Below are 110,741 nucleotides of genomic sequence, written 5' to 3' on the forward strand. Positions count from 1 at the left end.
AAAGTTGTTGGAAAAAGCTTCACGACAAAACGTAGTCCATTAGTGATAACACTACTCAACAAATTTGAAGGCAAATTTTTTCGACTCATGTATTAAGAGGTCTCTGGGGTATTTAATGTGACCTGATAACGAATTTGAATTCAAAAATTTTCTATCTCCTACATCTATTTTCTCATTTTATTAAATGGTGGTGGTTTGAATCCTACACCCCTTGGCTACAATACAAAAAATTCGTCGTGTAAGAAAATTCTTGCTATCATTTTCGGTTTTAGCAACACAAAAGTAGCAAGCAAGGTGTAATCTACGTGATTATAAGCATTTAGCTTCATTTTTCGGCTTCCTCGTCCTTTTCAAATATATTTTCATGTATTATTTTCAATAATTCTATCCATATCTGTGCGATTTTCGGCAGAGTACGTACGATATATGGTATGTACATGCCTAGGGCTTATCCTTGATAGGAAGGCCAAATATTGAGGAAAGATAAAGGAAGGCATCGGTTGCTTATATTTCTGTAGAGGAGCTATAAGGAAAGGGTGGGGACTCTCACCAATGGTAGTGTTTTGGCTCGAGAATACCGTAGTCAAGCCAATGTATAGTTTATGGTGGATTCGTCTGGTGAAGAGCGCTCGAAAAGGCTATACTTGCTAAAAAGCATGACCGTGTTCAAAAAGAGCGGCACACTTCGGTTTATCAAAGCGTAGCAGAGCCATTCAATGCGGCTTTTTCTCTTCTAAAATACCGACGAAAGAGATGAGTATGGAGATGATCGAAGCTAAGAAGGAATATCGGAACTGTAGGGAACTTTCCATCTTTCTTAGATTTAGGATACCGAATCATTGTAATATTTTACAGGCGGAAGTGGCTGCTATTAAGGTAGCGGTAGAAATACTGCTAAGAAGTGCTGCGTCTTTCAGGGATTTGAGCATTCATTTTGACAATAGAGCGGCAATATTTGCGTAGAACTCGCCAACAAAGCTAGTGAAGGAGTGTCTGTCCTCACTAGAAATAGCATCAAACTTCTTTTTCATCAGACTCGTTTGGGTGTCTCGTCAGAGTGGAATCGCTTGCAATTGCAAAGCGGATGAGCTAGCCATAGGCGGCACCCTTGCCTCGCTCACATCGAAACGGGACCGAATTGGCATCTTGCGTTCTAACACTAAACCAATGGGCCTCGGCTGCGCTGATTGGCTTCCAGTTCCTGTGCGACTGCGAGGTCCTGCTAGCCTAGAGTAGAATGCAAGAGATCTACTAAACTACTTGCCCTGTGTAAAGTTCATCTTGCCGCAATTATAGGTGTTCTTTCTGGTCGGACGCTAGTTGTACGGAAGAGGTTGAGGTGGAAACATCCAGACACTTACTCTTCCATTGGAATAAGTCGTCTCAACAAATTTGTGACAGGCTCAAAGTGTTTTGTCGATTTTATGATCCAGTATATAGGAGTATATAGGCACCAGAACGTACTGGCGTTCTAAACTGTCCAAGTGAGATCCTTCTTGGGATCGACCTTTTAACACAACATAACCTAACGCACGGTATCCGTAATATAACTTGTGAGCACAAAGAGAGTTTTAGAAATGTGCCAACTTACTAACCTATATATAGATATATTAAAAGAAAAGAAGAAATCATAACAGAAAGACAATGTCTATACAACGACATTTTTATTGATCAAAAATAATATAAACCTCTGTGTAAACGCATACTATTCCCTTACTTTTTGAGATATCGCTGTGAAATTTTGTTTACTTCCTCGGTTCATGCTCGGTGCAAACGAACTTAACGTAACGTACCTCAATATGTAATCAAGTTAATGTTGTTACGTCACTCACAAATCAAACATTGTATATTTTACTATCGACTTCAAAGAATGTACAATAACTGATATATCAAATATATTTGCTCACCTTACTTTTATGGAGGTACATACAGACATGTACTCGTAGTATAATTTCTCCATTAGCCTCCAGACATGCAGTTAAATTCATAAAAAAATTACAATGATTCGCTATAAATAAAAAACAAAGTATACGCATATACATTTGTATGAGTATATATATATGTATATATATATCGGGTGATTTTTTTGAGGTTAGGATTTTCATGCATTAGTATTTGACAGATCACGTGGGATTTCAGACATGGTGTCAAAGAGAAAGATGCTCAGTATGCTTTGACATTTCATCATGAATAGACTTACTAACGAGCAACGCTTGCAAATCATTGAATTTTATTACCAAAATCAGTGTTCGGTTCGAAATGTGTTTCGCGCTTTACGTCCGATTTATGGTCTACATAATCGACCAAGTGAGCAAACAATTAATGCGATTGTGACCAAGTTTCGCACTCAGTTTACTTTATTGGACATTAAACCAACCACACGAATGCGTACAGTGCGTACAGAAGAGTTTCTGTCTGCGTCTGTTTCTGAGAGTGTGGCTGAAGACCGTGAAATGTCGATTCGTCGCCGTTCGCAGCAATTGGGTGAATGGCGATCGCTATCGTTCGATGCTAACAAACTTTTTGTTGCCAAAAATGGAAGAACTGAACTTGGTTGACATGTGGTTTCAACAAGATGGCGCTACATGCCACACAGCTCGCGATTCTATGGCCATTTTGAGGGAAAACTTCGGAGAACAATTCATCTCAAGAAATGGACCCGTAAGTTGGCCACCAAGATCATGCGATATAACGCCTTTAGACTATTTTTTGTGGGGCTACGTCAAGTCTAAAGTCTACAGAAATAAGCCAGCAACTATTCCAGCTTTGGAAGACAACATTTCCGAAGAAATTCGGGCTATTCCGGCCGAAATGCTCGAAAAAGTTGCCCAAAATTGGACTTTCCGAATGGACCACCTAAGAGGCAGCCGCGGTCAACATTTAAATGAAATTATCTTCAAAAAGTAAATGTCATGAACCAATCTAACGTTTCAAATAAAGAACCGATGAGATTTTGCAAATTTTATGCGTTTTTTTTTTTTAAAAAGTTATCAAGCTCTTAAAAAATCACCCGATATATATATATATATATTTATAGGTTTAAGCATATTTAGCATGTATGTGTTGAGATTGGGTTTAATAACCGGTAAATAAGAATTGTCATTTAAGCGACCTATTTTCGGCGATTTTTGTGCAAAATAAATATCAATAAAACGCGAATGATACGAAATTAACATTCACAGAAATTGTATTGTTGTTGTTTTCTTACGTGAAAAGGACGCGTTGAATTACGTAATTTTATTTACCAGCGTTAATGTGTAAATACAAGTATTTAATATCAAAAGAAATGCAACGCACGAATTTAAACTGAAAAAAAAGCTTTTTTTATTTCTTTCGTACTTTTAGTTATCAGACATTCGGAGTTTAAGTTAAAAGATAAATATTCAAAATTACTGTTAATGACATGGATTTCGTAGTCATAAATATGGTTTTGTGTTGACGTGTAAAATATTTTTTATACATACATACATATCTACCGGGACGAGTCGAACACGAAAGCGTTTCGTTCAGAAAATGTCCACCAAAATCATTCAAACGGACTCGCGAGAGATGTCGTCTCTGTCGACATCTCTTTTATAGTACATTCACTTTACGCCTTTTAAGCACCATACGTTTTCAATATTTTTATCAGTTGAAGAGACCGCTGGTTATTTGACTGGATGATAGCAAACAGAGCCGTTTTCACCAAGTTGTGGTTAGCTTACCTACATATAGTTTGATTACTGGGAGATTATTGAATTATTATTGATCATGAACCATCTATTTATATATTCAGACGAGGACTCTTCTTGTCGCCCAAAACGGCTTTCGTAGGATAGGGGACGACGAGCAAGAACAAACAGATCATGTCGCTCGTTCTCGGGGGAAGGATTTGTGTTCTTTGCCGTAACAGGTTGCTGCTAGACAATTCGGCATTCCTTTCAAAAGATGCAACAGCGCTCAATTTCAAGTACATATACTTATGTCATTTCATGTTCTGGTTAGAAACTAAATAAGACTCCTTTCGGTAAAGTTTATCAGAACTTAACTGACAATTGATTACTAATCAGATATCCAGTTTTCAACATATTGCGGAAAATGTTCCGGTTAACCGCTTAACCAGATATTAAGAAATCCAAATCTTGCTCTGCCAATGCTTCCTCTTCCAGCACCAGTTGATATACCTAATTCGGCCTTTTCATAAGGAGATGTAAAGGTATCCAAATTGTTGCATATTTTAGCTGAGAGATTTTTTCAAAGTCACGGTTTTGTGATGATTAATAAATTACATAAGATTATGCTATAACAAAAAACAAAAAAAAAAAAAGAAAATGTTATCTTTAGTAGCACAGAAGATATCAAAATATAATTCCTTTTACTAACAAAAAATTTTTTGAACTTGATTTTGAGCGCTTGTCGTTGTTGTAACGGTTATCTATTCTCCGTTAGTGTGGAAAGCTTCCGGTAGGTAGGTCCAAGAACGTGTCGCTTCGACAGGAGAGGGATGTCAGAAATGTAGAGTTAGCTGGGCATGCAAAGAGGTGGTTAGAGCCATGTGTTGATTCTTTGCATGCTGGACATATGTACATATATTTGATATATCAGGACCGATTCTGGTTAAGTAGAAGTTTAACTTGCTGCAGTATCCAGAACGAAGCTGCACAAGAGTCACTCTCGATTCTCGCGGCAACTTGAGCACGTTGTCTGTAATATATGCTGATTTGACTCCAAGTACGCCATTCACTGGGGGAAGTCGGAGAAGGTATTTATGGCTCCACTCTGAATGGCGGTCAGTCCATGTCTGAAGTTAGTTGCGTCCGAAGTCTGGTCGGCGTATTGTCTTATGTCATCCACGTAGTTGAGGAAAGACCTCTTGATGTTCCTAGGAGGAGATTCAGCTTCAAGCAGATGACTGTATGGATGATTTTTGCGAAAACACCGCTGCAAAAATTGCTTGGAGAGGAGTTCATTATGCTCCTTATCAGTGAGGCCCACATACTGTGCAGATGTTCGATAGGGGACATCAAAAGGCATCCCGTTATAGTTCGGAGTGTAGTGTTGAGACATGTCTGAAGGTTCCTCGTCTGAGTGTCACTGCATCCTCAAGTAGCGTTATGTGATTGACTAAGACAAAAGCTTTTGACAAGTCCAACGCTACGAGGATCGTCTACTTGCAGGGTGGTGTTTGGTTTTGGTTTTTTAGCCATGAAATATCTGGGCGTTTAGACGCTATGTGCTGCGTTGGTGCTATGCACTTTTCGGAAGCCATGCTGGTGGTTTTTCATTTTGTATGATACCTAAATGTTATAGTAGCTGGATCTGAACAATTTTGTTCGGAAATTCGGAGATGAGCATGCCAAATTCCTTAAAGATATCTCGTCAAATAAAAAAAATTCCAATATAAAGACATGATTTTGATCGTTCGCTTTGGTGCAGCTGTTTGGGGAGAATAGGACATGGGAAAAATTTCAGGTCGATATCTTAAAACATGAGGGACCGCTGCTGTCAGCTAACTAATGAGGATCATACTTATTTAGCCCTTTAATTAACCATTAATTTTGACGGTTAACTGTTAATTTTGATTGTTAATTGCTAATTTGGATGTTAACTGTTAATTTTGAACGTTAATTGTTAATATTTACTTTCATTACGTTGGCGCCAGATAAGTTATTGGAAAGCTTTCATTGTCATCACTTGTAAAATTTCGTTTGAAAATTATTTTAGGAACACATGTTGTCTGGTTTAACTGCTTCCGCTTGTTTTTTTAATTTTAATACTGAGAATTAACATATTTCCGGTATATTTGTGCGAATACTAATTTAAAAGCAAATATTTATAAATATTGATTAATTACTTCCAAAAAACTGACAACGGAAGATATTAAAATTGAAATAACGTGTTTTTTGCAGCCTTAAAAATTTTGTAACTGAAAAAAGTAAGTAAAAAAGGTCAAGTAAACAGTAAAAATACAATAAAAGCAACAACAGTTTGAACCTGTTTTGGCTTACAGTTTGGCAAATGTTGAATGAATTTGGCAACCTCGACACACCCCCAACTCGAAATGCTGAAGTTGCGCGGACAAATGTATGTGTATGTATTTATATGTATTTATTTATGTATTTGAAGTTATTTACAACAATAACAACAGCTTGTTTGACACTGAAATGCCAACAGAGAACCATAACAAATTGTCAAAGCAAATCATGCGATTTCGCCGTGTAAAAATAATAAAAAAACAATTAAGGAAGGGCTAAGTTCGGGTGTCACCGAACATTTTATACTCTCGCATGATAAAGTGGTAATAATTTACATATTTTTTTTTTATTTTGCTGTAAAATTAATTAGATTAGTAGTTCCTGAGATATGGTTTTTGGTCCATAAGTGGGCAACGCCACGCCCATTTTCAATTTTTAAAAAAAGCCTAGGTGCAGCTTCCTTCTGCCATTTCTTCCGTAAAATTTAGTGTTTCTGACGTTTTTTGTTAGTCGGTTAACGCACTTTTAGTGATTTTCAATATAGGTGGGCGTGGTTATTATCCGATTTCTTCCATTTTTAAACTGTATATGGAAATATCTGAAAGAAACGACTCTATAGAGTTTGGTTGACATAGCTACAGTAGTTTTCGAGATAAGTACAAAAAACTTAGTGGGGGCGGGGCCACGCCCACTTTTCCAAAAACATTACGTCCAAATATGCCCCTCCCTAGTGTGATCCTTTTGCCAAATTTCACTTTAATATCTTTATTTATGGCTTAGTTATGACACTTTATAGGTTTTCGGTTTTCGCCATTTTGTGGGCGTGGCAGTAGGCCGATTTTGCCCACCTTCGAACTTAACCTTCTTATGGAGCCCAGAAATACATACGTGTACCAAGTTTCATCATGATATCTCAATTTTTACTCAAGTTACAGCTTGCACGGACGGACGGACGGACGGACAGACAGACATCCGGATTTCAACTCTACTCGTCACCCTGATCACTTTGGTATATATAACCCTATATTTGACTCTTTTAGTTTTAGGACTTACAAACAACCGTTATGTGAACAAAACTATAATACTCTCCTTAGCAACTTTGTTGCGAGAGTATAAATATGCGGTCTGGCAAATAATTCATAAAAACCGTAAAGTGTGAAGGACAGCGCAAAAGTTTTGTTGTTGGTTTTAATGCTACATGCATGTTGTGTGAAAATTTGTGAAAAAATCACACCAACAACTAAACAACTTTCCACTCTATTCTCTTATAAAGCGCGTGAAGTTTGTCTGTAATGCCGTTTGCCGCTATTACAATAAGCAGTTATGAGTCACTTTGAGTTAGAAAATGCATAACACGCTCAGCTCATTTTATGTTACTCTTTTTGTAGCAAAACAGTTCATTAAAAATCACGTGTAGTGTTTGGGTTGTTGTTGTACAGTTATATTTGCTATGTTAGCGGCATATTTGAGACAGTTATTTTTTATATTTGGAGCACCATAAATCTTTAGTTAATTAATAAATACTGGATATTAGACAAGTACACTGATTTGCGCTGAATTCTCTATTTGACAACTCGCCATAAACTGACTTCCGCTCGCGGCTAGAAACGTTAGTTCACACGCTGTGCCGAAGCGTGTGTCGGTGTGGCCTTTGAACTGACAATGCTTCGTGGATTGATTGCTATTTGACAGCTTGTAGCGCCTACAATGGGTTGGAAAGGTAAGTGCTATGAATTATTGTGTTTCAATGCCTTCGAGCTTTTATCATCCAAAAGCTAAATAAGCCACTAATTTGACAATACACATCATTATTTTATTTATTTTTATATTTTTGGTAAACATTTTGTTGGCTTTGATGCGCATTAAAAAATCAATAATGTAGACAATTAATGAGAGAATGGAAAAAAGTCAATGAAATTAGTGGAAATTAATGTAATAGCAATGAAAAAGTGCAAAAGCAAAAAGTAAAAGTGAGTGAAATTGTTATTGTGTCGAATTGCAATGGAATTTATACAAAGCTTTTGTGAAAAATTAAAAACAACAACATTAGTATACTATACTCGAGAGCGTATTTCGTCAGCTAGAAATAAATGAAAGAAAAACGAGAAAAAACGTTAACTTAATACCCTACACAGTTACATTTTATAGCATAACTAGGTATAAAAAGATCTTTCTTCTGATTAAGGTTGAACAGTATGGTTTGCAGTTATAAGCTATAGTCGATCGATTTGCACAATATTTTCGCTAATTGTAGCAATGCTTCGGCTAACAATTCGTGCCAAATTTCATGAAGATACCTTGACATGTAAAAGAGTTTTCCATGCAGCCTCTTGATTCTGATCGTTCATTTTATATGACAGCTATATGTTATAGTGACTCGATCTAAACAATTTCTTTGGAGATTACACCATTGCCTTGCACAATAAACCATGTCGAATTTGGAAAGATATCTTGTCAATTGAAAAAGTTTCCCATACGAGCACTTGATTCGGATTGTTCTGTTTGTATGGCAGCTATATGCTATAGTAGTCCGATATAAGCCTTTCCGACAAGTGAGCAGCTACTTGGTGAGAAAAGGACGTGTGCAAAATTTTAAAGCGATATCTCAAAAATTGAGGGACTACTTGTAGTTCGAGTATATACAAACAGATATACGAACATGGCTACATCGACTCAGCACGTCATAATGATCATTTATATAGGGTTTTTCAATAGAGAGCTACAAACATAGACTGATAGGGACAGCAAATGACACCATTTAATCACGGAAAGATATACGATTCAACAATGAGTTGAAATTATTAAAATTTACCACTGAAATTTGGAGTCAAAGGCCTCAACTTTGAGAGCGCTACGTCCAATTTATGGTCGTCATAATCGTCCTGAGAGAGCAAGAATTGAGCATCTATTGGAAAAATTTGAATGCACAGACACAATACAAAATGTTCCCGTGCCAGTGACAAAGTAGTGTCAAAAAATTGCTGCCACTAGCGCATCAATTGAGGAAGATCCAAATCAGTCTCTCACTCGTCCTTCTCAAGCGTTAGGCATCTCTGTGACGTCGTTGTGGCGAATTCTCCGAAAATATATTGGCCTACATCTTTACAAGATCAAATTGACGCAAGAACTGAAGCCGCTTGACCACCAGAATCGTCGTATGTTCGTGAATTGGGCTGAGCAACAACTTGAAAATTATCCGGATTTTCATCGAAAAATCATCTTCAGCGATGAGGCTCATTTCTGGCTGAATGGCTTCTTCAATAAGCAAAATATGCGTTATTGGTCAGGCAGCAATCCACACGAACTCCATAAGTCACCACTGCATCCCGAAAAAATTACGGTTAGATGCGGTTTATGGGCTGGCGGCGTCATTGGCCCGTACTTCCTCCGTGATAATTAAGATCGGAATGGAAATGGCTACTGCTTTATGATAACCGAATATTTTTGTACCGAATTGGATGATATGGCCTTGGATAATATGTGGTTCCAACAGGACGGCGTACAAGCCACTTAGAGAATGTCACAGTCGATGTTATCACGCGAAATTGGCCGGTCAATTGACTGCCTCGGTCGTGCGATTTGACGCCGTTAGACTATTTCCTGTGAGGCTACGTCAAGCCTATGGTCTCTGCTAACATGCCAGCGATTGATGAGCTACGTACGATGTGAACTCCAGCAGTATCGGCCTATTTATGCTTGAAACCCGTGAGTTCAGCGTCTAGACTTCTGCAAGCATGACTAGCAAGACTATCGAAATTCCAATACTTTGAAAGATGAAGTGTGGAAACTAACACATACACACAGGACGACTCACAAAGCCTTTGCGTAAGGAAAAAGAAGATGAACGATGACATGTATACAAGAGTCTCGATAAGATTTGTGAATTCCGCTTTAAGAAACTCATAGGAACTTTAACAGAAATTTCTGGTAGCACTCTTAGGTAATTATACATTGGATTGCACGGTATTCGATTTACATAATGAAGATTTAGCTCATTTTTACTGAAATTAAAACATATTTTCTTTGATATCTACAATATTTATATTGGGGTATTCTATAACAATTATCCAAGGTTGAACCGGAAATGTCAAGTGAAAACGGTCGTGTATGTTTCGAGATGAGCCGACGTAAACGGTTAAGAAGGTTGTGATATGTGTTTGATGGATTTGGCAGGGAACAATCTACTATACGCGCTCTTAATTGGAACCCGTACCACCGACAAATGGACCGGTTGGAAGAAACAATCTTCCTGAAGTGGAGAGCCTTGGGCAATAGAAGAAGAATTGTATTCATTCAGCATAACGCCAGACCACACACATCATTAGTGACTAGCGCGAAGATTTATCGAAGACCGGATCTAACACCAAGTGATTACCAACTCTTCCTGTCTATAACGAATGATTTTTCTGGTGAAAAATCGACCTCAAGAGAACTTGAAAAAATCTACTGTCCTAGTCTTTTACAAATAGAGTGGAGGGTTTCTGTGATAATGGCATTACTTATATTGTTGTAAATTACCCTCCAATTGACTTGAAGCTATCAAACGAAATTTTGTATATTTAACCTAAATCGGATCATGCTAACTTCTTCTGCTTTATTGACGAGTTTACAACAGGTCTTTCCAATCCATGATCCATGATCAGATCTTGTCATCGTTCATGCCACTCTCTGAGTGACTTGTAGAGTTTGAATTTTCCTCGTATAGGTCTTTACTTCACAATGCTAACTATGATATCTATGAGAATAAAATAAATATGTATATAAGTAAAATATATTTATTTACATTAACTCGTCTCAGTAACGCCCACTAATTAGCGTAATCTTAACATTTTCCGGTAACAACTAATTGCATGTAGGGTATAATTATTGTGAATGGGAAAATTAAATTTAATTGCGGCTTTAATTTACTTAAAATATATCACTTTTTGCATAGATATTCAGTCGGTGAATCTACAGTTAATTGCCGGTCTCATTATTTGCCGCATTAAGGCAACACAGCAATAAGTGATAGGTGTGGACATTCACTCCCAACGTGACGCTAGCACTGAGAGGTCGTCGGCAAGTGCTTTCCACCTGTCGAACATTTCGATGAGTAGTTTAATGCAAGTACATGTGTAAGTGTGTATACTTATTTAGTATGTCTGGGCGTAATGTGTAATTCGTAAGTCGTAATTTCATGCCTCACCGCGCAGCAAACTTGTCTACATAGTTCTTTTCAGTGATATTTTTGTTCAATAAAATTGAAGCACAAAAAGTAAATTAACTTACTAAGTGCAAAGTGGAAATTGTAAATTATATACCAGTTGTTAATTCCAACAAGGTATATGATTAGAAATTTGCGCTGTGAACTCCTGATTTCATATAATTTTTACATAGTACAATGTATTATCGTGGCCGGTTTGATAAGTACTCACCGCACGATGGCGCTACTAACGCTAGAAAAATGTGGGCCCATTTGGCTAGATGAAAAGTATACTTCCACTATGACAACGCACCGACTCACATCTCCATCGTTGCCATAGCAAATTGCTGAAATGAGGCTACGACTTGTCAACCCAATTACCGTTTTTTCGAAATGTGGACTCGTGCGATATCTTTTGATTTTCAAACTTGAAAAAGTCACTCACCTTCAGATATAAGAGTAAAATGAGGAAGTTGTGTCCTATGGGCTATTTTTAAGGCCTATAGACCACATCGTTTTCAATCGGATGAAAAAAGTTGAAAAATTGTAGGGTGCAGCATGTAACACGAGACTATGTTGAGTAAAAAATCGTAACTTTTCCAAAATTTTCGTTTCACATTTTCTTTACGTAATATTCAAGTGCCAATAAGACAAAGAAACACTAGAAGTAGTGAAAATATTATTGCCGTTAAGGCAAGTGCTGCTGAAAACCAAAATTTGTCGACTCCAAGACATGCTCAAGAATTGAGACTGTCTCATACCACAACCTGGCGGATTTGAGAAAGGATTTGGATTTGCATGCGTATAAAATTGTTCTCACTCAAGAACAGAAGCCATTGGACCAACGTAAACGTCGTGAATTTGCTGATTTTGCCCTGGAACAGCTTGAAAACGATAACGGTTTTTTTAAGAAAATCATCTTCTCAGTATTTGCTCACTTTTATCTGAGTGGTACGGTAAATAAATAAAACTGACGATTCTGTTGCTAAGAAAATCCACAAATTATTCATGAACAACCATAACGCTCGCCGAAATTTACAGTTTAGTTGTGGTTTTTGGTCTGTTGAGATCATCGGTCCGTACTTCTTTAGAAATGAAGCTGGTGACACCGTTACTGGCAATGGAGAGCGGTATAGTTCTTGGACAACCAACTTATTATGGCCACAATTGGAAGTAGTTGATTTTGACAACATATGGTTCCAATAAGACCGGGCTACGTGCCATACAGCCTGTGCAACAACCGAATTATTGCGAGAAAAGTTTGAGGATTCCATTAATTCAAGAAATTGTAACATTGAATGGCCTCCAAGAAGTTGTGATTTAACATCATTAGACTACTTCTTGTGGGATTATTCGAAGTCATTGGTTTTTAGCAATAAACCGTATTCTCTTCAAGCCTTAGAAGTCAATATTGAACATGTTATTCATGACATACGTTTTGATTTAGTGGAAAAAGTACTCGAAAACTGGGTTCAACGAATTCGTAGCCGCTAAAGAAGTCAGCCATTTGAATGAAGTCATATTCAGAACTACAATTAAGTTCTTCTTCTTCTTTCTTCTTTATTCTCGGTTATAGCCGAACTTAATTGTAACGATTGTACTTAGATCTCCTTAAAGATTGGTATGCTTTTTGAAAAGAAAATCATATAACCCTCATTGAGTAACACTGTGCTTCAAGAACCGGCCTCGTACATACATACTTACATGTAAGCAATTACTGCATCACAGTTCATTCATATAGTTTATGAAATAATTGATAGCATTTTTATTATGATTTTCCACTTTATTTTGTTTAATTCTTTACGCCTTTTAATTAAAGGTGAATCAGCAGCTAAATAGCAAGTTTATTCATACACGATCACGATCACGATTGCGATTATGATTGTCTAATATACATATGTATATATGTAAATTTTAGATTCAAGGTAATGTAAGTAATTAAAGGTAGACTGTGGAATTATTAATATATTTGCTGTAATGGCAATCCAACTTCCGTTCGCTTAGAACTATGAATATTTCTACATTTCTTTACATTGATTATCTAAATAATGAAAATTGTTTTTTATTGTCAAAATTTCAGTTACCCCTTCATCGATTAGCGATTTCTCTGCTCCTAAAAATTCTGAAACGGAAATCACGACCGCAAAGAGATTGCGGCAGTTTTGTTCGGTTGCTTTACTAGGAGCGCGTTTGACAAAAAAAATATATATAGTTCGTAGTGTCATAATGGGTTTACGGGTTTCAAAAAATCGATTTTTTTATTGCCTCATTAAATTCTACAATACCTCTAGAATATTGTTCTAAATTTTCAAGTTGATCTGTATAATAGTTTCGGAGATACAGCTTTGAGAACTTGTGCGTTCGAGGTTAGCTAGGCTAAGTGCGCCGTCTTTAAACGAGTTTTTCTCGAAACTGTATTTTTGAAGTCGTTAGCGAGATTTCTCGAGAACTACTCAACCGATTTTCATGAAATTTTACAAAGGTCTTTGAGATGCAATTCGTAAAGACTTGGACGAAGGATTTTTTTTCGATTACAACTATTTGAAAAAAATGTCGCGAAATTTTCAATGAAATTTTCATTTTTTTTTAATGTAAAAATGTCTGCCAAAAATCCAATCTTCAGTTTTTTTCCTTAAACGAAGTTTTAAGTTAAGGTTTTAACTAAAACACGCATTTTCTTTGATCCCGTAAGCAGTTATCTTGACAACGCGGGCGCATCTTTTGTGCAAGAGGTCACCGGAAATGGCTTTACAATGGCCGAGTTTAAAGTACTTTTTTCCAAAAATTTCAGTGTTTCTTTGTTAATAGTGTATGTTTGTAACAATAAAAAAATTTTAATAAAACATTTCGTTTTTTATATGAGAAAAAACTGTTGAAAAAGGCTACTTTTTACCGTAGGAAACCAATGTCACCCCATAAATGGAGGAAAGGGTTTGACTCGTGACTGCGAAAACTCGGCGAGCTCACGACCGCTACCGATACAATACTGAAAGGTATATGGATCTCTTATTAAATATATATTTTGTATAATCTCTTTATATTTTGTGCATTCTCGATTAAGTATGCTATTTTGTTTAGGTTAGTTGTTTTGTTCGATTTGTCACTCTGCCATAGTTAGCGAGTCATGGTAAAATCTAGTAGTATGTTAGTACGTAGGTTGCTATATATATTTCTGTCCTAATAATGTAAATAGGCATATTTATCAACGAAAATGTTTTTTTTATTTTTTTTTTTTTTTTTTATTTTTTATTTTTTTTTTTTGTCGATTGCTGTTTTGTTTCGGGCTCATACGCATAGATCCATGATTCGTCACCTGTGACGATCTTATAAACGTCTTTTGAAGCACCGCGATCGTATTTTTCCAGCATTTCTTTACACCAATCCACAGTAGCCTTTTTTTGAGCGATTGTCAAATTGTGCGGGATCCAAAGAGAACAAACCTTTTTAAGGCCAGGTGTTCATGCAATATCGAATGTATGCTGGTGGGAGAAATGCATAGGCATGCCTCTATCTGAAGGTATGTTACATGACGGTCTTGCATTATCAGTTCACGTACGGCATCGATGTTTTCTGGCACAACGGCTGTTTTTGGACGACCTTCAAGGAATTCGTCTTTGAGCGAGCGTCGGCCACGATTGAATTCGTTGTACCAGTTTTTCACAGTGCTATAAGATGGTGCTTCATAGCCATACAAAGATTTTAGTTCATCGATGCACTCTTGTCGTGATAATCCACGTCGAAAGTTGTGAAAAATGATCGCCCGAAAATGTTCACGAGTTAATTCCATTTTTTGGCCGAGATGAATTTTTTAATTCCCTGTAAATAAAACATTTCACGATTAAATGACAAAACGTTCTGAGTGATGTTATGCTAAAAAATGTCAAACTTTCCAATGGAAATGTCAGATTGCACCTGGCAACACTTAGTGTTGCCCTAGGCCAGAATATATGTATATAGCAGCCCTCGTAATTCAATAACCTCTAAATCTATTACTATAAGAACCTCTCTTTATACCATACTATCGGCATATCTGATAGATTATATCAGTAAATTTAATATATGCCAGTAGCTTGTTCGATTCGTCATGCAGCCAGTACATACATCTATTACCACCTTTCCCAAGTACCCGTATAGAAATATACATACATGTATATAATATGCACTTATTACACTATATACTTATAAATATGTATTTATTTATGCTTTGTTCTCAAATAATCAATTCTGTGGTTTTACTGTTCTGTGGCGGGGAAAACCCCCACACGTTAATAAAACCGAATCGCTTCTGCATACATAATAATTACGTAAAATACAGAGTAATTATGCAAAATGATTACGCATTTGGAGAGTGAATGACACATAACGTTTTTATTCACCAGAGACACTACAAGTATTGCGTTTGAATTTGTTTTCATTCATTGAAATATAGAGCGCAAATATTGAGTTTCTGAATAACTGTATAAATAAACTTCAATATAAGTAAGTCATTCATTGAAATAATGGTAGCAATCGACATTATTTGTTGTAAAATGATAATGACGTCATTGCATATGGGTGTTCATATATAGGAATATATAGTATATAGTCACATACTATTGCCCTTACTATTATATTAAGCTTAAGTTAATCTCTCAATTGACCAAACTCATTCTTGTCATTGCACTTTCAGTTAAAGTTCTTTAATTACAATAACAACGAATTCTCTCACTATTAGCTTATTACTTTGTATTATAGATTTAAGTTATTACAACAACAAACCAGGAGATTGTTCCATACTCTCACTTTGGATTCTTATTGTAAGTTTTGCTCATTATAAACCTTATTCGAACTGTTTATTCATTAATAAAGTTACCTTCGAGAACAAAACATTGTTTTCCTTTATTATATAGTTATACAGCTTGGCCAGATGTATTAGCAATATGGAGAGAAATATAGGCATTATTATTAAAAGTGAAAAGAGTGAGTCAATAAGTAACATAATGGGTGATCCAATACCTTTTTCAATAGCCTTTTTCTGACAGATCACGCGTGAGTCGTGTCAAGCTGTCATGTTATTTTTGTTCAGTATTGTTTGGCATTTTATCATGTAAAGACTTACGCCTGACTAACGCTTCACTCAACTTATTACCAACATAATCGGCCTACTGAGCATACTATTATCAACACCATCACCCATCTGAGACCCAGTATTCATTATTGGATAATATTGAATATACTCGTATTGACGAAAATACAGCAGCCGTAGCTGAGAGTGCACATGAAGGCCGTGAAGAGTCGAATCGGCGCTGTTCTGAGCTACTTGGACTGACGATGGAACGACTTGGCGTATTTTACGTCGAAATCTTAAATTGAAAGCGTACAAAATACAGTTTGTGCAAGAACTGAAACCACTCTACGCGATATCGCATCGCTCTATGAGCTCTTGAAAATTTCCAAAAAAATCCGATGTTTTCGAGCCAAATTTTCTTCAGCGATGAGATCCATTTCTGACTCAATGCGTATGTAAACAAGCAAAATTGCCGCATTTGAGACGAAGAGCGAACTGAAGAGATCCATTTCATCAAAAAAAAAACAACGGTTTGGTGTGGTTTGTGAGCCGGTGGAATCATCGGTCCACATTTCTTCAAAAATGATGCCCATGAGAACGTAACCGTCAATAGCGGCCGATATCGTGCCATGATAACTGACTATTTGATGTCTGAAATTGAAGCTCGTGATCTCGGCGACATTTGGCTTCAACAAGACGGCGCCACTTCTCACACATCGCATCAATCAATGTATTTATTGAGAGAACACTTCGGTGAGCAGATAATTTCACGTTTTGGGCCAGTCGATTGGCCACCAAAATAGAGTGATATTACACCGTTAGACTTTTTCCTGTTAGGATAAATAAAGTCTAAAGTTTATGTAGACAATCCCGCTATGATTCAGACCTCGGAGCAAAAAATCACGAGTGTCATTCGCCAGTTACGAGTTGAAATGCTCGAACGAGTCATCGAAAATTGGACTCAACGGATGGACCATCTGTGACGTAGCCGCGGCCAACATTGGAAAAAGATAATCTTCAAAAATAAATGCGAAGGAACGTTCTTTCGAATGATAATGCATTCGCATAATATTCTATGCCAAATTCCGTAAAGATGCCTTGAAAATTAAATGTGTTTTCCATGCAGGCACTTGAGCTTGATCGGTCAGCTATATGCTGTAGTTTTCCGAACTAAGCAATTTCTTCGGAGATTTTAGAAATTCCTTGAATAATAATCAATTCATCAAATCGAACGTGTACAAAATTTCAGGTCGGTATCTCAAAAAATAAGGCACTAGGTTGCATACAGCTTATAACAATAGAGATCACATGATGTTGACTGCTCGTAGTGGCCATGCTTGTTTACGGACTTGTGTCAAATTTTGTCAGTGTGTTTAGTAAAGGTTTCCATTTCATAATGTTTCGTTTCAATTTGGTACAACGCTTAGAAATTTTTCAAGATTATTACGCAAATTCACGTTCATCGAAAAATCGTCTTCTCAGATGAGGTCCATTCTGGTTTAATGGCTTCCCCTTTCTGGTTTAATGGCTTCGTCAGCAAAAAAACTGCGGCATTGGTATGAATCAAATATGAACGTTCAAATATTATAGTTCAGGAAACACAATTGCGGTTTGTGGTTTGTCGGCATCATCGAAGCTTATTTCTTTCGAAATGTGGCATGCCGTAACCATCATGTGTTTCAGTTTCTATATTACTGTTTGGGGGCCTGATATGTATTTAATCGAGCCTAAAAATTATGAGTCTTTAAATAGAACCACAAACACATACTTTTTTGGTGTAAACTTTGAGCCTTTAATCTAAAATTTGAAACTCATACTTACTTGGTTGTCATATACATAAATATTTTAGGAAATATTTGTCTTTACTTTTTGTTTATATTTCAAAATATGGTTTTTTAGTTACTGTATATTTTTATTTATTTTGAATTCTTTTGAAAGTTGGTAAATACATAAGTGTCTAAACACAGACTAAGCACAATTATAATGCCAAAGAGATTGTAATTGAACAGCTGTTTCATCAAGACTCTGAACAACTTAACAATTAGTAGGCACAACCAAGGTCAGTCTAATTGTAGTCACGCACTATGCCACTTGGGACACAAGTGCACAAGTTGTCAAGGCTATATCTCCGAAACAATTACTCGTATCAACTTGAAAATTTAGGACAATATTCTAGAGGTATTTAAGAACTTAATAAGCAAAAAAAATTGATATTTGGAAACCCGTAAACCCGGCTAACACCTTAATTCACGTACTCAAAGCCTTTTCTTTTTTCACAAACAACAGACTGCTCGGTCTGTCAAAGTTACGAGTTTTTTTCGAAACATTTTAGCAACATGACACTCTCCTGAAAGTAATTTAACGCCGTTGAAGCTACAACAACCTTGACTTTGACCTATTTTAAAGCAAGAAACCAAAGATACCGAAATGTTATCGGAAAATTCGATAACCGCTATAATCGGTATATTGCCCACGATGGCAAATAAGTTGCATACCAAAACCGAAACTCTAAAAAAGTGCGTTTTCCTTCAAAACGATGCGAAATTTTCAGCCGTCCGTATACTATAAGTGTACGTATGTGTTTGCCTGCAGGCATTACCATATACGAAACTGCAAAATTTTCCATTGCCTCTAACTGCACAAGCCTCCAGCGCTTTTACATCATCAAATTTTTACATTTTATTGCAAAATAACGATTTTTTGGTGTTTATAGCTTGTACGAATCTGAATGTTTTCGGATTTACAGCATGCCTAAGTAGAAGCGAAAAACACAAGAAAAAATTACAATAAAAGAATATCTAAAGACCGATTGAAAAGCAAGTTAAAAAAGAATGCAATCACTTGTTCGCCAAGACACTTTAATTGTTCGGCACATTTTTCATTTTATTTCAAATAAATTTTTTTTTTTTTCTTTTAAAGTTTTCTTACGTTTTTTTTTATACCCTACACACGGTATACTAGGCTTGCTATGAAGTTTGTAACACCCAGCAGGAAATGTCGAATAGCCCATAAAGTATGTACTTGCATATAAATGAACAGCATGATGAGCTAAATCGATTTAGTCATGTCAGTCTCCCTGTTCCTCTGTCCCTTTGTCGTCCGTCTATCTGTTTATACGCGAAGTAGTCTCTCAGTTTTTGAGTTATCGTTCTGAAATTTTGTACACGTCCTTTTCTCATCAAGAAGCTGGTCCTGCTGACGGAATCGCTGGTATCGGATTACTATAATATATAGCTGCCATACAAACTAACCGATCAAAATCAAGGTTTTGTATGGGAAACTTTCTTATTTGACAATTTGTACTTACGAAATTTGGCATAGGATATTTTCAAAGGCAATATTATAAACTGCAAAGAAATTATTCAGATCGGACTACTATAGCATATAGCTGTCATAATAAACTGATCATTCAAAACAAAGTTTTTCTGTGAAAAACTTTTTTATTTTATAACATATCTTAATGAAATTTCACATAGCTTATTTTATCAGGCAGCGCTTTGATATTTAAAGAAATTTTTCAGATCGAACTACTATAGCATATAGCTCCATACAAACTGAGGGATAAAAATCAAGTCCTTGTATGGAAAATTTTTTTGTTTAGCGAGATATATTTACAAAATTTAATACAAGTTAATAACCTGGGTTTCTGTACAATATCCGAAGATATTGTTCCGATCGGACTACTATAGCATATAGCTGCCATACAAACTAATCGATCAAACTCAAGTACTTGTAAGAAAAAATTTGTTATTTCATGAGATATCGTTACAAAATTCAACATAGCTTATTTTCTCAGGCGGCGCCATAATATTTGAAAAAAATTTTCAGATCGGACTACTATAGCATATAGCTGCCATACAAACTGTGGTATAAAAATCAAGTGTTTGTATGGAAAACTTTTTTGTTTCATGAGATATGTTTACAAAATTTGGCATAGCTTATTTTCTCAAGTAGCGCCATAATATTTGAAAAAAATTTTCAGATCGGACTACTATAGCATATAGCTGTCATACAAACCGAGGGATAAAAATCAACTGTTTGTATGGAAAACTTTTTTGTTTCATGAGTTATCTTTACAAAATTTGGCATAGATTTTTAACAAAAGTCTCACTACAATCTCCGAACATATTGTGCAGATCGGACGACTATAGCATATAGCTGCCGTACAAACTAATCGATCATTATCAAAATAAATATATTTTTTATATCATTTTATGCTATAAGCAATTTATCTGTGCAGGGTATTAAGCTTCAAAGCAGCCAAAGTTTAAGTTTTTTTTGTTTTTTAAGTTAATTTTTTAATTTTTTTTATAAAAACCATCAATAATAGCCAATCGATTGTTGCTGCTGCACCGGCGGCTACTGTATGTACGCGCATGTATTTTTTCTGGCGCTTCCACAGCCACTTCACGCTGCATATGTTGTTACTGTTGTTGCAACTTTTGTCTAGTTTCATTCAAAAAATTTTCCATTGCACACCAGCGCAACAGTGACAACACTTGCGCTAACGTAAGGAAAATGAAAACAGAAACAAAAATAAAAGCCGATTCACGTGCAAACGCACAGCAGCTCAACCTGATCTGGCGGCGAACTGCCTTAAGCGTAATGCAGCAAGCGGCCAGCGGCACAACACAGCCAACAACAATCAACGGTGAGTGCAATTCAATCTCAAGGCAATTAAAAGTGTGAGATCGCTTGTATATAAATATATATGTAGACTTGTGTGTATATACAGCCAAAGCACATACAAACACACTACTCGCACATCAATAAGTGCCCCAGCTAAGTAAGTGCCTGACAGTCTAATGCTCGTTTCAACAATCGGGCGCCAAATCGATCAAACATTCGCTTGATTGATACTCGCCATGGATGCTTGAACGGTTAAACGATTGGAGCGCTGAGAAGGCTAAGTAGCTAAATAACTCAGCAAATGATGTGCTGTACAAAAAAACAAGTTAATATATGGTGTATATAATATATACACACATATATGTATATATATTCGAACTTACATGTGTATATATGTATGTATTCTATGTAAGCATTGCAGATAATGAAGCTTGCGAAGCGACAGTAAACATCGCTACTCATTAATGGCGTTTGGCCAAAACTATTAATTACTAAGTATGAAATTACATGCACACACATGCATTCATGCAATCACAGACATACAACGCATATACAACTATATGTATGCATATGTAGTTGTTAGATCGCGTATGATGCGAATCAAGCCAGCAAAACAAAACCAATAGCCAAGCAAGCGGCGCGAACAAAAGATGAGAGCACAGCGAAAGCAATAACAGCAACAAAAACTATTGTAATACCCAAAACACCAACAACAACAGGTGGCAATTTTATGCTTTAGCAAGCTGCTATGGTAAGAAGAAGAAAATTTCAACAAACCACGCTTGATAGTAGTCAAATACGAGGCAAGTAAGTAAAAGGTACAACAACAAAACTATGCTTGTTGTATGTAGCTGCCATATATGCGTTAGATTGCCAGTCTGCGTTGCGCCAAAATGGATTTTTTCTCTATTTCGAATTTCTTCTTTGCGCGAGAAATGACAACGACCTAGTAAGACATGCTGTGCTTGCGCGCTTCTTATTTTATTTGCGCTCTTTTACATGGGCTGCGTATTTATATGTATGTATAAATGTACATATATACTTATACATGCATACATACATATGTGTATGTGTGTATTTACATATACTAGTATAAGCATATATTTGGTATAACAGTGGGCATCTGTAAATTTTAAAAAAGTGAAGTAAGCGGGAGAGGCGCAGTGTTTGAAGCCGCTTAAATAAGTACTAAAAATTTAATATTTTAATAATAATAAATAAATAGAAAATCAAATAAAATATGAGGAAAATAAATTTTAAATATTGTTTCCTGAAATAATTATGCTTAATATATTATGTACACACACATATATATATTATCTGATAAATTCTGGTAAATTATTTGAATTTAAATGAGCTTTTTTCTTTACAAAAAAAATTAGTATAATAATTTAACATACTCTTTTTTATAAAAAATAGCATTTTTATCCAACAACAACAAAAATTTGTGAACTTTGGTTGTACCCAAGCTGGAATACTCTTCACAAGTAAATAAGTTTTTGTACAAAAAGTTGATTTTGTTTGTTCAGTTTGTATGGCAGTTACTAGATATAAAGGTTCGATGTAAAATTTTTTTTTTAAATATTGCAGCGTTGGCTTGGAGAATAATTCGCAACGAATTTTTGTTAAAAAATCTCCTCAAATAAAATAGGTTTCCATACAAGAACTGCATTTTAATCGTTCAGTTTGTATGGCAGCTATATGATATAGTAGTGAGATCTGAATAATTTCTTCAAATGTTGTAGCGTTGTAATGGAAAATAATTCATGCCAAATTTCATGAAAATATCTCTTCAAATAAAAAAGTTTTCCATACAAGAACTTAATTTTGTTCGTTCAGTTTGTATGGCAGCTATACTATATAGCGGTCCGATCCAAACAAATTTCTTTGGAAATTGCACCAATTATTTTTTCAAGAATGCATGCCAAATTTCTTGAAGATATATCATCAAACGACAAAGTTTTCCATACAAATACTTTATACCAATTGTTGGGTTTGTATGGTAGCTATATGATGTAGTGAACCGATATTGACGGTTCCGACTAGTGAGCAGCTCCTTGGGATGAAAATGACATATACAAAATTTCAGATCGATATCTCAAAAACTGAGAGACTATTAGAACCGTAATCAAAGAGTGCCAAGAATCAAATGATAGTTGGCTGATATACATGATTTAATCATGGCATGCATAGTTTTGTGTGTTAATTAACATATTATGCATTTAATTGTTTTAATTTTTAATAATTTTGTTTAATATGTAAACACATACATATATCTATAAGTTTTATGTAAAAAATTGCAAAACAAATTTTGTTGAAAATTGTGTTAATATCGCCTCACGGTGGCGATATGGCTATAATATAATGCATATATAATTTACTAATAAGATGACTATTACTGATTATTATGACTTACTAACAAAATGACTACACAAAAAAGTTGGTTCAATAAAATTTATGTGTTCAGTTCTATATGTTCAATACCATAGATGCTAACATTCCGCAGTTCGATAGTACGACGCTGCGTATGAGTGACATTGACACTGTGCTGTATCATAATTCATTGATTGATTAAAATGCTGTGATTCTTAATAACTTTTGAACAAATTAAAAAAATAAGAAAACTAATCTGATAATACTAATGAAAAAAAAAATTATTGAAACATAAAGGAGTAATAAATAATGACACATGTACACATACACTTAAAGTCAAAAAAACGCCGATTTGTGTATTACCAATGGAAATAGTATTTGTATAATAAAAACAAGGTCCGTTTACATTAAGCTGCTACTAAATGATTATATATGTTCTCCTTCCATAAGCTGTTATCAGTTTTAAGGCTATTCATCCAACAACAACAAAAATAATACGGAGTTTATGTGTAACACATGCAAATGCCCATTTTGGTCAATACGAACTCCCCCACTGATGTGGCAAATATCGGTAGTTGTATTAAAAACATATAAATTTTTATGCTTGATTTATTATTTTATTAGCGAATTAATAAGTTTTTAAAAATATTCATTAAGATAAAAATGTTTTAAGCGAATTTAATAGCGGGTTTGACCTCCTCTTGCTTTTATGACACATTCTACTCGAGATGTCATGCTCTCACACAGTTTTTTAACAATTTCTGTTGAAACATCATCATACCAAGTAGTTTCGATTATTTTCTTCAAAGTACTGATGTTAGTCGGCTTCTGCTGGCGTATTTTTCTTTTTAAAATTGACCACATATTTTCAATGGGATTCAGGTCCGGACTATTTCCCGGCCATACCAGTGAGTCAATTCCCAAAAGAGTCTTATATTCCTTTACCTATAAAAAGATTATTGTTGTATTATTATAATTTTGTTAAAAGAAATTAGTTAAAATTTCTAGATTCGATGGTAAACCTACCAACTTCGACCGGTGACAAGGTGCAGAATCGTCCTGAAATATAATTTTTTTTTCGTGCTCTGACAGCTGCTCAATCGTTGGCATAACACCTTGTTTAATGATTTCAATATAAACAGAAGAGTTAACGTAGCGTTCGATAAAAAAAATCTTTCCAACTCCATAACTCGTTATCGCTCCCCAGACCATTATGTATGGGGTATGCTTCAACTCTGCAAGTTGTGACTAAATTTTTCATTTTTTCTGCGGCGCACTAATATTGATCCTGCATCTGAGCTAAAAAGCTTTATTTTGTATGTACATGTAAGGTATATTGTACGCAGACATTATTGATTTCTTTATATTAAGTTAATATATAATATTTAAGAGAATATTAATATGTTAATGAAATAAATTGAAGCATAAAATACAATGTTTAATATCTCCATTAACCATACTTGTATAATTTAAGATTTTTGATGTCGAAATAATAAATTTTTGAGTAAGAAATAAGCGATCGATTAGTGGGCTTCGCCACCTTTCTCCGATCTATGGGAAAGGTCTGCTGTTCTATCAAGCAACAAGAAAAGGCCTGCTGTTCTATCAAGTAACAAGAAAAAACGTTAACTTACACATCGAAGCCATAATACCTTTCATAAATACAAACCATTCCACACAAGAACTTAATTCTGATTAGTCAATTTGTATGGCAGCTATATGCTATATTGTTCCGATTTGAAATATTTCTTCGCTGATTATACCGTTGTTTAAAATATTATGCTATGCCAAATTTCTTTAAGATATCTCGTCAAATAAAGAAGTTTCCCATATAAGAACTAGATTCCGAGCAGTCAGTTTGTATGACAGCTATATGTTATAGTGGTCCGATCTGAAAAAATTTCTTCAAATTCTTTAGCGTTAAGTTCGACATTAGCTTATGTCGAATTTCATGCAGTTATCTCGTCAACTAAAAATATTTCCTCTGCATGAACTTAATTTTGATCAGTCAGTTTGTATGGTAGCTATATGCTATAGAAGTCCGATCAGTACAGTTTCTTCGGAGATTGTACTATAGCCTTGGATAATAATCCATGCCAAATTTCATGGAGTTATCTCGTCAAATAAAAAAGTTTCTTATACAAGAACTTGATTCCGATCGTTCAGTTTGTATGACAGCTATATGCTAAAGTTATCCGATATTGGCAGTTCCGACAACTGAGCAGCTTCTTGGCGAGAAAAAAAGGTGTGGAAAATTTCAGATGAATATCGCGAAAACTGAAGGACTAATTAGCGTTAATATACGTACAGACAGACCGACAGCTAGACATGGCTAAATCGACTCAGCACGTCACTCTGATCAATTATATATAAATTTTATAGGGTCTCTAACGCTTCCTACTGGGTATTACAAATTTGTGGTAAACTTAATATACTCTTTTCATGCCATAAAAATGTAAAATTTATATTTTCCATCCATTAAAACACTGTGCGCCAAACGAAAACCTCATAAAGCTTCCCAAAACTCTACGCGTCATTGTTAACCTGCTCACGCTGTGGTTATGTATGGTATGCACATACGCATTATTTATACGTAAAACTATGTATGTATGCTGGTGTGTCTACAACACACAATTAACTAGCCTTCATAGCCCGAAATACATCATACACTCATCGGCTACTGCAGCAGCCCACCACACAACAATCACCATTTTCGGCCGCGTAAGCGTTAGCGCTAATGTGCCGCAGCGCTGGCGGCACCTTTGGTGGCAGCATAAACTCAACGCCGATTGACGCTTAACGCATGAAACTTAGCAGCTTCATAGCTTGGAGAGCGGTAGTCATAATTTTCGCCAACACCGTTGTACTGATATCAGTCGGAAAACGATCGCGCTACCAGCAACAACACGCCACGACAACGCGCGCACGACCCAACACTCGAATTAATATCCAATAAGTTAACTTTATAAAAAACAACAAATTCAAAACTGGCCAGAAAGGCAAGCGCGCGTACGCTTAGTATACCAGACATATAAGGCTGGCGATCAGCGACAATAACTGCAAGAGGACGAACTCTTGTAGAAGGCAAAACCACAACTAACCAACCTTTTTCGGTAGTGAATTAAATTGTGACAATTCACGCGCGTGTGTGTGTGTGCTTGTGAGTGCGCGATTTTAACGCATATAAAAAGGTAAAAAATTTTAATAATTGGATAATTATTTCTAATTTTCTATAATTAAATTAGAAAAAAATTAATATTAGGCAAAAAATACATACAAACAAATTAAAAGTGACAATATTACAGCAAAAAAAGTTTATAAATTAAATTATCAAAATATACAACAACAAAAAAATTATATGATATATAATTATATATAAATTAAAAATAAATATATATATTTTTTTCATTATTAAATTTGAAAAAAAAATTAATTTTTAACAAAAATATTTATCAACAGATAATAAGTGGCAATATTACAATAAAATAATTTTAGAAATTAAATAAAAAAAATAATTTATGTATAATTATGCATAAATTAAAAAACTATACTTTCCATAATTAAATTAGAAAAAAAATAATAATTTTGTAAAAAAATATTTGTAAACAAATAAAAAGTGAAAATATTAGAATAAAAAATTTTTAGAAATGAAATCATCAAAATATAAAAAGAAATAATTTATATATATGTATAATTATGCATAAATTAAAAAAAATAAATTTTCCATAATTAAAAAAAAAATTAATTTTGAACAAAAATTATTCGTAAACAAATAATAAGTGAAAATATTACAATGAAAAAATTTATGAGCTAAATTATCAAAATTTATAAAAATAATAATTATGTATAAATTAAAAAAAAATAAATTTTCCTTAGTTAAATTAGAAAAAAAATTAATTTTGAACAAAAAATAGTTATAAACAAATAAAAAATGAAAATATTGCAATAAAAAATTGTATAAACTAAATTATCAAAATTTATAAAAATAATAATTTATATATAATATAAATATATATAGTATATTTGTATAATAAATTAAAAAAAAAAATAATTTTGAACAAAAAGTAGTTAAAAACAAATAATAAGTGAAAATATATCAATAAACGAAAAATTAGAAAATAAATTATCCAGATTAAAAAAAAATAATTATGTATAAATTAAAAAAATAATAAATTATCCTTAATTAAATTAGGAAAAAAATAATTTTGAATAAAAAATACTTACATGTAAACAAATTTTAAGTGAAAATGTTACAACAAACAAAAAATTAGAAAATAAATTATCAAAATTTATAAAAAAAAATAATTATGTGTAAATAAAAAAAAATAAATTTTCCTTAATTAAATTAGGAAAAAAAATAATTTTGAATAAAAAATACTTACATGTAAACAAATTTTAAGTGAAAATATTGCAATAAAAAATTTATAAATTATATAAAATAAAAAAAATAATTTATATATAATTTAAAAAACTATATTTTCTATGATTAAATTAAAAATTATATATAATTAAAAAAAACTATAAATTAAATTAAATTAGAAAAAAATATTTTATTTTTAACGAAAAATATTTATAAACAAATATTAAGTGAAAATATTGCAATAAAAAAAAAAATTTATTAATTAAGTTATCAAAATAAATAAAAACAAATAATTTATATTATATGTGTATGTTTATTTAAAGAAACGCAAAATTAAAAAAGAAAACTACATTTTCCATAATTAAATTGGAAAAAAATTATTTTAGACAAAAAATATACGCAAATAAATAATAAGTGACAATATTACAAAAACAAATATTTATGTGACAATATTCATATAATTTACCCCAAAGGCGACGGTTAGTAGCGTAATTATAATTTTTTGTGTTGTTGTTTTGTCTAATAATATGTAATAATAGTCATATAGCAACTAAGGCTAAACTAGAAACAAAAGCAGTATCATGAAAGCAATAACATTCGCACAACAACAAAGAGTATTTGCAAAAACTAAATATTTATTAAAGCGGCAACAAAATTTACAACGTCATTTTACAATACAAAGGACTGGTGCTGCCAGATCTGCCGCATTCTAAAACGGCGCTTTGAGAGGAAAGTGTTAGGCAGAGCGTTCAAAAGTTTGGAAAGATCCGACATCACATAGTTTCTATGTAAAGCGACGTCAGTGCAAGAGAAAAATAAAAGAAGAAAAATTCATTGATGAAAAAATAGTCCGAATGCAGTAATTTTTAATGTCACATCTGCAAAGAATATATATCATCACCTAAAATGCAAAACAGCGTATCATCAAAACAAAAAAAAAAAAAATAAATCGACAATCACTGACAGTTAGAATAACCAACAATATAACCATTTTATAACCAAAACTCAAACTGTTTGAATATGAGTGTATGCTAACCAATATATAACCATTTTATAACCAAAACTTAAACCGTTTGAATATGAGTGGTGTCTGCTATATGATTTCTCCTTCGCCTGTAAACTTATTAAACGTGATGTTACGTTATTTTGCATTTTAGGTGACGATATCTAATACTCACTTTCGAGTTTGTGTTCTTTAGATCAAAATAAAAATCTATAAGTCGGAAGAAAAGAGTGATAAGGAAGTATTGATCCCTTATTAATATAAAAATATATTCCATATAAACCCAAACGTTCTCTTTAGTCAAATGGAGGTCCAAACAGAAATCGAATCACGAAAAATCCGCCAAGTTTGGAAGAATCTGACAATCTGGCAGCACTACTGCACATACGCTGGGCTATAATATAATGAGAATAAAGTATTTTATAGTGAAAATCGTATATCTTGTTTTAATGATTTAATACAACCTTTTTATTAGCGCGTTCTCCGGCTGTACTATTTGTTTTACTTTAATTGTTGTTTAAGTGCAAATCTTCTACAAACATTGTAATTTAGTTCAGTAGTAATGTGCGACAGCGAATATGAAATGAAAATGCTTACAATAAAGGTAAAAAGAGTTAATACATTAATAAGTATATATTCGAGAGTAACCGAAACACGAGCAGCTTCTTAGCGTGGGATGGTACTGTGAAAAATGTCAAAAATTGAAAAATTGAGATTGCAGTTCGCGTATAGAAGGACAGACGAACATAGCTAAATCGACTTAAATCGTCATCCTTCTAAATGTTATAAACTTCGTGGCCACCACGAATCCCACACCAAACTTGCGCTCCTTTATATGGCCACTGTAGTAAATGCCACAAGGACCTACTCGTCTCTGTCCTTGTCCCGTCCATCGCATTTCTTGGACAGTGGTGATGTCAGCCTTTATTTTCACGAGGACATCAACCAGCTGGGCAGCGGCACCTTCCCAAGGATCCGGACATTTCAGGTGCATGCCCTCAAATCGTAGTCCTTATTTCGTTTGCCATGGTCGCCATCAAAAGGGGGGTCTCTCATCCGAGGCTTGTTGCTTCTTTTCATTGGGGGTGTTTTTTTACGTGGCGGCTCCCAAACCCAACGCACAACCCTGCGGAGGGGATGTTTCGCCTTCTCACTTTAGCTCGCTTTCAAACGGATGTTCTTAGGCTACCCAGAGGATACTTGGTCAAAGACCGAAAGTTGTGAGCTGCTTGAGTCATATTTAAAAGAATCGATCTTTATTGGCAAGCTTCCCTTAAACCACTTACTAGAAATGCGATAAGCCCAAGTAAAACCGTTAGACTCTATACTAGTTCATAGGGCATAATATAGTATAAGCCGCGTTTCTCAAGTTTAAAGCTAATCTAATGTACTAGTACTAGTTCCAAACTGGTTTTTTGTAGACGTAGGCGCCTCACACGTGCTTTTCTCTCCAAGAAGCTGTTCATTTGTAGGAACCAATGTCGGAACACTATAGCAAATAGCGGCCATACAAACTGAACGATTGAAATCAAATGCTTGTATGGAGAGTTATTTAATTTCATTTGATGAGATATCTTCAGCCAATATGCCATCGGTTATCTCTGCGTGCGACATCACATCGTTATTGGTGCAGGGTGTGAAGTACGGCTGAATAGTCTATCACATCGCAACCAAGTGTACCTTAACTGTGTGCCCAGTCGTGCACAAAGGTATAACTGAGAATGAAATGGCTGATCAGCTCGTCCGTTCCGCAGTAGCCATCAACATGGTAGAAGCTTCTACGAAGTTGAAGTGGGCAGGGAGAGGTATTAGCAACAACTTCAAGGCATGCGCCATGTCAAGTTGCTACTGGGTGGTTACAACCTTAAAATGATAAAATATGTGATCCCAAGGGAAAAACTCAGGCTACTTGTCGCATTCTACATTTGCCCTTGTAAGCTCAAGAAGCACTTATATAACATGGGCCTATCTTCTTGTGCAAATTACCGGTTCTGCGTACCGTACCCTGAAGTTTGTCACGAAGTTTGTAACACCCAGAAGGAAGCGTCGGAGACCCTATAAAGTATATATATACATGATCAGTATGTCCAGCTGAGTCGATATAGCCATGTCCGTCTGTCTGTCCGTCTGTCCATCTGTCTGTCTGTCTGTATATATAATCGAACTAGTCCCTCAGTTTTTAAGATATCGTTTTGAAATTTTGCAAACGTCATTTTCTCTTCAAGAAGCTGCTCTTTTGTCGGAACGGCCGATATCGGACCACTATAACATATAGCTGCCATACAAACTGAACGATCGGAATCAAGCTCTTGTATGGACAACTTTCACATTTGACAAGATATATTCACGAAATTTGGTATAGATTGTTTTCTAAGGCAACAATGTAATCTCCGAAGAAATTGATCAGATCGGTTGACTATAGCATATAGCTTCCATACAAACTGAACACATAGTTACTAACAGAAATGCACCTGTGAAGTTTATTTAGCTTCGGTGCAACCGAAGTTAACGTTTTTTCTTGTGTTTTTCTATTTTTTTGTTTAACTCGTTCGTAATTATTATTTTACATGGACTTTTTCAAATATTATATTCTTGTCATAAGTTTTTCTATTGCTTTACAGATTTCTTAGCAATTTTTAATGATCATAGTATTTCTCGCCGTCCTTTAGTATGTAAATATTTTCATATTTATTTATTTAACTTCCATACATTACGCAACTGATACCTGTAGTTCTAGGAATAGAAGCTATTATCTTGTTCCAGATGTCACGACCGCATTTCAAGTAGTTTTAATTCTTAAACCTGTTGCTTCTAGCACACTACAAACTATAATTACTTAAAGTAGGCGTATGAATCATTAGTGTTGCTTTCATTTAAAAATAAATATGAGATCATTCGAGTTCTAACGCGTCTCCCGGGAACCATTTGCATAGTAGGAGTAAACACGACGGTGCCATTAAATAGATAGGATAGATAAATAGGAAAATTGAGGCTTTGCACTGCGACCTATGGTCTATAGTGTCCTCTCCTATATCACATCGATTCACAAAGGTCCAGCAACCTGAACAATTCCAGGAGCCTGCTGGGCGCGACTGTGGTGATGTAATCCCTGCCCAGGTAGATGGAACCTAGGGCATTGAGCCTGCTTCTGTAAATTGCTGGGGAATTCAGAATCAGATGTTCCGGAGTTTCCTTTTTCATGTCGCAGAACTGGCAGTTTGCATAAGAGACTATACTCATTTTGCTCAAGTGCTTCCTGTGCCTGCAGTGCCCTGTATAGAGCGCGAAAAGGAGATGGAATTTGTCTCTGGAGAGGTTGTTCATTTTCTTAAACCTTGCAAGGTTGTACCCTCCCAGAAGTAGCTTAGCATAGCGCATTCTTGCTGCCTGCTGCCAATGCTGTTCTCTCCACACTCGTTCGTCGGTCAGCTCGTTGCCGGCTACCCTTTTATGCTCCGGCACCCAAATTAGCTGTACCCGGTAGAACACTAATATGTGGTTCAGTCCTCCTATACACTCCTCCACTAAAAGCGATTTAACCTCATCCGCTGAGATCACTTTTAGTGCCGTTTGACTATCGCTAAGTATAGCGATATGCTGGTTGCGATAGTTGCTGATTTCTGTACACTGACTTATAGCAAAGGCTACTACTCGAAAGATGTTTTTTCAGAGAGAAATCACATGTCTTGTTTATCGCGTCACCTAATCAATCGAAATAAATAGTAATTAGCGTCAACTCAAGAACATAATACACAAGCTCTCATTTCTCAAATGAATGTTTACATATGACATAAGCTCAATTTGTTATGCATTTGATGTACTCCATGCATAATTTTTTAACGAGCTTAGCTTTGTTTTTGCGATAAATGCGAAGTCATTAAGGCTTTGTTCAACGCTTTTTTTTTTCAAACAGCTGTAGAATAGTTTCAATAGTTAAGTAATAGATAAACAAGTTGAAGACAACGTTTAAGCTCATCCATTTTATATAATCTAAATAAATAGGCTGATATCTATCGCATAATCTTTCTTTCGAACATGAAAAAAAGGACAAAACATCGGGTGTCGTTTTCGAGAACTGCGTTCATTACACTCGAAACTAGACAAAATTCAATGTTATGACTATTAAAAATGATATGGTAATCCATACAAGAGTTCATGGCCGTTCCTTCGGCAACACAAAAAATGCTTCAATCGAACGCGTTTAGGTAATTAAACGAACATGAAGCTGTTGATGACTCGAAAACATTTAAAGTAATATAAGAAAGTAGGAGAATCAAGCACTGTATTTGTAGTACCACTATTATAAGAAAATATGAGAAAAGTTCTATATTTGAACAAACTTTTCAATACGAAATTCTCCTGCACAATTCCCATACATAATTCTCACGATAATTTACATTTCCTATAACAATATAAATCACTCATAAGAATTTACAAGGCAACAGGCTTCGGTTATCACTCGTTTTTTGACAAACAGTCATAATTTAATAGAACCGTTACAAATATTTACAATTCATTTGGCTGCGCTTAAAAACGTGCACACGTTGAACGTGCAATTTGTGGGAAATCCCTCGGTGGATGAGAGCGTCGTCGTGCACTTCACGACAGCTTTCGCTTTAATTATATTTATCACTTTTACTGCAGTCGTAAAAACTCGACATTTTAAGTAAGATTCTATGTAACTATTCGGTCGTCATAAACAATGCACTAATAAAAGAGAGTACAATTGTTACAATAATATTAAATTTGAGACCGTGAAATTGACCACAAAGGCATTATAATGTGTTTCATGCTTATTATACCCTCAATAGGCGTTTTCAATTAACGAAATAATGAAAATTAAGTCACGGCTTATTGTAGAAGACAGCGCTACAATCTCCTGACATATTGTTCAGATCGAATTTCTATGGCATATACATACATATGTACATACATATAGTTCTAATTTACATTACGTATGCTCTCTATGATTTCACTTTATCCGACGGATTGTGAACTCTTTTCTTTCATATCTGCGCGAAAAAAATATGAAAGTATCCTTTCTTATTAACCTTTTTTAAAGCAAAATTCAACCATTCTAAAATGTGACTAATTCGAGCTTCCCTAATTTTGTTAAAGAAAAAACATAAACTTGAAACTTAATGGGGATTGTTTATTTTCAAAAAAATTTAAAAGACAAAAGTTGATCTCACGGGAAGCTAGCTGCCAGCTGGTGACTCTCACGCCTCGATGTGATGTGATTTAATAGTCATAAGCTGGTCTCACTGGAAGCTAGCTGCTAGCAGGCTCTATTAAAGAAGAAAAAACAGCGTGCCTGCCCACATTTAGGTGGCTCTCGGGCTTTGATGTGACGATATTTGAAAGTCATAGGGTGGCCTCACTGGAAGCTAGCTGCTAACGGGGTATTTAAAAGAAAAGCCTCGCGCCTCGATGCGATGCGATTTGAAAGATATGAAGTATATGTGATTTAAAAGTCATAAAGTGACCTCACGTGACGCTGGCTTCCAGCTGATTTTATAAAAGAAAAACAGGCGCCATACCTGGCCAGTGTTTAGGCGACTGTTTTTTGCGGATGATATGACAGTTCTTGAATTTCTTCAGGTTGCTCTTCATCAGAAATGCGCAATATGCATGCCCATTGAGCAGAAATGGGCCTCAACGCTGAACAAAATTTGGCTCGAAAACGTCGGATCTTCGTGAAACGTTTCAAGAGCCCATAGAGAGAAGCGATGTCGTTTGGAATGGTCGAACGGCTTCAGTTCTTGCACAAGTGGTATTTTGTACGCTCTTAATAATGTATAAGATCGACGTAAAAGGCGCTAAGTTGTTCCATACATTAGTATGAGTTGCTGCAAATGGCGCCGAATCCGCAGTCTTCGTGTACACGCTCAGCTACGGCTGTTATATTTTCTTCAGTGCATGCTGGACGTGTTCTATTCGGTCAAATATTATCCAATAATGAATGCAGGATCTCAAGATTGACGATGGTGTTGCGAATAGTGCGTTCAGTAGGCCGATTATGTTCACCATAAGTTGAGCGAAGCGCGCGAAACATTTGCATGACAGAACGTGAATTTTCGTAATAAAGATAAACGATTTGTAAACGTTGCTCAGGCGTAAGTCTTTCCACAATGAAATGCCAAACAATACTGAACGAAAATAACATGACAGCTTGACACGACTCACGCGAGTTCTGTCAAAAGAAGCTATTGAAAAAAGTACCACTTCTCGGATCACCCGTGGGGTGATCAAATGTTTCAGGTTTGCACTCTTTGTTTTTTTTACTAGTAACTCTCATAAGGTCGTAAGTACAGTGAAGTATTGCCTCGAAATTATGCCTCAGTTAGCGTGAGACTCTGAGAAAAAGCGTTTAGAAATGTTAACTTTTCTTATGCGTTTTTTTAACAATAACGCAGAAGAAGCTCAACAGCTATTGTTCATGTGACTTTGTGCTGTCACCAAAGCTCTAGATATTCATTAAAGACGGAGGGTTTCTACCACTAAACACTAAACAGATAAAGACAGTAGCATTAGAAGCCTACAATACTAAAAACAATTAAAAGGAGCTACAGAAATAATTTCAGGTTATATGCCTATATCATACTAAGGAGAGATTACAATGATTTATATTCACCAATAAATAAAAAATACTTCAAAAATAATAAAAGTCAACTTACTTTTAGAACACGCCTCGCTCGTTTATCTATTTTTTGAGCTAATTTACAGTAATGTATTCTAGAACACGTTGCAATTAAAACAACAAAACCTTCGAACAGAGTAGACGTAATTGCTTGCCTATATATAAATACTATACGTACGTATGTGTAAATATTGAGAATAAAAATTGTAAACAAATAAATTATAGATTTATACGCTAACAAACTAGATTTAATGTTTATCACGTAATTTGGCTACCTTTGCTTGATTTATTTGTTAAAATGCATTTAAGTCAAACGTACGCAAACGAAAAACTATGCTTGAATGACGTCACTTTGCAACTTTCAAATATTTCAACGAACGAACTTTGTGCTTAATATTATAAAAAAAAATTTTGTGAAATAATTATTATTACTTTTTTAATATCAATTTTTATGAAAAGGGAATTTTTTTAGTCTCTTTTTAAATAAGTTTATTCAACATAGCACTTTAATGAAGAGTAGTGTGGTATTTCGAAAATAAAATCTGGTAATTTTCAGGTAGTTTTTAAGGTAATAATTTATTTGTTCGCTTTTAAAGTCTCATTTTGACACTTCATCTTGCCAACACGAAAACTATGTTCATTCAAGTTCATACAAGTAAAATCGGAACATAAATACGTTCTTTGGTACAAATTTGGCTCAGACTAAAATCAAATATGCACTATGGCTTGCCTCGAAGTTTCAGCATAATCTTGCCAGAAATAGTGCTGTAATACTCAGCTTAAACTGACATTATAGACTTTGAATGGGATTCCTTTTAATGGAAAGACATTTGAAATTCAAGCGACAAACGTCACTAGTCATTGAGTTTGATGGGGGCAAAAATTGCAAGGTCTGTTAGTAGACTTAAGTCTGGTGCCACGAAGAGTAGTTAGTCCTTGAAGTTCGCTCCAATCTACTCTTTGTGGAGATTCGTGGTGACTGTGGTTTAAACCTAAAGGCAGGTAGAATTGAAAATTCAGTTCAGTGTGGAGTCGCACTGCGACCGTGTGCCGGACCCACAGCACGGCAGTGGTTTTAGGCCTCGAACCTGACCAATGTGGAAAAGGTGTTCCTTCCACCGGACAATATGGAACGCTGAATAGCACATTGTTTTGATCTCTGTGCTTTTAAGCACCGTGCGGTAAGGCCATCGTCGGCAAATACTCACGTAAAAACACAACGACTGTTGTGAGTCCGTCTACTTAGTCACTAATTTTATGAGTTATCGATCTGAAATTTTGCACACTTCTTTTTCACATCAAGAAGCTACTTAGAACCGCCGTTATCGGACCATTATAACATATATCTGCTATACAAAGTGATCGGAATTAAGTGCTTGTTTGGAAAACTCTTTTATTTAAAAATATATTTCTAAGAAATTTGGCAGCGATTATTGTCCGAAACATAGCTTTAAGATCAGATAACCATAACAAGCAGCTGTCATGTAAATACACCGATCAAACTGAAGACCTTGTAAGGGAAGCTTTAGAATTTTACGAGATTTCTTCACGAAATTTGTTATGAGGTATTATCCAAGGTATTGCTACAATCTCCGAATATTTTGTTCAGATCTGACTACTATAGTATATACCCGTCATGTCAACTGACCGATCAAATTCAAGATAAAGAGGAGGATGGAGTCATGTGTAGAAGTTCCCGTAAGTGAGGAAAGTTCTCTGAGTGCCATTCACTTGGGAGTGACCAGAAACGATTCTTTTATATCTGGGTCAACAAGCTGCCTTATACCAAGTATTTTTTGGGTAGTCAAAGAACATCCATTTGAGAGAGAGCTGGTGTGAGAAGGCGAACCTTCCCTCACGAGGTATGTGGGCTGGGTTTCGGACCCGCCACGTAAAAAACGCATCCAGTGAAAAGCAAACAACAGTCGCGGGCAAGAGATTTTTTATACTCGCTGAAGTAACCGTTTTTTCTTAATCTTTTTCTCCAATAGATATTTCGTATATGAACCATATATACGACTTTTGATTTGGGTCGACTCTGTCGCCATATGTTTAGACAATTTTCTGCTAATAATGCTTTTTTTATTTGGTCACAATTCCGAAAATATTAAATGCGGGTCACATAAAGGATTATTTTCTTTTGTGAAAACTGAATACAGCGCCACTTCGCAGTATATTTATTTACAACTGTATTACCATTTCACAAAAATTTGTATGTACATTAGAGCGGGTCGATTTTTTTACTATAAAATCACATATGAAATGTTCTACTTATCATTCTGAACAACTTTGCCTATTTTTTTTATGTTTTTTTCGATTTCTTCGTTTTCCGGCTGCCTGTAAATCGACCCACTCTAATGTACATACATACCGTCACCTAAAATGCAAAACAGCGTATCATAAAAAAATTGAAATTTCGTTTTCTATTGCTTACGATACACTTAAGATGTGGTATATATCTAGTATAAAATTTTCAGCGTCTGCTGTCAGATATAACCAATATGTAACCAATATATAACCATTTTATAACCAAAACTCAAAAATTTTGTTTCAATATAAGTGTGTTATAACCTATATATAACCATTATATAACCAAAACTCAAATTTTGCTTCAATATAAGTGTGTGATAACCCATATATGTAGGTATAACCATTATATAACCGAAACTTAAATTTTGTTTCAATATAAGTGTGTGATAACCTATATATAACCATTTTATAACCAAAACTCAAATATTTTGTTTCAATATAAGTGTGTGATAACCTATATATAACCATTTTATAACCAAAACTCAAATTTTGTTTCAATATAAGTGTGTGATAACCTATATATAACCATTATATAACCAAAACTCAAATTTTGCTTCAATATAAGTATGTGATAACCTATATATAACCATTTTATAACCAAAACTCAAAAATTTTGTTTCAATATAAGTGTGTGATAACCTATATATAACCATTTTATAACCAAAACTCAAATTTTGCTTCAATATAAGTGTGTGATAACCTATATATAACCATTTTATAACCAAAACTCAAATATTTTGTTTCAATATAAGTGTGTGATAACCTATATATAACCATTTTATAACCAAAACTCAAAAATTTTGTTTCAATATAAGTGTGTGATAACCTATATATAACCATTTTATAACCAAAACTCAAAAATTTTGTTTCAATATAAGTGTGTGATAACCTATATATAACCATTATATAACCAAAACTCAAATTTTGATTCAATATAAGTGTGTGATAACCTATATATAACCACTTCATAACCAAAACTCAAATTTTGTTTCAATGTGAGTGGTTCCTATTATATCGTTTTTCATTCGCCTGTAATTTTATGAAAAGTGATTTTACGTTATTTTGCATTTTAGGTGACGATAAGCGCCAATTAATACAATAGTCAAACCCCAAATGGAGTAAAAATTCGAATCCTACGAAATATATATTTTTTTCTTTTTTAATAAATTTATTTGGGTTTGGGAATTATGTGCATAACGCTATGCGCCTATGGTTGCTGTAAAGTCTGGGTAAAATGTTTTTCATCCTTAGATATGCTTCAAAAAAAATTATTGGAATTACTCAATGAAAGTTCAATGGACATTTTATTATAATCACTCAAGTACTTGCATGCCAATACATGTATGTATGTATACATATAAACTTATATGCATTCATATTCAAATATACATATAGTACATAGCCATACATACATATGTATATATGTATATTAAAGCCAGCGATAACGTAAATTTTCCACTTTCCTGTCTTGCGATCGCGTAATTTTTACGAAACGCCCATTAGACAGCCGCGAGTCTAACAACGCTGCAACTGTCAACCAGTATTGACGCTTGATTGTCGATGCAGTGACAGTTAAAGCAATTTTCTCATATTTCATCAAATGTCAAAAAAAAAATTAAAAAAAAAATTAAAAATATTTCGCTTAATCTCTTTGGCGTAATTTAATAAAAAATGCCGGTAAAATTGTGATTGATTGCCGCCAACTAGGTACCTAGTTAACATTCCCGAAATGTGTATGTTTGTGCTGAGAGAAATGTTATGATGTGTTTATATGTGAATATGTATGCACATTGTTGTACATTTTCGCCTTTTGCGACACTACAAGGTGCGTTCCAAAGTAAACAGGACTTAAAAAACAAATAGAACCAATGTTTTTTTCCGGCAAAATTAATTTATTTTATTCAAAATAGTCTCCTTCTGCTTCAATACAGCTTTTTTCACGGTCCAAACGCATGTCGAACGAGTGTTTTAGCTCGTTGGCCGGTATGGCCGCCAGTATGCCGGTGCAACCCTTTTGAATGGCCACTACGCCTGTATGCAGACGCTTTCCTTTCATGGACAAATGCATTTTTCCGAAATACGTGGAGTGGTTAATGGTTAAAATGTGATTTTTGGTCAAATAATCGTCCTTCGGATGTTGGATTCTGAGCAATTTTGGGTCGTCAGTCAATTGGTGCGGAACAAACCGTACACACACCTTTCACAAGCCCAAATGTTCGGTCAAAAATAAATCGATGTTTTGGAGATATTCAATTTCATTTCCATGAATTACAATAATGATTTCGGCTGATTTTTAATGAATTCACGCACAGTTTCGATGGAATGTCCGGTGTTCACGGATTTTGATTGGCCCAAATGTTGATCGTCATTTATGTCCTCACGACCACTTTGAAAACGTTGAAACCACTCGTGCCCTGTGCTGCGGGATAGGCAATTATCGCCATAAACTTGTTTCATCAATTGGAATGTTTCGGTAAAAGTTTTACCAATTTTAAACAAAATTTAATGTTGGCTCTTTGTTCGAAGTTCATTTTCGCACCGATAACACAAACATACTGACACTTAAAATGCAATAACTTCACTTCCAATAGATGAAATGTCATGAAATTCTCACTGGACAATCTATAAATATAGCAGATTCTAGTCGACATATAGATGGCGCCACCAGGGGGCGCTAGATTCAAAAAGTCCTGTTTACTTTGGAACGCACCTTGTATTAACCAATTGTGCGTGCGGTGAAATTTTGCTAGCGATAAGCAGCGACTCAGCTAGTTTTACGCATGCGCAGTAATGATTTCATGCGCAAGTGAATATAGGTACACAGTTGCATATACATATGTACATATATATGTATATATGTATATGTATGTGTGTATGAATGTAGCTGCAGAAAATCGTATGATGTGCTGGAGAGGCTGTGGTCGCGGTAGCGGTAGCAAGCGTAGATGAGTCTGAAGGTTATTTAATTGAAAAGAGCAAGTGCATGATTCAGCATTTTCCTAACTTTACAAGAAAAACCTACAAAATTACTGGTTTAGAGATACTTAACTAAGCTAAACCAGCAGACTGAAGCGTTACTATATTAAAAAAAAAGGACTTTTTATGGATGAATTATTATCCAGGGCTACGGTAGAAGCTATGAAGAAATTGCTTGGGTAGGTTTAGCATAACATACAGCTGTCATACAAACTGATCGATCAAAATCCAGTACTGGTATGAAAACAGAGTCGAGATATCTACAAAAAATTTGGCATGGATTATTATCAAAGGCTATGGTGTAATATCCGAAGAAATTGTTTAGATCGGACCAGTATAACGTATAGCTGTCATACAAACTGATCGTTAAAAATCAAGATAAAGATCTTTTTATACCCCTTTAAGCCATAAAAAATTGTACCGGTGGAGGGTGCTATAGCTTAACTACTTTTGAAAAATAAATCTAAAAAATTATTGGAAGTAAATTTTTTTTGTAAACTAGTGTAATTTATGCTTTTTGGGTTCGTTAATAAAAAAATAGTAATACCTGTATGTATGTATGTAGATATTTAAGACCTAAATATGAGCTTTATACATAAGCCTATCGCACTTTAATTATTGAAGTTAAATTTTATTGCAACTATTAGAATCAATATCACTTAAGATTACTTATGAGATAATCTTTTAAAGGGTGAGCCATTTCGAGGTTACCTACTATTTAAAAAAAAACACAGAAACTTAAAATTTAATGGAGAATGTTTATTTTCATTCGAAATAACATACTTTAACATTTCTACTCTGAAAACTATCTCTTTCGAATATTAAACGCGGTTACGTCTCAGTTAGTCCATCTATTGAGTTAAATTTTCAATGACTCGTTCGAGTATTTCGACTGGAAACTGTCGAATGACACTCGTGATGTTTTGCGCCAAGGCCTGAATCGAAGCGAAACTGTCCGCATAGACCTTAGACTAAACATATTCCCACAGAAAAGTGCAACGGCGTGATATCACACGATCTTTGTGGCCAATCGACCGTACCAAAACGTGAAATTATCTGCTTACCGAAGTTTTCCTTCTATAAATAAATTGATTGATGCGATGTGTGGGAAGTGGGGTCGTCTTGTTGAAGCCAAATGTCGGCGAGATCACGAGCTTCGATTTCAGACATCAAATAGTCGGTTATCATGGCGCGATAATGGACGCCATTGACGGTTACGTTCTCACTGTCATAATTTTTGAAAAAATATGGACCGTTGATTCCACCGGCCTACAAACCACTCCAAACCGTGTTTTTTCTGAATAAAATTGAATAAAATTGAATTTCTTCAGGTTACTCTTTGTTCCAAATGCGCGAAATCATCCAGAAATGGGCCTCATCGCTGAACAAAATTTCGCTCTAAAAACATCGGAGCTCCTGGAACCTTTTCAAGAGCTCATTGAGCGGAGCGCTGTTGTTTGGAAAGGTCGAGCTGCTTCAGTTCTTGCACAAGCTATATTTTATACTCCTTCAATTTAAGATCTCGACGTAAAATGCCTTTAAGTCCTCCCATACGTCAGTCCGAGTTGCTACGAATGCCACCGAATCGACTCACCACGGTCTTCGTCGAATATTATTATCTCAATATTATCCAATATTGAATGCTGGGTCTCAAGAAGGCTGATGGTGTTGCGAATAGTGCGCTCAGCAGGCCGATTATGTTGACCATAAGTTGAGTGAAGCTCACGAAATACAGGGTTTGTCCGGAAAGTAATAGGACTGAGTCGATTTAAAAAAATGTATTGAACCAATCGTTACAATTCTTTAAAAACTTTCAAAATAGACGCCTTCTGCGTTGATGCAGCACTGCCAGAGCGATTTCCAAGCATTCAAGGCGTCACGGAAGGCATTCTCCCGAATAGCATTGAGAGCCGAGGTGCATGCTGCTTGGCTCCCCTCTGCCGTTTCAAAATGCTTGTCGGTGTTTGTCGAAGTCGCCGGTCTCTCAACACGATCTTCATCAGCGATCTCTTCCACGCCCTCCAAAAAGGTTGGGTGCCACCGAAACACACCAAGTCTGCTTGATCGCATCACACATTTCTGTCGCACGGAATTTAAACGCGTATTTATACTATACTTTTCGGGTCGCACCACTCACAGCAACACGTCGCGTGAAATGTTCGTCCTGACTCTCCAGGTGCTCAGAGACAATTGACCAGCCGCTCGTTCGTTAGCTAGGAACACACTCTAACGAATCCAGTCGGTGCGCCCACGCTCCGAAGTACAGTCGCGACGGAAGAAAATCAATCTTATTACTTTCCGGACAAACCCTGTACATTCTTTACAGAATTTGAATTTTCGTAACAAAGTTGAACGATTTGTAAGACGTAAGCCTTTCCATGATGAAATGCCAAACAATAATGAACTAAAATAACATGACAGCTTGGCACGACTCACGCGTGATCTGTCAAAAAAAAGGCGATTGGAAAAGGTACCGCTACTTGTATCCCCCGTTATATGTATCTAGCTTGATAGCATATTTCTTTTATGTGCGTCTAGTATAAAAAATGCTTTATGTTTACAACAAATATTTTAAGAAAAATGTATATGCTCTGCTAACCGCAGTATATCACTCCTCTTATCATTATTATAAAACCACTTAGCCGTAATTATAACTGTGTACTTGACTTCTTTTCACCTGTCTATACTTGTTTATTAGATTGCTTAATCTTAACTTAACTTAACAACTTGACAATCTTAGAATCTAAAGAGCTCATTGCCAAATATTAGCATAACTAAGCACTGTTTCTGTTGCTGGCTGCCGTAATCTTTACGACGCCTGAGCCACTTATTATAAAATTTTGGTAATTACGCAAGTGTCTGACAATCAAATCATATTTAAATTGGTGCACAACAATTTTTGGTATTTTTATAAAGGTGCCATTTCAGTGCAAATGTGTATATACGTATGTATGTGCCTGTGAGAATTTCGTCAGCAAGTTGCAGTACATAACAGTTAGATTTGGTAAACAACCGTCATTATCAATTCATTTGTATTAAAAGTGAAAACAAATTGAGATATTAGACCAACAGCTGGATTTCTATATTCCTTTATATATATTTACTGATATACTTATATATAACAAAACAACAGCGACAGCAACGAAATAATATAATCGCCTATGTAATACTCTTAAGTATCGACAACATTATTTGCTGTACTTAAATGCAGCGCTGCTATCTTTGGTGCTTATAAATTGACACAATACCGCAGATAGCCAATGGAGGCCAAATGCAGCCAATCGATCAAACCTCTAGTATGGGCTTTGTCTTTAAGTGGCTATGCTTTGCAGCTTTCAACTAGTGTAAAACAAGTAAGGAAGGGCTAAGTTCGGGTGTCACCGAACATTTTATACTCTCGCCTGATAAAGTGATAATAATTTACATATTTTTTTATTTTGCTGTAAAATTAATTAGATTAGATCAATTTGTGTACTTTGAGTATTGAATTGTATTTTCATTTCCTAATGTATATATTATACAGAGAAGGCATCAGATGGAATTCAAAATAGCGTTATATTGGAAGAAGGCGTGGTTGTGAACCGATTTCACCCATATTTCGTACATGTCATCAGGGTGTTAAGAAAATATTATATACCGAATTTCATTGAAATCGGTACAGTAGCTCCTGAGATATGGTTTTTGGTCCATAAGAGGGCGACGCCACGCCCATTTTCAATTTTTAAAAAAAGCCTGAGTGCAGCTTCCTTCTGCCATTTCTTCCGTAAAATTTAGTGTTTCTGACGTTTTTTGTCAGTCGGCTAACGCACTTTTAGTGATTTTCAACATAACCTTTGTATGGGAGGTGGGCGTGGTTATTATCCGATTTCTTCCATTTTTGAACTGTATATGGAAATGCCTGATGGAAACGACTCTATAGAGTTTGGTTGACATAGCTACAGTAGTTTCCGAGACATGTACAAAAAACTTAGTAGGGGGCGGCTCCACGCCCATTTTTCCAAAAAAATTGCGTCCAAATATGCCCCTCCCTAATGCGATCCTTTGTGCCAAATTTCACTTTAATATCTTTATTTATGGCTTAGTTATGACGCTTTATAGGTTTTCGGTTTCCGCCATTTTGTGGGCGTGACAGTGGGCCGATTTTGCCCATCTTCGAACTTAACCTTCTTATGGAGCCAAGAAATGAACCAGCCAAGAACCACGTTTCATCATGATATCTCAATTTTTACTCAAGTTACAGCTTGCACGGACGGACGGACGGACAGACAGACATCCGGATTTCAACTCTATTCCTCACCCTGATCACTTTGGTATATATAACCCTATATCTGACTCTTTTAGTTTTAGGACTTACAAACAACCGTTATGTGAACAAAACTATAATACTCTCCTTAGCAACTTTGTTGCGAGAGTATAAAAACAAATATTGAGATTTCTTAATATGCGTTTAATTATGTGGGTTAGTTATCTTTCAATTTGCCACGAAACAAGTACGGACGAAAGTGAAGACATCACTGATCAAAAGGTTTGTTTGTCAACAAAGATTGAGTGGTTTTTTTTTTGGAAATTTTACACAAAGTGTAGGTATTTCAATTTGCAGTGATTTATCATAATTATTAATCAAACCACTGAATCGCCCATACAATGTATGTGGCTAAGTCGCTTAGCCTGAACATTCGCTTCTACATTTTTGGTTTTCAATATAACATACTTGTATGACTTAAAGTTTACTAGAATATTTTTAAAAAAATGTCGATCACAAAGCAATACAATTTTTTTTCGAAAATCTCCTTATTGATTAAATTATTCCCTACCTTTTTAAACAAAAAATTACAGAAACTTCAAATTTAATGGTGAATATTTTTTATCATTCGAAAGAACATTTTTTGGCTTTTATTTTTTAAAGATTATCTGTTTCAAATGTTGGATGCGGCTACGTCTCAGATGGTCCATCCCTTGAGTCCAATATTTGATGACTCGTTCGAACATTTCGACTGGTAACTAGCGAATTATACGCTTGATGTAATGTTTTGCTCCAACGCCTGAATCGAAGCGGGATTGTCCGCATAGACTTTAGACTATCCTCAAGGGAAATCAACCGGCACAAAACGTGAAATTATCTGCCACCGAAGCGTTCTCTCAATAAACCCATTGATTGATGCGATAAGTGGGAAGTGGTACCGTCTTGTTGAAACCAAATGTCGCCGAGATCACGAGCTTCAATCAAATCGTCGGTTATTATGTATAGCGTGATAACGGTTTACATTGATGGTTACGTTCTCACCGGTATCATTTTTGAAGAAATATGAACCGATGTTTCCACCGGCCCACAAAACAAACTAAACCGTCATCTTTTCAGGTTGAAATGGCAGCTCTTGAATCTCTTCCGGTTGCTCTTCGTCCCAAATGTAGCATTTGTGCTTGTTTACATAGCCATTGAACCAGAAATGAGCCTCATCGCTGAACAAAATTTGACTCGAAAGCAATTGTTATAAAATTTACGGTCGGTTATTACTTAATCTCATTACTACTTACTCAACATAGTTTACTGTAGTTCAGTCGACTGCAATTTCTGCCCCGCGAGTGAATTTTTCAAGTTTGAAAACAAAAAACGATTGCGCGAGAGTACATCTTGAGAGCATAATGTATGAGACAGCCATTCGTAGCATAATCCGACCAATTAGAGCGTGGCAACGATGGACGTGAAGACCTTTTTAAGGCTCTCGGACGACTTCTTTTTGCTTTCAAACTTGAGAAAGGCACTTTCGCCACAGAAATTATAGACTAATGAGATTGAGGGCTAGGGAGGCTATTTTAAGACCTTTAGAAAACATATTTTTTTACTGTATAATGAAGTTGGGCCCCTTCTGTATAAAATGGTATATAGCACGTTGCTATGAACAGCGAAATGTCTGTTCAGTCGTGGTATGATTTTTCAGAGTCAATCATTCATTTCAAATTACTATTTTGAATGTATTTACCATCTGTCATTTAATCACGCTTCTCTTATTTTATAATTAGCTTATAATTACAAAAACATAAACAACTAAGCCTGAAATTTTAACAAATTATCAACGAAACTATTCTTCCGCAAATGTAGCTTTTTGGAAACTTTTGAATACCTTGGCATCAGCATAAGCCGCGAAACCTTGAAACTCGTAAAACCTCTACAAAAAAGTTCAGTATTGTTCGAGGAGACAATTGCAAAATGCAAACTTCACACGACTTAAAAAAGTAACGCCGTATAAGCGTCCTGTGACAACAAACACTGCACCTATCGGTTAGGTAACCGGTTACTTATAAAAGTACCACCAGAGATTTCTGTTAAAGTTTCTATGTGGTTTTCAACGCTGTATAAGCGTCCTACGACAACAATCCCTCAACTTACCGGTTAAATCACCGGTTATTTACCCAAAAGCACCACCAGAGATTTTTGTTTAAGTTGCTATGAGGTTTTTAAGGCCCAATTGATAATTCTAACTGAAAATCTTGTGTATGAGTTATCGTCTATACTTTTTTTACTCAAGGCCTTATGAATTGCAGCGGGTGTATAATGAGTTGTCAAAAAAGTCTTGCGGTATTTTTATTGATTTTTTTTTATTGAAATTGAAATGAATTTTTGATGACTCATGCCCAGCTCTTGAACGATGCTACGGCTGCTACTATGCCGGTCTCTTTCGACCAATTCAGCGACTTTATCGCAATTTTCGACGACAGGCCTTCCGGAGCGTGGCGCATCTTCGACCACCTCTACACCAGAACGAAAACGTTGTAACCATCGTTGTGCGGTGGAAATGGAAACTGTATCGGGTCCATAAACTGCACAAATTTTATTGGCGGCTTGAGATGCATTTTTGCCTTTATCGTAGTAGTACTGTAAAATATGCCGTATTTTCTCTTTATTTTGCTCCATGTTTGCGACGCTATAACTCACGAATGACTTAAAAGAAACGACAATCAATTAAACACGTGTTAGCGCGTGAAACGAGCTTTCCAAAAAGGTATAGCATGACCCGATGCGACGATAAAACTAGAACTACGCGCTTTCAGCGCCAACTAGCGAAAATACCGCAAGACTTTTTTGACAACCTATTATATTAGTTTCCGCGCTAATACTTTGAATTTATTTCAATTTTTGTAAAGAGTTTTGGTTGTTTAGCTGGAAATAGGTTCCATAGCTCCTTGAATATTCGTGAAAAAGATTTTGCGATTACAAACGTTAAGTTGTTTAGGATCGAATGATGAAGTTGTAACATAGAAATTCGAGTTGAACCTGATTCATAGTAGTTGGTTTAGCATAAGTTTAGGTAAACTAGCCTCATTCATTACACACATTTCGCACTATAAAACTCAAAATACCGCATACTTTTTTTCGAGCCTTATGCTCTTCAAGCTGAAATTTTCTTCTAAATTCGGTAATATTGAGTATGACGTCTTTTGGCACGCTTTCAGCCATACTAAACCAGTTTACAATACAGTTATAAAATAAAATTATGTCTGAAAAAATGTTAAGAAAGAAAATCAAACAAATAATAAACACAGTAAATCAAAACCAGATCACGCACCGAGTCAGTATATCAACACCAGATTACACCCAGAAAAGTGGGCGACCATTTCTTAAGACCATACCATAAACTAAAAAGTTGACAACGAGCGCAATCTTATCACAAAATGTTGGCATGAACCAGTTTTTGTCAATTTTTTTGAAAGGTGTTAAAGTTTAATGCTTTAATGAGTGTTTAAGTTTCAGCAAAAGCAATAAATGACAATCAGTTTTCTTTTTATCAAACTTTGTAGATATTGTTTTACTATATCCTATATACCTAGGCCTGTCGGCGGACGTTGTAAATCAATGGAATACCCTACAAATACATATTCATATATGTTCAGTATATCCAATGTATCAGTTTTATGACTTTTTGTAGACTGTTGGTAATTTGAAGAACTAGATATAACAAAAATCGATGACTCAGTTTGATGCAGGTCAGGTGACTTGTTAGAACACTACGAGTATAATGACTCATATACGTATACTGATTCCTAAACGCGTTACAGAACAAAACTGGAAAGGGAAGATAATGCTGGAGAAATCAGCAAGGATACAAATTAACCATCAAGCTTAAGCTTAGACGTGGCGAAAGAGCACTGAAGAGGGTAAATGCAGTGGACGTCCAAAAAGAGTTTGTTACCGACGAAATCTTCAAAAAAGTCCACAAAATAATATTGGATGACTGTAATAGCCTTGACAGACGGCAGCGTTAATCCGGATTAACTGCGCACTTAATCAGATCAAAATTTGTAGGTGACAGACGGCAGCTATGCGAGTTTGAAACTCTCATAAACAGCTCATTGTCCTTTTTATAATATTTTCAATGAAAATTGATAGAAGATAAACATTACGGTTGCTAGCCGACCAATTTTTACCAAACCATTTTTTATTACAAAAGCATATCAACACATTATTTTTAAAACTGCATCATAACATAGAAGTTTTATTGATATTACATTGAGAATTTGATAAACAGCTGTCAGGGTTGCTTGTATTTCATTCACAATAGGTGAAAATTGGCCATTTTTAACAATGTTGCCAACGAAAATCTCACAAACTCCCTAAAATTTTGAGAGTTATTTTTGGATTCAGCAACGGAGTTAGCTGTGGTAACTCCTGAATTAATCCCGAAAAATGCAATTAATCTGGTTTAACGCTGCCGTCTGTCAATGCTATAAGTAAAGTTGTTTGAGATAGCAGGCACTCTAAAGATATCAATTGAATATGTACATAGATCATATAAACCACGATTATTTGGATATGAGCAAGCTCTGTTCAAAGTGGGAACTCACTTTTGACTAAAAGCACAGAAGACTTGATGAATGGGAGCAGTGTTTGGAGATGTTCCAGTGTAATAAATGCGAGTGGCTCCATCATTACACTCCGAAGTGCACTCAACAACCATCCGAGTGGACTGCACACGATGAAGTCGCTTCAAAGCGTGGAAAAACAGTCGGCTGGCAAGGTTATGGCGCCTGTATTTTGGGTTGCGCATGGAATAATTTTTAGTGACCACCTTGAAAGAGAAAGAACTATCAGCAGCGACTGCTGCATAGCGAGTTTGGAGCGTTCGAAGAACGAAATCGATGAAAAACAGTCGCATTTGAAGAGAAAGAAAGTACTGTCTCTCCAAAACAATGCATCGTATTACAAGTTAGTGAAAACGATGGCAAAAATCTATGAAAAATCTTCAAACTGTGTTCGCATCCAACGTATTCTCCAGATTTCATTCCCAGTGACTGTTTTTTTGTTCTCAGATCTCAAACGAATTCTGGCTGGGAAGAAATTTTCGTCGAATGAAGAAATGATCGCCGAAACTGAGGCTTATTTTGAAGCAAAAGACAAATCGTACTGCAAAAATGGTATCGAAAAGTTGGAGTGTCGCCTTGATCAGTGTATAACCCTTGAAGGCAACTATGTTGAATAAAAAAAAAACCAAGTGGTTTTTACTATGGTAAACCAGAGACTTTTCATTTGACCTGTTGAGCTATTGACTCCTCACAAGAATTGGCGTATCCTCACAAAACGTAGTCTTATGGGTTTAATCACAAAACAGCGACAGTTGGTTTAGACGATCGTGTGCCTAGATCTCCAATAGTTTGTTCCAATAAAGTAATCGTTTAATCCGCTAAATGCAACCGCCTGCTGGAACCTATTATAACTAAGACGATAGAATAGGCTATCAACTTGGTAAACTAAAAAGTTAATCAGCTCTCATATGCCGTACTCTAAATCGTATGAATCGCGATAATGAATAAAATATGAAGTAAAAATTTCACTTAAATCAGTTCCAGGAATTAAGGACCTGATAAGAAAATATATATTATCCCACATACTTGCGTACTTCTTGTGTGAAATTAAAACGCTTTTAAATACCTGCAAATATTTCGTAAAATTTAAAATTTATGACGCGCATATATCATTCGTCGACGTGCAGACAAGCTCGTTTAAATGCGTGAGCGATAACTTGAAACGTGTTTAAGTGAGCTGTAAATGAATATGCTACTTGATATATGTATGTATGATTTGCAGAATCCCTCCAAACTGAAAATGGCAAGTCACCTTCTAATGATTAGATTAGATGCCAATTGTAAGCCATTCGCTAGATCTTTTATTATTTCCTACGAAATTTATAAATTGTTGACGAAAGTCTAAGGAGCAGCAGCTGGCGTCTTCATCGCTCGTAACCGGCATTGGATACTTGCTTTTTGAAGAGCGCACTGTGTTGCCATATCTAGTTTTTTCGTACAGGTTTATGGTAGCATGAAAGTTTATGCAAAAATTCAGTGTACGAGTTATGGTTGTGGAATAGTTCAGGTTTTGACTAAGGCTTCAAGAGAAATCATTGAACCGAGCTCGCCTAAATTTTTAAGGGATACTAATTATGTATCGATTTGAGGGTTAAAACCACTATACGACACTACTTTTATAGAATGTGATCTTGCTATTTGAAATATAAATATATTTTCTGGGTGATGCTTGTAAAAATTTATTCCGCTAGATGCCGCTATAGTCCTATCGTTGCCAAAAATCGATTTTGAAAAGATTACGAAGCCTTCATTTACTAATTTCACAGGAAATTATAATTATTATGTAAAGCCAGAAGACAACTACCAAAATTGGAAGCTCTAAATTAAATGAAGCTACAAAAGACGCAGGAATCTTTAAAGGCTTAGAGATTATTATACCAAGTATTCGTGAAAACTTCGAGATGGAATGTTCTTATGTTTCGAAATCACTCAAACTATTGCTTAATCACATTGGAAGAGTTACATTATCTATTCGTTGATTATTACTAACATAGCATTATTAATTAAAAAATAACAAAAAATAGTTTGTTTGTAAATACGTATTATGATAATAAAAATATTTGCTTAGCAAGGTTGTTACTAGTTTATAGAGGTTTACGCCGTTCATTAAATGTACATAATACGCGTAGATATATGTAGTTCTTGTTTATTTAACACATTCTTTAAAGAACATTGACGTGGGTGATAAAATTCTAACACTCATTGACTGTTAGCATTGCGAAAGAATGTTAGTACTGTGATAAAAAAGTTTTCGTTTTCACTATTGTAAATAAACATATTTTTATTTTACTGTGTTTTTGTACTTGGACGCCAAAATGGTAATGGCCTGTGAAAAGAGCCACAACTAGGGAGAGCCTAGTCTTACTGAGGGCAAAAAGATCACTAGATCTCTAGCGAAGTACGGGTGGTAGCTCAGGTAGAACAGTAGTGGATGGTAGCCCGCGAAGCCCAGTAGTAGAACACAAGAGGATACGGGAACACCAATACGCTCCCATTTAACCGATAGCGGTTCTAGGGTACCTTTCATTGCTAGCTCATTAGCTCTGCAAATTCCTGCGATTCCGGTATGGCCTGGCACCCATACCAGTCTTATCACACTGGATGCTATTGATAGCAAAGTTAGGCACTTTTCGGCCAACCATGCACTGTTACTGAGTTCAAGGCTAGTATCGCCGCTCTGCTATCTGAATGAATGGTCACTTCTCTGAGTCACTGCTCTGAAGGAGGCTGCACTCCGGAGCAATAAATCTGCTGCTTCCTTAATGGCAAGGAAGACACTGCAATAATCAGAAAGTTTGAAGGTGGAGTGTGGAGTGCCTGACAGTAAACCCGTCCGGCAACCTTCCCCAAAATCTTTGACCCATCTGTAAAGAAGCTTACTGTCCCTCTCCTTCAACGGCTTCTTCCCATATACAACTCCCTCGTCGGTATATAGGCAGAGTGATGCAGTATGAAGTCAAACTGTCTGAGGATATCCAAATGTGCAGATACGTGTTCTCTTAAGAACCCAGATTCTCTGAGTCCCATAGCATACATCGTCTGCATAGACAATTACCCGGCAGCCCCGTTCCTCAAGTTTTTTTAAGCAGGTCATTAACGACCAGGATCCATAGAAGAGAAGAAAGAACTCCCATTTCGTCGACCGCGTGCGTTGCCCCATTCCGTTTAAATCACTCTGGCGCACAGAAGACCGAGAATGAGGTGTTTTGAGGTTTGATTCAACCCCAAGACCATCCAGAGCAGTAACTACTCTAGTTTCGATGCAATCAAAGTTAACAGTTTTTCTTGTTTTTGTTTTTGTGCATTATGTATCTGAATTCAGTACGACTTAATAAGCATCTAAGTTGGATCATTTTCTTATAATACTAACAAGTTCTTTGCAGACTTTCAGAGAGTGTTTTCACTTTGTCAAAACTTTCTCAAAAATTTCTGTCCTCTACCACTAACTCTGTTCTAAATTATAGCTATAGAACTAAGCTCAATTTTTTGAGAGTTCAGGGAATGTTTCAATCAGGCGCGATTCTGCTACGCATCCATATTAACAGGAACAGCAATTCTTCAGAAACCATAACGAATCCACAAAGCGAAAAAAATCGTATATACCAGAAAGGTATTTATGAGTGAGAGTATATAAATATACATACATATAAAGATTTATGCAGCTAAATAACATATGGTATATGAGCATAAGTGGAAATTTACCTTTCCTTAGTGTTAGTTTATTCATAAAAAATTGTTTGTTGTTTGTTGTTCGGTACATTGTACTCATACCTCCATATATTGACATATATCTACATATATGTATGTATATGTACATATATACATATGAATGTATTTATATGAGATTTCTTACTCCTTCGCTTTATCAAAATTTATTTCGTTTGTTTTTTGATATGATAAGTTAAATTGACTTTAGTAATTGATTTTAAGCGGTTTTAATTATTTTATGTTCCCCGTAGTCAATCAATATACTTTAACTAATGTACTAACTTATAAATGTTACTTTTATTTGATTATGTTGTTGTTTTTTCAGGTTGTTGTTTCTTTTGGCTTTTTTTTTGCTTTACTTTTTTATTTGAAGCGTGCGAACGTCTTGTCAATTCATTCAGCGGTTAGTTATTGTTATTGCCACAGTGCTACAAATCGTACTCTATTACGATTAATTTGCGACGTAGCAATCAGTTGGCACTGGTCAATCCAAGAGTGCGGTTTATTTTTCTAAAAATCGCATTAAAACAAGAAGAAAGTTATTTCATCCAAAAATATTTTTTTTTTAATTTGAACTTTGTTAAAGGTAAAAAAAATTAAATTAGTGGTTTAACAATTTTTTTTTATATGAAATATTTTTTTGTTATAAAAATATTTTTTTTTGTTTTTGTTATAAAAATATTTTTCGAATTTCCTTTATAATTTTTGTTCAACTTTGGTAAATATGAAAGTTAAACAAAATTAGTGGTAAAACAATTTTTTTATATGAAATATTTTTTTTATAAAAATATTTTTTTTGGTAAAACAATTTTTTTCGAATTTCCTTTATAATTTTTGTTTAGCTTTGGTAAATATGAAAGTTAAGCAAAATTAGTGATGAAACAATGTTTTTTATATGAAATATTTTTTTTATAAAAATATTTTTTTTGGTAAAGCAATTTTTTTCTGTAGGGGAGAAATTATAAACTTTTTTGTGTTGAATAAAAGTTTCAACTAAGTTTTTCGAAAAATTAAAAAAAATATATACGTTTAACTTTGTGAAAAGAAAAAATAAAATAAAAATTAGTGATTTATTTTGTGGATGTGAAATTTAAAATAAATTTTATTATAAAAAAAATTTCGAAAATCCAGGAAAATTAAAAAAATATACATTTTTTCAACTTTGGTATAAATAAAAATAAAAATAAAAATTTTTGGTGATAAAATGGGTTTTATTTCATTTGCGAAAAATTTAAAATACTTTTTTTAAAATATAAAAATTCGTTTTAAAATTTTTTTTTAACTTTTAAATTATATTTTTTTTTTTAAAAACTAATCGATAAAAATAAAAAACTAGTGGTAGAACTATTTTTTTTTTGTGAGCGAGAAAATTAAAATATTTTTATTGCATAAAAATTTGTTATTAACAATGTGTGGAGTTAATCAGTTTTATTAATTTCTAAAATTATGATAATATTATATATATGTTTACCTGGTTTTAAAAAAACGAAACTTTTTAAAGATAAAAATAAAAAAATAGTGAAACTAATTTTCTTTTTTTAGGGAAAAAAATATTTTAAAAATAATCGTCAGTTTCTCGTTATCTCATTAATTGTTCTCCTTTTTTTTGACACCTAAGCCCCCTTTTCGTAGACCAGGTCACATATGTATATTTATATAGAATATAATATTATCTGGTAAATATTTAAATAATATAGAATAAAATTAATAACGTTTATATAAATTAAAAAAAATATTTGTATAAAAATTTTAACTAATTTCTTCAAAAAATTAAATCAAAAAAATTTTAAATTTGTTAGCGGTCAAAATAAAAAAAAAAAAAAATAGTGGTCAAACTATTTTTTTTTTGTGGGCGAGAAAAAAGTATTCTGTTTTTTTTGTTATATAAAATTTCTTCGAAAATGTGTAAATATGGCAATATTCGTTCAACTTTGTTAAAATTAAAAATAAAAAAATAGTACTAAAACTATATTTTTTTTTTGTGGGTGAAAACTTAAAATATTTTTGTAATATAAAATTTTGAGATAATTTTTTACAAAAAATTAAAAAATTTACTTTTAACCTTATTAAAAATAATAATAAAAACTAGTGGTAAAAATATCTTCTTTTTTTGTTTTTTTTGTTTTTGAGAGCGAAAAATATTTTTTTGTTATACAAAACCTTGAATTAATAATATCAAGAGTTCATAATTTTTATTAATTTTGACAACACATACATAAGTATATCTGGCGTATGATATTAACTGATTAATAATTAAAACAAATTAATATATTCATAACAATAATATTTATATAAATTAAAAACAACGGAAAATAAAAAAAAATAATTATTAATATTTATAAAAATCATATAAATTAAAAAATAATAATAACAAATAAAATATAAAAAAAAAATTGTTTTGTTGCTAAAAATTTATTTTAAAACAAAATTATAAAAATTATTTATAAAAATCATGTAAATTTAAAAAAAAAATAGTATAAAATAAAAAAATATAATTTTTTTTTTTTTGTCGCTAAAAAATTATTTTAAAACAAAATTTTAAAACATTATTTCATAAAAATTATAATTAAAAAAAATAAAAATAATAATAGTAAAAACCAATTTTATAAAAATATTTAACAGAAGTATATAATAAATAAAAAAAAAAAAAAAAAATTTATTTTAAAAAAAAATTATAAAAATTATTTATAAAAAAACATGTAAATTTCAAAAAAAAAATAATATAAAATAAAAACATATAATTTTTTTTTCTAAAAATAATTAAAACATTATAAAAATTTAATTAAATTTATAAAAATCATATAAAAAAAAAAAATAATAATAAAAAACACATAGATTTATTTTTTTTTTATATAACAAAAATATATATATAGAAATAAAAAACTGCGATATTTATTTTCCTTTCTAAACGTTTAATTTTGCTCGCTAAAGTCAAGCATATTCAGCCAAGCAGTTTTTCATTGGCAACGCAATTTGATAACTTCGAATATTTGCATACTTGAACAAGCAACGGCACGTGCAAACTTATTCGATTACACAAAATTTACAGTTAAAAATGCACTAAGCTAAGCAATTATTTAAGAATTGGATTATATAAAAAATGTATTCACCTTTTTGCAAGCAGTGCTAAAATAATTTAATTATGATATATCGAGTTACGAGAACTCAGTTGTGTCTAGACTATATCTATATACTCGTATATATAAAGATAAAGTGACGTAAAAACTGGCGTATGCGATAAAATTGCACTAAAATGTCAATAAACACAGTACACTGGCTTTGTTGTACACTAACATTTACCACAAGAAATATTATGTGTATGTGAACGCGAACGAATCATGAAAAATGGTTAAGAGTTCGAAAGTGTTACACTGCTAACTCGATCCTTATTAGTCAAACAATGTGTAAATCATTCGGAAGTGAACATATGAAACCCTACTTGAAATCCCTCATTGCTTTCAAAGGCTACAATTTTCTTCGGTTGTGTTATTTCTTACGGTTAGGGTACCACAAATTTATTGAGGCGGTTACCAGAAACTTCGCTAGTTTCGCTAAAGGTGTGTCCATATCAGTCTGACACATCCGCCAATAGAACGGGAAGTGACAAGTTTCCATCTCGCCTTCCTCTATACAGCTTTGGCAAAGGACGTCCAACAGAATATTTAGCCTCCCCGGTATGAACCCCCTCCAGTCAAACATTGCGTCGAGATAGACTTAGCTAAGAGCTAGTAGTTCGGAGAACGTATTGCGGTTCACGCTGTGCCAGAAGGATCTCGCAGTCACACAAGTGCTGTCTGTTGACTAGAACGCAATTTTGTTTAATTTTAATATAAAGTAGCCGAATTCTAATTTCTCTACTACCAATTGAAAAGCATAACAGAAAGTTCTAATTTTCTAATTAACATGGTATTTGAAGTCTTTGGGACAGCACCTATGGCTTCTACTTGATCTATACCAGTTTGTTCGATACCTTATATTCCAAAGTCTCGCACAAAACCAAAAACTTTTAACTCTTGGCCATGAATATTACTCCTGCGTTATATTTCGTAGACGATCAACAACTTCAGACTGCTGATTCTGGTGGTTCAGTGTACTGAGAAATTCCTGGAAACATCTGCTAAAATACGCCATTAACTTCAATATTAATGAATGAATTACAATCGCCCTTCAGTTTCTCGGCATATTTATGACCATTATCCTTGTAAACTTAACGTAAGAGAGATTATAATCAAAAGCTGCGTCATGTGATCATAAAATAACGGCAAAAAAAACAACTTGAATAACTTAGAACTTGATATTATGCATACAATAAACAAATAAACATATAACTTTTAACTTTTTTATGAAAACGCCTTAAATATTTTGCGCTAAGTAATACAATTTAACGAAAATTTAGCAGCACAAGCATTTACCAAGCACCGTTTGTTGTGGAAATTTTAATTTCATTTTATATTTGTATACATACACATATTGGTTATCGAACAATCAGGTCTTTACAACCATATACAAATAAAAATTATACGTCACTTTATTAGCGCATATAAAGATTTCTCGATCGGCGCCACTTCAGCTACTCAAATTTGTTTGGCTTGCTAACAACCGGCCGCTGCCCAAAACCAACAATCAGAAGTGTCCAAAGAATTGTTAAGACGCGATTAGATAAGAGCTTGTTAACAGCCCTGTTAACAGAATGCTTAATTGTGTGGATGGATTTACCGGTAATGTGACAAAAAAGTCATAAACAATTTCATTGCAAAACAATTCTTGCGAAAAGGTGGTTCGCTTGATTTTTATCAGGCATACCGTTTACGGCGTCTATAAAAATCGAAAAATTTTATTCGAACCGATTATGATTTGACTAAGGTTAAGAGTGGCACTGAATATCCGGCTCCTTACAAGGATTTTCGAAACTTTGGCAGTCAACATTTTATTCAGGTAGAGTGTTTCTTTTAGTTTTGTGGGTTTCCAGAAGACATAAAGCGGATATAATTTTACCAGGAATACCAGTCTAAGAGCATGAATTTCAAGTAATTTTTAAAGTGTCGTAAAAAAAAGGCAATTGGTATTTTTACTATCCATTTTTATATTAGTTATTTGTTAGTTTTAGATGAGTACAGAAAATAATTAAAAACTAAAAAAAGTAAAAAATTTCAAAAATTATGATCTGACGAAGTGGGGGGCCTTTAAAACTTTCCACGTGACCATATCCATGATTTCAACCCTCCTAGTTATCTGAAACCAAAAAAAAAAGATTATTAATCTATAACAATGTCGCAATGGCCGGAACTACGGAGAAGTGGGAAAACATTTTTTTTACAAAATAGCGGCTGCCTGAAAAAAGTTTTTTTGGATCACTTTTTCTGACTAAATCGAATTTTTTAAAAATAATAAAAATAAAAATTTGGCGATGGGGTTAGTTCCAACCATAGTAAATCGGTCCAGTAGAACCTGAGAAATCGTGGGTATCGCTCCGAAAATGTCAGTTTTGAGAAAAACGCGTTCAAAGTTTAGGAGACAATTCTAGTGAACACGGACGCCACGTCACAAAATCGGCTGTATCTCCGAAAATAAGTCGAATTTTGAAAAATCCTTCCAAGGTTATATTTTTGAAAGTCTAAACTTTCAAGATATGCAAAAAAAAATCGATTTTTTCAAAATCCTAGACAAGAATACCCCTTTAATGTTGTCTACAAAAATTTAGCTTCATTATAAAGATAAGAGTTTATTATTATGTTTTAAGACTGATTTCGGACAAGTGATCGCCGAGTTTGACTCTAACAAATACCAGCCGAGTGGCCCAATTTTATAACACTTTTCACTGCAATTGGAGACACATGTCAACTATAACGCGCCGAATATACTCTTCCAAGGCGTCAAACGTCTTAGGATTGCCGGCGTAGACAAGCGACTTCAGATAACCCCACAAAAAATAGTACACTGGGTTAAATCACACGATCTTAGTGGTCAGGCTACAGGCACACGACGCGATATCATGCGTTTACCAAAAATTTTCTTCAATAGATTGATTATTTCGTTGGGTGTACAATTGCTTGTATAGCATGTAGCGACCTCTTGTTGAAACCAAAGATCGTACACATAAACATACCCCAAAACTGGCGCGAACAAGTCATTAATCATGACTCTATAGCGTTCCCTAATGACAGTAACATTATATCCGTCTTCATTTTTCGAGAGATATGCACCAATGTTACCCTGTGTCCATATCAAATAGTGAATTTTGAGGAGTTAGGGGCGTCTCAACAATGGCTTACAACAAAAAGTGAGCTTCGCCGTTGAAGAATCGCTCTTATCGAACCATTATTACGCTCTTAAAACATATGACTACAGGGTAAAATATTTTTTTTTTTCATAAGAAACTTACTCGATTTGCAAACGTTGTTACAGAGTAAATCTATTCATTTTGAAATGAATGAAAAATCAACTGATTATAAATCAAGTACTCGTAAGAGTTGTCAAAAAGTCAATCTTGAAAAGAAGTATTGCCTGAATGAAAACCACAACTCAAACATAATAAGCACCAAAAGCCAAACCACCGTGACAATCTAGAACCCTTTGGGTGGGTGGAATTGTATCAGCTTTATTTGGCTACCATTCTCTTAAGCTGAATAAACTCTGAAAGACACAATACCTGAAAAAACTGGTATGAGTTTCAGTATTACATATAAATATATTACAAGAAATACTCACTCTTCTATCAAATAATAAATATTAAAGTATTAAAAATGTTTAGCAAATATTTAATTTAGGCTTTTCTACGAGTATTTGCGTATAAATACTCAAGCTTATACATTACTCATCCATCATAATGAATTAGAGCGTGTGAATTTCTAACTACGTACTAAGTTTAAATTTCTCATTTATACACTTTTTCAATACCACCTCCCATCAGCGTCACATTGGCTGCTTAATATTTTGATCCTTTGTATATAAAAAGTAAATAATGCCTTTACTTCGGATTTATATTGAAATCGCCAGTTGGACTTTCATTTTCGAAAAAACGAGGGCAAAAACAAATAATATTTATAAATGATTTTTTTGGCATTAATTGCATTTTATAGCATAAAAAATATAGCTCGGAATTTGATAAAATAGCCATTCATTAGAATGAAATACTGATAACGCAGACTGAATGAAGTAAAAAAGAAAATAGAATTACTGCAATTGTTTAGTTGTCTAAGACATTTTTTATTTTTGAAAAGCATGCTTACAATATAATTCGTCTAACAAGAATTCGATAATAACAAATTTTTAATTCAATAAATAGTTTTTATAAGCCAATGCTTTGAAAAGATAAAGAAATTATGGCTTTAACTATGCGAAACTGTCGAAATTAAAGTATGGGCAAAAAATAGTAAGACTTTTTATTTTAAATTTAGCGCGAAACCCCATTCGTCGAATTTTTTTTTTAGGTTGGTATGACTATTAGTGACATCTTTGTCAAATGCCACATCAAAAATCATAAACATTAGTGTTTAATAAACGCTTGACTTTGTGAAGTACATACATATTCAACAAATTTTGTGTACCGAAACTTTCAGAATGTTGGAAAAGACCTTCGCTACAATGTGTTTGTTTTTTATTGGTACAAACTACACAAAGAGGGGCGCGTTGACGACGAACCACGTCCAGGACGACCATCAACATCAACTGATGATCAACACATCAATAAAATAAAGGAATTGTTGCTTGAGAATCGATTAACAGTTATCTTACAGAGATCTTACAGGCACCGTTGGAATATCAGAACGATCAGTGAAAACCATTTTTCAAGATCATTTGGGCCAAAGAAAATTGAAAGCACGATTGGTTCCAAAATATCACATTTTTTTCGAAAAGCAGCTCGTTAACGTCTGTGAAACAATGCTTTCCGACTACCAAGACGATATGAAAAATATTATTACTGACAATAAGTTTTAGATCTCTGCTTACGACCCGGAAACAGACGATCAATGGGCCAGATATCGTGGCAAAGAAGAGCCTAGTCACGTCGAACGTCGAGGTCAAAAATCAAGGTTATGATGACTTTTTTCTACGATTACCGAGTTGTGGTGCACTCCGAATTCCTGCCGACCGGCCAAACTGTCAACAAGGAATACTATTTGTTTGTTATGCGTCATTTGCGCGAAGCTATTCGTAAAAAGAGGCCGGAATTATGGGCCAACAAACCTTGGTTTTTGCATCAACGTCGCATACTGCATTGATTCTTCGTGAGTTTTCGCCAAATTTTGAACCAATATCGTGCCGCAACCACAGTATTCGCCTGATTTAGCTCCGTGTGACTTCTGGGTATTCAGCTAACTCAAACAACCGCTCCGTGGAAACCGTTTTGAGTCAATTGTAGACATTAAACATGAATCGCTACGCGCATCTAGAACTATTACGCAAATTGACTTTAAAAACTGTTTCGAGGATCGGAAAAAACGGTGGCAAGTGTTTATTGTGGCCAAGTGAGTTTACATTGAGGGGACGCATAGATTTTGTAGAATAAATTAAGAATTTTAAAATTACTTGCATGAACAAAGTCTTACTATTTTTTGCACACAGTAGTTCAAATTAATATTTTTACCCACCCGTATTCATTAGCTGTCAAAATCAGCTGCTTTGCTTTTCAAACATTAAAATTAGGAAAAAAGTGCATATTGAATATTATTTAACAAAATTTTATTATTTTTATTCATATAAATGGAGACGATTTAAAAAACAAGCTCCTAAGCTGATTTCGCTTTAACCATATAACTTAGAACATCCCAGAGAGGTAAAGGCTAACATTCATATCAGAGATAAATATCTATAATAATAAAATAAAATATCTAATATAAATTCTATATAATTTTTGTACATACTATGTATTAAAATATTTCGAGGACTAACCCATCAAATTTCGCAAAAAATGTCATTGCGCTGCCCTCTTTTTAAGAAATCTAAACAAAAATTTTTTTTTTTTTTAATATTTAGAACTAAAATATGAAGCTACGTACATATATAAGCTATTATAACTTCAATTTTATTCAAATAAGAATTATTGTATTTAATTTAATAATCTATCTGATTATTAATAATTTTTTTCTATTCAATATTTTGCAGATGGCGGATTCCACCACTTCAATACCAACTTCCAAAGAGAAGTCAAATTCAGTATTTACACTGAATGATTTCAACTCACGGTGAGTTAATAAACAAATTTTGAAGCTTTTTGCAAATTTTGTAAAAAGAAAATATTTCGCTCATACGCTTGATTCAGTTTGAAGACTGTTTTTCTAAATTTCTTATCAGACAAAACATTTTTCTAATCCATCAAAACTCTTTACTAAAAATTTCAGCACCCAGCTAACCGAAAAGGCACAGCTTGGCGATGAGTATAACCCAGCGGATCATCGTGACCAAGTCAAGGGTCAAACGACAGGTGGCGCATTAGCGCATTTGTTGAAAAGCTCATTAGGCACCGGTATTCTGGCCATGCCCATGGCCTTCTACAATGGCGGCTTGCTGTTCGGCATGATTGCCACGTTGGTGGTCGGCTTCATTTGTACGCATTGTGTGCAAATATTGGTAAGCATGTTTTTCATTTATGTTTATATTATTATTCAATTTATTTTAACATAACTAAAGCCAAAAGAAATCTATAGAAAATAATTAAATTGCACAAATTTCCAAGATTTTAGTTCTATTTCAATACAAACTAAGTAAATATTTCATGAACCTTCTCAAGAATGTTAGGAGCCAGCATGTTAGGGCTACCGAAACGCTAATACATTGATAGATTTAGTGTTGAAACTACACATTCTCCCCGCCGTGCTGTCTCATAACCCCTATGTGTAAGAAAAGTGGGAAGGATCACACATACAGAAGGGTTTCGGTTAGCTTTATCATTTAAGAAACTCATAGAAACTTTAACTGAAATCTCATAGAAACTTTAAACGAATTCTCTGCTAGCGCTATTGGGTAATTAACCGATGTTTTAACCAATAGTGAGCCTGCAGAGGCCGTTTACGGCTTTTTTATGCCGTTAATTTTCTCAAAATGCCTCTGACAAATGAAGGCATTACACGAACGAGCATAGAGCAAGCTTTGCTTGAAATTAAAATAAAAGTTTGACTTTTGCTACATTTTCAAAATATTTCGGTGATGACGCCACACGTCGCAATCTTGACCTTACATTCCTTAAAAAAGATTATTCTTTATCCCATCTATTATCGTTATTGGCCTAATCTACACGATTTATATGCCAGATATTGTATCAGTAAAGACTATAAGAAATGTTTTCCTTAAAAAAAATTTTCGAATTACCGAAAATCGGCAAAAATGTTCATTTCGGTCATTTAATTTTATAGCTACATTTATGGCATCGCGTTTTGTTGTTTTGCCATGTCATAATATTTTTTTTTTTTGTCATGTCATAGCAAAACCTGGACTTTATTGATAGCAAAGCAATATTTATTGTCTCAGAGTTGATTTAGCCCCCTCGAAAGAGTTTTATTCTGCCAGTAAATATTTATCACCACTTTATGATTTGTTGCTAAGATTACCTGAAAGGTGGCATTATTTAAAAACACATTCCAATCATAAATGCATAAAGTTCTATTTTATAATACTAAATACTCGTAAAGAAATATTTACTCGAAGTTCAGTACACTTTGTTACTGGGCCAACCAAACAGAGGTTTTACCGTACGCCGGCGATTATTATCACTGAAACCGGACAAAACACGTGAACCAATGCTCTCCATATACTTCTTTTTATCATTCAGAATAGGATATTTTGCAAGTTAGTTTCCATATTAACGATTTGCCTTAAAAGTTGTAGCAAAGTAATGTGTGTATGGAGCCGCTGTATGATAGGAAGCAGCTAGCCTGTGTGCCGCACCGTCTTAACTTATGTTAGGTGCACCACCTCCTGACCTGATTATCATACAGCGTGCTGTTGCTGCGGAATGACTGGATTTCCGATAATGATGTGAAGGGTTCTAGATGATAGGATCACACGTATAGGTGGCAGAACCTTGGGGAAAATAGTCCTAATGGTCGACTAGGAGGTGCACCCCCTCCTGACCTGATTATCATACAGTGTGCTGTTGCTGCGAAATGACTGGATTTCCGATGATGATGTGAAGGGTTTTATTTGATAAGATCATGTATAGGTGGCAGAACCTTTGGGAAAATAGTCCAAATGGTCGACTAGGAGGTGCACCCCCTCCTGACCTGATTATCATACAGCGTGCTGTTGCTGCGGAATGACTGAATTTCCGATAATGATGTGAAGAGGAAGGTATGTCTAAGGAGCAGGAGGCTTCTAGATGACAAGGTGATGTGTAGGTAGCAGGATCGTTGGGACAATAGTCCTAATGATCGAGTGACCTATAAGTACATTCGGTACGTTGGGTTTGTTGAGGATATCCCAGACTTCGGATTCTGTCTGAGATGTTAGCGGTGTGTTCTCCACAAGTCGGAATGCCGAATAGTTAAAGTCGTTTGCGCGTGAATTGTATAGGCAGTGAAGGCGTTTAACTGGGAATTAGGGTAAGCTTCATGATGGCCCCTTCCTATACTTCCCTTGACATCCCTTTGTAGTCATTTTCATATTTTAAGCTACACTTATAGTATTCTTTATTATAGGAAGACCGATTATTTATTTACACAGCAACTATAAATGTCATCTTCACTTGCAGGTTAAAACATCGCAAGATATTTGCAAAGAAATCAGAGTACCTGCCTTGTCATTTGCTGAGACAGCCGAAAAGGTTTTCGAAAACGGACCAAAACGTTTGCGTTCATGGTCGAATTTTGCGAAGTAAGTATTTGCTACCATATTCTCTTAATTGATTAATAATGGACTACTTTAAAATTAACCTCACATTATCTCTCCCTCTTTCACACTCTTTACTAGGCAATTCGTTGACGGCGGTCTGATGGGCACATACTATGCCGCCGCTTGCGTTTACATGGTGTTCATTGCCACATCATTTCACGACGTGATCAACTATGACACCGGTCTTAAATGGGATGTGCGCATTTATATTGCGATTGTTGTAATACCCTGCTTGGTAATTGGACAAATAAGGGATTTAAAATGGCTTGTACCATTTTCAGCTATGGCCAACATATTCATTGTGGTCACATTCGGCATTGTGTTATACTACTTATTCAGCGAGCCTTTGGTGTTCGAAGACAAACCGCTGATAGCGAAAGCCACACAGCTACCGCTCTACTTTGCGACTGTCATCTTCGCCATGGAGGGTATTGGCGTAGTTATGCCCGTCGAGAATACGATGAAGAACCCACAAAGATTCCTTGGCTGCCCCGGTGTGCTCAATACTGCTATGATTGTGGTAGTGTCATTGTATGCGGTAATCGGTTTCTTAGGTTATGCACGTTATGGCAGCGATGTGCTTGGCAGCATTACTTTGAACCTGAAGGAGGGTGTACCGTAAGTATCAAACCCATACAGCTATATATAATAATATTTGAAAATTACTTATAACGTCTGCTTTTATTTGTTTATTTATGTAGTTTGGCTGACACGGCGAAATTGTTGATGGCCGTTGCCATACTGTTCACCTATGGACTGCAGTTCTACATACCCAACGAAATTCTCTGGAAAAAAATTAGTCATAAATTTAACGAACAACATCACAATAGAACACAAATACTTTTACGTACCGGTATTATATTGATTAGTGGTGGTGTTGCTGCAGCTATACCGAATCTGGAACCATTCATCAGTTTGGTGGGCGCCATCTTCTTCTCACTGTTGGGTAAGTTCTATATGCATTTTCCATTTTTATACCCTGAACAGGTTATAGTAAGTTGGACACAAGGTTTCTAACAAAGTCCGTTGTGATTTACGTAAGTACCTCCCTGCGAAGACCTAACCTCACGGTGTTTTATTTTTCTAGAAGCACGTAGATCAATACAATGCTATGATCAGCGCCCCAAAGCATAAATGCATTCAGCACTCATACCTTGGAGAACCAAAGTATAAATGCATTTTGCACGTATACTTTGGTTCCAATTGGTTCAGGTGGATAGGAACACCTTAGGCGCCTTCTTCGGGTACGAGGCCGATCTAAAACCTCTGCCGTACTTTGGGTTCGGCACCCGGCCGCAATGCGACTCCACATTGGACTGAATTTTTCAACCCTGCCTGCCTTTAGGTTTAAACCATAGCCACCACGAATCTCCACCAAGTGCCTCACCCAATAAGCAGATTGGAGTAAACTCCAAGCGCTAACTGCTCCCCATAGTACCAGGTTAAAGTCTCTGGTAATACCTTGTAGCTTTTGCTACTAACAGTTGAGCCCCTAGAACTCAATGACTGGTGACATTTGTCTCGTGAAACAAATTCCTTATACCCGTAAATATCGTCTTTTTTTAAGAGCTGATAACTTTTTTTAAAAAAAAACGCATAAAATTTGCAAAATCTCATCGGTTCTTTATTTGAAACGTTAGCTTTTGAAGATAATTTCATTTACCGCGGCTGCGTCTTAATTCGGAAAGTCCAATTTTGGGCAACCTTTTCGAGCATTTCGGCCGGAATAGCCCGAATTTCTTCGGAAATGTTGTCTTCCAAAGCTGGAATAGTTGCTGGCTTATTTCTGTAGACTTTAGACTTGACGTAGCCCCAACTTACGGGTCCATTTCTTGAGATGAATTGTTCTCCGAAGTTTTCCCTCAAAATGGCCATAGAATCGCGAGCTGTGTGGCATGTAGCGCCATCTTGTTGAAACCACATGAGTCAACATTTAAATGAAATTATCTTCAAAAAGTAAATGTCATGAACCAATCTAACGTTTCAAATAAAGAACCGATGAGATTTTGCAAATTTTATGCGTTTTTTTTTTAAAAAAGTTATCAAGCTCTTAAAAAATCCCCCGATATAAAGCGTATAATAATTAATTCAAGATGAGTATTATAGCACTATTTCTGACACAGACCATGCTGACATTTCAAGGCTAGCCCAGAAAGAAAGACATAGTGCATATGGATTTTAGTCGCCTCTTACGACAGGCATGCCTTACCACGGGTAAATTCTAACCCCTACCCGCAGGGGGAACAAGGTTTCTAACAGTCAGAAAGAGACGTCGAAGACCCTTTAAAATATCTATATATACAGACGTATATAAATAATCAGCGTGACGAGCTGAGTTGGTTTAGCCACGTCCGTGTATCTGTCCTTCTGTATACATACATACATGCGAATTAGTCCGTCAGTTTATGAGATATCGATTTGAAACTTCGCACACGCCTTTTTCTCTCCAAGAAGCTACACATTTGCCGGATCCGTAGATATCGGATCTCTATAGCATATAGCTGCAATACAATCATACAAACTGAACAATCGGATTCAAGTGCTTGTATGGAACATTTTTTATTTGACAAGATATTTCGACGAAATTTGGCACAGATTATTGCCTAAGGCAATGGTGCAGTATCCAAAGAAATTATTCAGGTCGGACCATTATAGCATTAAGCTGCCATACAAACTGATAGATTAAATTCAAGTTCTTGTATGAAAAACTCTTTTAGTTGTCAAGGTATCTTCAAAAAAATTAACATGCTCTATTGTCCAAAGCAATAATGGCAATCTTCGAAGAAATTTTTGATGTCGGACCACTATAGCAAGTCAAGTCTTTGTATGAAAAACTTTTGTATTTGTCAAGGTATCATCATGAAATTTGGCGTACATTATGAGCTAAAGCATCGCTACATTCTCCAAAGAAATTGTTTAGATCGGACTATTATAGCATATAGCTGTCATACAACACACCGATAAAAACCCGAATAATAATCTATTTATAACCTTTTATGCTATATAAAATGCACCGGCGAAGGCTACATGTTTTTATACTCTCGCAACAATGTTGCTAACGAGAGTATTATAGTTTTGTTCACATAACGGTTGTTTGTAAGTCCTAAAACTAAAAGAGTCAGATATAGGGTTATATATACCAAAGTGATCAACGAGTTTTTTATGTTGTCTGTCCGTCCGTCCGTCTGGCCGTCCGTCCGTGCAAGCTGTAACTTGAGTAAAAATTGAGATATCATGATGAAACTTGGTACACGTATTCCTTGGCTCCATAAGAAGGTTAAGTTTGAAGATGGGCAAAATCGGCCCACTGCCACGCCCACAAAATAGCGGAAACCGAAAACCTATAAAGTGTCATAACTAAGCCATAAATAAAGATATTAAAATGAAATTTGGCACAAAGGATCGCATTAGGGAGGGACATATTTGGACGTAATTTTTTTGGAAAAGTGGGCGTGGCCCCGCCCCCTACTAAGTTTTTTGTACATATCTCGGCAACTATTATAGCTATGTCAACCAAACTCTACAGAGTCGTTTTCTTCAGGTATTTCCATATACAGTTCAAAAATGGAAGAAATCGGATAATAACCACGCCCACCTCTCATACAAAGGTTATGTTGAAAATCACTAAAAGTGCGTTAACCGACTAACAAAAAACGTCAGAAACACTAAATTTTACGGAAGGAATTGCAGAAGGAAGCTGCATTTGTTTAAAAATTGAAAATGCGTGGCGCCGCCCACTCCATATCTCAACACTCTACCGATTTCAAAAATTCGGTACGTAATAACACCCTGATAACATGTTATGGGTGAAATCGGTTGACAACCACGCCTTCTTCCAATATAACGCTATTTTGAATTCCATCTGATGCCTTCTTTGTATAACACGAGTATAAACATTAGGAACCAATGATGATAGCGGAATAAAATTTTACACAAAATACGGTATTTGAAAAATACGTAAATGACGGATAATGAAATCTCGATTATCACTTTATCATGCGAGAGTATAATATGTTCGGTGACACCCGAACTTAGCCCTTCCTTACTTGTTTTATATTGTATATTATATTTATATACATTTTTTTTTCTATTTTTTTTTTCAAAAAAATAATTTTCTATACATTTTCACAGGCATTTTTGCGCCCAGCGTGTGTGAGACGGTTTACTTGTGGCCCGATCGTTTGGGCTGGTGCAAATGGAAGCTCTACAAGAACATTTTTTTGGCTGCCTTTTCGATATGCGCTCTGGTTGCTGGCTCAACAGCAAGTATACATGAAATCATCAAATTGTACACGGAATAAGTTTTAAGATTATTGCTAGTACTTAGTATAAGTGTGAAAGTGTTTAGTTTTAGGAGTATATGTGCCAAACAAGCGCCAGTTAAGGTGCTTTAAGCATAAATTTTAAATAGGAATTTTAATGTTTGTACATACAATAATCCATTGTTAAGTACCTGTGATTTAAATGTGTGAACGTGATTCGCTTTTTAAGCAAATTTAGTGCTTAATGACAGTATTTAGTTAATAGCAAGTTTCGAAAAGGAGTTTAAATTAATCTGAAAAGCCTAGCCAAAGACTGTATTGTTTCAGGCGTGGTCTTTGAGACGCTATATCACTGCTTGCATGCTTTGTGCGTTGCTCTCTTTTCAAAAAATTGCATGTAAATGCAACAACAAAGTTCTCGTGTTGAATTCGTATAAGAGATAGTATCAAGCCTCCCAATTTGTTTCATATTTTAGAACAGTTTTACTATTGTGAATAGTTCAATAGACAAATGAAAACACATACTATTTTTTAAGACTTAAAATCAATTATTATTTGTTTTTTAGTAAACTAAGTGGTTACTAAAACGTTTTTTTGACGCATAAAGCAGAATTTATCCACCAAGTAATAAACCCAAGACAAGAGCGCATGTGTGAAAAGTAGTTGGAACATCTACGATAGTTTGTTGTTCGTTCGATTCGCTACTCTACAACGCTAGGCGAATCGAAGACGCTTGAGCATCACAGCGAGTAACTAAAATGTCAATAATAAAAACTCTGCGAGAGTCCTAACAACCTTAACACGCTAAGTGTCAAAAATTATGAGAATGCTAATGAAAGCATGAAACAGGTAGTAGGTCGTAAGGCAAAGGTTAGGTCGAACAGAAATTTATTTATATTTATTTTTTGTAAAAAAGTTAATATAATTAATAATTATTATAATTGCTATTTTAGAAACTTTGTCGTATCATCAATATTAGTTTAGCATTTTCGTTAACTGTTTTGAAGAAGCAAATGCGATATTAACTTTTATCAATGTAGTTATTAATTCAAAATCACTGAAAATATATAAGTTTTTTAAACATTTATGAACAGTTGGATTATTCACCTGTTAATTTAAGCTAATAATAATAAATTTAAAAAAAATTGTTAAAAAGTATATTTACTGTGGGCAAAAAATATTAAGACTTTAAGGGGGTATTCTGGTCTAGAAGCATGAATTTCAGGTAATTTTTAAAGTGTCGTAAAAAAAGGCAATTAATATTTTTACTATACATTTTTTTATTAGTTATTTGTTAATTTTAGAAGAGTACAGAAAAAAATTAAAAACTAAAAAAAGTAAAAAATTTCAAAAATTATGAAAAAGAGGGGAAAATTTTTTTTCACAAAATGGCGACTGCCTGAAAAAAAAAAGTTTTTTTGGATCACTTTTTCTGACTATTTCGAATTTTTTAAAAATAATAAAAATAAAAATTTTGGGATGGGGCTAGTTCCAACCATAGACAAGCCTATAAGGAAGACTCTATAAAATTTTCAAGTAAATCGGTCCAGTAGAACCTGAGAAATCGTGGGTATCGTTCCGAAAAAAAAAATCCACTTGGACACATATTTCTGAATAGTTAAACTTTGAAAATAATGTATAAAAAAAAATTCAATTTTTTTTTTTAATTTCTAGACCAGAATACCCCCTTAACCCCCATCAACATCAACTGATGACACATCAATAAAATAAAGGAATTGGTGCTTGAGAATCGACGACTAAAAGTCAGAGATCTTACTGGCATCGTTGGAATATCGGTAGGATCAGTGAAGACCATTTTGAAAGATCATTTGGTCCTAAGAAAAGTGAAAGCACGAAACGTTCCAAAGTCACAAAATTTTTTCGAAAAACAGCTCGTCAACGTCTGTGAAACAATGCTTTGCTACTACCAAGATATCATGAAATGTACTATCACTGGCGACGAGTCTTGGATCTATGCTTACGACTCGGAAAAAGACGAAGAATCGGTCTAATATGGCAAAGCTGAAACGAAGCCGCGAAAACCACGCCAAAGTAGATCAAAAATCAAGGTTATGTTGACAGTTTTCTCGCCGAATTTCTTCCGACCGACCAAACTGCCAACAAGGAATATTATTTGAGTGTCATGCGTTGTTTGCTTGAAGCTATTCGTAAAAAGAGGCCGGAATTGTGTGTTGACGGTCTTGGTTTAAGACCACGATAATGCACCGCTGCATACTTCATTGATTCTTCGTGCGTTTTCGCCAAATTTTCAACCAATATCGTGCCGCAATCACCGTATTCGATTGATTTAGCTCCGTGTGAGTTCTGGGTATTCAGCAAACTCAAACGGTCGCCCCAGGGTAAACGTTTTGAGTCAATTGAAGACCTTAAACGTGAATCGCTCCGCGCATTGAAGGCTATTCCCGAAATTGACTTTAACAACTGTTTCGAGGATTGGAAAGAACGTTGGCGCAAGTGTATTAGGGCCAAAGGAGTTTAGTTTGTGGTAGCTTTACTATTTTTTGCACATAGTAGTACTATATGAATAGTATGTAAGTACTTAAGAGGAAATAAATGGCGTACAATTGTTATTATTCAATTAATTATTAATTAAATTATAAAAAAGAAATATTGATGAAGAAAAAAATGCAAATAATATGCTTTCAAAAGTATTTTATATCTTTATATAAATCCGGCAAATAATAAAAATTTGTATGTAAATATTTTCTAAACCTTAAGAAAATTAATTTTTTAATACCGTCCTTTATAAAACTATAAGCGACTTAAGATCAAGCTGTACATAAAAATTTAACAAAGAAGCACGACAAAAATTAAGTTCTGTTAAAGCTTAAAAGCCATATTATATTTACTTTTAACATAATGTAATAATAACAGCGCATTGAATAAGCAATACGTTATAAAAGGTTAAAAATGGCAAGGTCATAGCTTTAATTGTAAAAAACTGTTGCATGTAAAAAATAAAAAATGACACTATTTACTAAATAAATATTAACTATATGTATAGATATTAAAAAATAAATAAATGCAAGTAAGTTGCGGACCTTTTTTTTATACTCTCGCAACAAAGTTGCTAAGGAGAGTATTATAGTTTTGTTCACATAACGGTTGTTTGTAAATCCTAAAACTAAAAGAGTCAGATATAGGGTTATATATACCAAAGTGATCAGGGTGACGAAAGAGTTGAAATCCGGATGTCTCTCTGTCCGTCCGTCCGTCCGTCCGTCCGTGCAAGCTGTAACTTGAGTAAAAATTGAGATATCATGATGAAACTTGGTACACGTATTTTACCATAAGAAGGTTAAGTTCGAAGATGGGCAAAATCGGCCTACTGCCACGCCCACAAAATGGCGGAAACCGAAAACCTATAAAGTGTCATAACTAAGCCATAAATAAAGATATTAAAGTGCAATTTGGCGCAAAGGATTGCATTAGGCAGGGGCGTATTTGGACGTAATTTTTTTGGAAAAGTGGGCGTAGCCCCGCCCCCTACTAAGTTTTTTGTACATATCTTGGAAACTACTATAGCTATGTCAACCAAACTCTATAGAGTCGTTTCCATCAGGCATTTCCATATACAGTTCAAAATGGAAGAAATCGGATAATAACCACGCCCACCTCCCATACAAAGGTTATGTTGAAAATCACTAAAAGTGCGTTAGCCGACTAACAAAAAACGTCAGAAACACTAAATTTTACGGAAGAAATGGCAGAAGGAAGCTGCACCCAGGTTTTTTTTAAATTGAAAATGGGCGTGGCGTCGCCCACTTATGGACCAAAAACCATATCTCAGGAACTACTCAACCGATTTCAATTAAATTCGGTATATAATATTTTCTTAACACTCTGATGATATGTACGAAATATGGGTGAAATCGCTTCACAACAACGCCTTCTTCCAATATAACGCTATTTTGAATTCCATCTGATGCCTTTTCTGTATAATACGAGTATATACATTAGGAACCAATGATGATAGCGGAATAAAACTGTACAAAAATACGGTATTTGAAAAATATGTAAATGACGTATAATGAAATCTCGATTATCACCTTATCATGCGAGAGTATAAAATGTTCGGTGATACCTGAACTTAGCCCTTCCTTACTTGTTTTGTTTTACATTTCACAGCGCAACAGCTGCGGCAAAGTTCTTCTGTACGTACATATAGTCATCGCCGTCTAACTTTAGGTACAAGAAATTAACAGTTTCCACGTGGTTAGACCATAAGAAACTGTGTAAAAACATGGTTAGTATCATGGAGAACTTAAGTCGTAGGGTTGATCCAAAAATCGATGGATCATACTTGGATAGATATTTGTGCTTTGTGTTACCCAAAATCTCCTTATTGTGCATCACTTCATAGATGGACGAAACGCTTCGTAGCTCACATCAAATTGATTAAGGCGGTCAATATTAAACCCAACCACTTCGTTAGGTTCTCCAAAGGTATGCATACTGGATATTTCAAACTCAGTCCTGCAAAACCAGGCAATAAAGAAGAAAGTGACAAGGCAATTCTATATCGCCTTCCTTCATACAACAAAGAGCGTCCGACAATGGAGAGCCTATTTGCATAAATGTATTTATTGTTTCTGTGACTACATGCGACAAGACGCTTCAGGCAAGTATTAGAAGTGATCGGCATAGACTCGCTTTCTTTTTAACCTCCTCTACCTAAGTTCAACGAGAATTGGAAATATAGGTTCCAGTCAATATCCGTTTATGTGAAGAATTATTTTTCACTTTTAATTTAATATACTATAAACCATGTTTTTTAGCTTTTTAAAACATATTTATAACTAACCGCCTATGGCATTTTTACTTTCTTTAAGGATGTGTTTGAAAACATTTGTCATTGACTTGACAGCATGGAAAGTTAAAGCTTTTAGATGCACAGTTTTAGGGGTATTTTTTTGCCTATCAAACTGTTGATTATTTTGTCAATATACACACAAACATACAACCATACATACGTAAATACAAACAGTTGAAGCTAATAAAAGCGTTATAAAATCAACCAAATGCACTGTTGTCCAGATATTTGTTGTCTGGATCATTGAAAATGTATTACACGACATCGACAATTCTTGAACATAAGAATAAATACCTTAAGAGTACGACTTATGCAAAGCTTTATCCTGTTATGCTCATTGGTGTTTGATTTGTATACTGACAGTGACAGATTTTGATGAAATGAAAGTTGTCTTATATGGGAAGTAGATGTGGTTGTTGTCCGATTTCGTCCATTTTAACAGCGAGTAATAGGAATGGCTGTATAACCGCACATAGCAAATTTCATTGAAATTGATAAACAAGTTCTGAGATATAGGAATTCACCTAAAGCTGGACGATGCCACGTCCATTGTTAAATTTTTACACCATCTTCTGCCAAGGAAATTTGATGCACGTGGCGTATTTATTCAGTTATCGTCGGTGAGAGAACTGGCTGTTACCACTGGCGGGCATAGCGTGTTGACTTGCTGTGTCACCAGCGGCCATACCTCGGCTGTGAAGCGAGCAGTTCAGAGTAGTTGCAGTGCTATTGCCAAAACTTGCTTTGCAACGTAAAAGTGCTACAGTCCGTGAAGACTCAGACTTCGAAAGTATTGAAAGCGTAAATACAACGAAGTCTTTGGAAACTCTACTATGGTCTCCGCTTTTCAGCATTTCTTTACACCAATCCACACGAGCCTTTTTTTGAGCGATTGTCAAATTGTGCGGGATCCAACGAGAACAAACCATTTTTACGGCCAGGTGTTCATGTAATATCGAATGTATGCTGGTGGGAGAAATGCATAGGCATGCCTCTATCTGAAGGTATGTTACATGACGGTCTTGCATTATCAGTTCACGTACGGCATCGATGTTTTCTGGCACAACGGCTGTTTTTGGACGACCTTCACGGAATTCGTCTTTGAGCGAGCGTCGGCCACGATTGAATTCGTTGTACCAGTTTTTCACAGTGCTATAGGATGGTGCTTCATAGCCATACAAAGATTTTAGTTCATCGATGCACTCTTGTCGTGATAATCCACGTCGAAAGTTGTGAAAAATGATCGCACGAAAATGTTCACGAGTTAATTCCATTTTTTGGCCGAGATGAATTTTTTAATTCCCTGTAAATAAAACAATTCAAAATAAAATAAACGATTAAATGACAAAACGTTCTGAGTGATGTTATGCTAAAAAATGTCAAACTTTCCAATGGAAATGTCAGATTGCACCTGGCAACACTTAGTGTTGCCCTAGGCCAGAATATATATAGCAGCCCTCGTATTTGGTCGTATTGAGACATCCGTCGAATACGTCCGGAATTGCGGAAGAACAAGTGATGGATTTTACACGTTGATAATGCACCATCGCATCGAGCCACGATTATGACCCATTTTAAAGCCAAAAACTCAATGCATATCATCGATCGACCAACGTATTCACCAGATTTGACTCCGTCTGATTTTTTTTTTTGTTCCCCAAACTGAAATTGCAGCTCCGTGGTAACCGTTGTCAGTCGATCGAAGAGATAAAGCAAAATTCGCTGAAGAAGCTGAAGGGCATCCGAAAAAGTGCTTGTGAAAAGTGTTTCGAAATCGTTGTCAGAAGAGTATTACATCTGTTGGGCATTACTTTGAAGGCAAAAAAAAAATATTGACGAATAATTAAATATTTTGCGTTTAATTTACAATTTGCGGCATTACTTTAAAGGCAAAAAAAAAATATTGACGAATATTTAAAAATTTTACAATTTGCGGGTTCTGCTTTGACGTTGGCTTATTTAGCACTATTTGGTAAAAGGTTTAATTCTGATCCTGAAAATTCTTTGCAAAGAACCTGATCAATTTCGCTAATTTCGTATGACACTTTAAAAGACCCTTTTTTTCAATATCTGGTAAGTAACCACATGTCAGTTAAGTTTCGCTCAACTTTACCGAAAAAAGGAGTCTTGGTTGAGATAACCAAAACTTAACTGACACATGCTTGTAACGGTCATTGAGAAAACGGCCCTAGTAATGTAATGAATCAAATTCAATAAACTAGTACCAGACGCTTCACTGACGTAAATCAAGGCAATAAAATGTTCATGTTTTATTATTTAACAACCAAATTACTTGCATACCGGTATGAATCATACTCATTAAACGACGTTTAAACTTTATTTTTACCATTAACTTCCTGTACAAATATCAGATAATACATATATACATATGGCTGCTACTACAAAGGTGCCATAAATTAAAAATCTGCCACTTAAGTATACGAGGTACATACTACAGGGGCATTACTGATACTTGTTCTAATGCGTATTGGAGCTTTTAATTAAAATATAAACCAGACAATTGTCAATCAAATCATTAATTGAAGCGTTTATATTTAATTAATTAGTACGGTAGCACCTAACATTATTTTAAATAAATGATTGCGTTATTATAGGACACTAAAGCAGAAATTTCCGCTGAAGAGTGAACTCAAGCAGGTATGATTTACATTTGATGTGCACTCAAAGGGGTCCCCAGCGAGTGGGTGCACTTAAATGTGTTAATTTTTTATATTATTATCTTAAGTTGTACACAATTCACGCTTATTTGCTTTCTAACACACGTAAAAAGTGTGCTGACGAGCTTAAGTATGTTAACTAAATTAATTAGAAATTTATAACTGGGTTCTTAACGGTTAACTTTCGTTTACATTGACTACAGACTAAGCAATAAACTTGTCGTATTAGTTAGTCATTTTGGAAAACCCATGAGTCAACTTCGTTTAATAGCCTTGCTGTGTGCTATGTTGAAATGCTGCTCGCTAAAATATTTTCTGGTTAAAACAACAATGCCGTTATCCGTTTGAATTCAATACAACAAAATTTGTGGCTACCATGCTGAATGATTATAAGTTCTTTTCATGTTATCTCAATTTGATTAAGCTAATCTATTTGATTTATATGAGTGGCTTATTCGATTGGCCACTCGCCATAGTTTAAACCCTGTAGGACATACACACTTATGTATAACTTTTTCCTTTAGTATTGTACTTTTACTGAGGTTCAGTGATATATATTGTGGTTCATTATGCACCAAATATTGAACAATATTTTTTACTGTGTATACTCATGTCCATTTACGATTTATATTATCAAACCTTTTGTCATCGGTATTGTATAATACATATGATAAGTTTATTTGCCTCTAGTGATTGGTTTTAAAGTGGCACCTGAAAAAAAATTTGCAGCAATTATTGGTAAATTGGTAATGCACTTGTCGATATAGTGACTTTGTAATCAGTCGAAGTCGGTCAATCCGCGCGTGTGGTTTACGTTTTTCGAAGTCGCATGAAATAAAATCGCAAAATAGAAAAATATATTAATGAAAGAAGAGAAAGAATATTGTTTTCGAAAAATTAAGTACTAATCAACAATAATTCTCACTTAATTACGGTACGTTTCAGGTATATATTTGTAAATATATATTAAAATATAAATATATATAAAAATGTGTAGACAAATGCGGTTTTGAAACGTAAGAGTTTAGTGCTAACAGATAAATAATGTATTTGGGATCGATTTGGTGTGTGAAGAAAGTATTTTTTTTTTTTTTTTTTTTGAAGTGCCAACATGTGGCCAATATATGAAAAAACAAATTTTGTGACGAGCTCGCAGTTTCTTCAGAGGCGATACGTGAAAAAATGAAATTCAATTCGAATACGAACGGTGAAATGAGTGAAATAAAACGGATTTCCTGGAGCAACCCTTTCTTATTATTTTGCGCCATACGCTAGAAAGACACGAGAAAAGCTACATTTTCATGTAAACCAATCTTCGTTATCGGCTTCAAAATAGGCTTCTAGTAGCATGCCAACGCCTAATCTAATTTTCCAAACACTTGTAATAAATCTCCACTGGTATGGACTAGTTTTCAAGATATACATACATATATTAAGAAATATCAGCTGATCAAATTTGACCCGGACTGATTAAAAAAAAATATTTTCAGGTATTTTAATACCAATCTTCAACACATATATATGTACACTTGTTGTAAATTTCCACTGAGATGGACTTCAGTTTTCAAGATATATTCTGAAATAGCATCTGATCAAATTTGATCCGGACTAATAAATAATAACACAGTTTCAGGTATTTTAATACCAATCTTCAATACATATATAGGTACACTTGTTATAAGCCTTTGCTGGGATGACCTTCAGTTTTCAAGATATACATACATATTAAGAAGTACCATCTGATCAAATTTAACCCGGACTGATTAAAAAGCTACATTTTCATGTATTTTCATAACCATCTTTAATATATCTATAAACTTGTTACCAGCATCTACTTGGATGGCTTTCAGTTTTCAAGTTAAGAAATACCATCTGATCAAATGTGACCCGGACTGATTAAAAAACAACATTTTCATGCATTTTCATAACCGTCTTTAATATATCTATAAACTTATTACCAGCCTTCACTGGGATGGCTTTCAATTTTCAAGATATATTCAGAAATATCATCTGATCAAATTTGACCCGGACTGATAAAAAAACACATTTTCACGCATTTTAATACCAATTTTTAATACATATATACACTTGTTATAAACCTCCACTAGGATGGCCTTCAGTTTTCCAGACATATTCAGAAATACCATTCGATCAAATTTGACCCGGACTGAGAAAATATACATTTAAAAGTATTTTAATACCAATCTTTAATACATCCATATACTGGTAATAAGTCGTGACTGTTATGGCCTTCAGTTTTCAAGACATATTCAGAAATAGCTTCTGATCAAATTTGACACAGACTAAAAAAAAACAAAATTTTCAGGTATTTTATGCCAATCTTCATCGCCATCAAAATTGGCAACAAGCATGCAAACGTTTGACCCAATTTTCCATACAGGCTATACAGGTGTTATTAGCCTCGACTGAACTTCACTACATTCAGCGAATTTTGGTTTTTTCGTTTTAGGCGCATTTTTGGAGCGTCATTCGTTCGATCTGTTTCGAAACCATATTCATAAACCCATGTCTCATCGCTAGTAATAATTCATTTAATGAAGTTGGGGTCGTCAGCTATATTGCATCTCTTTTACCGCCTGTACTCGACGTCGTTTATAAAAAAGATTCAAATATTTTACTACGATTCTAGAATTGAATACGAGTATAGGTTGGTTAGAGGCTCATAAGCCTCGAAACGCAGGCGGCCGCATTTAGGCCATAATTAGATCCATTGTGCTATCGGCTTGAAACCAATTTAAACCTTATCCAGCAACTCAGTGAATTTGGTAAAACAAAACTTGATTATTTTCCACTCCAGCACCTTCTCTTATACTCACAATTTTGTCCCGAAAGACTAAATTATAGACATTCACCCTTTGATCTGTCAGTGAATATGTAGATTTCGCCGTTGAAACTCCCAATCAGAGAACTATTGGCCCAATCTTCTCTGCTGGGGAATGAATAACCAAAATGTAATCATACGATCCATAAGATATACTTTTTAAGATCGTCTGCCATCTCTCTAATGCCAATAGAATTATAATTGGTTGTTGTCGTCATTAACAGAGGTGAATGGAAGCCTCGCACAATTCGAGTATTCATTGATTTCCCGACCAACAAAATATATCGATTCGGTTTTAGCGCGCAGACCAGAACAGTCCGGGTCAAATTTGATCAGATGGTATATGTTATCGTAAGCTTGTTGAAGTGAAAACTATACCGTAATAGGTCAATTTCCCAAATATTTTGGAATCATGTATGTCCATGTATTTACATGTATTCATATGTCCATAAATGAGATTGAGAGTGCGAATAGTCTTAATCTCGCTACGTATATAAAATGGAAACTTAATGAAACCGTTAAACCTCTTCAACACAAATCGAGATAGTGTCAATTATGACGTGATAAGCAACCTCAATGACGTTCACACGGCCATATCTGTGAAATTGTGTAAACAACTAAAGGAGATACTCAGGAAGTAATTATCTTATCAGTACTTTATCCGCTGGTAAATTAATAATATAAAAGATTTATGACAGATATGCTCGGTAGTTTGAAGAAATTGCTCTATTTAAGGCTCTTGGTTTCTTGTAGAGTCTAAATAAACTGAAAAATAGGGTATTAACAAGTCATGTGGAATCATTCCGCGATCCAGTTAATATTATTGAGATATTTTATTCCACTAGTGAAGTTATATGGAGGCTAGGAAAAATTATTGACCATTTTCAGATGAAAACTGTCACATGACACATTCACTGTTCGTGATAAACTTTCATTCGGTACGGTATTAATGACTAAGTGATTGGGATTTATCCTAAAAGAGCTTGAGTTGCTGGGTAGCAGCATGCTCAGTTCAATAATTTTACCAGAAATTAGAGCATTATTTAAATGGCTTCTAGCCCGGGACTTCTGTAAGGACAAGTAAAGAAATCGAATAACAGAAACCAAGAGTAAACTCATAATTAGAAGGGAACACGTCTCGACACTATTAAGAAGTGCTGTCACAACCTACCGTGATAACGTCATCGTCGCTTCAGTTTTCCAAGATAAGGCGAAAACAGCTATAAAATGGCTTAACAAAAACACGGATATCGTTGGATTACCGGCTGAGCAATTTAAAACCGACGACGAGAAGCTCAAAAGACACATGTTCCAGCCATTAAATGGGTTGGTCGGATGAATACATTCCCATTGGAATGTGATTATACTCTGCCCGTTCTATCCCCGCAGTTCTTTCGAAGACTTAAGTACATTGGATAAAATGATTGAACCTTTTCAGTGTGGCTATAGAGTTAAGAAATCTACCATAGACCAAATTTTAAAACACGTAAAATTCTGGAGAAAATCCTCGACAAACAGATCGACCTCACTTCTTTTTTGTCAATTAAATAAATTTCCACATAAAGGAAGACCCCGCAGTTCTTTCGAAGACTTAAGAACATTGGATAAAATTATTGAACCTTTTTAGTGTGGTTATAGAGCTAACAAATCTACCAGAGACGAAATTTTAGAACACGTCAAATTCTGGAGAAAACCCTCAACAAACAGATCGACCTCACTTCTCTTTTGTTGATTCCAAATATGCTTCCGACAGCGCTGATAAGAGCTGCCTATTCGACGACATGTCTATATGTAATATCCCTGCGAAACTCATGTGATTATACCGAAAGACGTTGAGCACAACCATATTCGTCAAAATCTGGGAAAACCTTCCTAAGACGTTTGATCAGCTCCTTAAAAATTATGGAAGACATCTCCAAGCCGTTCGGTACCAAACGAGGTTTTCCTCGCGTCTTGGAAATTACGTTTTTGTTGGCAGCTATATATTAGGAAGCGTGACGAACTCTTGCCAACAGAATTGAGAGAACTGTTCTCAGCAAGATCTTTTGAGTCGTCCGCGTGAACGATGAGTACCGAAGAAGCTGAAACCACGAACTGTGTGCGGTCTACGGCGAAATGGCTTTAGTTCAGTGAATAAACTATGTATATATTCAGCGAATTCGTTGGTTAGATCATATTGGACGCATGCTGGATTCTCCAGCGATTAGCTTCTTCGACTGAAGACCCAAGGATGGACAACGAAAGCAATGGCGCGCAAGGGACCTACATATGTGCATTTGGGATGTACAACTGGCATGACCTCGCAAATGATAAAGGCAACTTAAAGCCAAGTTAGCAGAGCCAAAGAAAGAAGAAGAAGAAAAAAATGTCCTAAAAGTTTAATGCATTTAAAAAATATATAACAAGATTTCTTTTTATTTTTTACAGATGACAGAGTCAAAAGCTAAAGAGGCCTCAAAGTCAGAGTTGAGCCTGAATGATTTCAATTCACGGTTAGATAGTAGATAATGAATAAACTGTGTAATTATATAATAATTTACTACAAATTTCAGCACAGACTTGGTGAAAACATCGGAAGATGATGGTGAATACAACCCAGCGGATTATAGAGATCAAGCTAAAGGCCAGTCGACAAGTGGCGCTATGGCGCATTTCCTTAAAAGCTCATTGGGTAGCGGCATTTTGGCCATGCCAATGGCTTTTAAATCGGGCGGTTTGCTGTTCGGTATGATTGCGACGTTGGTGGTGGGCTTCCTCTGTGCGCATTGTGTGCACATATTGGTAGGTTATGGAAATGCGGCAAAACTAAATATTAGAAAAACCTTTATTATTTAGGGGCGGTATCTCAATGTCTGGTTAGCAACCATCTGTCAGTTAAGTTTTGGTTCAAAAAGGGTATTTACCGAAAGAAGGAGTCTTGATTCAGTTAACCAGAACTTCAATGACTGCTAAAGAGATATTGAGAAAACGACCCTTAGTCAATTAATAAATTGTCTGCAGGTAATCTGGATCCGAAAAGCTTGAATTATGTCATTTATTTGAAACAATTGGCAATACTTCTCGAACATAAGCGTTCAATGTATCAAACAGTAATTCAAAATGTTTTAAAGTTCACTATGTTCGCGCTATATTTCAGGTAAAAACCTCACAAAGCATCTGTAAAGACATCAAAGTGCCTGCTTTGGGATTTGCTGAAACTGTGGAGAAAGCCTTTGAAAATGGTCCCAAACGTTTGCGTTCGTGGTCGAAATTTGCAAAGTAAGTTAATTCTTTCTTCAAAAATTCACATATTCACATTGATTTCTCTCACATAGAGTTTTTGTGGACGCAAGTTTAATGGCAACATATTACGCCGCCGCTTGTGTGTATATCGTGTTTATCGCTAAATCATTTCACGACGTCATCAACTATGACACCGGTCTTGAGTGGGGTGTGCGCGCTTATATTGCACTGACACTCATACCCTGCCTATTGATTGGTCAAATAAGAAATCTCAGATGGCTAGTGCCATTCTCCGCAATGGCAAATATTTTCATACTGATCACTTTCGGTATTGTGCTGTACTATTTGTTTAGCGAACCATTGGTATTCGACGACAAGGACTTAGTTGGTGGAATCACAAAGATACCACTTTTCTTTTCCACAGTTATCTTCGCTATGGAGGGTATCGGCTCAGTTATGCCCGTGGAAAATGCCATGAAGAAACCACAAGACTTTCTTGGCTGTCCTGGTGTACTCAATTCATCTATGATCGTTGTTGTATTATTATATGCCGTTATCGGCTTTTTAGGTTATGTGCGTTATGGTGATGCTGTGCAAGGCAGCATTACATTGAATTTACAAGAAGGCGATGCGTGAGTAGCATTATATGAATATTATAATTAATTATGTATGTACTTACAATATATTATAGTTTGGCTGACACTGCAAAATTACTGATGGCTGTGGCGATACAGTTTACTTATGGCTTACAGTTCTACGTGCCCAATGACATCCTGTGGAAATTGATCGCACACAAATTCAATAAAAAAAATCACAATATTATACAGATAGCTTTACGTACTGTTATAATACTGATTAGTGGTGGCTTTTGTCTTGCACTACCAAGTCTGGAAATTTTCATTAATCTTGTCGGTGCTATATTCTTCTCAATACTCGGTATGCCATACACATATTTATCATTTCGTGATTAATAAGCATTAACTTTTAATATTAATTTTAGGCATCTTCGTGCCCAGCGTTTGTGAGTTAGTTTATTTATGGCCAGATCGTCTCGGATGGGGCAAATGGAAGCTATATAAGAATATTATATTATGTGCCTTTGCAATATTTGCGCTAGTATCTGGATCCTCCGCTAGTATAGAGGAAATTATCAAGAGCCTAACAAAAAAGGACAGTTAGAATGTGAAAAAGTATTAACTTATAATTTAAAACTATTTAGCTTAAATTTGTTTAAGTAGTCGAGTTTTAATTGTCTTTTAATGTTTTTTTTATAGAAACAAAATATTTTTTACTTTAGAAATAAACTAAAAAAATACAAGTATTTAACACAATCACGAGACCATAAACACTTCTTTTATTTAAGGGTAGGTACTCGAATCCTTAATTTTCTTTGTATATCAATTTCAATAAAAGAAAAAATTTAAACTATGTAAAATAAAAATATGATAGATACTCACGAATTAATATATATGTTGGTTTAATTTGTTCTCGCTTTTGCGGCACAGCATCTAGACTAAACGAACAACTTTTCTTAGTTAATTTTTTCAAGTAATAGTGGAGTAACATCATCTGCACTAGCCGGACATGCTCTGGTGGATTGCAACTCAAATTTAGATTAGAGTTGTTGCTATATATGCACATTGTCTAATCCACTCAGAAGTGTGTTTGATACAGATTTCAATATACAAGTACTTGATCTTGCCATAAATTATGTTACAAAGTTTACAAATGCATGAAATCGTATTAAAGAGTATTTTTTTCCGCTGACGTGAAAGTTTTCATTATATAGGTTAAACCAATTCTTCATGCGGCAGAAGTTTGTATTAAGCACAATGACATAATGTACCAAAAAACTTCCAAAGATGCAAAAATTCTCCTGTAAAGGCATTTCACCTCTTCATTTCTGTGCACAATGGGATAAAACTGAGGCAAAGTATACCATCTGGCTGTTTTTGCAGGCAATACACTCTCAACGGTAAAGAGCATTGAATCTTCCAGCAAGATTCTGATCCAGCACACAAATCAAAAGCCCTGCAGTGAGAGCAAAAGTGACAATTACGATTAAAATTTTTTACATCACTCATATAATATACATATGTATGCATAATTAAATAAAACTAACTTCATTAAAAAATGTATTATAGTTAATTTGTTATAATGGTCTGAACTTGTAACTGAACTTATGTCAGAACTAAGTACTATTGTATATACTAGCTAAGTGCTTATATAAAATATTAAAAAATGCCAACTTAAATATTTTTATAACAAATTAATCTCAACTTAAAATTACCACATAATATCGCTTTTCACTTCAATTCACTTTTATTGTGTCCGCACTAAATGTCATGATGCTCGTGTTAAATCGTCAATTCAAACGGCAGGCAGCCATTTCGCTGCATTTGAACGAACGAATGCATTTGTTTCCTCTTTGCAACTTTCGTGCATCTTCATAATTCACAATAGATTCACAATTAAAAAATACTTAATGCAATGTAACTATAATTATTAAACAAAACGCCAAAATTATATGCTTGCTTTTTATTAAATGCTAAATTGCAAAAATAATACAACATTATATTATTATTTATATTATTTTGTTTGAAAAGTCGTTAGTTATAATTTATTGTGAGCTGCATTACTGTGAATGTTCGTCATATTTTTTGACTGTTTCCTGTCAAGTATTGTTGTAATTAATTTTATTGAATTAATTCGTTGTGTGAATATGGAATTTCATAAAAAATGCTAAAATAACAATTAAGAAAACAATAAATAGGCAATAAACATACACAAGTTGGCTGCACTACCTTAAGCACATTTAAAAATACACCTAGTTGGTAATAATAAACTTAAAAAAGTGCTTCAAAAGCTTCAAATTTAAATAACATTGATCAGTTAAAAAAGCATATATGTATGTATTTGTGTGATCAGGAAATTATTTACAAAAATTAAACCTTTTAAAATGAAATGATTTAAATAAGAAGGTGATATGAATGCATACAAATCGGAGTCGCAACTTGCATATGATGCTACCTCGTGCATAGATAATAGCGATGTATGAGAAATTGTTAAAAGTGATATTTAATTATTGTTCAGCACCGGGCACTCCTATATAGTGTTTAATTGTGTATATATTGCACTAAAACAATTCTAAATAACAAAGTAAATTATAACAACATAATTGCTACATCAATATCCAATATCGCGCTGATGAAATAACAACACAATAAAAGCAAAACAAAAATGTAATAATTCACCCGCTGCAATAACCACTCCAGAACGTCTGCCCAGCTTAATGGCATATTGTACAGCACTACAAAGCGACACCTTCGCTAGCGTCTTAGCACATTATTACCTGCTATTTAGTAGCTTAGCAGCTTTGAGCATTGTCACAATTTTGAACACCACCGCTTTGCGAAAATCAGTGAGTTAGCGAACGTGATAGCAACAATAACGCGTCGCAAGTGATATCTAGAATATTGAAATTAAAATTGCGTACATACAACAGATGTTGACGCCTTAATACTACATACATCAATCGATTTGGCGGTATTTGAAAAGTTTAAAGTACGTGATGATCAAGAAATAGACGTTAGTATTTTTTAAAAAAGCTTTTATGTATTTTTTTCGTTTTTGTTTTGGATGTAAATTAAATTTTCACAAACGATGTGTGAAACTTTGTAAATATTTTTTTATACTGTCAATGCAGTTTTAACACTTATCGTAATAATTAAATTGTGTTGAATGTTTATATTGCAATAAAACTGTAAACTAATAAGTGTTTCATCTTTTACCGCCTAATTGAAGGCTATTAAGTTGACAATACACTAAAATAATAGTTATTAATTTGCATTGGATTTTATTTGCATTTAACGCACGCGTGGAATGTAATTATTGCAGTGTAAACAGAACAAAAAAACTTAAAAATGTGTAAAAGCTGTAAAAAAAATTAATAATAGATATTTCTACTATTTTTTCTTTGATGTTAGCAGAAATAAAATAAAATTATTTATGCTAAAAAATTACGAAATAAATAAATATGAAATAAGCTAAATAAAATATATTAATATAAAAAGAAAATAAGGGAACTCAAATAAATTAATATGAAGTAAAGTAAAATTAAATAAATTGAAACTAATGAAATAAAAAGTAAAAAATTTTGTGCTAAAATTAAAGCAATGAAATGAAAATAAAGAAATTTAAATACAAAAACTTAAATACATGTAAATATAAACATGCATCCAAAATATGGATTTTCTTTATTTAAGTTTTAATTTTGTGTTAATATTTTTCTGTTTTGTTATTGTGTTAAAATTTGCATAGAACTATTTAGAGGTTTTCACTAAAATGTTTTTTACATTATAAATATTTTTTTTTTGTTATTTTTGAATTCTTGCAAAAAAGGTGTTTTATATTAGTTTTTGGTATTTTAACCGAAAATTATAAACGAATTGAAAGCAAAAAGTTGAAAATAATGTAATTGATTATTCTTTTCAGGATAGTGGCATTTTGGTTACACCTTTTACCTTTAAACAAATAATTATATCGATTGAATAAATACATGAATTTAAATATAAAAAAATAATAATATGCTAGCTAAAGGACATACATATACATATATTGCATACAAATTATTATCGCTTTTAACAACTTCTCAAAAAAGTGCAGTTCAAAAAAAAATGTATATATTTTATTCTGAAAGCCTTTAAAAATATTTTATTATCTTCATTCTAAATAAAATAAATTTAATATGTAAAATATTTTTTGTGCGTAAAGGACTGCGTATGCATAGATATGTGAAATAACGTTAGTAGCATAACTAGAATTTAACTTAACAAGCTAAACACCATCAAAACAAAATAAAACATGTGACAATATTAAATGAAGAGTGAGCGATACTAAAATACCGAAAAAATTCCTTTGCAGTTAGATTATAAATCAAAATAGAACATGTTGCAAGAGTATAAAAAGTTAAACACAGTATTAGCATATGTACATTAGAGCGGGTCGATTTTTTTTCAATAAAATCGCGTATCCGTAAAATGTTCTACGGATAATTGTGAACCACTTTGCTGGAAAGATTATGTGCTTAAACCGGTTACGAGAAAGAGATTTTTAAGACAAGTGAAAAAATCTGAATAATCGGTTGTAAGGGAAAAATGTGATATAGTTGTCTTTTCTGAGCGATACCTATAAATAATGTATAGAGTATCAAAATGCACCTATACATTAAATTTCATTTGAATATCTCAAAAACTGACGAACGAAATTGTATGATCTCTAAACAACTTCGCCTTAAAAATTGCTATCTTTGAACTAATTTTATACCCATAATCTAAATGTCTAGTTAAGAAAAGTTGTTTAGTATGATCCGTAGCACGTTTCCCGCGTACGCGTTTTCACGTTTTTTTTAGCTTTTTGTAACGCAACCCTCTCTAATGTACATACATACGTATATTATTATGTTTATTTAGATTATAAAAGTTTGCGTGTGAGAGAAGTCATAAAATATAATTCGTAAAACCAAGATACGTGCGTTTGGCTAAGTCAAAATAAAAAAAAAACAAGCAACAGTTGTTAACTTCGGCTGCCAAATTTCGTGAAGATAATTTGGTAAATGAAAAAAAAAAATTCCATCGTATGGTAGCTGTATATAGGCGCTTCCAATAAAAGAGCAGTTTCTTGCCTAGAAAATGATGTTTGCAAAATTTCGTAGTAAGGACATGGCTAAATGCATTCAGTCACACTGATCATTTATAGTATATATATTATGTATGTTAAAGGGTCTTCGATGCTTCTTTCTGTATATTACAAAATGCTCGGCAAACTTAATACATCCTGTTCTGGGTATAAAAAAAAACTTAATCAATCACAACAAATAACAGCAAAAGCATTTCCTGCAATAACAATAACAAGCTACTGACATTATTCGCCGGCATTATTCACAGTCGCCCAGTTGTGCGAATAGTCGTTTGATAGCGTCATTGTTTGCATCTGGTTATTAAAGCCAATTTCCTAAAATTATAAGTAAATGGACGGGTTTGATTTATAAATGGAGTCATCAATGACTAATGCGAATTGTTAATGTGAAGCAATTAAGACTGACAAAATCGTATGCTGGACTAATAAAGTTTTTCGATGCACGATTTTTTTGTTAATATGTATGTATATGCAATAGGATGTGTTAAAAATCTAATGTTTTTATGAATGATAAAGAGAAGATATGATAAATAAAATTGAAAAAGGTGGAGGACTTTCCCGTTACAATTAAAAGCTTGGAGAGCTCGGTGTCTATCAACCAATTTTGCAGAGTACGAAGCAAAAAAAAAAAGAATAACATTATTTCATTTGACCCTCCCTAATGTGCATATAAATGTGTTGTTACCATCCGTTTTTTTTTACCCTCCCTAATGCACAGATGCTTGTGTTGCTACGTTCCTATGCGTGTTAGTAATGTTTACAACCGGCGCGAAATTCCGCTTGACGATCACGTAATTATTGCCTTACCCAAGTAATTACCAATTAGCAGAGTATATTATAACAGATTTGTTCCGAATGCTAATTTACAACTCTGTTGACAACCAAGAATCTTATCATATTTGCATTCGACTATTTATAAGTATATCATACTCACATAAACTACAGTGATTTCCAATTACACCGCGGTTTTTCTTTTATCTGATTTATTGTATGCAGTGTTGTAAAACGCATGAAATAGTTCTTTTGGTAGTTGAAAAAAACATTAACTTCGGCTGCATCAAAGCTATAATACCCTTCACAGGTGCATCTTTTATAGCATAAAGAGGGATAAAAAGACCTTTATCTTGATTTTAATCGGTCAATCTGGATGACAGCTATATGCTATAGTTTCCGATCTGAATAATTTGTTCGGGAATTGTAGCGAGGTTCCGACAAAATAAGCAGCTTCTTGGTGAGAAAGTGATGTGAAATTTCAGACCGATAAAGCAAGATCGACACACACCACCTCTTCGTCGATTTTAAAGCCGCCTTCGACAGGACGAAAAGGAACTGCCGCTATGCCGCTATGCCTGAACTTGGTATCCCTGCAGAGCTAATACGGCTGAGTAAGCTGGCGTTGAGCAACACCAAAAGCTCCATGAGCATAGGGAAGGACCTCTCCGAGCCGTTTGATACCAAGCGAGGTTTCAAACAAGGAGACTCACTACCCTGTTTTCAAACTGTTGCTCGAGAAAATAGTACGAGCGGGTGCGCTAAATGGAAAAGGTACAATATTATATAAGAGTGTACAGTTGATGGCGTACGCCGATGATATTGATATCATTGGCCCCAAAAAACGCGCCGTTATTTCTTCTTTCTCCAGACTGGATAAGGAAGCGAAGCGAGGACAAGACGAAATACCTCCTCTCATCAAACAAACAGATGTCGCACTGACGACTTGGCTCGGACGTCACTGTTGACAGTCATAACTTTGAAATCGTAGATAATTGCATCTAGCTTGGAACCAGTATCAACACTAACAACAATATCAGCCTTGAAAACCAACTCAGAATCAATCTTGCCAACAGTGCTACCTTGGACTGAGTAAACAATTGAAAAGTAAAGTCATCGACGAACAAAAACCAAAAACCAAACTCCATAAGTCCCGCCCTGCAATATGTAGCGGAGGCATGAACATTGACATCTGATGAGCTGGCCTTAGAAGTGTTCGAGAGAAAAAATTTACGGAAGATTTATGGTCTTTTGCGCATTGGCAACGGCGAATACCGCAGTCGGTGGAACGATGGCTGTATGAGATACACTGCGTTATTGACATAGTTCAACGAATTAAAAGGCAGCGGCTACGCTGGCTAGGTCATGTCGCCCGAATGGACGAGAAGACTCCAGCTTTGAAGGTTTTGTATTCAGTACCCGCCGGTAGAAGCAGAGGAAGAAGAAGACCGTTGGAGAGATCAGGTGAAGAAGGAAATGGCTGCACTTGGTATCTCGAATAGGCGCCAATTAGCGAAAAGGAGAAACGACTGGCGCGCTGTTATTAGGTCGGATAAGGCCACACAAGCGGTGACTACATCAGGAAAGAAGAAGACATATAATTTTAAGTATTAGAATATTTCTCTTACACATCAGAAGTCACATACTAAAGTCGTAAGGAACTAAACTCAAGAAGTAAATGAAAATAATCAGTCAAATCGGAAAGCAAACGGTGTCACAATGCTTTTATCCTTGGCAAAAGCTAACTGTTAGATTATTCAAACTTAATGACGATAAAAAATGTTATGCCAGCAGCTCACTTGTAATTCAACCTCGACGGTGGCAATCGGTTATTACACTTAATTACCCTCATTTTAGAAAGAATTTAAACAACTTATCACTGTTGATATTGTTATAATCAATAGAACTTGCCTACCACAACCAAACACTTGGTATCCAACCACCACAAAATCTAGTAAATATGACCGACAGACAATGTTAATCCCTCGATTACATTTCTGACATGAAACAGTGACTCAGAGAGGCTCGGCTATACTCGAAATAAAGATATTGGCAACAACTTGTTATCATTTACGTACCACTCGAGACATAATGTCTGACTTTGGTGAAACTAGACATCGCTTTTTGTGAAGGGTATTCGAGTTTATTTGCACTACATTGTTGCGCCTAACACTTAAAGCTGATTTACTGGACACTTAAAAATTAAATCGGGAAGTTTAAACTGAAGCACTAATTATTTTATATGCATTTGGATCTCGCTATAAGTAACAAAAAATATGCCAGAAAGAGACTATTTTCTACATTTATGAAGGCTTCAAGGAAGTCTTTGAGGAAGTACTGAATCAGCCAAGTAATTTTATGGTTATGGTAAGCCTGGGCACCTGAAGAACTATATAACGAATCATCAGCATCAACTCAGTGAAAATTGAGAGTTAAGTTGAATTATATGGTTAATACCTATCCTAAGGATTGCCATATCAAATGGAGGCAGTTTCGAGTGTTTTTTTCTAAACATTGGAATATATGTCCTAAGTAAATATAAAAAATCCAAATATGTCTGCATTCATTTAGTGCAAGTTTAATTTGAGAGCCAGTACTACTCCTAAAAGCACTAGTTTGAAATTTTTGGCATCATACGTATGCTATGTGGTTATAAGTAGCTCCAGAATGTGGTTATCGACAAATATTGTATTTATCGAAAGTTATAAGTGCATTGGCTTAATCTTCTTACAAGTGTGTGTTTGTAAAAATTACTGAATTCAAAATTGTTAAAATTTTATGATTGTTATTTTTATTGCGAACGTCTGCTCTTTGAAGAGTATTAAAAACGAATAAAATAAAATAAAAACATCACCGTCAGTTTGAAATAAAAGAGTCACGAAACTGGTGTACTGAATTTAGACAACGGCTAAGCGAACAGCTAACGAAAATTTAACTTAAAAATTGTGGTAAAATTGAAAAATTTTTAATTTAGAGTTATTAAATAACTTCATCTTATAGAGGTATGCGACTTAAACAGCTGTTTCTCTAACGAAAAGTGTCAAAAGTTGTGCTTAAAATTGTGCAAAATTCATTTTTAGTGAATAAAGTTAGTTATCATTACTTTTTGCGCTAATATATTTATAAAGTATTGATTACAATGTTCAAAAACCGGTTTTGAATGTATGTAAATTGATGCCAAACGTCAATCAGGCTTATCAATTTTGATATAACCAGTGAGAAGGATTTCATTTAAATTTTTTCGTTCGCGCGGAATTTATAGCGAATTATAAGAATGAATCGAGTTGAAACGAAATAGTTTCACAAATTACACCGTGCAGCAGATTTTAAGCAACTTTCTTCAAAACGAAAAATTCAAACACATAATAAATGAATACGACAATATTATTCTGAAACTGATTCAGCATCGGGAACCACAGTTTAGGTGGGAAATAAAAGATTTCAAATTAATAAATAGTGTTCACAGTCAGTTATATGACAGCTATATTCTATAGTACTTCAATCTGAAGAATTTCTTCGGAAATCGCACCATTAACTTGAGCAATAATCTACGTCAAATTTTGTGAAGATATCTTGTCAAATACAAAAGTTTTTCCATACAAGGACTTGAGTTCGATCGGTCAGTTTATTTGTCAACTAGATGCCACTGTGATCTCTTATCGGCGGTTCCGACAAATGAGCAGCTCCTTGAGAAGAAAAGGACGTGTGCAAAATTTCAGACCCATATTTCAAAAAGCAAAGGATATACAGACGGACTGACCGAAGAACATGAGTATACTCAGCTCATGATCATTTATATATTATATATTGTGACAAAAAAGTAACCGAAATAAAACGCAAAACATTTAATTATTCATCAATATTTATTTTGTCGTCTTCAAAGTATTCTCCATCAACGATTTTCCCAGTCGTCGAAAAACTTTTCATAAGCACTTTTTGGGATGGCTTTCAGCTCCCTCAGCGAATTTTGTTTTTTCTCTTCGATCGGCTGAAAACGGGTGCCCCGCAGCGGCAATTCCAGTTTGAGGAACAAGAAAAAATCACACGGAGCGAAATCTTGATGGTTGATCGATGGTATTCATTGCGTTTTTTGCTTTGAATGCGTTCACAATCGTGCTCGATGTGATGGTGCATTATCATCGTGCAAAATCCATGAATTGATCCTCCACAATTTAGGCCGTTTTTGACAAATAGAACTCCTTATTGACCGTATGTCCCTTCGGAACAAATTCATAATGCGCCAAACCACGAATATCGAATAAAAAATGATCATCACCTTGATTTTAGACGTATGTAGTTTTATGGTGTCTGCTCGTTTTTTTCCTTGCATTCCGATGATTGTTGATTCAAGTCACATCGGCAGTTTTAATGCTCTCCATGAATGTGGGATCGGAATTCGCACGATCAAACATGTCCAAAGAAACCTGTTTACGGTACTCTTTTTGAAAAAAAAATCAGGTTTATCGGGACGAGTCGAGCAAGAACGCATTTCATACCCAAAATATCCACCGATATCATTCGAATAGACTCGCGAGAGATGTCGAGCTCTCTTGCCATCTCTTTAACACTTGCCTTGACGATTTTCAAACACCATATCCTTCACTTTTTTAATATTTTCATCAGTTGAAAAGGTCGGAAATCGTCCAGATCGAAGCATGTCTTCAACGATCTCTCGACCGTCTTTGAAGGCTTTGTACCTTTAGGATAAAGCAACGCATATAATTAGAAGATATCGCATAAAATTTAACTTAATTTTATTGAAGAGCTCTACATTATTCCCAGACTCTTTACTATGACTTTAACAAAATAATGCATAAAAGTTAGGACATATGTGTGAATAATCATGGAAAATTACTACTTGATTTAAATATATCTTTTTGGGAATATTAACTCTGTCACGAAATTTGTAACACACAGGAGGAAACGTCGGAGACCTTATAAAATAAAGTCGTGTGTACAAACTGAGCGCTCAAAATCAAGTTCTTGCTTGAAAAAAATGTATCTCACAAAGATCAGACTACTGTTAAGTTTTCATAGAATCGATGCAGCCGAGGACAACGCTTTCTTTTGCTCCAATTCGCAAAATCACATACACTCAATTTGTCTTCTTAATTCTTTATATATTATCAATCATTATAAACAAAAATAACCTTCTGTAATCTATAGATGACGGAAAACATAATTTCAACATCCTCACCCAATGGAAACTCAAGCTCTGTATTAACGCTGAATGACTACAGTTCAAGGTAAACCCTTAAAATTAATATATACATTTCGTCCTTAATCTTTCAAACATTCCTCTATGCTTCTTAGAACTTATCTAACTGCGAAGAAACAGCTTGATGATGAATACAACCCAGAGCATTATCGCGATCAAGTTAATGGTCAGTCATCAGTTGGCGCTTTTGTGCATTTGCTCAAAGGTTCTTTAGGTTTCGGTATACTCTCCATGCCGATGGCTTTCTACAATGGTGGCTTACTCTTCAGCATGGTTGCTACGGTGATTGTGGGCTTGCTTTGTACGCATTGCGTACATATTTTGGTAAGTAAGGGTGGCTATAAGAGTATAAATTAATTTAATATTTGCGTGTGGTAAAATATTTGTTAAATTGAAATTTGTAAGAAAGTTTTGCGAAAAAACTTCGGTAGATCATGAATTCAAACATATTTTATGATAGAGTTGCCAACTATCGTTAAAAATATCTAAGAAAAATATCGCAAAATTGTTAACAGGAAGAAGTTCATAAAGTATTTTTAAACTTTTCTGTTTATAATTTTAACAAATTTAGAAATGGTGTTGCCACATAACCCAACAAACTTAATTGAAGTAAAACTTATAATTTGCATGCAAAAAGTAAGAGGATTACATAGGTTTGCAGACAGTGATTTATTTAAAAGTATTTTAAAATAGAGTTGCCACCTGATCCTTGAAACTTAAATTAATTAAAAATTATTATTTGCATACAAAATGTAAGAGGATTTGGTAATTAATTTATTAAATTTAAAAAAATTGAATAATTTATTTAAAATTATTTTTTAAGGTAGAGTTGCCACCTAACGTTAAAACTTAAATTAATTAAAAACTATGATTTGCCTGCAAAAAATATGAAAATTACTAATTTTGCAGAAAATGATTTATTTGAAAGCAATTTCTGAGATAGAGTTGCCACCTCACGCACGAAACTTAAATTAAATACAAATTATAAAGTTTATGCAAAAAATAAAAGGAATAAAAAAATTTATTGAGAAGTAATTTTTTAAAACTATTTTGACATAGAGCTGCCACCTAATTCAAGAAACTTAACCTATTTAAAAATTCTAATTTGCATGCGAAAAGTAAAAGGAGTGCACAATTTTTCGGGAAGTACTTTATTTAAAACTATTTTGAGATAGAGTTGCCACCTAAGAGAGAGAAAAGAGAAAAAAACTTAAAATGAGTTCAAATTAAAATTTGTGTGCCAAAACTAGAAGTCCTACAAAGTTACACGGGAATGCTTTATTTTAAATACTTTAAAACAGAGCTGCCACCTATTTAAAAAAACTTTAACTGAGCAAAATATTAAAAATTGTCTGAAAAATGTAAGATGTTTAGCTATATGCGTATCTAACACAAAAACAATTGATAATTAAAATTGGGCGTAGTGCCACCTATCGCAAATAACTTAAACTGAGCAAAATATTATATGTGAAATTGTATTGAAAGGTGTAAGTATCTTCTGTCTTTTGCTTAATTTATTAATTTTTAGCTCTCATAATATTTTCTTATTATACCCTAGACAGTGTATATTTAATTTTCAGCCAAGTTATTACTATTATTATTATACTTTTTTTTCTTATAGGTCAAAACCTCACAAACCATTTGTCGAGACAATAAAATCTCGGCGCTGAGTTTTTCGGAAACCACCGAGAAGGTCTTTGAAGGCGGTCCAAAATGCCTACGTCCGTGGTCAGTCGTTGCAAAGTGAGTGTTTTTGTACAATAACAAAAATTTACTTATTTTTTGTAAATTTCACTTTCACGCTTCTCACAGACGTTTCGTAGATGGTGGACTGATGGCAACCTATTTTGCGGCCGCTTGCGTTTACATGGTGTTTATTGCCACATCATTTCACGACGTGATCAACTATGACACCGGTCTGAATTGGGATGTGCGAATTTATATTGCATTCACCGTTATACCTTGCCTATTAATCGGTCAGATAAGGAATTTAAAATGGCTAGTGCCTTTCTCAGCATTTGCGAATATATTCATTGTAATCACATTCGGCATAGTGCTGTACTATCTGTTCAGCGAGCCATTGGTGTTCGCAGACAAGCCGTTGATTGCGCGAACCGAACAGATACCACTCTACTTTGCCACAGCCATTTTCGCCATGGAGGGTATTGGCTCGGTTATGCCCATTGAGAACTCGATGCAGAAGCCGCAACAGTTCCTTGGCTGCCCCGGTGTGCTCAACAGCGCTATGATCTTTGTGGTGATATTCTATTCGGTCATCGGTTTCTTAGGCTATGCACGTTTTGGTAGTGAAGTGCGCGGCAGTATCACATTGAATTTAGTGGACGGCACACCGTAAGTATGCAATCAAATGCTTCCAAGTTATTTATTTATTTTTTTTAATTACAAAATTTCATTAACTTCATCTTAGTTTGGCTGACACTGCAAAACTGCTAATCGCTGTGGCTTCGCTCTTCGCCTATGGTTTGGTATTCTACATACCGTTTGATACGCTTTGGAAGAATATTAGCCATAAAATCAACAAAAAGAATCATAATATCGCTCAGATACTGATACGCACGGCCATTATATTGATTAGTGGCGTTGTGGCCACAGTCATACCCAATCTGGAACCGTTCATCAGCCTTGTGGGCGCCATCTTTCTCTCATTACTCGGTATGTTAACGCGTTTGGACTTTTTGTGAAATGTTTAAATCATTTTTTATTTATTATGTGTTATATAATTGCAGGCTTTTTGGTGCCAAGTGTCTGCGAGACCGTTTACTTGTGGCCCGACCGCTTGGGCTTCTGGAAATGGAGGCTGTACAAAAATTTGCTCTTAAGTACCTTTGCGGTATGCGCGCTCGTTGCTGGCTCAGTAGCGAGCATAAATGAAATTATTAAAATTTATCAGTGATGCACAAAGTTAAGGCTTATGTTTAAGCTCAAAATTATTCACATAACTGTAAGGTATCCATATAACAGTTATAATGAAAGTTCTGTAAGTAGCCAGTCAGCAGCAAATTTTCAAAGTGTTAATTCGTTTTATGCTGTTGTTAAGTTATATTAAGCAACTGTGATTGAAAATTATGAAAGTAATTTTCATGTTATTGCATTTTAATACAAAGCGATTCTTTTTAGAATCTTCATGAAATTATAAAAGGTTGTTAAATTTATATTTACCGTAAGATTGTTAATGTCATTAAATATTAAGCCTAAACTTTAGCTGTTTCAAAAACGTAAACAACTTAAAAATATGTTCCAAGTAACAATAAATACGTTAAGATGTATATTAAAAGCTTAGATTTTTGGCGCTGCCATATTATGAAAATTAACCGGTAAGTATGAAAATATGCTATCATTGACATTTTGAAAATTTTTTAAATATATTTTGTGCAATATTTCTTATTTCTTTTTAAAGTATATTTTCATTTTACAAACCAACTTCGTTGACAACCCTAATTTGCCGTAAGAATAATAAGATTTTAAAAGATTTTTTAAGAGTGGCGATTTTCATAAAATTATTTTTTTCAAACACCTATCATCTTATATCTGTCCCTCTATTTACATGTACATGTAAATGTATATGTAAAGGATGATCCATTTCTAGATTCCCTACTTTTTTAAAGAAAAACCACAGAAAGTTCAAATTTAATGGAAAATGTTTATTATTATTCGAAAGAAGATTCTTTGGCATTTATTTTTTGAAGATTATCTCTTCCAAATGTTGGCCGCGGCTACGTCTCAGATGTCCCATCCGTTGAGTCCAATTTTCGATGACTCGTTCGAGCATTTTGACTATTAGCTGGCGAATGACACGCTTAATATTTTGCTCCAAGGCCTAAATTTAAGTATAGACTTAACGGTGTGATATCACAATGTCTTGGTGGCGAATCGACCGGCCCAAAACGTGAAATTATTTGCTCACCGAAGTGTTCTCTTAATAAATCCATTAATTGATGCGATGTGTGAGAAGCGGCGCCGTCTTGTTGAAGGCTCGCACGTCACTGTTGACAGTCATAACTTTGAAGTCGTAGATATTATCGTCCACCTTGGAACCAGTATCAGCACCAACAACCAGCCTTTAAATCTAACGCAGAATAACTCTTGTCAAGAGGTGCTTCTTCGGAGGTAATTGAAAAGTTAAGTCCTCTCTCTAGGAACAAAGACCAAATTCTATAAGTCGCTCATTATTCCCGTCCTGTTATATGGTGCAGAGGCATGGACAATGACATCTGATGAAGTAAATGGTTATAATCCGTCAAATCGAAACACAAACGATGTCAAAATGCTATAACCTTGGCAAAGACTAACTAACGTTAAAATTTTAGGTCAGCGGTCTTCTTGTAATTCAACCTCAACGCTGACAATCGGTTATTACACTTAATTACCCTCATTTTAGAAAGAATTTAAGCAACTTATCACTGTTGATATTGTTATAATCGATAGAACTTGCCTACCACAACCAAATACTTGGTATCCAACCACCACAAAATCTAGTAAATATGACCGACAGACAATGTTAATCCCTCGATTACATTTCTGACATGAAACAGTGACTCAGAGAGGCTCGTCTATACTCGAAATAAAAATATTGGCGACAACTTGTTATCATTTACGTACCACTCGAGACATAATGTCTGACTTTGGTGGAACTAGACATCGCTTTTTGTGAAGGGTATTCGAGTTTATTTGCACTACATTGTTGCGCCTAACACTTAAACCTGATTTACTGGACACTTAAAAATTAAATCGGGAAGTTTAAACTGAAGCACTAATTATTTCATATGCATTTGGATCTCGCTATAAGTAACAAAAAATATGCCACAAAGAGACTATTTTCTACATTTATGAAGGCTTCAAGGAAGTCTTTGAGGAAGTACTGAATCAGCCAAGTAATTTTATGGTTATGGTAAGGCTGGGCACCTGAAGAACTATAAAACGAATCATCAGCATCAACTCAGTGAAAATTGAGAGTTAAGTTGAATTATATGGTTAATACCTATCCTAAGGATTGCCATATCAAATGGAGGCAGTTTCGAGTGTTTTTTTCTAAACATTGGAATATGTGGCCTAAGTACATATAAAAGATTCAAATATGTCTGCATTCATTTAGTGCAAGTTTAATTTGTGTGCCAGCACTGCTCCTAAAAGCACTAGTTCGAGTTTGTTAGTATCATACGAGTGCTGTGTGGTTATAAGTAGCTCCAGAATGTGGTTATCGACAAATATTGTATTTATCGAAGGTTGTAAGTGCATTGGCTTAATCTTGTTACGAGTGTATGTTTGTAAAAATTACTGAATTCAAAAGTGCTAAAATATTGTGTTTGTTATTTTTATTGCGAACGTCTGCTCTTTGAAGAGTATTGAAAACAAATTAAATAAAATCAACACAGTCAGTTTGAAATGAAAGAGTCACGGAACTGGTGTTTAGAATTTAGACAACGGCTAAGCGAACAGTTAACGAAAGTTAAAATTAAAAATTGTGTTAAAATTGAAAATAATATATATTTTAGAAATAATTGAATAACTACATCATACATAGGTATGCAACTTAAACAGCTGTTTCTCTAACGAAAAGTGTCAAAAGCTGTGCTTAAAATTGTGCAAAATTAATTTTTAGTGCATAACGTTCATTATCATTGCTTTTTGCGTTAATATATTTATAAAGTATTGATTACAATGTTCAAAAACCGGTTTTGAATGCATGTAAATTGATATCAAACGTCAATCAGGCTTATCAATTTTGATATTACCAGTGAGACGGCTTTCATCTAAAAATTTTTCTACGTTTGTGCGAAATTTATCGCGAATTATAGGTATGAATCGAGTTTAATCAAATATTAGACTGTGCAACGAAGTTTAAACAACTTTCTTCGATACGAAAAATTCAAACAAATAATAAATGAATACCATAATATTATTACGAAACCGTATCAGCGCCTGAACCCATGCGTGATCAGTTTAGGAGTGAAACAAAAGATTTAATTTTGAACTAAATTGGTATGACTATCCGTGACATCTGTGGCAAATATCACATCTAAATAATCATCAGTGCTTAAAAGTGAAATTATTCAACAAAGAAGTTCCATTAAATTTTGTATGCGGAATCGCATTTCTGGTGCCGAAACGTCCAGCAAGTGTTTTTAATTGGTACAAATTATTCAAAGAGGGTTGAGAACACGATGACGACGAAACAAATCCAGGATGGCCATCAACATCAACTGATGATCAACACGTCAATAAAATAAAGAAATTGCTGCTTAAAAATCGACGATTAATAGTCAGAGATCTTACTTATATCGTTGGAATATCGGAAGGATCAGAGAAAACCATTTTGGGTTTCAAAAATCACCCAATTTTTTCGAAAAACAGCGTCGCATTACCGTCTATAAAACTATGATTCTCAACTACCAGATTGTCATGAACTGTATTATTACTGGCGATGAGTCTTGGATCTACGCTTACGACCCGGAAACAGATAATCAACGGGCGAATATCGTGGCAAAGGTGAGGCGAAGCAGAAAAAACTACCTCAAAGCAGGTCAAAAATCAAGGCTATGTTGACAGTTTTCTTCGATTACCGATGTCTGGTGTACTCCGAATTCCTACCGACCGGCCAAACTGTCAACAAGGAAACTATTTGAGGGTTACTCGTATGTGTTGTTTGCGCGAAGCTATTCGTAAAAAGAGGCCGGAGTTATGGGTCCAAAACTCTTGGTTTTCGCACCACGATAATTCACCGTCGCATACTGCATTGGTTCGTCGTGCGTTTTTCGCCAAAATTTGAATCAATATCGTGCAGCAGCCACCGTATTCGCTTGATTTAGCTCCGCGTGACATCTGGCTATTCAGCAAACTCAAACGACCGCTAGGGGACCACTTTTTGAGACAATTAAAGATATTAAACGTGAATCGCTACTCGAATTGAAGGCTATTCCGGAAATTGACTTTAACAACTGTTTCGAGGATTGGAAAAAACGTTGGCACAGTGTATTGCAGCCAAGGGAGATTATTTTGTGTGAACGATGTAGATTTTGTAGAATAAATTAAGAATTTTAAAATTATGAACAACATTTTTATTGGTCATAGTACATTACATTTTTTGGTCATAGTATTATATACTTTAGGTTTAAGTTATATACTAAGGTTTACGAGGTTTCCTTTTTGGCATTACAAGCATCGACTGAATTTGGCTTTTAAATTCTTTATATATGATATGATTATAGTATAATCAAATATGTATAACCTTCTGTAATCTATAGATGACGGAAAATGTAATTTCAACATCCTCGCTCCATGGGAACACAAGCTCTGTATTAACGCTTAATGACTGCAGTTCAAGGTAAGCTCCTAAAATTAATTTATACATTTCGTCCTTAATCTTTCAAACATTCCTCTATGCTTCTTAGAACTTATCTAACTGCGAAGAAACAGCTTGATGATGAATACAGGCCAGAGCATTATCGCGATCAAGTTAATGGTCAATCATCAGTTGGCGCTTTTGTGCATTTGCTCAAAGGTTCTTTAGGTTTCGGTATACTCTCCATGCCGATGGCTTTCTACAATGGTGGCTTACTCTTCAGTATGGTTGCTACGCTGATCGTGGGCTTGCTTTGTACGCATTGTGTACACATTTTGGTAAGTAAATATACTTTTCCTAAGGAATTGAAATAGTATTTTCGAACAAAGCCTTTATCTTAACTACACTCCAGATCAAATTTGACTCGGATTGGCCTATTTAAACTGCGGGCGCAGACTGAATTGATAAATATTTTTTCCTGATTACATAAACCATATTTTATGTTTGTGTGTGGTAAAATATTTGTTAAATTGAAATTTTTAGGAAATCTTCCAAAATTTTCAGTAGGCTCATGAATTCAAACCTATTTTATGATAGAGTTGCCAACAATCGTTAAAAACATCTAAGAAAAATATTGCAAAATTGTTAAATGGAATGGTATTTTTAAATTCTTCAGTTTATAATTTTAGGAAATTTGGATAAGGAGTTGCCACTTAAAGAAAAAAATTTAATTTAATAATTGTTATACATATATTGCATGCAAAAAGTAAGAAGATTACATAGTTTCGCAGAAAGTAATTTATTTAAGAGTATTATTTGAGATAGAGTTGCCAACTAACACACAAAACTTAAATTAAATATAAATTATGAAGTTCATGAAAAAAACAAAAGAGTAAACAATTTTGCGGGAAGTAATTTTTTCAAAACTATTTTGACATAGAGTTGCCACCTAATGCAAGAAACTTAAATTCATTAAAAATTATAATTTGCATGCGAAAAGTAAGAGGAGTACACATTTTTTCGGGAAGTAATTTATTTAAAACTATTATGTAATAGAGTTGCCACCTAACGCAAGAAACTTAAAAAGTAATTTATTTAAGAGTATTATTAATAGAGTTGCCAATTATAATAAATTATGAAGTTCATGAAAAAACAAAAGAGTAAACAATTTTGCGGGAAGTCATTTTTTCAAAACTATTTTGACATAGCGTTGCCACCCAATGCAAGAAACTTAAATTCATTAAAAATTATAATTTGCATGCGAAAAGTGTACTCCTCATAGTTTCGCAGAAAATAATTTATTTAAAAGTATTTTTTGAAATAGAGTTGCCACCTATTGCAAAAAACTTAAAATAAATTTAAGTTATAATTTGTGTGCCAAAACTAAAAGTTCTACAAAGTTTGAAGGGAAGTGCTGTATTTAAAAAAAAATTAAGATAGAGCTGCCACCTATTAAAAAATACGTTAACTGAGCAAAATATGAAAAATTGTATAAATATGTAAAATGTTTAGCTATATGTGTGTCTAATACATAAACAATTTTTCGTTTACGAAATATAACTAGGCGTGGAGTTGCCAACTATCGCAAATAACTTAAACTGCGCAAAATATTATATGTGAAATCGTATTGAAACGCGTTTATTTTAGCTCTCAACTTATTTTTTTATTATACCCTGAATAGGGTATATTAAATTTGTAGCCAAATTTTTACCATTTTTATTTCTTTATTTTTATAGGTAAAAACCTCACAAACCATTTGTCGAGACAATAAAATCTCGGCGCTGAGTTATTCGGAAACCACCGAGAAGGTCTTTGAAGGCGGTCCAAAATGCCTACGTCCGTGGTCAGTCGTTGCAAAGTGAGTGTTTTTGTACAATAACAAAAATTTACTTATTTTTTGTAAATTACAATTTCTCTCTTCTCACAGACGTTTCGTAGATGGTGGACTGATGGCAGCCCATTTTGCGGCCGCTTGCGTTTACATGGTATTCATTGCCACATCATTTCATAACGTGATCAACTATGACACCGGTCAGAATTGGGATGTGCGGATTTATATTGCATTCACCGTCATACCTTGCCTATTAATCGGTCAGATAAGGAATTTAAAATGGCTACTGCCTTTCTCTGCATTTGCGAATATATTCATTGTGATCACATTCGGAATAGTGCTGTACTATCTGTTCAGCGAGCCGTTGGTGTTCGCAGACAAGCCGCTGATTGCGCGAACCGAACAGATACCACTCTACTTTGCCACAGCCATCTTCGCCATGGAGGGTATTGGCTCGGTTATGCCCATTGAGAACGCTATGCAGAAGCCGCAACAGTTCCTTGGCTGCCCCGGTGTGCTCAACAGCGCTATGATCCTTGTGGTGATATTCTATTCGGCCATCGGTTTCTTAGGTTATGCACGTTTTGGTAGTGAAGTGCGCGGCAGTATCACATTGAATTTAGTGGACGGCACACCGTAAGTATGCAATCAAAGGCTTTCAAGTTATTATTTATTTTATAAATTAAATTTCAATTACTTTTGCTTAGTTTGGCTGACACTGCGAAACTGCTCATCGCTGTTGCTTCGCTCTTCACTTATGGTTTGATATTTTACGTACCGATTGATACGCTTTGGAAGAATATTAGCCATAAAATCAACAAAAAGAATCATAATATCGCTCAGATACTGATACGCACGGCCATTATATTGATTAGTGGCGTTGTGGCCACAGTCATACCCAATCTGGAACCGTTCATCAGCCTTGTGGGCGCCATCTTTCTCTCAATACTCGGTATGTTGACGCGTTTGGACTTTTTGTCAAATATTTAAATCATTTTTTATTTATTATGTGTTATATAATTGCAGGCTTTTTGGTGCCAAGTGTCTGCGAGACCGTTTATTTGTGGCCCGACCGCTTGGGCTTCTGGAAATGGAGGCTGTACAAAAATTTGCTCTTAAGTACCTTTGCGTTATGCGCGCTCGTTGCTGGCTCAGTAGCGAGCATAAATGAAATTATTAAAATTTATCAGTGATGCACAAAGTTAAGGCTTATGTTTAAGCTCAAAATTATTCACATAACTGTAAGGTATCCATATAACAGTTATAATGAAAGTTCTGTAAGTACTAAAAAGTAGCCAGTCAGCAACCATTTTTCAAAGTGTTAATTCGCTTTATGCTATTCTTAAGTTATACTATTAAGCAACTGTGATTAAAAATTGTAATTTATGAAATTATATAAAGTTGTTAAGTTTATATATACCCAACGATTATTAAAGTAATTAATTTTAGAGCATATTCTTCCAAAAAAGATTAAGCTTTTGATTCAAAATTATAATCAACTCAAAAATATGTATGTTCCAAGTAACAATAAATACATTAACACGTTCAGGACGGCGTGACCCACCGGTGGGTCATGCACTTATGTTTCACCGGTGGGTTACGCTGTCTTTGATTCAGATCTATTTTTTTTTAATAAAATAAAAAATAATTTGGCATCAAACCCATTCTGTGTCATCATCACTTTTTTCCGATTCTAGAAGATGAAAATACCCTCATACCGCCAGATGAAACTGACTACTAAAAACTGCGCCGTCCTCAATGTATGTTATAAGCTTAGTTTTTTGGCGCTGCCATTTTATGAAAATTAACCGGTAAGCATGAAAATATCCTATCATTGACATTTTGAAAAAATTTTATATATTTATTTGATAAAATAATTTTAATTTTTACTGAATATTTTCAGTTTATCAAACTAACTTCGTTGGCAACCCAAATTTATCGCAAGAATAATATAATTTTAATAGATTTGAAATGAATATTATTTTTTTTTAAACATCTACCCCTGTCCCCTGTATAAAGTTAATTCATAAGAAAAACTGGCACAAATCTTTCAAAAATATGCAATCCCCTTTAATAAATTTATCTCCCGAAATTTCAACCAAATTTATTCATTGTTAACGATATTTATAGTATGGGAAGCATTGTGGGCAAAAAATAGTAAGACATTTTAAATTAAATTTCTAAATTAGTATGACTGTCAGTGACATCTGTGCCAAATGCGACAACAAAATAATCATTAATGTTTAGTATACGCCCTGTCTTTCTGAAGTGCATAAAGTGCATTCGGCAATTTTTACGATGAGTGAAATAATTCAGCAGAGAAGTTCCATTAAATTTTTTGTGCGAAATAAAATGTCTGCTGTCGGAACTTTCAGAATGTTGGAAAAGGCCTTCGGTCATAATTATTTGTCGCGAGCAAGTGTTTTTTATGAGAGCAAAGTATTAAAGAGAGTCAAGAACGCGTTGACGACGAACCACGTTCAGGACAGGTTTTTTTAATTGGCCATCAACATCAACTGATGATCAACACGTCAATAAAATAAAGAATTGGTGCTTGACAACCGACGATTTACTGTCAGAGATCTTACTGGCAACGTTGGAGTATCGGAAATGAAATTCATTTTGAAAAATCATTTGGGTCTAAGAAAGTAAAAGCACGCTTGGTTCCAAAATCACGCGAAAAACAGCGTTGCGTTAACGTCTGTGAAACACTGCTTTCCGACTACCAAGACGTAATAAAATGTGTTATTATCGCGAAGCCACATGCGATCGCACAGAAACATTACACTCAGCTCAAAATTTCTTGTTCACAAAACCAAGTCTTACTGTAGAAGCCACACCGAAAAGGTTACGTAATGACAGGCAAGCGAGTCGAAAGACCCCACCAAAAAATACCTGAAGATCGCATGGAGAAGGAAGACCAACAGATCCAGACAAAGTAGAGGGGGCAGGTGAAAGTCCGGATAATGTAAGGGGGAAGGAAACACGCAAAACTGAAGCTTGGGCTACTGTAAAGCACAAAAAGTAAGAGGGTGAAGAAATAAAACGAGAAACCACCACAGCCGCCGCAACCGGATGCTCTAGTCATAACAAAAACTGTGTCCTAAAAAAGGCTAAAAAAGCATCAGGGAGCTTTAAGCGTCTTTGGGAAAATGTTTCGCGAAAAAGAAAGATTGCAAAGGGAGAGATCTCGCTGGAGCTAAGCAGAGCTCAAACAGGGAGTACATAAGAATATCAAGATAAAATAGATTGGTTAGGAAATTACAACGACGGAGGATATAGTCGAGGCCACCCACGCGAAAATCAAAGAGCTGAACCTCTTCTGGGGGTGAAATAAAGCACGTTAAAGGAATATTCGCGAAAAAGCAAACTTAAAGAAGTGTTACCGATGCTTTGAATTCGGACATGTCGCAAAAAGCATGTACTTGGTTTTCAATAAATCGATTGTAATATTCACTACGTGGCTTGTGGCGTCCTCCTGTTGGGACCACATATTGTGCAAGTCCATATCATCCGATTTGGGCCAAAAATATTCGGTTATCTCTGAGCGGTAGGGATTCCCATTCGCAGTAACGGTCTTGATCATCACGGAAGAATTACGGCACAATGACGTCGCCGGCCCATAAACCGCACCAAACCGTAATGTTTTCGGAATGCAATGGTGACTCATATTTTGCTTATTGACTAAACCATTCAGCCAGAAATGAGCCTCATCGCTGAAGATGATTTATCGATAAAAGTCCGGATCATTTTCAAGTTGTTGCTCAGTCCAATTTACGAACATACGACGATTCTGGTGGTCAAGCGGCTTCAGTTCTTGCGTCAATTTGATCTTGTAAGGATGTAGGCCAAGATCTTTTCGCAAAATTCGCCACAACGACGTCACAGAGATGCCCAACGCTTGAAAACGACGTGTGAGAGACTGATTTGGGTCTTCCTCAATTGATGCGCTAGCGGCAGCAATATTCTCAACACTATGGGCACTACTTTATCTCACTGGCACGGGAACATTTTGTACTATGTTTGTAGATTTAAATTTTCCATACTTAATGCTTAATTTTTGATCTGACAGGACGATTATGACCACCATGATTTAAACTGACTCCGAATTTCGGTAGTAATTTTATGAATTTCGACTCGTTCTTGGATCGTATATCTTTCCATGATGAAATGGCAAACCTTACCGAAGAGAAATGTCAAAAGAACGTGAAAAAAATATGGCGTCGTTTGCTGTCCCTATTAGTATACTTTTTTTGGCCTTCCTATTGAAAAACCCATTAGAAGAAGATTTCACGCATGAACCTTAGAATGGGAAAATAAAAGCATAAATCAGCGAGGGCTTGCATTACACAAAGCCTTCGAGCTACTCGTTATTGTGTTGCTAAATTTTCCAAATTCTTCTTCGACTATAACTGCGTAGGCGATTTCTACGCCAGTAAAGAAATCCTCCAAATAATTAACACAAACAAAGCACATTCGTTTTAAAAAGTTTACAATTATATTTTCTTTTGTTTCGAACACACGTAATACAATGATTTTGTTTTAGTGCTACACTTAGAAAAAATACCTAATCAAATTTATTAAATATCGTTTCGCTCTTGAATCGTTATACATACAGGGTTGCTTATAATTAATATAATTAAATTATGAAATAATAATAATATTATTAATAATAGTAAACAACCATTAACTATGCACTTGGAAGTGAATTTCAAGTGCAAAAAATAAAAAGAATAAAAATAAAAACAACATTTACAAAATATTAACTACTAAGCGTCGTACAAAACGACGCAGTCAATCTTGTGTTCGTAAGTAGATCGCTAAAACACTGTTTTGCAAGCGAGCTAGCGATAAACTATGTATGTGATAGCTACTCGAAAATGCCATTTATATAACATTATGGTATTAGCATTACTAGTTAGGAATTTTGCTTAAGTAAATTTTGTGTTGGCTTAAGTGTAATGCCGTTATGTTTAATTTTAGTGCCACCTATTGCTTTATGAATACAATTTTATGCGCAAACTAGCAAATATTTATAAATTACTATAGGTAATTTGAAAAAATTTCGAAATTTTTTTTTATATATATTTTTTTTGATAAACTAAAAACGTTATAAATTAAATTTAATTTAGTAATAAATAAATGTTTTAAAATTTTCAATTTTCAACTCCTTCAGTTACAATAGTTTACATTTCAATACTACTACTAGCGATTGGCGAATTTTCCTCAACATAAAGCAAGCTGGAATACTTTGCGTTTTTTAAGTAATTTTAGCGCTATTTTCTAGACATTCAATTGTGTGGCAAATGCAATACTTTTTATATACAAGTATATATGTTTTAAATAAATTTTAATTTCTATAATATTTACAAACATTTTCTTTAATAGTTATGTGCATTTTGGTGCATAAATGCAGCTGTAAGTCGTTAGGAATTGTACTAGTTTATAATTTATTAAATTTATATTTTAAATAAATTTATATTTTAATTACATTTTTATTTTTAATAAATTTATATTTTTATTAAATTTATTTTTTTATCAAATTTATAATTTTATACCCAACACGTGGTACAACATGCATGCGGTTATTTTTTTATTTTAAGCAGTTATGAGTATTTTCCGTTTTTATTTGTTTTATATTTTTTTTACTATAAAATTATGTTTTATATTATTTTTCACTATGTTAAGTTTTGTCTGTTGCCTTGAATTTGCATTAACTTAAAATGTATGTCATACTATTTGGTTTACAATGTAACACTATTTACACACGCGCAATTACCTAAGAGCTAAATAGTTAACAAAATGCTTATAATACTCAGAAAATCGCTTTTTAATTACAATTTAACACACATATTAAGGCGTTGCTGCACATTTTTTTATGAAAAAATTTTATATAATTTTTTTTATAATCAACTCTTTACTGGGAAGTGTTAATTTTGTGGTTTTATAATGCATTGGCAGGCTACAGTGTTGTGCAAAAAAAACTTAACACACATTTTCTGAAGTAAAAGTGCAATGCTGCATTAAGAATTGTGGGTTATATAAAAATTTGCAAAAATATTTAGTAAAACATTGGTGTAAAAAAACATTCAGAATTAATTACAAATTATATTAAGAAAAATTTTAAATACGCAAAATTAAGAAAAAAAAATTTGAAAAAAACTGAAAAATTAAAAAAAAAAACTAAGAAAAATAATTTCTTTGTCACTAACAAAATTATAAAATTTTTGAAAATTTAATTATACAAATTATTAAAAACAATTACAAAATTAAAAAAAAATAATTTCTTTGACACACATTTCTACAGAATTTCTAAATTTTTGAAAATTAATTATAAAAAAGGTTTTAAAAAATATGCAAAATTAACAAAAAAAACATTTCTTTGATACTGACTACACAATTTCTGAATTTTTAAAAATTAATTATAAAAAAGATTTTAAAAAATATGTAAAATTAAAAAAAAAAATTATTTCTTTGACATTGATAGAGAATTTCTAAATTTTTGATAATTAATTAAAAAAAAAAAGATTTTAAAAAATATGCAAAATTAACAAAAAAAACATTTCTTTGACACTGATACAGAATTTCTAAATTTTTGAAAATTATTTACAAATGGTATTAAAAAATTGGAAAACTAAAACAAATGCAAAAGTAAAAAATATATATAAATTATACAAAAAAAAACATTTTTTTGACACTGATAAGGAATTTCTAAATTTTTGAAAATTAATTATAAAAAAGATTTTAAAAAATATGCAAAATTAACAAAAAAAACATTTCTTTGACACCGACTACACAATTTCTAAATTTTTGAAAATTATTTACACAATTTCTGAATTTTTGAAAATTAATTATAAATAATTTAAAAAAAATATGTAAAATTAAAAAAAATACATTTCTTTGACACTGATACAGAATTTATAAATTTTTAAAAATTAATTATAAATGATATTAAAAAAATAGAAAATTAAAACAAATGCAAAAGTAAAAAATATGCAAACATTAAAAAAAAAATTATTTCTTTGACACGGATAAAGAATTTCTAAATTTTTGAAAATTAATGATTAATATTTAATAAAAAAACTTTTCAAAATTGAAAAATAAAATACAAAAAATGTAAAAAATGCAAAAATAAAAACTAGAAAATGCATGTTAAAATTAATTATAAATAATATTTAAAAAAATAATGCAAGATTTAACAAAAAACTATTTTTTTTTA

The 110,741-nt window shown here is 34.3% G+C and overlaps 3 protein-coding genes and 1 long non-coding RNA gene across 16 annotated transcripts; 3 read left to right on the forward strand and 1 right to left on the reverse strand.

The window, feature by feature from the left end:
* Positions 1-26,045: 26,045 nt before the first annotated feature.
* LOC126754974 (proton-coupled amino acid transporter-like protein pathetic) lies at positions 26,046-72,182 on the forward strand. 4 transcript variants are annotated; one of them, XR_007666434.1, is made up of 8 exons: positions 29,096-29,152; positions 62,147-62,226; positions 62,383-62,611; positions 64,728-64,849; positions 64,946-65,485; positions 65,569-65,813; positions 68,999-70,366; positions 70,644-72,182. XR_007666434.1 is itself a non-coding variant. In XM_050467212.1 (7 exons), exons 2-7 carry the CDS (start codon positions 62,147-62,149, stop codon positions 69,166-69,168), a joined length of 1,386 nt encoding a protein of 461 aa, XP_050323169.1. In that variant the 5' UTR covers positions 26,046-26,376; the 3' UTR covers positions 69,169-72,182. The 4 variants fall into 4 exon arrangements, 3 of the variants coding, with proteins under 3 accessions (XP_050323169.1, XP_050323168.1, XP_050323170.1); XM_050467212.1 differs by lacking the exon at positions 29,096-29,152 and adding an exon at positions 26,046-26,376 and having other exon boundaries at positions 68,999-72,182; XM_050467211.1 differs by having other exon boundaries at positions 68,999-72,182.
* Positions 72,183-77,303: 5,121 nt separating this feature from the next.
* LOC126754926 (uncharacterized) lies at positions 77,304-83,642 on the reverse strand. Its single transcript, XR_007666432.1, has 3 exons — positions 83,547-83,642; positions 83,385-83,478; positions 77,304-77,411 (listed from the first exon to the last, which is right to left on the reverse strand). It is a non-coding gene; the product is annotated as an uncharacterized LOC126754926 (long non-coding RNA).
* LOC126754925 (proton-coupled amino acid transporter-like protein pathetic) lies at positions 77,437-84,036 on the forward strand. 2 transcript variants are annotated; one of them, XM_050467142.1, is made up of 7 exons: positions 77,437-77,586; positions 81,911-81,975; positions 82,036-82,264; positions 82,620-82,741; positions 82,798-83,337; positions 83,397-83,641; positions 83,706-84,036. In XM_050467142.1, the coding sequence occupies exons 2-7, from the start codon at positions 81,911-81,913 to the stop codon at positions 83,882-83,884; spliced, it is 1,380 nt and encodes a 459-aa protein (XP_050323099.1). In that variant the 5' UTR covers positions 77,437-77,586; the 3' UTR covers positions 83,885-84,036. The 2 variants fall into 2 exon arrangements, with proteins under 2 accessions (XP_050323099.1, XP_050323098.1); XM_050467141.1 differs by having other exon boundaries at positions 77,437-77,575.
* A 1,783-nt stretch (positions 84,037-85,819) lies between these two features.
* On the forward strand, positions 85,820-104,961 carry LOC126754924 (proton-coupled amino acid transporter-like protein pathetic). 9 transcript variants are annotated; one of them, XM_050467138.1, is made up of 7 exons: positions 85,820-86,293; positions 94,340-94,419; positions 101,801-102,029; positions 103,428-103,549; positions 103,619-104,158; positions 104,230-104,474; positions 104,549-104,960. In XM_050467138.1, exons 2-7 carry the CDS (start codon positions 94,340-94,342, stop codon positions 104,713-104,715), a joined length of 1,383 nt encoding a protein of 460 aa, XP_050323095.1. In that variant the 5' UTR covers positions 85,820-86,293; the 3' UTR covers positions 104,716-104,960. The 9 variants fall into 9 exon arrangements, with proteins under 9 accessions (XP_050323095.1, XP_050323096.1, XP_050323094.1 ...); XM_050467139.1 differs by lacking the exon at positions 94,340-94,419 and adding an exon at positions 101,654-101,733; XM_050467137.1 differs by lacking the exon at positions 94,340-94,419 and adding an exon at positions 101,654-101,733 and having other exon boundaries at positions 85,820-86,269.
* The last annotated feature ends 5,780 nt before the right edge of the window (positions 104,962-110,741 follow it).

This window comes from Bactrocera neohumeralis, chromosome 4, assembly GCF_024586455.1.
Source record: "Bactrocera neohumeralis isolate Rockhampton chromosome 4, APGP_CSIRO_Bneo_wtdbg2-racon-allhic-juicebox.fasta_v2, whole genome shotgun sequence".
NCBI classification, from domain to species: Eukaryota; Metazoa; Arthropoda; class Insecta; order Diptera; family Tephritidae; genus Bactrocera; species Bactrocera neohumeralis.

Excerpts from the sequence above, each read along its gene's own strand:
- LOC126754924 (XM_050467131.1), top strand. The coding sequence starts at position 100,788 with ATGATTCTCAACTACCAGATTGTCATGAACTGTATTATTACTGGCGAT. Across the intron at positions 102,030-103,427 it reads CGCATTGTGTACACATTTTG|GTAAAAACCTCACAAACCAT; the intron begins GTAAGTAAATAT and ends TTATTTTTATAG. Across the intron at positions 103,550-103,618 it reads CCGTGGTCAGTCGTTGCAAA|ACGTTTCGTAGATGGTGGAC; the intron begins GTGAGTGTTTTT and ends CTCTTCTCACAG.
- LOC126754925 (XM_050467142.1), top strand. The coding sequence starts at position 81,911 with ATGACAGAGTCAAAAGCTAAAGAGGCCTCAAAGTCAGAGTTGAGCCTG. Across the intron at positions 82,265-82,619 it reads CGCATTGTGTGCACATATTG|GTAAAAACCTCACAAAGCAT; the intron begins GTAGGTTATGGA and ends GCTATATTTCAG. Across the intron at positions 82,742-82,797 it reads TCGTGGTCGAAATTTGCAAA|AGTTTTTGTGGACGCAAGTT; the intron begins GTAAGTTAATTC and ends TCTCTCACATAG.
- LOC126754974 (XM_050467211.1), top strand. The coding sequence starts at position 29,111 with ATGTGCGACAGCGAATATGAAATGAAAATGCTTACAATAAAG. Across the intron at positions 65,486-65,568 it reads AACCTGAAGGAGGGTGTACC|TTTGGCTGACACGGCGAAAT; the intron begins GTAAGTATCAAA and ends TTATTTATGTAG. Across the intron at positions 65,814-68,998 it reads CATCTTCTTCTCACTGTTGG|GCATTTTTGCGCCCAGCGTG; the intron begins GTAAGTTCTATA and ends ACATTTTCACAG.